The 144,179-nt window shown below is 36.6% G+C and overlaps 10 protein-coding genes, 1 long non-coding RNA gene, 1 other non-coding gene and 1 pseudogene across 16 annotated transcripts; 8 read left to right on the top strand and 5 right to left on the bottom strand.

The window, feature by feature from the left end:
- Window positions 1-1,503: 1,503 nt before the first annotated feature.
- LOC125468678 lies at window positions 1,504-4,085 on the bottom strand. Its single transcript, XR_007251065.1, has 3 exons — window positions 3,713-4,085; window positions 3,428-3,539; window positions 1,504-2,114 (listed from the first exon to the last, which is right to left on the bottom strand). It is a non-coding gene; the product is annotated as an uncharacterized LOC125468678 (long non-coding RNA).
- A 45,858-nt stretch (window positions 4,086-49,943) lies between these two features.
- On the top strand, window positions 49,944-53,296 carry LOC125468754 (BTB/POZ domain-containing protein POB1-like). Its single transcript, XM_048565104.1, has 6 exons — window positions 49,944-50,445; window positions 50,935-51,060; window positions 51,449-51,570; window positions 51,666-51,729; window positions 51,851-52,130; window positions 52,241-53,296. Exons 1-6 carry the CDS (start codon window positions 50,181-50,183, stop codon window positions 53,052-53,054), a joined length of 1,671 nt encoding a protein of 556 aa, XP_048421061.1. The 5' UTR covers window positions 49,944-50,180; the 3' UTR covers window positions 53,055-53,296.
- Window positions 53,297-58,612: 5,316 nt separating this feature from the next.
- Window positions 58,613-61,114, bottom strand: LOC103965874 (protein CURVATURE THYLAKOID 1A, chloroplastic). Its single transcript, XM_048565106.1, has 5 exons — window positions 60,906-61,114; window positions 59,608-59,705; window positions 59,347-59,454; window positions 59,131-59,202; window positions 58,613-58,866 (listed from the first exon to the last, which is right to left on the bottom strand). Exons 1-5 carry the CDS (start codon window positions 61,048-61,050, stop codon window positions 58,801-58,803), a joined length of 489 nt encoding a protein of 162 aa, XP_048421063.1. The 5' UTR covers window positions 61,051-61,114; the 3' UTR covers window positions 58,613-58,800.
- A 6,219-nt stretch (window positions 61,115-67,333) lies between these two features.
- On the top strand, window positions 67,334-69,189 carry LOC125468755. Its single transcript, XM_048565105.1, has one exon. It carries the CDS (start codon window positions 68,189-68,191, stop codon window positions 69,083-69,085), a length of 897 nt encoding a protein of 298 aa, XP_048421062.1. The 5' UTR covers window positions 67,334-68,188; the 3' UTR covers window positions 69,086-69,189.
- Window positions 69,190-74,121: 4,932 nt separating this feature from the next.
- Window positions 74,122-76,946, bottom strand: LOC125468741 (GDSL esterase/lipase At4g01130-like). 2 transcript variants are annotated; one of them, XM_048565068.1, is made up of 5 exons: window positions 76,587-76,946; window positions 75,741-75,962; window positions 75,481-75,638; window positions 74,824-75,088; window positions 74,122-74,524 (listed from the first exon to the last, which is right to left on the bottom strand). In XM_048565068.1, the coding sequence occupies exons 1-5, from the start codon at window positions 76,906-76,908 to the stop codon at window positions 74,256-74,258; spliced, it is 1,236 nt and encodes a 411-aa protein (XP_048421025.1). In that variant the 5' UTR covers window positions 76,909-76,946; the 3' UTR covers window positions 74,122-74,255. The 2 variants fall into 2 exon arrangements, with proteins under 2 accessions (XP_048421025.1, XP_048421024.1); XM_048565067.1 differs by having other exon boundaries at window positions 74,122-74,545; window positions 76,587-76,876.
- A 14,636-nt stretch (window positions 76,947-91,582) lies between these two features.
- Window positions 91,583-94,927, bottom strand: LOC125468749 (annotated as a pseudogene).
- A 6,462-nt stretch (window positions 94,928-101,389) lies between these two features.
- LOC103941721 (common plant regulatory factor 1) lies at window positions 101,390-106,171 on the top strand. Of its 3 annotated transcripts, none has more exons than XM_048565654.1 (13): window positions 101,390-101,647; window positions 102,562-102,712; window positions 102,807-102,869; window positions 102,970-103,065; window positions 103,175-103,252; window positions 103,706-103,741; window positions 103,838-103,998; window positions 104,210-104,258; window positions 104,397-104,445; window positions 104,823-105,034; window positions 105,148-105,225; window positions 105,320-105,445; window positions 105,552-106,171. In XM_048565654.1, exons 2-13 carry the CDS (start codon window positions 102,650-102,652, stop codon window positions 105,786-105,788), a joined length of 1,248 nt encoding a protein of 415 aa, XP_048421611.1. In that variant the 5' UTR covers window positions 101,390-101,647; window positions 102,562-102,649; the 3' UTR covers window positions 105,789-106,171. The 3 variants fall into 3 exon arrangements, with proteins under 3 accessions (XP_048421611.1, XP_048421609.1, XP_048421608.1); XM_048565652.1 differs by having other exon boundaries at window positions 101,391-101,647; window positions 104,787-105,034; XM_048565651.1 differs by having other exon boundaries at window positions 101,392-101,647; window positions 104,784-105,034.
- An 8,198-nt stretch (window positions 106,172-114,369) lies between these two features.
- Window positions 114,370-117,448, top strand: LOC103942583 (putative glucose-6-phosphate 1-epimerase). 2 transcript variants are annotated; one of them, XM_048565776.1, is made up of 9 exons: window positions 114,537-114,601; window positions 114,748-114,822; window positions 114,979-115,034; window positions 115,395-115,451; window positions 115,544-115,707; window positions 115,874-116,008; window positions 116,124-116,226; window positions 116,664-116,763; window positions 117,004-117,448. In XM_048565776.1, the coding sequence occupies exons 3-9, from the start codon at window positions 114,996-114,998 to the stop codon at window positions 117,195-117,197; spliced, it is 792 nt and encodes a 263-aa protein (XP_048421733.1). In that variant the 5' UTR covers window positions 114,537-114,601; window positions 114,748-114,822; window positions 114,979-114,995; the 3' UTR covers window positions 117,198-117,448. The 2 variants fall into 2 exon arrangements, with proteins under 2 accessions (XP_009351039.2, XP_048421733.1); XM_009352764.3 differs by lacking the exon at window positions 114,979-115,034 and having other exon boundaries at window positions 114,370-114,601.
- Window positions 117,449-117,697: 249 nt separating this feature from the next.
- On the bottom strand, window positions 117,698-117,769 carry TRNAM-CAU. The gene has a single exon. It is a non-coding gene; the product is annotated as a tRNA-Met (tRNA).
- Window positions 117,770-118,821: 1,052 nt separating this feature from the next.
- LOC103942581 (NDR1/HIN1-like protein 6) lies at window positions 118,822-120,025 on the top strand. The gene has a single exon (XM_009352763.3). It carries the CDS (start codon window positions 119,176-119,178, stop codon window positions 120,016-120,018), a length of 843 nt encoding a protein of 280 aa, XP_009351038.2. The 5' UTR covers window positions 118,822-119,175; the 3' UTR covers window positions 120,019-120,025.
- Window positions 120,026-123,530: 3,505 nt separating this feature from the next.
- Window positions 123,531-126,377, top strand: LOC103942580 (ubiquitin-conjugating enzyme E2-17 kDa). The gene is made up of 4 exons (XM_009352762.3): window positions 123,531-123,689; window positions 124,517-124,644; window positions 125,711-125,815; window positions 126,032-126,377. The coding sequence occupies exons 1-4, from the start codon at window positions 123,620-123,622 to the stop codon at window positions 126,173-126,175; spliced, it is 447 nt and encodes a 148-aa protein (XP_009351037.1). The 5' UTR covers window positions 123,531-123,619; the 3' UTR covers window positions 126,176-126,377.
- A 7,531-nt stretch (window positions 126,378-133,908) lies between these two features.
- Window positions 133,909-135,182, top strand: LOC103941718 (ethylene-responsive transcription factor ERF069-like). Its single transcript, XM_009351914.2, has one exon. It carries the CDS (start codon window positions 134,099-134,101, stop codon window positions 134,954-134,956), a length of 858 nt encoding a protein of 285 aa, XP_009350189.2. The 5' UTR covers window positions 133,909-134,098; the 3' UTR covers window positions 134,957-135,182.
- A 3,244-nt stretch (window positions 135,183-138,426) lies between these two features.
- On the top strand, window positions 138,427-139,341 carry LOC125468816. The gene is made up of 2 exons (XM_048565272.1): window positions 138,427-138,487; window positions 138,881-139,341. Exons 1-2 carry the CDS (start codon window positions 138,427-138,429, stop codon window positions 139,339-139,341), a joined length of 522 nt encoding a protein of 173 aa, XP_048421229.1.
- Window positions 139,342-144,179: the final 4,838 nt, after the last annotated feature.

Here is a 144,179-nt window from a genome sequence, read left to right as displayed (position 1 = left end):
GATGCTCTCAATCAAGACTCGAGTAATTGATTTTCTCTTTACTATTGCAACGTTTCACCAATTGTTGGACAAGAAAATCCCATTACGAGATTCTTTCATTAAATATTAAATCTTGGGAAATAAATGGTCTTAATTAACTTAACCTAAATTCAAGTTAGCCAATGTCCTTGCCTATATAAACACCCCTTAATGCTTCCCATTCTCATAGCCAAATATGATCATTTCATATATGTTTCCTAAGAAGAGTGCTATTATATGCATATATGTGTAGTAGCTAGCTAGGGCATTAGGGTTTTTGGGTTTTAGGAGGGGCCCAAATGGAGCTCTCTCCACTTCAACTCTGAAAGGAAGTGATGGTAGATCACGACTGCTAGTTCATGAATACCCTTGCATGCGCATGGTAACAATGGGCATACGCATGCTAAAGGTTTGCATGAGGTGGGAGACGAAGCTACCTTGATCTTTTTGGTATTGGAGTGAAGGGAGCTCCTACTGATCTTCCTAAAAACTTTCTTCTTTCTTATTTCTAAGTTTTTGCATGTTTGTGGTTTTTATTCTCTCTTTTATTCAGCAGTAGACTTGCACTTGCCGAAAGAGCTAGCCTTCCTCTTCTGTTCCCTTCCTCCTCAGACTCATGAAAAATCGTGTTGGTGATCCAACCTAATTTATATATATATATATATATGATGAAATCAACAATGCCCGATTGTGCATTTGCATGACAATGCGCTTAATTATGTATAGAACGATTGGTTAATTTAGATTATCTGTTGTTTTTTATATATTATTGATGTAACTGGCCTGTTTTCTAGTAAACATTATTACTTGGCTGCTTGGTCAATTGGATTATAAAAGGTTGCAATTTCTTGAGGCATTGAAACTCGTATACTCGTGACACTGCAGATGTGGTTCCAGATTTGTTGGAAATCTTCGTGGCCTGCAATTTATCATGCTAAATGGGGACTCCGTCGTGGGAACAGACGCTTCTTTCTTGATTGGCAGCGGGGCCTTCTATTCACCAACGTCAGCAAAAAGTGCCCCCGAACCGTGCTGGAAGGTCACCAATCACACGGCTAGTGAACACGGAGGATAAAGTGAAACCATTTGATCCTTGCCCCATACTTAAAGCTATATGCCTTTTATATATATACTAGTTAGTGATGCCCACACGTTGCTGTGGATTTGTTAAATTGTATGGAATATTGTGTTCAAAAGATGTAAAGATGGTGTCATAAAATATTAACATTGTTTATAGCACAAACGTTTGACAATTTTTGTAGGCAAAAGGTTTAATTTATGTAATCTACATTCAAAAGATTGCAGCATTCTTGTTTGTCCACATGCAGAACATAGTACAGTCATCCATTCTGTTCTAGCAGTTACACATAGTTTCTACTGGGACCAGCATTTGGACACAAAAGGTTACAAAATGTTGATATATATATACACACAAAAATTATTACAATTATCTGGATTCAAATATTACAAAATGCCAGTGTATGTACATGCAAAAAAATACTATACAATTTTGATCAAAAAGAACTATTTACATCCTAAAAAATATTAGAAAGATTGTCCGATGTGCATTAAGAAAGGGTGGAAATTTTTTTAGCTAGAATAGCTAAAGTTTTGATGGAGCATTCTTCACCGTTAATAAAGCAACCTAAACAAAGGGAAAAGAAATTGAAACATTTAGATAGGTGTTAAATTTATGTTTCAATAAATTTACATCGGAAGAGAAAGTGATGATATTGTCACCTATTCTTTTTTGGAGGAGTGGAATCTTGGACCAACCAGTTAGAGATGATTTTCTTTTTTTTTTCTTTTTTCAACAATTTGATGGGAACTTAATCAAAGTCTTTTAGACTTGGCTCCGATATTTCTTCTATGTCACTGTTTTAAATACATGACAAATATTAGAAAAAATGAATGCATGATCGTTTAAAATTTCCATACGGGATAAAAGATAGCAAACAAACCTTTGTTCACTGCTCATAAAAAGAAGCCTCCTCCCTAATTCTCTTTTTTCATTTGTATGATCGCACGGTTATGTCTTGTGTTGATGTCGAAGATGAGGTCATGGTTGAGAACACAGTAATTTCCCTTAACCTTGTCTAAGGAGTGTAAGAATTATTGTGAGTATCAATAACTTTGTCAATTGCATCGCTTGATTCGAGTGATCTGGCAACCCTAATATGGCTAGAATAATAGAGTCTTAACTTTGATTGACCACTTGCGTAATCCCTATTTGGTAAGACTTATTATGGTGGGATATAAATATATATAATTGTGATAATGGTATTTCTCATTTAATAATAGGCTTAATTGAGAGATATACTAGCAACTATATAAGGATTGTCCCTGTTCTCACAATAATTGTTCTATTATGAGCTAAAACCTATTCATAGTAAGAACATATAGTTTGGAGAGAGTAAAAGACATTCTTATGCATATGCCAATTTTGTTGTCATTCGGCAGAGTCATGTCTTCCTTAATCTACAGATATGTTCAATATAATTAGTTTATCTCTATTTTATATTGATTCGATTCACTATATTCATGATCCTAATGTCTTGTTGTTGTGATTTCAGAATATGTCGTACATGGAGTTGTTGGTTCCATACTTGTATCTTCAAAGACATTGTAAATGAGAACATCAATTGAATTAAAGTTGTTTCTTTTATTCCCAAAATGCAGGTGAAAAAATTTCTTCTGCCCTATCAACACTACTACAAAAGTACCCAGTAGTGTCGTTTAAAAAACAACAAGAAAAGCCCATTTCTGTCGGATATTAGAACAAATCCGATAGAAATTCATGCATTGGCCGATAAAAGAACCCACAGAATTGCTAGCGTCATGAAAAGGCTTTTTCTGTCGGTTAGTTCCCTTAATCATCCAAGAAAAAAAGAAAGCGTTTTAAAATTAAAAAAAGGGCAGTAGTGTCAGATAAAAGTACATTAGCGTTGGATAGAAGTGACATTGAAACTCTCGTCGGATACAGGTGACATTAAATACTGAGAAAGAATGTCGGATATAGCAGCTTTGTGTCGCCCCTAACCAACACAACTAACCATTAATATATATATATATATATATATATATATATGTTTTTGGATAAATAAAATAAACAACTATACTGTCGCCCATAACCGACACCACTAACCATTAAAAATAAAAATAATAATAATAATGTATAACCATTAATAAAAGATAAGAAACTTCTTGACCCAAAAAAAAAAAAGATAAGAAACTTCAAATTTCTCCCGTGTACTACATGTATCATCTAAACATTCAACATCTTAATAGTCACTCAAACAGAACCAAATTATTCCTCTTCAACACAAATGAAAACTCATACCTTTTTTTTTAATCAAACATTCAGACTTCAAAACTAAAAAATGCAATAGAATTAGTGGGGGAGTCAAACCTGTTGTCGCCTCTCTCGGACTGAACTTTACGAAGTAGCGTGGTGGCCTAATCGGCGAACATGGGGCCGACAATGACGTGAATCTCACTGAACTTCAAATTTCTCCCGTATTCTACAGATATCATCCAAACATTCAACATCTTACTAGTCACTCAAACAGTCAACCAAATTATTCCTCTTCAGCACAAATGAAAATTCATACCTTTTTTTTTTTTTTATCAAACATTCATACTTCAAAACTAAAAAGTGCAACAAAATAAAAGGGGGAGTCAAATCTATCGTCACCTCTCTTAGATTGAACTTTACGAAGTAGCATGGTGGCCTTGCCGGCGAACATGGGGCCGACGATGACGTGAATCTCACGAGTGAGCACTCGTGAGATTCCGCCTTCATTTGTACACATTGGATGATCTAAGCTGAAAAAATGGATCTTTTGGGGAGAAAAATATTGGATTTCAGGAGGAGAAGATTGGGTTTTTGGAAAACGGTTGGAAGGCTGAAGGAGAAGGACTTAGAGAAGGAGGATGAAGAAGTTAAAGATAAAAATGCGAAAGGTGTGGTGAATGATGCTGGAAGGAGAAGAACATGAGAAGAAAATGATAAGAAATGGGGAGAAGGAGAAAGAAAGAAGAACTGAAGAAAAATAAGCAGGGGAAGAAGGAAATAGGGAGGGATAAGGGGCTCACGAAGGAAATAGGGGAAGAGAAATGTTTTATTAGGGTGAAAACCTAGCATCGATTAAAACTACTGAAAATGTGACTTTACCCCTTCAAACTCAATTTTTTTTACATAAAACCCACAATAATATATTCTTCTAACAAAAACCCAATGACTAGGCTCCACCTAAGCAAATTACCTAATCGAGATTGTGCGTCATATTTAATATTATTTGGATTCCCCAAATTACCCTCAGTTAAGTCATTGTAGCAGTTTATGTTGATATCAAAAGTAAAATGGAAAGCTTTTTTAATTTTCCTGTAACGTGTGTAATGGCTTTGAAATTTTAGTTGACGTAGGAATAAAAATTCAAAACGTTTTGAATTCAACAATAAATTTTCAGATTAATGTACCCTATTGCGATTTAATAAAAACCATGCTTTTTGTTTTCTTTAAAACAAAAGGGGTAAAAAATGATGTGTCTAGTATGTTTTGTTTTACTTTTCGAACATCAATGTACCTATTTTTTTTTTGTATTGAAAAGATTAGTGTACCTACTTAGTACTAATAGTTTTGGTCATTTTGAAAAATAATGCACCTGTTATTAAATTTTTGAATCTGGAAAATATAGGTAAATTAATTTATGTAGGTAAATTAGTATTATATTTCATACATGTTTATCATGGATCTTGAGTGACACACCCCGACCAAGATCAGGGCGTGCTGGCCGTCACACGAAGGTGACGTAACCATGTGCACGTGCGGAAGCTAATGAGATAGTAATGTAAAAGTACGAATAATTTAAAAGCTAGCATACAAAGTACTAAGACAAGTGCTAGCGTAAGTGAAACGCTAAATTCAGAGCAAGACTACAGCAGTCCAAAGAGAATGATACGACAATAGTACACCCGAGGGTGACCCTACATCGGTGAGTGTCTGTCAGAAATGCCGGGACGTCCTCTGGGAAAACCACCGAACCCGCTAAGCTACTAGAACCTGGAGGGGCGAAAAACAAAAGCGTGAGTGGGCAAAAACAAAGCTCTTTGAAAACCGTTTAGCAAAATACATTCTAACCCCTCACCGTAAAACCTGTATACTTCCTAGAAAATAAACATATATACGTAGGTATAAATTTGCCAAATATGCTCAAGGTAGGCCGTCATGCTCAAAGCCTCATAATAATATGCAAGTGCTCAGGTATAAACCGTGTCAATAACTTATCACCTCAATAGCCTAACATCTGGCAGCCGGAGTCACTTAACGTGACCTGTACGGCTGCATATAGAGCTCCAATCTCAAGCTCAATAACTGAACAACTGAACCTGCCCACGTGTCGGAACCACCTAAAGTGGTCTGTACGACAGGCCTGGGTGTGACGTTTATATATACGCTCTAGTGCTACGATCACGTGAAGGCTGGGCGAATAATCGCGGGTCACCTACGAGTCGGAACCACCTAATGTGGTCTGTACGACAGGACTGTGCACCTAGCTTGGATCTAAGCTGAGCATGAGGTGCGGGAGGTGAACATCACGTGAAGGACTGGGCCCTGCTCAGGGCGGGAGCACTAACACCGGGGGTGCAGGTTATGAGCTCGCTAAGCATCTCAAACTACTGCTGAATGTAAATATGAAATACCTTTACCTGGCTCTTACCTGTACATCCACAGCACCCAATACGCATATATATATATGTATGCCAACACTAATGCATGTGATGATGCATAAACGACAAACATATGGTGCATGGCATGAAACAAATAACCCTTTTTATTTAATTTCTGGGAATATAAATGTATATAGGTATATACGGAAAACCAAAAGCCCACTCACTGATAAGTGGAAGGGTCGTAGCCCCCCTGCCTCGAGTGACCACGCTCTTCCTCGGGATACGTATCACCTATACGCGAAAGAACTACAAAAACGTTAATTTAAAAGCACATAACCAACTTCTCGTAATAACTTCTCATACATTGCTCAAAATGGACAAATGAATATACCAATGTGCTCTACACAACCTCAGGATCACAACCATATTTTTAAAATAATTTTTGGACCACTCACGTGCCCCCACGCGCCAGAATAGGCACGGACCTACGCGTCCCCCACGCGCGGCCACGTGCCATGCACACTGACGGCGTCAACTGACGCCGTTAGGAATATTCCGTCAGTTTTGATAGATTCCGTTAACGGCGTCAGGAATATTCCGTCAGTTTTCTGACGGAATATTCCGTCACCTTCTCCAGCGAGACTCCGGCGCCGTCGCCGGAAAACTGGAAAATTTTCAAACTTCGATATCTCACTCGTTTTTCAACCATTTTTCACGATCTTTATACCAAAATGAAGCTTAGGACTAGTAGAATCACGATAGACCACTTTTAAGCCCTAAAAAACATGGAATCTTACCTGCAACAACGATCTAAGTTCGGCCAACTTCGAACCAAGCTTTCCCGACGTCCAAATTTGTCCAACGAAGCACTCCCAAGCTCCTTGGGACCTCACCAACACATCTACAAGCTTAAAAAGTCCAAAAACATGCTAAATTAAGTTTGCATGAATAGTACTCAAATCGGCCATCGTCGAATCGACGTGAAAACTAATGATTTCTCACCTGAAAATAGTATGGTCGTGCTCCTCTCAACCTCACGAGTTCAATGGTGTAGTTGGTTCCCTCGATCTATGATGGTTTGGGTGAGTTTGTTGTTTGTCCGTATAAGTTTGAAGAAAGAAGAAGAAAGAATGGAGCTCAGGAGAGAGAGAGAGAGAGAGACAGTGAAGAGACAGAGGGAGAGGGAATCACGGGAGAGAATGAGAGTGTGTGTGTGTGTGTGACCCTACCATTGCCAACACCACACAAAACACACTAAACGTAAATGTAACGAACTAGGGGTAAAAAGGTCAATTTACACGTACGTTTTTATAATCTCGGGACGGGATGTCACAACCTACCCACCTTAATAGAATTTCGTCCCGAAATTCAAAACAACCAAATATAACCCCTAGTGATCAAAGAACAATCTAGGATACATGTCCCTCATCCGATCTTCTGTCTCCCATGTAGCTTCTTCGACTGAATGATTTCTCCACAAAACTTTCACTAAGCTCACCGTCTTGTTCCTTAGAACCTTCTCTTTCCAATCTAAGATCGTTAACGGTTCCTCGTCATATGTCAAATCTAGATTAATCTCTAACGGTTGATGAGGTATCACATGCGACGGATCAGCAACATAATGTCGGAGCATAGACACGTGAAAAACGTTATGCACTCTAGCCAACTCTGGAGGCAACTCCAACCTGTAAGCTACCTCACCAACTCGTTTTGTGACCATCTATGGTCCGATGTACCGGGGACTCAACTTCCCCTTCTTCCCAAACCGCACGACACCTTTCCACGGTGAAAGCTTCAGAAATACCCAATCTCCGACCTTATACACTCTGTCCGTAGCATGTCGATCTGCTAAACTTTTCTGCCTGTCCTGAGCTGCTTTCAAGTTAGACCTAATTACCTGAACATTCTGAGTAGTCTCCTCGACAATCTCCGGACCCACTAAGACTCTTTCTCCAACCTCAGACCAACACAACGGTGTGCGACAAGCTCTGCCATACAAGGCCTCAAATGGTGCCATGCCAATGCTCGAATGAAAACTGTTGTTGTAAGCAAATTCCATCAAATCTAACCGCTGGTGCCAAGCATCACTGAACTGTAACACCGAAGCTCGCAGCATATCTTCCAAGGTCTGAATAGTTCTTTCTGACTGTCCGTCTGTCTGTGGATGATATGCCGTACTGTAAAGTAGTCTCGTACCCAAAGCTTCCTGAAAAGCTACCCAAAACTTCGATGTGAATCGTGGGTCACGATTCGAGACAATACTCACAGGGACACCATGATACTTCACAACCTTCGAGATAAACAACTCCGCTAACCGGCTTAAAGAATATTTCTCTCTCACTGGAATAAAATGTGCAGATTTAGTGAGCCGATCAACGATCACCCAGATGCCGTCAAAGCCATTATGTGTACGCGGGAGCTTGTACACAAAATCCATAGTAATATTTTCCCATTTCCACTCTGGAACGGGAAGCGGCTGCAACAACCCAAACGGCTTCTTCCTTTCTACCTTAACCTACTGACAAACAGCACACTTACTCACATACTCAGCTATCTCCCTTTTCATACCCGGCCAATAATAAAATGGTCGAATGGTATGATACATTTTAGTAGCTCCTGGATGCATGGCGTAAGCCGAGATATGTGCTTCATCAAGAATTTCCTTCTTCAAATCTCCAATATTAGGTACAAACATTCTACCTTCTTGCATTAACATGCCATCCGATTCACGCACTCTGAGGTCTCTCCTCCTTCCTTGCTCTCGAGCTTGGACTAGTTCTTGAGTCTGCTCATCAGCCACTTGAGCTGCAAGTACCCGATCAACTAAGATGGGCCTAACTTGAAAATTAGCAAGTAACGCCACATCTCGATCTTCTGCTTCTAACCTCACTCCCATAGCACGCAAGTCCGCCAAAAGAGGAATGCGACTAGCGTACAATGCATTAATACGGCCCTGTGACTTCCTGCTAAGTGCATCAGCCACTACGTTCGCACGGCCAGGGTGGTAGTCAATTGTGCAATCGTAATCGCTAAGCAACTCCAACCACCTACGTTGACGAAGATTAAGTTCCTTCTGAGTAAAGAGATACTGAAGACTCTTGTGACCTGTGAAGATCCTACACTTCTCCCTGTAAAGGTAGTGTCTCCACAACTTCAACGCAAAGATAATAGCAGCCAACTCCAAATCATGTGTAGGGTAATTCATCTCATGGGATTTCAACTGCCGCGAAGCATAAGCAATCACCCTACCTTGCTGCATTAATAAACATCCCAGACCATTCAAGGAAGCATCGCTATAAACCTCGAAATCACCACTATCGTCCGGGAGTGCCAAAACAGGTGCATGAGCGAGACAATGCTTCAACTGCTGGAAACTCTGCTCACACTTATCATCCCACTCAAATTTAATTTCCTTCCTCATTAACCTCGTCAATGGTAAGGCAATCACCGAAAAATCCTTAACGAATCTCCGATAATACTCCGCTAAACCAAGGAAACTTCTCACCTCGGTGACGATTCGCGGTTGTTCCCAATTCTCCACCGCTGCAACCTTCTGAGGGTCAACCAAAATACCCTGAGCAGAAATGATGTGCCCCAAAAATGCAACTTGATCTAACCAAAACTGGCACTTGCTAAACTTAGCATATAATTGATGTTCCCTCAACCTTTTCAGCACCAAAGCAAGATGTCGAACATGCTCCGCCTTTGACTTAGAATACACCAGAATATCGTCGATAAAAACAATGACAAATCTATCCAAATAAGGCTGGAACACCCGATTCATTAAGTCCATAAAAGCTGCTGGTGCATTCGTCAACCCAAACGGCATAACCAGAAACTCGTAATGACCGTAACGAGTTCTGAACGCCGTCTTAGGAACATCATCCCTACTAATCTTCAGCTGATAGTACCCAGACCTCAGGTCTATCTTAGAGAAGACGCAAGCACCTCGAAGTTGATCAAACAAATCATCGATACGAGGCAATGGATAACGGTTTTTAATCGTCACCCGATTCAATTGCCTGTAGTCAATACACAGCCTTAAAGTTCCGTCTTTCTTTCTCACAAACAACACTGGAGCGCCCCAAGGCGAAGTACTAGGCTGAATAAACCCCTTATCCACTAATTCCTGCAACTGTACTTTTAATTCCCTTAACTCAGCGGGAGCCATACGATAAGGAGTCAGAGAAATAGGATTAGTACCTGGAAGCAACTCAATAGTGAACTCCACATCTCGATCTGGGGGTAAACCAGGTAAATTTTCAGGAAAAACATCAGGGAAATGTCTGACCACTCTCACATCCTCAACTCTGTTAGGAACGGCCTCATCTAACACCACATGAGCTAGATACTCCTGACAACCTTTTGACAACAACTTTTTCGCTCGTAAAGCCGAAATAACGCCGTGTCTCACCCCACTCTGCTCACCCACAAAAGTAACCACATGTAGTCCAGGACGACGAAATGTAACTACTTTCCCATAACAGTCAATATTGGCACGATTGGGGTGCAACCAATCCGCGCCCAAGATCACATCAAAGTCAACAATATCTAACGGGATAAGATCAGCTGGCATAACAACACCCTCTACTATCACTGGACAACCTGGGTACATACAATCTACCATACATCTCTCTCCTCTAGGCATAGCGAATTCTAAATCGTACCCTAGAGGTGTGGGGCGAGGTTGTGTCACTTGAGCAAATGTATGAGAAATAACGGAATGTGTAGCTCCACAATCAATTAAGACTCTAGCAAAATAACCAAGAATGTTTAACGTACCCATTATTAGATCCGGGTTGTTATGAGCATCTTGCAGGGAAATATTGTGAATACGCCCCTGGCCCTGCTGTCGGCCGCCGCGACCTCTGCTTGCCTGAACACCGCGACCTTGAGCTCCACGCCCCTGACTGGGCTGACCCAACTGTCTTGAAGACCCTGCACTACTAGTGGCAATCTCACCATGCTGATATTGTCCTCCCTGGTACCACTGAGAACCACCCGCTGGGGCTGGAGGATACGGCATGTAGCTGCCAGGATACGGGGGATAACCACCCTGTGAATACGGGTCCTGGGGATACTGGTACTGTCCCGAGGCATAGGGAACAGCATCACCCTGGTAGTGGTAGGCACCACCTCTACCTGCCTGACCATAACTATTCGGACCCTGAATTTGCAGAATCGGTGCAGGTGGCGGCATAAAGGTCTGCTGCGGCTTCTGCTGCTGACCCTGGGGACAATTCGCAGCTCTATATCCCATCTGCCCACACGTGAAACAACCACTGCTGCCCCGCCTGCACTCACCGAAATGTCGGCTATTACACCTACGGCAAACTGGGGCTCGACCTCGGCCACCATCGCCTTGTCTCTGGCCTCGAGCTCCTCCAGCAAACCTACCTCCTCGTCCCTGTCCAGAGGCACTGAAACCACCACTAGACGAACTCGAACTAGCACCACCCCTCTTGAAGTTCTGAGTCTGGCGAGGCCCAAGCGACGTTTAACCTTTTCCCTTGTCATCTTTCTTCTGTTTGCCGTCATTTTCTTCTTCATCACTGTCGCTCGACATGTTCTCAGAGTCCTCAATCCTCAACAATATCTCATAGAAATCTTGGTAGGACTCACAGTGTGTAGTAGTCGCCATCGAACGCCACCTCTTCTTGGTGCCCAAATGGAAAAGACGAAGCATCTCTGCTGGATTACCATTAACATCAGGATGATAGCGGGACAGATCAGTGAACTTACGATAGTATTCATTAGCCGTCGTTTCAGCTCGGTGAACTCCTGCTTCTTACGATCAATGTACTCAGGGGGTACATACCTTCTCTTGAACAAATCCTTAAAAACATTCCAATCAGTCCCCTGAGCCGGAGTTAACCTACGAAGCTCCTGTTCCCACCAGGCTGCAGACTCCGTATCCAAAAACCATGAGGTTGTCTCAACCCACCTCTCCATAGGAAGGTTTCCTTGATTGTGCAACACACGGAACGTCTTTTCAATGTGTTCTAGCCACCGTTCTGCGCCCTCATGACCCTCACTACCTTTGAACTTATCCAATTTCAGATTGTACATAGTCTCCAGAGGAGTCCTCTGGGGAGGGCGAATAGCTGCCTGGATAGCGGTAGCAATAGCTTCCCCCAGCTGAGTGATATCGGGGAAGCTAGACTCTTCGGAGCGACGGGGTTCCCGACGAGGCGGCATAATTCTGACAGAAGACACCAAACCATTAAAATACTCATAAGGACACAGGATTGCCAAACCTAGGCTCTGATACCAAACTGACACACCCCGACCAAGATCAGGGCGTGCTGGCCGTCACACGAAGGTGACGTAGCCATGTGCACGTGCGGAAGCTAATGAGATAGTAATGTAAAAGTACGAATAATTTAAAAGCTAGCATACAAAGTACTAAGACAAGTGCTAGCGTAAGTGAAACGCTAAATTCAGAGCAAGACTACAGCAGTCCAAAGAGAATGATACGACAATAGTACACCTGAGGGTGACCCTACATCGGTGAGTGTCTGTCAGAAATGCCGGGACGTCCTTTGGGAAAACCACCGAACCCGCTAAGCTACTAGAACCTGGAGGGGCGAAAAACAAAAGCGTGAGTGGGCAAAAACAAAGCTCTTTGAAAACCATTTAGCAAAATACATTCTAACCCCTCACCGTAAAACCTGTATACTTCCTAGAAAATAAACATATATACGTAGGTATAAATTTGCCAAATATGCTCAAGGTAGGCCGTCATGCTCAAAGCCTCATAATAATATGCAAGTGCTCAGGTATAAACCGTGTCAATAACTTATCACCTCAATAGCCTAACATCTGGCAGCCGGAGTCACTTAACGTGACCTGTACGGCTGCATATAGAGCTCCAATCTCAAACTCAATAACTGAACAACTGAACCTGCCCACGAGTCGGAACCACCTAAAGTGGTCTGTACGATAGGCCTGGGTGTGACGTATATATATACGCTCTAGTGCTACGATCATGTGAAGGCTGGGCGAATAATCGCGGGTCACCTACGAGTCGGAACCACCTAATGTGGTCTGTACGACAGGACTGTGCACCTAGCTTGGATCCAAGCTGAGCATGAGGTGCGGGAGGTGAACATCACGTGAAGGACTGGGCCCTGCTCAGGGCGGGAGCACTAACACCGGGGGTGCAGGTTATGAGCTCGCTAAGCATCTCAAACTACTGCTGAATGTAAATATGAAATACCTTTACCTGGCTCTTACCTGTACATCCACAGCACCCAATACGCATATATATATATATATATATGTATGCCAACACTAATGCATGTGATGATGCATAAACGACAAACATATGGTGCATGGCATGAAACAAATAACCCTTTTTATTTAATTTCTGGGAATATAAATGTATATAGGTATATACGGAAAACCAAAAGCCCACTCACTGATAAATGGAAGGGTCGTAGCCCCCCTGCCTCGAGTGACCACGCTCGTCCTCGGGATACGTATCACCTATACGCGAAAGAACTACAAAAACGTTAATTTAAAAGCACATAACCAACTTCTCGTAATAACTTCTCATACATTGCTCAAAATGGACAAATGAATATACCAATGTGCTCTACACAACCTCAGGATCACAACCATATTTTTAAAATAATTTTTGGACCACTCACGCGCCCCCACGCGCCAGAATAGGCACGGACCTACGTGTCCCCCACGCGCGGCCACGTGCCATGCACACTGACGGCGTCAACTGACGCCGTTAGGAATATTCCGTCAGTTTTGACAGATTCCGTTAACGGCGTCAGGAATATTCCGTCAGTTTTCTGACGGAATATTCCGTCACCTTCTCCGGCGAGACTCCGGCGCCGTCGCCGGAAAACTGGAAAATTTTCAAACTTCGATATCTCACTCGTTTTACAACCATTTTTCACGATCTTTATACCAAAATGAAGCTTAGGACTAGTAGAATCACGATAGACCACTTTTAAGGCCTAAAAACCATGGAATCTTACCTGCAACAACGATCTAAGTTCGGCCAACTTCGAACCAAGCTTTCCCGACGTCCAAATTTGTCCAACGAAGCACTCCCAAGCTCCTTGGGACCTCACCAACACATCTACAAGCTTAAAAAGTCCAAAAACATGCTAAATTAAGTTTGCATGAATAGTACTCAAATCGGCCATCGTCGAATCGACGTGAAAACTAATGATTTCTCACCTGAAAATAGTATGGTCGTGCTCCTCTCAACCTCACGAGTTCAATGGTGTAGTTGGTTCCCTCGATCTATGATGGTTTGGGTGAGTTTGGTGTTTGTCCGTATGAGTTTGAAGAAAGAAGAAGAAAGAATGGAGCTCAGGAGAGAGAGAGAGAGAGAGAGACAGTGAAGAGACAGAGGGAGAGGGAATCACGGGAGAGAATGAGAGTGTGTGTGTGTGTGTGACCCTACCATTGCCAACACCACACAAAACACACTAAACGTAAATGTAACGAACTAGGGGTAAAAAGGTCAATTTACACGTACGTTTTTATAATCTCGGGACGGGATGTCACACTGAGCCTCTATTAGGTGGCATATTGTTAATATTTCTCATATAAAATATATTTATCATTTAAATTAGTGAATCTACAAAATATAGGTAAATTAGTATAATATTTCATACATGTTTGTCATGCATCCCGAGCCTCTATTAGTAGGCATATTATTGGTATTTCTCATATAAATATACTTATTAGGCAAACTATTGATGTTTCTCATATAAAATATATTTTATTATTTACATTAGTGAATCTACAAAATATAGGTAAATTAGTATAATATTTCATACATGTTTATCATGCATTCTGAGCCTCTATTAGTAGGCATATTATCGATATTTCTCATATAAATACACTTATTATGCATACTATTGATATTTCTTAGATAAATATACTTATTATTTAATCAACAAAATATAGGTAAATTTGTTGGTATAATATATTAACAGTATAGGAGCTTGTTGCTCATCATAATTAGGGTGAGTTATGATAACCTTTATTGACTTAATTTGGGAGTTGTGGCATAAGTTGTAAATATATTGTAACAATAGGTCACTTTTTTGCTTACATGTCAGTTTGTTTGAAAATTGGGTTTTATTTAGACATTTAAATTTATATGGGTTTTTGTTTATGAAATGTAATTTGTCCGGGCTTATATCTAAAGAACCCTTAAAACTACCAGTAATTGTACATTATGACAGAAAAAACCAACACCAACTCTAAAAAATAACAAACCTGCATTAATCAATATCTGACATAAACTGTTTTAACCGACACCACTTTGTGCCAACTAACATCACTCTCCCCAATTCCTAATTCCGTTGGTTACAACCAACACCACCATTTTCGTGTGCAAAACAAGTGGGAAGTTTGAAAATAAAAAAAAATCATGTCGGCTAAAAGCGCCAAAAATAGCCCTTTAACTGACAATAATTTTTATGTCAGTTAAAAGTGCCACTATTTTCCTTGTATCGGACACCATTATTTAAAAAAATTAAAAACTATCCAACGGAAACATGGTAAAGGGCGGGCATTTTCCACTTCACTATTTTTGTCGGTTAACAATGCCTTAATGTCGGTTATATCTAACATTTTTGGTTTACGTCAGTTATAAGCAACAGTAATCATCCGACATCATGTAAAAAGGTTGTCGAAAATGTCTTATGTGACAACATATTGTATAAAACAACCACCAGACTTCGACATATTAAGCTAGTGTTGTAGTAGTACAATGTTAGAAACTCATTTGGCAATTGTTGTTGATCCACCAATCTTTGCAAGGCACGCCAAAAAGTTTTTCACCACATTTACCAATTACCAAAGCAGCGATTTCATTGGTTTCATCTTCCATAACCAAATTCACTTTGTACCTACATTTAAAAATTGAGGTGATTTATATCTGATACAATTTATCACTCATATTTTTTGTATCAACGTGTTAAATGTGAAATAATATCTATGTTAAGCTGGGAAGAGTTTAAATCATTAATTGTATTATCATAAACCATAGAAAAAAAATATGTAGGATGTATTTGAATTTGCAGGATATAAAATTCAAATAGAGCATGATAGATATTACCAAGGTGTTGGAATATGGTTCGAGTGTTTTTGGAAAACCAGTTCTCCACTCGTTGGATCCTTGTGCATTTGATTGACACAATTTGAACAAGCACTGTCATCATTCATAACGAGTGTCAAAACGCTACATAGATGCTTTACACAAAAATGTGTCATCCTGTAATATATTTTAACAGGCATTTGTATAAGGAGCAATGACTGTGTATATAATATTCACTAAATATGCAAAAATTGTAGTTATAGATTTTAACAAAAGATAAGAAGTTGTAATAAAGTTTCATAAATTATATAAATCTGGATCCAAAAAGCTAATTCAGCAATTGCCACTCTCTTGCATGTCCACTTGGATTAAAGTTGAACATCTTGTACCTCAATTTTCAAACCCAAAACGGCCTAGCAGAAGTGTTCATTAAGCACCTTCAATTGATCGCTCGGCCGTTGGTCATACATACCGACTGCTGCCTAGGCTTATGCATATTTCATGCAGCTATGTTAGTCTGCTTGAAGGCTATCACTACCCAACCTTATTTTGTGCTTCAATTGGTAATTGGATACGAGCCTGACATCTCCCATCTACATGTCTTTGGTTGTGCGGTCCACGTGCTTATTGTGTTGCTCTTACATATAAGAATGGGTCCTCAAATAAGGATGACAATCTATGTCGGTTATAATTCTCTTCAATCATTTGCTACTTAAAACCTTTGACAAGCAATCTCTTTACTGCTCATTTTGTGAATTGTCACTTTTATAAGACAGTCTTCCTATTGTTAGGGAGAGATAAGAACACGAACTTTCCTAAGAACAACACAAAGTATCATGGACAACTCCCACTTGCCTCATTTAGATCCTCGCATTGCGTAATCTAAAATTAAAGTGCAACGAATCCTAGCTTTCAAAGCATTTCTCAAAGCATGCCGGATACTTTTATCGATGTAGCGAGAGTGACGAGATCACATATACTAATTGCAAATGTGCTTGCAAAGATGGATGTACCTAACATACATCAAACAGTTATCCTAGAAGGACGAGACACCATTAACATATATCCGACAATTGCCAAAGGTAGGTTGCACATCTAGTGACCAATCTCAGTACGTTGGCGGCTAGCCAATCATCTGCTCCCATCTAGAAATGTGACAAACATGTTGGTTCAAATGAGTGATAACCTCGGAAGAGGAAACTCATAACACAGCCTAGTGAAACTAGCGTGAATCCGACCATCACCTACACATCCTATCCAAAGCATGAGGATATACTAGATCATGGAAGTATCCAGAAAAGATGAATTCGCCTCCCGAAAATCAAGAAAGTTTGGTCCATTATGCTAGCTTGGATGATGTTTAAAATAGGAATCAGATGATAGTTGACGACGCATTAACATATGTTGTAACTACTGATATCATGATAAGCGATGACATTGAAGCACGTCTCATTGATGAATATCAGCATTGAACAGATCAGTCAAACTAGAAACGGGAAATCCAAGTTGAACTTAATTTGCTTGCGAAATGCAAGGTGTTTGGGCCTATAGTTACTACACCGCTACATGTGAAGCCCATTGACTAAAAGTCAGTTTTCGTAAGGAAGCTAATGAGAAAAATGAAGTAGTGTGATATAAGGCAAGCCTCATGGTGCAAGGCTTCTTCCAATGCCCATGGATTGATTACGAGGAGACATAATCCCTATAATAGACATCGTAACGTTTCGCTTCCTTATGCTAGTTTCCAAAAAATTGAATATGCAACTTATGAACGTGGTAAATGCGTATCTCTATGTGGATCTTGATACAGAAATCTACATGACAGTTCCTAAATGGCTTCCATTGACTAGATCAAATAGTTCTAAACCATGGAACACCCTTTCGATTAGATTGAGGCGTTCACTCTATGGATTAAAGCAATCTGGGTGGAAATGGTATAATTGTCTAAGTGAATATTTAAGTAGTCAGGGATATGAGAACAACGAACTATGCCCATGCATGTTTATGAAGAAGTCCCATTCCGATTTTGCGATTGTTGTAATTGATGTTGATGACATGAATCTCATTAAGACTCCTCAAGAGCTTGAGAGAACTGCCGTGCACCTAAAGTCGAAATTTAAGATGAAAGATCTTAGGAAAACTCGATATTGTCTCAGCCTGGAGATCAAGCATTGTTTCAATGGAATTCTTGTTCATCAGTCCAACAACACCCAAAAGATATTGTGCCATTTTAATGAGGATAAAGTGAAGCCTTTGAGTACTCCTATGGTCGTCCAAACACTAGATGCTAAATGAGATCCTTTCCATTCTAAAGGGGATAAGAAGAGGTTTGGAGCCTGAGTTCTATATCCGAGTGCAATTTGTGCTTTATTATACTTAGTTCACTGCACTAGACCGAACATCTCCTTCACCATTAACCTTTTGGCGATAATATAGCACTATGCCTCCACACAAACACTAAACAGGTGTTAAAGACCACTATCTCCAAAGGTATGACATATTTGGGTTTGTTCTATCCTTACGAATCCTCGAGTGGATTCATGCCTTATTGGTTACATTAATGTAGGCTACTGGTTACTTGTCTGACCTGCACAAGACACATTCTCAAATGGATTACATCTTTACGGTTGGAGGCACTGTAATATCTTAGAGGTCAACCAAACAGACCTTAGTTGCGACTTCTTCAGACCATACTGAGATTCTCACCTTACATGAAGCTACTTGATGATGCTTTTGGTTGAGAACGGTAATGGAACATAAACGAAGCACCTACGGACTTTCTTTCGTCGTTGTGGTCCCTATACCGATTTATGAAGACAGCGCAACACGTATTGAACACCCCAAGAAAGGATACATCAAAGGAGACAACACCAAGCCTATTGCGCCAAAGTTCTTTTTCTCTCATCAGCAACAAGAACATCAGAAGATTAAAGTCAAGCAAATCTGTTCCCAAAACAATATGGCCGATCTTTTCAGCAAGTCATTACCCAAGTCTACTTTCCAAAAGTTTGTTTAAGGAATTGGTATGAATAAACTTTCTGAGTTATAAAATTGTTAGTTCTCTTTAGAATTATGTCAGAATGCAAGGGGAGTATCAAGAAGTATACTCGCTTAATCTTAGTGTACTATGTTCCCCTGCAATTATAGCATATATCCCTTTAGGTATTTGCTACCTTAGTAGGTTTTAACAAGGCATCCATCCTAGGCTGGTCATATCCTTGTTTATGTCCCGTAGATGTTAAAATTGACTTTTGTTGAAAATAATAATGGGTAATGAATGCCCACATAGAAACTGAAGACATTGGGTAGATTTTCAATGCCCATAAAATTAATCTTGACTTGTGAGATGAAGGAAGATTATATTGTCAAAGATGTGTGCTTGGAGTTGCTCTATAAATAGAGCACTCCGTATGCTTTCAAGGTAGAGGGAAAAAGAGATGAGGGAAGAGAAAGAAAGAGAGGAAGAGGAGAGGAGAGAATACATAGAGTTATCTTTGTACTCCTATTATTCTAAATTATAATGAAAGCACCACTGCTGCCCGAGGACGTACTCCAGTCACACTGACTGTAGAGGAACCTCGTAAATTTTGTGTCTTGTTTTATTTATTCCATTGTACACACATCGTCGATTTTACAACAACTTTGCATTAACTCACCTTTTTCCTTAGACTATGGGTTTTTCTCCCATATTTAGTTTTACCATAGACTATGCAAGTTCCCTTATATGAGACTATTGTGTTCCTAGATAAGTGTCAACAAGTCGACTTCCTCAACTTTGCCGAACCTGATGTTGAATCTAATTGAGTATTTACACACTTAAGGGGGGGTGTTATAAATATTATTTAATTGTGATTGTGTAAATCCTATATAGATTTGGTTTCTAGATTATCTATTATTCTAGTGTTGACATAGGGAGAATCACAACAATCCCTAAGCATTCTACAATTTCTCCACTCTCTAATGCTGCCACACCTTCTCTCTCAGATAAAATAAGCCACAACACAATATACATTTAATGAATCCCAAACAAATAAAACTAATTTACATACTAATCTAACGCTAATTTAGAAAGTTAAATCGTATAATCTGCACTATTAATAATTTATAAAAATTCGGATTCTCACAGATAAATTACTCAAGTAAATAATATTAAATTGATTTACTATTAAACCTATAGCCCAAATAAGATGTCAAAAGAATACTTAACTGAATCCAAAAATAATTTGATTTTGATCACTTAGTACTACGATCTAGTGGTATTCCTCTTCACTAATAAGTGAGAGGTCTTAGATTCAATTCTCGTCAAAGGCGAAATTGAACCGAATTATTACTAGCTCATTGTGAGGCTAAATCCACCATCTCTCTGTAAATAATGTCGTTTGTTCCCAAAAAACAATTCTATTTTGTTTTCAAGACTAGGCAATTGTATTGATCTCACAATATCCTAAAGATATATGATGACGTGATTTGAGTTTCTTATACGAATGCATATGAATCTTATTAAATGATCCGCAAAATAAGCTCTTCAATGAGTTGTCGTGCAACCCAAGTCTTCGACACCCAGATCTAAAACTAAGCATTAGTATGAAAGTTGGAAAAAAAAAAAAAAAAAAAAAAATTATCTGAACCCGTACTACGAAAGTATCCGTCAAATATCCGATTTTTCCAAATGTCCGCCTAAATTGTTTATTAGGCTTAATGAAGGAGGAGAGGATTTCTATAAAGTCCAACATTTTCCTTCCCTTGTACTCGGGGAACCGATGGAATAGGTATATATTTTTTCCCTTGAACTTTTTGAGGTGAATTCATTTTCGCTGTCTTGTTCATTTGGTATTAGTACTTTACAAGCATTTTTTGTCTTTATTTTTCTTATTCAAGATTTTGTTGGTTTGTCATTTTGCTTCCTAATTAAGTTTCTCTATAATCACTTATGTAAATGTGAGTTAGAACTGTTAGTTAAAACAGCATGTTCATCCTTTTATACTCAAGTTCAAACGCCACCCCATAAATTTGAATAGCTTAAAATACGATAACATTTAATCTCAAACCACAAACTCATGAGACTAGTGCCACACTTCAAAAACTCTTATTCAAACACTCCTATGCATTTACCTACAAGATCAGACACTCAGAACAATTTATCTTGAAGTAATACGATTTAAATTTCTAAATTTCTGCTTGTTAAGAGTGAGATTTCCAATGTTATTATGAGTGAGAATCCCCTTTGTCATCTTGTCAATCACATCCAGATCAGAATGAAACCTGGCATTAAAAATTCTCAACCTGGATTTTGGCTAAAATTTGGGAAAACAGTGGCGAAATCGCACCCAGCATTCAGAGAAAAATGAAGCAAACCCTTTGGGAAAACAAACACATCTCCTTCTATAGGAACCCTTTGAAATGGCTGGTTTTGGGTGTTAATAAACCCAGCAAGCACAATTCATTTTCTCACAAAGAACAGTTCGGATGCCCGGGGGTGGGAGTTGAGGCTCACCAAGCCATCGATTCTCAAGTCCGTTCACGCAATTGAGAGGCCAAGCGTGTTGATGCCTGGAAAGTCTGCAGCAGTGACTAGAGTCACTGAGGAGCCAAACAGATTGGTTTTTTATTTTCTAAATACGTGTAGAGATAAATTACATATTGAATTAGGTTTGTGAGGATAAGTTAAGTAGTAAATTTAAGTTTACAAATATATTGATTTTAATTAAAAATCATATAAATTTAAAAGAGACTCTATGGATTTAAATAAAATGTCTCCAACTTAAAAATTAAGTTGAAAATTACAGACACGCTCTATCCATAGTCTAAGATATTAGCCAATAAAAAGCTTGCACTTTTAATAGAAAAATTAAACTTTGACAGTACATAGCCTGGTTGGTTTTGAATCTTGGCCATTGCCAAGCAAAGGCCCAGCCGGGGATTGCGCAAGTAATGGCTTCTTTCGTTACCCTAGGTCAAATATGAATGTTGAGATTTTGGTCAATTCCATTTTTGTCTGATTGTGTCAGATGAAATTTATTTGACGTTCTTTACCCTTTATATAATATAAATTTAATGTTGATGAATTTTCACGACGGTAAAAAGATTTTTGTATTTCGAAGAAAGAATGTCTTATTACAAGTATTTTATAAGAATTTAGTAGTATTTATCTTCATTTATAAGTGAAGAGTTTTATGTTCGATTATGGTCAGAAGAAAATTTTGAAACACATTAATATGACTCATTAATTGTGATGATTAGCTCATTTTCCCACTCACTTTAATGTAAATACTATCTTTTTTTTAAATTAAAAAAAAATAAAAATAAAAAATAAAAATTTCCATATTTAAGGCTGGAGAAATTAAGGTCATTGTCACAACTCACATCCAAGGAAAGTAGTACCTTCATATGATTAATATAATGTTATAAACATCATGACAAACAATCACTTAAACCAAAAAACGAAATTTCTTGAATGCATGTGCTATACGCCCATCGTCATATCAGGCTTTACTCGAAAGAAATACAGAAGGAACTTTTCTGGCTTCGACTTCTAATTATGTCCAGGCCATGGCTCGTTTCGAGCGGTTTCATACGCACGTCTCGATCTGTATAGTCAGTGACTCAATGCTTAATGAAGTGACAATATGTTTCTGTATTTAGTTATACAGCTAAATACAAAGCAAAGCAACTCATCAGTAACGTTACATATACACAACTTTTAACTTGTGAACATATAGATATGCATCTAAATTAAAGATCATGATAGAAAATAAATAAGTTTATAAATTATATCATCTTTAAAGTGAGTATAAATGTCCAACAACGAAAATTAAAGAGTTAAACTCTGTTTACTACCCTCATGTTTCATGGTTTTCAACATTTGGTACATCAAGTTTTTTTTTCCCAAAGTCATTCCTAAGGTGTTAATTTTGGAACAGTCTCATACATCCGTTAGTCAAACTGTTAAGTTTCTTGTTAAATGATGATGTGTCGCCCATGTAAACAATGATTGTGCGCCACGTGTCATTAAGGGGTCCACGTAGATTTTTTTTTTTTTTCCACTCTCTTCTTCTTCTTCTTCCTTTCTTCCTCCCCCAACCCTTTCGTTTTTTCATGCAACCCACACCATCCCCCTAGCCTTCCTTCACAACCAGTCTCCCCAACCTTCCCCCACCTTCCTTCTTCCCTCTGTAATTTATGCCCCATCCCCCCTTCTCTTCGAAATCCCCAATGCATAAACCAGAAAAACCTTCTCCAATCGGCTCCTTGTGGATTCGAACCCGAAAAACCCGGGCTGGTCATTGTCATCGTCGCAGCGGAGATGGCAAATTGCAGGTTGCAGGTTGCAGAAAGGGATTTTAAATAGGGGAATGGGGAAGAAATTGTGGTAGGAGGAGAAATATCCACATGGGTTAGGCTTATAGTGATTTTAGAGATAGGGAGGGATGGGGAAGAAATTACAGAGGGAAGAAGGAAGGTGGGGGAAAGTTAGGGGAGACTGGCGGTGAAGGAAGGCTGGGGGAGGGTGCGGGTTGCAGGGAAGAAGGAAGGGAGGGTTGGGGGAGGAAGAAAGGAAGAAGAAGAGAGAGATGAATAAAAAAAGCTGGGGGAGGGTGCGGGTTGCAAGGAAGAAGGAAGGGAAGGTTGGGGGAGGAAGAAAGGAAGAAAAAGAAGAAGAAGAAGAAGAAGAAAAAGAAGAAGAAGAAAGGAAAAAAAAAAGCTGGGGGAGAGTGCAGGTTGTAGGGAAGAAGGAATGAAGGGTTGGGGGAGGAAGAAAGGAAGAAGAAGAAGAGAGAGGAAAAAAAAAGCTGGGGGAGGGTGCGGGTTGCAGGGAAGAAGGAAGGGAGGGTTGGGGGAAGAAGAAGAAGAAGAAGAAGAAGAAGAAGAGAGGAAAAAAAAAGTTGGGGGAGGGTGCGGGTTGCAGGGAAGAAGGAACGAAATGAGGGTTGGCGGAGAAAGAAATGAGGAAGAAGATGAAGAAGAAGAAGAGAGAGATGAAAAAAAAAAGTTGGGGGAGGCTATGGGTTGCAGGGAAGAAGGAAGGAAGGGTTGGGGGAGGAAGAAGAAGAAGAAGAAGAGAGAGGAAAAAAAAAGTTGGGGGAGGGTGCGGGTTGCAGGGAAGAAGGAAGCAAGGGAGGAAGAAAAGAAGAAGAAGAAAAAGAGAGAAAGAGGAAAAGATAAATCCACGTCACCTCTGAAGAGAAGAAAGAAAGGAAAAAAAATTTCCACGTGGACCCTTTAATGACACGTGGTGCCCAGTCATTGTCCACATGGGTGCCACGTCATCATTTAACGGGAGACTTAACAGTTTAACTAACGGATGTATGAGACTATCCCAAAATTAACACTTTAGGTATGACTTTGGGACGAAAAAAACTTGATGTACCAAATGTTGAAAACCACGAAACATAAGGGTAGTAAACAGAGTTTAACCCAAAATTAAATCATAGTTTATCTCAAAAAAAAATATATAGAAGCACAACAGTATCGAACTAAAAGTTTTGGAAAGCCCATTGGAGCTCTCGTCTCCTACCTCATGCAAACACTTAGTATGTGCACCAACCAACACTAACATTCACACTTAAGGGTATCCATGAAGTAGCAGTCACTAGAAAAAAAAAAGCCCTTGTGCGACGAAATTTTGCGCGACAATGTGTGTTTCATCTTGCAAAGTCACTTTGCGCAACGAAATTCTAAGCTTCGTTGTGCAAATTCTTGCGCGACGAAAATTTAAACTTCGTCACGCAAAGTCTTTACAAAAATAAATAAAATAAAAATATTATTTTTTAAAATCTTTGCGCGTTGGAATTCAAATATTTTGTCACCTAAACCAACTTTTTTTCGTTTTTTATTTTGTACACATAACACTTAAGAAATTGAATGGTATATGTATTTATTAAGTAGCTTTAAATTTATTATTGTAGTTCAAATCAAGTTTTTGTTAGAAGAATATATTATTGTAGTTCAGATGGAATTTTTGTTAGAAAAATATATTTTAAATTGACGATCGAATTAGTTCATTGTATTCATATAGGGTCAAGGAGTGTATTTGTAAAAAAAATCATCAAAATCGGAGTTGAAATAACGTTAAATCGTGATTTTACATTTATAACCGTCGAAAAGTTTTGTCTCATTACTAGATCTCTGAATGTTTGTTTTTTGTTATTTTTGGTGTATATGATCTCGAAGTATATACAAACAAGTTTGATGGTTGGATTGTTGAAACTAGTTTCATAGTATGCGTATCCCATCAAAACAATAGATTCACTAATACTTAGAGTTTATTTATATTTTCATTAAGTATAACATAAGATTTTGTGGTATCCACTAGTGTTAATATTTTAATTTGAAGATCGAATTTAGTCATTGTATTCATATAGGGTCAAGGAGTGTAGCTATTAAAAATCATGAAAATTGGAGTTAAAATAACCGTTAAATCATGATTTTTCATTTATAACCGTTGAAAGGTTTTGTCACGTTACTTAATCTCTGAATGTTTGTTTTTTACGATTTTTGGCGTATGTGATCTCAAAATATATACAAACAAGTTTGACGGTTGGATCATTGAAACCAGTTTTGTAGAATGTGTATCCCATCAAAACAATAGATTCATTAACACTTATAGTTTATTTATACTTTCATTAAGTATAACATAAGATTTTGTAATATCCACTAGTGTAAATATTTAAATTGAAGATCAAATTTAATCATTGTATTCATATAGGATCAATGAGTGTAGCTGTAAAAAAATCATCAAAATCGGAGTTAAAATAACCGTTATATTGTGATTTTTCGTTTATAACCGTCGAAAAGTTTTGTCCTGTTACTTGATCTCTGATTTTTTGTTTTTTCCAATTTTTGGTGTATATGATATTGAAGTATATACAAACAAGTTTGATGGTTGGATTGTTAAATGGTATGTGTGTGTGTGTGTGTGTGTATGTGTATTAAGGAGCTTTAAATTTATTTATTTTGTACGTATAACACTTAAGAAATTGAATGGTATATATATTTATTAAGTAGCTTTAAATTTATTATTGTAGTGCGGATTGGGTTTTTGTTAGAAAAATATATTATTGTGGGTTTTTGTAAAAATTAAAAAAATAAAAAAATTTTGAAGGGAGTAAAGTCACATTTTCAATAAATTTTATTATTTTCTTTTTTATTATTTATAAAACTTATTTTTATAAATTTTGCGCAATGAACCAATAATTCGTCGCTCAAAATCCTTAAATTTGGATAGGAGCCAAAAATGGGATGTGGAATTTTTTTTATTTTTTAAATTTTTTTTAAGACTTTGTACGACCAATTTTATGTCACGCAAAACTTTGCACGACCAAACTCTAAAAATTTGGGCGGGCAACAAAAATGGGTTGCGGGAATTTTTAAATTTTTTTTTAGTGCTCACGCAAAACTTTGCACGACCAATTTTTCGTTGCTCAAAACTTTGCGCGACCAACACTTCATCACGCAAAACTCTAAAAATTTGGGTGGGCAAAAAAATGGGACTCGGGAATTTTTTAAAAAAAAAATTTTTAAGACTTTGCACAACCAATATTTCGTCGCGCAAAGTGATACCGTTTTTAAAACCAAAATAACTCCTCCACAATTTCTCAATGTCTTTCTCCACTCTTACCTCTCCTCGTTCTTTCCCTCTCCCCAAATCCGATCCTCTCTCTCACACTCACTCCTCTCACTTAATCTCTCTTCTCTCTCTTCACTATCTCTCACTCCCACTCACTCTCTCATCTCTCTCACTATCTCCTCTAATTCTCTCACACTCACTCCTCCTTCTCATTCTCACTTACTCTCAATCTTGCCAAAAGGTATATTCTCCCCAAATTTTAATTTTTTTCATTAGTATGTGTTTTTGGAGTTAGTTTTCAGTTTGGTGCGGGGTTTGGGGTCGAGTATAGGATGAGGAGTGGAGTTTGGGGTCGGATTTGGGGTATACCAATTTTAGGGGAGATTATGCCAATTTTTTGTTATTTGACCATATATATATTTTTTTGTGGGGAATTGTCTAGACTTTGACGGCTAAAGTTGAGGATTAGAATGCTATCATAACATATCCCCCACCACTACCACCACAATAAAATTGTATTAGAATTTTTTTCTTGTACTTTGTTAATTTATGTGTACATTTTGAATATATTATATATATTGGATAATTTGATCACTATTTTTCATATGTATTTTATTTTGAATATGTCAATTTAAATTAAAGTAATTAAAAAAATAAAATCATACAATTAAATTAAATTTAAAAAGTAAAAATTCGAAAAATCTTGCGCTACCAAATATTTTGTTGCATAAAAATTTAATATAATTAAATTAATATAAGAGAAATAATAAAACAAAAGGTCAAAAACCCTGTGCGACAAAATATTTCATCGCTAAAAATATTAAATTAATTTATTTTAATTAAAAAAATTTAAAAACAAAAAAATTAAAATTTAAAATATTTCATCGCGCAAAGCTTTGCGCGACATTATCTTTGTTGCGCAAAGTAGCGCGACAAACTACTTCATCGCGTAAAGCTACTTTGAGCGACAAAATACTTCGTCGCGCAAAGATACTTTGTGCGACAAACTAATTCATCACGCAAAGTAGCTTTGTGCGACGAAGATTAATTTTCGTCACACAAACCCTATCGTCACAAGCTTTGTGAGATGAACCATGCACAACCAAAATTTCGTCGCGCAAAATTGTACTTTGTGCAACAAATTTATTTCGTTGCGCAAAGTATTTTTTGTAGTAGTGAGTTGTAGTCTACCATCACCTCTTTTCAGAGTTGGAGATGAGCTCCGATCGAACCCCCCGTAATACTCTATCCTTAGCATGCACTCACATATCCATATACAAGCAAGGAACATTGGAAGCATTAGGGTTTATGAGAACAGGCAGACTTCGAGTGGTATATAGGCTACAGGTGGGGTTGAGATCAATGACATTAGGGTCATTAATGCCATTAATTTCAAAGATATTGTGATATTAAAGAACAAATCTTAGAAGGGGATTTTCTTGTTCAACAAGAGAAGTGTTGATTGATCATCTTTTACTACCTGTTTTTCTATCTTTAGGCTTTTAAAAGTAAATTTCCAGAAATCCAAGTAGAATCTAGACAAATAAAGAAGCAAATTTTCCTTGAGTAAACAATAGTAAAAGCAAATATCAGGGGTACATTTTTGCTCACCCTTTAAAGTAAGGGTGATCTTATCTGTAATTAATTCCCATTAGCTTAAATGTATCTAAATAGAATTCATAGAATGTGTCAACAAGGTTTTTGATTATATATATCTAAATAGAATTAAGTAGAGTATGTCAACGATGTTTTTTATTCTATGCATCTAAATAGAATTTAGTAGAGTCAAGAGAGCCAAAAACTCTTGCCGCATTAATAGAAGAAGAACTCTAATCGCGTTGGTGGCAAATGACCGGGCCGAATCTACTCTATTCGACGACCCTTCATGGTTGAACTCCTGCCATCTCTTTTGTCTCGGTTAGATTTTTATTCTCTTGATTTCTGTTGATTCTTTGTCTTCTTAATCATGATGTCATTCATCATTGTTGTCTCTTCTTTATGATATTTGAGACCGCTCATCTATATCCCAAGCACCAAAAGTTTACGAAAAACAAAGCTAGGACACCAAGCGTTTGAAAGAAGAAAATGCTACATTTTCCTACTTACTATGTGAGGCATGGTCCTTAGGTAACTACCCATCCTCAAGGACAACAAGTATTTTCAAATGCCTATTTAGGAACAATTGTGAGACCATGATTTTTCTAGGACTAGAGTAAAGTGGAATATGCCTAACTCAAAAATCACGTCATGGACTTAACAACCTCCATTCCAGAGGTGACTAAATGGATCAGTGGTGCCACCATCATCTTGTTCTTGAATCAGGTGGCGAAGTCCATCGATCTCGCTGAGATAAACCATGTTTATTCCACAAGATTCAGGAACCTAATCCAATAGGAAATCGATAGGTTTCCTATAATCCCAAGGACTTAACAGCCTCCATTTCAGAGGTGACTAAATGGATCGGTGGTGCCACCATCATCTTGTTCTTGAATCAGGTGGTGAAGTTTGTCGATCTCGCTGAGATAAACCATGCTTATTCCACAAGATTCAGGAACCTAATCCAATAGGAAATCAATAGGTTTCCTATAATCCTAGAGTCCTTACAAACTAAGGATTGGTGTGAGCTGCACGTAATCACACTCCTCAAATAATGCAATATCTATTTCCTAGATATACTTGAGATTCTTCCGATTTCATAAGGATTCTACTATCCTAAAAGGTCATCTCCTCAACTGGTATAAATAAATTCTTCTAGGGTTCATCTCTAGTAACGCAATCTCTGCATACTTATTCTTTTGCCCACTGCTTGAGTCTTAATATTGCTTACTAACTTGACTGTCGAAAAACCTTTGACCGGCACACCCCCTCAAAAGTTTTTGATCATTGGAGTGTCTTTGCATATACTACGACGGTCAAGTTTTTCTTTGGTTGGCTCTCCGACTGACCGGCACCCCCTCCCCCTGGCCCCGCACCAAGATCGCGCACTTATTCTCTTATCCACTGTTTAAGTTTTTTTTTGTCGGTCAAATGCACAATTATCCCCACATTTTTGCCTAAAAGTCAAATTTTCCACCAGATAAAATGGTTTGCTTAACGAAATACTATAAAATTTGTACGACAAACTTTATTTCCCATGAATTTTTTCATCAAAAATTAAATTGGCCTGATATGTTTAAGTGACCTTTGCTCGACAAAATGTTTTAGTTTGCTTGATGAAATTTTAGGGTTTAGAAACAAGTGACATAATTTCTAAACCTTTTCCCGATGAACCATTTCGTCGAACAAAGGTCTTAGATGTTATAACATAGAGAAAATATATGTACAAGGATAATAAATAAAAAAATAAAAAATAAACCAATGAGGGTTTAAAGAAATTAAAAATATTCAATAATGGTTAACCTCCGTTTTTTAAATAATGAGTTTTTAAAAGCAACTTACATACTGCTCTTAAACAATGGTTATTGGAACTCGCTAACCTGTAAAAGAACAAACAACGGTTAAAACGAAAAATCATGATTAAACGGTTATTTTAACTCCGATTTTGATGATACTTTACAACTACATGCCTCGACCTTAGAAAAATACAATGAACGAACTTGATCATCAATGCAAAACATTTATATTAGTGGTTACCAAAAAAACTTATGTCATACTCAATGTAAGTACAGAAAAAGCTTTGAGTGTCTGTTGAATATATTGTTTTAACTGGATACGCAATTTATGAAACTAATTTGAACAATCCAACCGGCAAACTTGATTGCATATACTCCAAGATCACATACACTAAAAATCACAAAAAAAAAAAAATAATAATAATAATTTGACCTTTGGAGAGCCGACGATGTGAACATAGTTCATCACGCAAACTTATAATTTTTTTTCTTATTTTTTTATTTAATTTCAAACGATTAAAAGATCAACAAATTTGATTATTAGCTCCCTTTAATATGTGGGTAATCTCAATTAGTGTCCTTAAAAAAATCAAAATCAGGTCCCTTTAATCCGTGGTTAATCTCAATTAGCGTCCTTAAAAAAATCAAAATAGGAGCTAAAATAATTGTTAAATTGTGAATTTTCATTTATAACCATCGAGAGATTTTGTCCCTTTACCTAATCCTCGAAAAAAAAATGGTGATTTTTGGCATATGCGATCTTTGAGTATATGCAAATAAGTTGCCGATTCGATCATTCAAATTAGTTTCATAGATTGCGGATCCTGTCAAAACAATATATTCAACAAACATTCAAAGTTTATTATGTACTTCCATTAAGTAAAACATAAGCTTTTTTGGTAACCACCAGTATAAATATCTTTTGCATGGATGATTAGGTTCGTTTCATTGTGATTTTTCATTTCTAATTGCTGATAAATTTCGTCCCATTACCTAATCCTCAAAAATTTGTTTTTGGTGTGGCGTATGCGGTCAAAGTATATATGATAAGTTTGATGGTTGGATCGTTCAAATTAGTTTCATAGACTGCATATCCCGTCGAATGATAGATTCAACAAACAGAGTTTATTTTATACCTGCATTAAGTAAAACATAAGATTTTGCAGTAACCACTAGTGAAAATATTTTAAATAGATGATCGGATTTGTTCATTGTAGTCTTCTAGGATCGAGGAGTGTAGTTATAAAAAATCATCAAAATCAGAGCTAAAGTAGCCGTTAAATTGTGATTTTTCGCTTCTAACTGTCGAAAGATTCATCCCGTTAACTAATCCTCAAAAATTCATTTTTTGTGATTTTTTGGCTTAAGCGGTATCTGTGACATCCTACATCGCCCAGGGAAGTGATCCTTATATGATATTCCCATCCCTACCTAGCACGAGGCCTTTTGGGAGCTCACTAGCTTCGGGTTCCGTCGGAACTCCGAAGTTAAGCGAGAAGGGGGCTAGAGCAATCTCATGATGGGTGACCCACTGGGAAGTTGCTCGTGAGTTCCTAAAAACAAAACCGTGAGGGAATGGTAAGCCCAAAGCGGACAATATCGTGCTACGATGGTGGAACGGGCCTGGGAAGTGATCCGTCCCGGGCGGGGATGTGACAGTATCAGAATATATACAAACAAGTTTGTGGTTGGGTTGTTGAAATTAATTGTGCAAATTGCAAAAATCATCATAGCAACATATTTTCAGTTCCTTTAATGCCACATGATCTTCTACACATGGAACCTATGCACTATATAAGATAAGAAAATTCGAAAAGGGCATTAAATGCACATAGACTCTCGAATTTTACTTAACCTTGCCTTAGAGGTTCTATTTTACCTGATGGGCGGACTAAAGCCCTTTATATAGGGCTAAACGCACCTCCATTGAATGTGCAAAATGCCCTTTATCTTTGCCCGACGAACGGTTTAAAAGACGCTAGGCGCTAGTCCGGAGGTGGGCTAGGGGTCTAGCGCCTAGGCGGATTTAAGTAAATGTGTTTTATTTCGTGTAAATAAATGTTTGTTTATACTTAAAAATATATATATATATATATATATATAATTATATCATAAATTACAAAATAAAATGACATATATATTATGAAGTATTGAAACATAATGAAAACATGGGGAACAAGCATGTAATTTGTGTTCATTTTAGTATTCAACAAGTTTCTTACAATTGATTAAAAAAATGCAAAATGAAAGTTATCTATTTTCTGTCTAAATAAGTCGCAACCTAGAGGGTGTCTAGGCAGTGTAGGCGGGCGCCTCAGCAGGTATAGGCGCCATTTCTAAATACACCCCAAATTACTTTTCACATGCATATCCCAAGTCCATTTATCTTCTTCAACTCTCAAAACCACTCATACCCTCTATTGTAGAATTAATGAAACTACAAAAACATTGATTGAAAAAATTATTCTTAACAAATGAAATGTGAAATCAACGTTTCAGAAACTTCACATGATTGGTAAGACTTCTATTTCATTCCCATAATTCGATCACAAAGATCCCTTGATTTTAAAAGCAGCATAACAACCTAATCTCTTCCTCTAATTCAATGATTTAATAACTAAATCCATTCCCATGATTCAATCAAAGGAAAAGAAGAGGAATCATCATCATGAACCCCAAATTTATTTAATCCCCATTACCTAGTGCCACTGCTGCTACTCTATATAAAGCTCCACATTTCTATAGCTGCCATATTTTTTTTGGATTTTTATCTTCCTCATCCACTACTGCGAAAATCATCTCCCTCATCTATTGGTACGGAATACCCACAACCTTCCACCTCTTTCCATGGAAGGGATAGAGAAACATGAAGGGATAAACACATGCAAATAATCAAACAATTGCTAACATCACTCCAATAGAAAAATTAAAAAAAATTTCTGAATCACACCAGCTTTAGCTTTATACCGAAGGTGCCTTTGAATGATTTTATGTATTTGCACCTAAGATTTGAAGAGTGTGGGGTGTATGGTGAGAGCGTGGAGAAATTTTTCAATGTGACCGGCAGTGGTGGATTCAGGATTTTAAACTCGGGGGATCCCAATTATAAAGGTCAAAAAATTTATAGACAAAAATAACATTGAAAATTTAAATATAATACATTTCATTCAAAAATCATATGCAAAACAATATTACAAATTATAAAATCATAATTCAAGTGTCCATTACGAGGTTTCATAAGTTACTAGGGAGCACCTAAGTTATTAATTATTTAATATGAACCACTAAATTTAAAACACCGGTCAAATAAAACTCTCCCCAAACTCCCACTATCTTTCTAACCAAACACACAATTTTTTTCTTTTACTAGTTTCCAAACATCCACCTTCTATCTCACAAAGAACAAAGTTGTCATACCTCCACCAACCGCCTCCCTCCCCATTCTCCTGAAGCCATGGCAGCTCCACATCAAATTTCACCAACCCATGACAGATCATATCCATCTTACTAACCTTATGAAGGAAATTTCACCCATAAGAAAAATTACTACGATAGTTGAAATAATTTGGGGAAAATTGGGCTTATGTACTGCCCCAGCCAGACGACAGAGAAAGGTTGGAGGAGAAGTGGGTGGTACCGACGGATGAGACCATGGCAGAAGCAAGGAGGAATGAGGCAGGAAGGTCCCTATTTTCTTTCGTCTCCGTGCGCGGTCATCTTCTCTAAGAAGAAGACAGCCACTGCAACTTGTAACCTACAACCTACACAGACTTCATGCTCAAGTACAAAGGGTCCCCGGAAAATTTATAGCATCGATTTAGGATCGCCAACGGGTCCTGGGACCTCCCAGGTCCCTATGTGGATCCGCTCGTGGTGATCAAAACACGGGGTAGTACAACACATGTCATTATACAAATGATGAGATATGTGTGTTAAAAAGTTAATAACTTAAAAAATACAATTTCTCACCACTTATATTAAAAACACGTGGTGTACAACGTGTATTAAAATAAGTTTTAATTACAAAAGTAAATATAAAGTGTATTAAATATGTGTGATGTATTTAACAATATGTGGAATTTCAATATAATAAGCCTTTTATATATCACCACCAACTTCATTGTGCAGCGTTGAATTATAGAGATTTTACATCAATTAAGAAAATTTTAGCACATAATTTAACATTTATAGCTTAACAAACCTCAAATTTATGATTCCGTTAATTCTTTACTTTGTTAACCCATTTACTATTATTCACATTAGCAAAAGCTAACTTCTTTTTTATCCCACTTAACTTCTTCTCAATCAGACTTATTCGTTCTATATACTAGGCTCTATTTCTTATTTATAATGTTGCAAGTACATAACAACGTTACTTTTTAATTCATCATTAAATTTGCAAAAATATATATATATATATATATATATTAATCAAATAAAATTATTTAACCATTCGATTTACATAGGCAAAATTTTAGTGCTTATTTTATTTTATTTTATTCTTTAAAAAGAGGACTAGTTGGTGGCTTCGTCATTGTAGTTCATCATTTTAGAAATTGATAAGATTCTGTTGGCCCTAAATATTACAAAGCCTACGTGGCACGCATGCTAAGTAACTAATGAACTAACTACGTCATTCAGTTGATGCGGGGTGTGCCAACTCGTCGGCCAAGCTTGGCCGAGGAGTACAATTTCTTGATGTTGCGTTGAGCGCATTGCTGACTTCTTGATCTTATGACTGCGCCCTAGGAAGGAACAAATTCGGCCTTTGGATTCTCAAGCCTGAAGACAAGGCTACTAATTCTGCGAAGTTCACGAATCGTCGGCGCCGGATTCGGTTACAGTGATTATATTCGTGAGAGTATAAGCACGTCAAATCGATACCAGACTATACAGACACAAGTACTCGAAGGTGATGTATGTCTTGACGGTAAATGTGGTTCGGCCATCAGAATGCTGAACTCTGAAACTCACTTGTGAGTATCCAATCATAAAATCACTCGGCGTTCAATGTGCCGAATGTCATAACTCGTAACATCCGAAAAGGCTAATAAGATGACCTCTGCCAATGAGGATTCGGAAACCCTTCTTGACCGATACTTGGATAGGTAACCAGTAGGCCTTGACGCAGTGCTGTTTATCCAAATTGAAGGTGTTCCTCTGTCGGCTGATTCTACGGCAACAGTGTTGTTTATCCAAACTGAAGGTGTTCGCCGGTTGCCTTCACAGTGCTATTTATCCAAACTAAAGATGTGTCAGTGGAAAAAGAAAATAAAAAATCTCAAGATGTTTGAGAGGTTTTGCGCAGAGCAGTTGTGTATTGAATTTGAGGGCTTGAATAATGCACTATTCTCTCTATTTATAACAACAAATCCTCCTCAAGACTGAGTTGAAACCACATTCGGATTAGGACTTCTTATTCTGATCCAACTTTCTCTTGACCAATCCTACTCTTACTAGGACTTTGAACTCTCCCCCTTTTCAGACTGTATTCATTACCGGTCAAAAGTCCATATTGCACTAGGACTCGACCATCTTTACTGAATAGCCCATGACCACTAGGCAGCCCGTAGTATATTGGGAAAAACTTTGGGCCGAACCTACGCTTGGTTCAAAATATTATTTTGGGCCTAAACAGATTCACAGAGGCATTTCATCTTCTAACAAAATTTTAGTGCTTATTTGATTTGAGTAACTGTTAAATGGCTACATGATTTTATATTTAGTTGGATTTTTTTTTATAAAATCCTTAAATGCTAAAAAATGACTTAATTAAAAAATAAACAATACGAATCCAAGGCGGCATAGAAATCTGAAACTAAAAGTATTATCTATTTGCAAAGCTAGAATCGGCCTTCTCTTTCAGAATAGCTTAAAGTATTATCTATTGAATCGCTGAGCCAGATTTTTCTTATCTTTATCAAAAGGAGAAATGTAGAAAGATGCCCTTGTCTGCCATTTACCAGTCTCTGTTCCCAAAACCAACCCAATGCATCCAACTTTGTCAGAAATTAATAAATAGAAAATCTAGCTCTCAGATTTTCTTCAGACCCCCTTTCAATGTCCATATTTACTTCTCAGTTCTCTCCTCTGGTCCTCTCTCACCAACTAGGGTTTTTTTCTAATTAGTCCCATGAGTCCCCCATCTCTATTTAAGGGCCCTTTAGACTACCACCCTCCTTCACAACTAGAACTAGGGTTTCTTTCTTATTACTCTCATGAAACCCCCATCTCTTTTAGTATTTGTTTACTTTTAGGGTGTTGGAGTTTGTAGATCTGTAAAAAGTGTGAGTAAATGGGAGCTCCTTTTGATTCAAAAGCAGGAGGGAGAGAGGGTTTTACACTGCTGCTGGTTCATGGATACCCCTGAGGTGCGCACGATAAGGAAACTGCGCAGCTTAAGGGTTTGCATGGCCCAGGAGATGTGAATTCCTTCTCCTCTCCTTTCTTGGATTGAAGGGAGCTCCAATACTATTTGACTGTCCCGTGTCTCTCTCATTTTATTTCAATTTATTCCTTGACTCTATGAAACTTCATCTATTTATATGTATATATGTATCTATGTCTCTATAATTATTTCTGACCTGTAGTGTGTTTTGTGAAGATTTTTGTGACTGCAGTAATCATCAGAAATTTAACCCGAAATACGTCGAAGAGCATGCATATCTAGATCCGGACGGAGCACCTTATTATTTAGTTTCTCATTTTCTTGTGTAAATCTACGGAATCCAGATTTTTCTGTTGTCAAGATATGCCAGGGGAATATTTATGGCGTTTTTCCAGACTCTGTAACTCTGTAAATTAATTTAGATAAATAGGAATCATGTTTTAACAAAACACCATATATTATCCATCGTTCAGGTTTTGGATCTGATCCCAGAAGAACGTATAAAAATACCATCTCTGGCTCCTTCTTCTTTTTTCCTTTTTATAAATGAATATTGGATTTCGCTGCAGTTGCAATATTTGAATGCGTAGCTAAATATATACATAAGATAGTCACAGCTGCTTGGATAATTTGGTCAATCGCCATTTGCCTACCTAACTCGATTAAAAAAATTAAAAAAAGCCCCTTCATGTTTAAGTAATCACGGGGATACAGATCATGTGAACTGTTCATACACATTTTTTCATCGGACTATTCAATCGGAACACATTTTTTGGTGAGTAATAATGTTCGAGATTAAATTTGAAAATTAAATCTACAGTGTATCATTGGAATAAGCATGTTAATATAGGGATGGGCATCAAAATGGGAAAATCAAATCGATGACAAAAAAAATTGTAAAAAATTGTGTTAACCAAAGAAGTCAAAATCAAAACAAAAATCGAATTGTTTCAAACGATTCCTATTTCAATTTGGAAATATTAAGAATCGAACGAACTGGATCGAATCGTTTTTAATATAAATTATTGTTTTATTATTATTTTTGTTGTAGGCAGAATTTACTGAACAATTACATATCTACTATAATTTACACAATCACATTCATATTTTAATAGGATTGCAACATTCTTCCTTGAGTGTGGAAATACTCAAACAGAGGGCACATCAAGTCTTCAGTGTTGAAGTAAGTACAGTTGATGAAGTCGTCGACACAATGAGCGAATGCGAATCTCAAATCAACGAAAGAATTCACAAAAAAGTAAAACTCACAAAATCTTGCTATGGTAAAACTCAAGGTGGGGAAAAACCTATAGTCTAAGGAGAAAAGTGAGAAGTTGCATTAAGTCAAAACTATACGTCTTTTAGACGCAAGTAGAAAAGCTCACAAAGGTATGATCAGCCGATGATGGGTGCCTCGTTAAAACCTAGTTAGGTAGCAAAAACCCAGTGGGAAAAATGCTCCTAATCGTAAGGAAAAAGAGTACATTAAGATCAAGTGAGTATACTTCTGGATACTCCCCTTGAGTTTGACGTAACTTCCAAATGAAAACTACAAGCATTGCATATGATAGTTAGATATACCAATTCCTCGGACAAGCTTTTGGAAGGTTGACTTCGACAGTGACGTCGTGTAAAGGTTGGCAAGGTTGTCTGGGATTGGCTTGCATGATTTCAATCTCCTGATGCTTTGCTGATGTAGATGTGGACGCAATATGTCTTAGTATTGACTTCATTGATGTATCATAGCTTGATCAGGTGGATACATGTGGCATAGTCTTCATGGATCGTCGTCGAAACTCAACGATGGATGAAAACACAACAAGTACTTCGAATATGCTCAACAAGAACTCTTAACCATGTCTCACCTGTGGCATAGTGAAGTGAGGTGAGTCTTGGACGGATTCAAAGATTTCACAACTAAGGTCATATCGTAGACCTTTAAGATATTGCGATATCCCTAAAGTTAAAGACATAACCATTTGGGGATTTTGCCTTGTGCAGGTTCGATAAGCAACCTTCATTAGCATAACAACAAGGCAAGCATCATTTCGAGAATCAAGGGGTTGGATCCATTCAAGATGTATTGGGATTTGCCTTCGTAGTACCTTTAGGGTATGTCTTTAATATAAATTCATTGATTGTGTGTAGGTGCGGTGTTGCATCTTTATCAAGATTAACAGTGAAGGAGATATCCTGTCTAAATACAACGAGCTAAGTTCAACGAAGCGCAAAGTTTAACTCAGATATGGAATTTTGGATTTCATAACCTCTTCAAGGGTCTCATTTGTATATAAAGTATGGACAACCATAGGTATACTCAAAGGTAACACATTTGGAGTGTAGTTCGACTGGTAGACCAAAATACCATCAGAACAACGCTTAAACTTCAGGTCAAAGCATAAACGAGTTTTCCTAAGATCTTTCATCTCAAATTCCATCTTCAAGTGTGAGACAGTTTTCTCAAGCTCTTCCGAAGTCTTAGTGAGATTCGTGTTAACGACATAAATTATAACTCTAGCAATTCAGAATAAGACTTCATACTTTAACACGCAAAGACATAATTCATATCCATGACTGATCAAATAATCACTTAGACGGGTATACCACATTCGTTGGATTGTAAGTGAACGCCTCAAAACAAGTTAAGAGGGTGTTCCATGGTTTTGGAACTATTTGAACCAGTCCATGTAATTCTTCAGGAACTCACATGTAACTCTCCATATCTATATCTCCATGGAGAAAACACTAACCACATTTCATGATGCTGCTATCAATCACATGACATTTTGAGTGAAATCTTGCGTCGTAAAACGTGCATCATATCGCACTATTTCATTCATCTCATAACGCTTCCTTTCTCGCTTGTAACACAACGGGGTTACATTGGACAATGTATGAACAATAGGTCTAATACACACTTTGGTAAGAAGTTTGACCTAGATTGTAATTTCAGTTATCCAATCAGTTCTACATTGTCAGTTAATCAACGAAACACTATTCGATAAGGGAAAACATCATCGATGATAATCTTATTTCAATTCAGTTAGCTCATCCAAACTAGTATACTGGATGAAGAACTTTAATTCTCGGAAGTAATCCGGATTAATCTCATGAAATGGAAATGATTTGAGACAGCGATCGAGTTTAGATTTATTGTTGTGCCGTGTCTTCCTCTTCCACGGAAGTGAATCCTACGAACTGAGTGATTTGTCATGCTCCAGGTTAAGACAGATTGATTGGCTATCCGCCGGTGTACCTGATCGTCCAACAAGGGCATCCAAACCTTTCAACAGAGGCGGCACACCCTCCAGGGATGTTGACTCGACGTCCGTTAAGCACGTCTATCCTTGCAGGCATGTTTGCAGCTGGTATATGATCTCGTCATTGTAGCTAGATTAGAGGAATGCATACGGAGCAACATTCTGAAATATAGAATTCATCGCACTTGCTTATCACACTTGTGTGGTATGGGGATTGAGATGAGACATGGTGGGTAACGTCTACGCAACTTCGCGCCATTCTACAAGAATGTTGACGTTTTTATCTCCCCTTAACAGTGGGAAGACTGTCTCATTAAATTGACAACTCGCAAATGAACGGTAAAGAGATCGCATGCAAGGGTTCTAAGAGAGTTAGCGTGAAGGAGAATCATGATCAACAAAAGATACACATCCTTCTTTGAGACCCATGGTGGTACGTTGTGGCGACACAACTTGGCACATAGAATGCATACCCAAATGCGTAAATATGAAAATCGTCAGGTTCGTACCCAGTAACCAACTGTAACATCATATAGGTTGGACGACAATAGGCCTCAAGGCAAACCAACATAACTGCGTAGAATGATTGCATAACCCTAGGCAGAAACTGAAAACTTGGTACGTTTACCAAAATCTGGACGATCATTTAAATTGTGCTTTATGATCGCTAGGCGTGGCTATTTAGGGTGAACATGAGAATTCAAAGTTCAATTATAAACCCAAAATACATGCAATACTTTATCGAAAATTGTCGATATAAACTCTCTGGCATTATCCAGTCTCCCGGACCTTAAGGGATAAGTAGGGTGGTGAACCCTTAATCAGCCATGAGGTTTAGCAGCAATGTTTGTGGACAAACATGTAACCAATTTGTCAATCCATCAACAAAAACCATAACTATTTATATAGTCAGCATTTTGGTTGGACTAGTCCACATATATTCCCTTGAATCCACTGTGAAAAGAAAGTCGTGTCTTATCTTTGTGAGAAATGATTAGGGCTGGAAAAAAATCCCAAAAATCCCAAACCAAACCGAAAAAATCCCGATCCCAAACCAAAAAAATCCCAAACCAAAATTCCCGAAATTTTCGGTATGTTATCCCGAACCAAACCGAAATTTTCGGTATGGGATTCGGTATTGCATCTTCATTTTTTCGGTATTCCCATACCGAATTGAAATAAATATTAAATATATATATATATTTTTTTTATTATTAGAGAATTATTTCCTTCTGTGTGGAGGTGGAGACATGGGACTTTTATGACCTAAAAGCATATACCTTTTAACTTGTACAGAAACCCTTTTTCCTTCTGTGTTTTCTGAACTAACCAAATCAAAGTATTGGTTTCTAATTTCTAATTTCTAATTTCCTATTCCCTTCTCGTGGAGATGGTGCTGTTACTGCTATGTGATCCATCATTTCAATTTTAATGAGTTGTTTCATGAATCTATGGTTTTTCTAATTCATGCCTTATATTCGTTTTCTTTCATGGTTCTACATGAATTACGCTAACATTGTTACTTTATTTATTACTTTATAATATGTCAAATTTTAGCCCAAAAACATAATATGTCAAATTTTAGTCCAAAAGCCCAAAAGCATTTCGGGATTCCCGATTTGTCCCGAAATCCCGAAATTATTTCGGGATTCCCGAAAATTGGGATTCCCGAAAATTTGGTTTGGGATTGGGATTGAATTTGGGATTCCCAAAAATTTCGGTTTGGGAATCGGGACAATGGTTTCGGTATGGGATCCCATACCGAACCACCCCTAGAAATGATATAGAAAATCAATTTCCCTAATGAGCATGCTTGGCAAAGTGTGTTTGTAGACACAAGATCTTTACTTCAGATAAAGAGATGCATTGTAACATCACTGCTCGACCTAAGTGTCCCAAAAGGTCATGCCAAAACAAATAAACTACTCAATCACCAGGCTCCAGGTAGGGCACAAGTGGTGTATTCTCAGTTGGGAAACAACCCATTGGCCCTAAATCAAAACTTCAGGCTCATTTTTGGAGGTGGTGCAAAGATATTTCACTTTATTTTCTTCAGTGATTTTATTTATGATCATTGTCATCTCGAATATCCTTAAAAACTCAATGACATGGAGAATTTAAGGTCCTTTAAATGGTGATTCAGTATCATTCATACAACGAGAAGCGTGCCAATGCTCTTAATCAGGTTAGATAGACCTAAAATCATTGTTAGAGATGTGATTTAGGTGTAAAGTTAGTGTGCTGCGCAGTATGCATTCATCTAGACAACTAACTTTCCCACATTATTACCTAATCACATGTTTAATTGAATCGGTCACATGTATTAAGAAACATGATTCAATTAACTCATATTCAAGAACAATATCAATAAGATTATCCATAAGTAAAACATACACCAAACTTGAATCCAGGAACATGGAAAAATGTTTACAAAGTAAATGGTTTACTAAGGGGATTCGGCCAACAAGGTCATCCATGTCAAAATTCTGCTCTTCTAACGATGTTTGGTAGATCAAAATTAGTCACACATATTGACTACTAGAATGGTACTTCTCAACAACATTGGTAGGGGCACGAACAGATGCATAACCAATGATCTATTCCACCAAGACAGAATTAGATTCTGCAGGGTTGAGGTTTGGGAATACTATCCATCTATCCTTTATTCTTGAAGTTTTAGGTCTTAGGTGCTAAAGATCATGCTTCGGGCATGATGTCACACCTTGGCAAGCCCTGATTTTATCATATGTTTGTGGTAGTAATCAGATCCGAGAATTTGGTAAACTTTCGTTTTTTACAATGCTGCTTCAGGAGCGAGTTAGAAACATGGAAGGATGAGAAAAGTATTCTCTGGTCAAAATTCGATCTGATTTATAAACTTCAGAATTGTACTCATTCATGGACGTAATCATGGTTTGCTTTAGGTAATGTCTTTCATAATAAAATGGTCCATACAAGCGAGCCAAAGAGCCATGAAATCTTCGTTGGGAGGTATTTCCATTTGTAATGCTTTGAGCATAAGTCTTCGAATGAAGATCATGGCGGAAGCTTATTCAGCTCTTTCATGCCATTGTTGGCTTCAATGGTTTCTCAGCTTCTTGATAGTCAAGTGGAGATTCATGTCATGTACCTCATATAAAGTGGTTTCTATTAGAAACGTCCAAATCAAGAAAATCGAATTTGTTACTGTACAACAATCCACTGAATGGAAGGAATAAGATTGTGATTGATGTTATGGGAAGAAATCATCCATAAGCATCAAAGTTAGAATATTTGAGTTCTAAGACATGGTTTTCATGAAAAACGTCGGGTTTTCATGGGTGTATTATTTTATGAAAACTTTGAGTTTCAAAGGCGCTAAATTTGAAACTACAGGTTCAATTTAGTTATAAACCGCCGGTTCATAAAAGGAGGTACCTGTAAGAACACAGAATACGATATACAACTAAATGTAGTGGATTTGAGGTTCTTCAGGAACTCAAGTGTGAGAGCTTCGTTACTACGAAAGTATGTCAACGGTTCAAAGTATAAAAATAAATTATTGAATTGTTAATGTCAAAAAGTGGGCTTCAGGCCAATAATTTTGGATTAATTATCAGATTAATGGACTGTTGGTTACTTTTAATTAATTCAATAGATCGGGACCATTTGGGGTCGATCGTAGAAGCAAAAAATAATAATAACGTTCGAGTTAAAATTATTTAAAAATGCCAAAAATTAGCATAGGGTCGAACCCTATGGTTAGGTGCAGCTAGAAGTAGAAACGGGCCAATTTGGCTTGGGCAGGCCACACAGGGCAGCCCAATCAACGTGTGCAAGCTACATGCTTGCAGTGCAAAGGTGGGCCTTGTTGTAGGTGGGATGGGACATAGGACAAGCCTAGCAGCATAAAGGCTGCTGGTTTGGGCCAGGGGCGCTAGGGCAGGGCCCAACATGTTGCTGCAGGCCGAGCTGGGGTTCATGCCCAACTGAAAAACCTTCCCAGGCCACAGGCCTATTCAGTCTCGCACGCAGCAAGCCCTAAGGGCTGCTGCCTTTGTCCGGATGTCAAAACGCCATAAAAAAAAATCCCAATAAACCTTTTTCTTTTCAACATTCCTAGGGTTTGAAAAACCCTAATTGCTTCTAATTTATTTTAATTCTTTGACTCACATATTCCACATAACAAAAATTGCGTAATGCATGATACAAATATATATATATATATATATATATATATATATATCGTAAGGAAAATATAAACATAGGGGGTTCATGCATCATGAGAATGTTTTCATGCTTCAAGGTCGTTTCAAATATCTTCATTTATTTTAAGCGTACCTGATTGGCAGAAAACAACAAAAAGCCTTTGAATTTGTAGAAGTTCATTCTCGAAAAGTCGGAATTGCATCTCCAATGCGTTATATCATGTTCAACATAGAAAAATTAAATTGAATCGATAGCATGTAGATCAATTCAATGAAACAATAAATTAATCATAAGAAGAATGATTAAATCGTAATACTCCTTTGATTGAAGATCAAACTTTTGTTAGCTCAGCGTGAAGAGCGTGCTGCTAACATGTTGCAGGCATAATTTACTGAACAGTTATGGAGGCCAAAAAGAGAGAGAGGGTGAGGCATAAAGAGAGAATGAGAGAGATGTGTAATTGTGGATGTGTGTTATTTCACCCTTTTGTGCCTTTGTTTATAGTAGTAGGGAATGTCAATTCCTTACCCTTTTGGATTATAACATTTAATAAGTAATCTACTTCTAATAGGAATATAAGATATATTCTCATATCTACTAAGATATACACAATCACATTCCTATTTCAACAGGACTGCAACAATTTTTATATAAATAAGACATTTTTCCAAGAAGACCATGCGCATAAGCCCAATATTTTTCTTCACTTCTCTCCCTCTCCTTTGTTGTTTTATCACTTTTCTCCCCCTACATTATTTTTCTCCATTCTTTTCCAGTATATTATGCATTATGTACATTTTAGTTTAAGATTTACATTTTGGTCTTGATATGAGCCTTTCTATCTTTTGATTTATATTTATATGCACACTTTCTATTATCCGGTCACAAATCTTGTAGATCTAGTAGTGGAAACTCAAATTTACTTGAATTGTGGTTGAAATATGAGTTTTGTATTAGAAATATAAAATTAGAAAAAAAAAACATATATATAATTTTGGTTAGAATCGTAAACCGGAAAGAATTGAACCAGAACCATCATGAGCCGAACCGTACGGTTTTAGTAATAAATTTAAGCGGAACCGCACCGAATTGAACCGTTGAATTTTTTTTTGTTTTGGTTCCATTTTGAGGGTGGAACCGGGCCGAACCGGACTGTGCCCACCCTTAAAGCATCCCCAGTGAGGGACTCTATATAGGGCTGACAAAGTGGTGGATATAGCCCATCTTAAAGCTCTGAGGAATCTTGGAGGCTTTATAAAAGAATTTCTCCCAATGAGGAGCTATATATTTCGGACTCTATATGGGCTATATATATTTATTTATGTAGTAATTTGATTAAGCGATGATTTTTTTATTTTATTTTATTTTTTTTTTTGTGTTAGCTTTTCTTAAGTTGATTTTTGGACACACTATCCTTTTTTTTAATTAATTTTTTTATGGACCTTTCAACCTAAAAAATTCAAAATGTGACAGAGTTAGATTTAATCACTTATGAATTGTTCATTGGATTAGATTCTCTTATCTTAATCTCATTTGTTGAAATAAACAAACCCCCACTTCGCCCTCTGAAATAATTTGATTTTCATGTATAACACAACAATTTACTTAGTGCCAATTGGTAAATTAGTATCATACAATTTTGAAAAAAAGTTATTTGAAAATTTCATCCACCAATGCCCATGAACGTTAAATCAATTTGAAATTTAAATTCTCATGGAATTTAAAACAATCATTAATTAGCCAAATCGCAAGAAAATAAGTAAGAAAAAAGAATTACAAAATAATAAAAAAGGAGAGTATAAGTGTATTTGCAAGTGGAGGGAGAGTGATAGAATTTTGCTCATATGGGTTGTTATCTTTTTTGTGGGATCCATTGTTTTTTGGGGCTCGATGTAACCCGATTTTATGCTACCCAAAAAAGAGAGTTGCAAGCCCCAGTGGTAGATCTAGCCCCATTTTCCGGCTCATCAGGGATGAAATTGCTCTCTAAGGCTTGAAATGTAGTAACCTTATGGAGGATAGAGCCCCCCATTGGGGATGCTCTTATATTTATCAATGTTTAAATAATAAATCAATCAACTTTTATATTCTTTAGTTTTTTTAATTTTATCTTCAAATTTAGTCTTGTTAACATTACCTTTTTTGGTGAAGACATATATCAACTTTATCTAGATTTTGAGTACCTTGGTCCATGCTTATGAACGCTAGCCGTCCATCTCTAAATGTGTGTCCTTTTGCAACCTTTGAGGTGAGGTGGTCAATGTACTTTTTCCTAATTTTTAATAAAAGGCTCATTTTATTGAATTAATTTATTTCTCTAATCTTGAGTTTGAAACTAATTTATTCTTGATAAATGATTACCACAAATTATTTTTAATTTTTTGTGTAATGCTAGAAAGATTCAATTTTAAAAATTAAAGAACATAGAAGTTAATGATTGATTTATTATTTAAGCGTTGATAAACGTGTTTATTTCTATTTGTGACTACATCATTTAGTTTGTAAATTTAGTCTCCCTGGTATTTCCCTAATTTTTTACACACTCATGTTTAATTTTGATCATTGATATCATTTATTTATTCAATTCAACCATCATAAATAACTAGAGGTAGAAGTTAAAAAAATATGTGAAAGTCACTTTTTTTTTAATTTTCTCTTTGTAAATGTATTATAAAATTTATATTCAGCTCGTTGCGTCATAGATTCAAATCATTTTCTCTCCTCTTAACTTAATACAGAATATTACTTGTATAGAAATAAAGAACAATTCACTGTTTCGTGGCATCTTTCTAGCCATCTAACTAAATTGATTGTTGGTCGCCCAATAAACAACGGTAATTAAGCAGTTGAAGATTTTTATTTTTATTTTTTTATGAAACAATAGATTTTGTTAGATTAGATGTTAAACTAGTTATCAATGCAGTTTGAACTCACGTTGTTATGCAAGAACTAAATATCTTTCTACCACTATGATAAAGACAATAAAATATAAAAAAGATTACAATAAAATATAAAAATTATTATCAACACTTTAAATTTAATTATGCACTCTTCATTAAAGTATTTTATTATCTAAACAAAAAATTTGAAGTGCATAATTATTCTATAACTATTGCATGCAGACCATATTTTTATCGTTTAAATCGTGTACAACTTTAGACTTTATCTACATATCACCAGAACTCGGAAATGAGAACGGCTTAATTCGACCCTTGAACACTTGCACGATGTTGTGACTAATTCCACAAAATATGTATGGCCTCTCGTAAGTCAAAAGTCCAAACCCTAGCATGCACAAAGCATACCTACTTTTAATTCTAATAGCGTGTTTTATGGTAGAGTTGGATTTCGATTACGAGTTACTCTTGCATTTACTAAATATTAGGGAATCAAAAATATATGGAGTCCACACAAATTTAGGAATTCAATTCCTCCAAAGTGAAGAAATTGGACTCCTTGGATGGAGGTAGTATTTCAATTCTGCGTGAAGCCCGGATAGGGAATCAACTTTTCTAGCTCATTATGCCCTTAAATAATTCCTGAAGTTACATTGTCCCCGCCCACCGCTTCCTGCTACCCAGCACCATTCCGTCTCCATCTCTTTTCTCCCTGCATCACTAATACCATGCCCAAACCACAAAACCCTTGCAACGCAAATCACTCCAAATTGACGGATGATAGAACCTCTTGTGCTGGTTATGTTATCTTCGAATTTCTTCTCTCTTTAACCAGCCCATAAACAAAAGAATTCAAATTTTATAAATGTTCCAACAAAATCAAGTCTATTAAAAATCAATATTGTCATGTTCCTGGTCATAATAATATAATTAATTTACTTTAAAAAAAATCCAATTAATTATTATATAAATAAAGGTATTTTAGTAATCACATTGGTATTTATTTCGATTTCTGTGAATTAGTAAACCACACAAATGAAATCAATACTATTTTTATTCCGATTTCAGAACATTCAAGTAAACAGATTCAACATGAATCTGATTCTAATTCCTCCTCATTCTAACTCTTCCTCAATTCAACTCCTTATAAATTCAATTCATCATCAATTCAATTCTTCCTATTTTGATTACAGTCACGTAAACGAGTCCCAAAAGCATTTCAGGATGTAAATGGAAACTACGCACGTAGCACCACTTTTAGTACTCGTTGTCACTGTTTATATTTCATTTTGGGGATTGGGTGAAAATGAATCTACATATACAATATTTAGCTGGACTACTGTTGGGTTATGGAGATAGCAATAGTATTTTACTTGACGTTTGTAATAATATTATTGGACCACATAAATGTTCTGGATTTCTTACAGGATTCAGGATCCTCTCCTGAGCAAAGGATGAGGATCCTCTTGACTAAACTCATCGGGTCATTGAAATTTTATTCAACAGCTATAAATAGAGAGCTCTCTAAAGTTATAATAATTGTAGCCGTTGAATAAAATTTTAACGGCCCGATGGGCTTGATCAGGAGGATCCTCACCCATTGCTCAAGAGAGGATCCTGATCCAAAATCTTTGCCACTTAGTACTACAATGTATGATATTTCTCTTCATTTGTAAGTGAGAGATCTTAGGTTCGAATCTTGTAGATGGAAAATTTGATACCAAATTTGATTATTCATTAGTGGCTTGACCGAACTCCTCCTCTCTTTAATGTAAAATAGATCGTTATACTCAATAAAAAAAAAATTAAACTACTATAGCCGATGTACTACCCATCCTTTAGAATATATTACTCTTCCTTTTTGGATTTTGGTCACTTAACTAATATTCTCTTTTATCCTCTACAGAAGAGAACCCCTTAATATGGTAATTACAGTTCATTAGCAAACAAAAAACTAAGTTTAACGGAAGAAGATAACCCCTATACCATTACTGTCAGCTGTCTATAATTTCAAATTTCTTTCTAGGAAAAGCCTCAACATTAAAAGATGAAACAAAAAACTTGATATAAGTCTAATTTTATGAGCCAATTCCTTTAATTTAGAGTTATTTTATTGTTGATAATCTCTTTAATGATAAAATTTACTATAAAATTAATTTTTTTTTCTTAATTATCTCTTTAATTATTTCTTCTTCATTTTGTTATTTTTTGTTTTTCTTCCTAATTTGAACCTCATTTATAGATTTTTTTTAAAAAAAAATTTATAATCAGCCTATATCACAGATTATTGTGTCTTAATTGTAAGCATATTATGTTTTTGTACGTTTTAGTTAGGTTTCATATCTTATTTATGAGGATAATATACATTCATATATTTGTTACTTGAGTTAGGATCATACATTTTGTAGGATTTATGTTAGCATAGTAGTTTTTTGTTAGAAGATATTAAATTGATTTATTGGAATTAGAAGGTGCATGAAACTAGAAGTATCTGTAATATTTTTCAAAAATATAAAATGAGTATAAAGTATAAAAAATATCACTCAACTTAACCTAATAACATGTTGATTTTTTGGACCCATATCTAAATGCCCTAAGATAAAATTACCGGCCGAAAATCTCAAACATCAAAGTTACACACCACAACCACCACTTAGTACTTCGGTCTAGTGATATTCCTCTTTATTTGTAAGTGAGAGGTATTAGGTTCGATTCTTGCCAAAGAAGAATTTGAACCATATTATTATTAGCTCATTGTAAGACTAAACCCATCGCTCCCCATAATATCATTAGTAAAAAAAAAAAAAAAAGTTACACACCACAACCTAATTAATGCCATGTCACCTTCATATGGCAATAAATTTTTTTTTTTTTTTTGTTTTTTGAAGAGAGTAATAATAATATTGCCATCCCTATAATTCATCCCAATTTTAAAATAAAAAAAATGATGCACATTATACTTGGACAAAATCTTGCATCACTCCTTGTCACGGTACAAACATGTGCAAATTGTACCAACCCCTCTTACAACATGCTAAAGAATTTAAACATCTTAATTCACTGAATGTAATTTGGTTTTCCCATTTTCACTCGTCAAGTTTGGTCATAACAAAATTTTAACCGTCTGAAATGAACCCGAAGAAACCCAATTTGTTATTAAAGTGAAATTGGTACTCAACATAAGGTAGTAAAGGTTATGAAAGTTCCCAAAAATTGGGACAAGTTTTTGAAGAGTTTGTATTTATGGCCACCTTAATTGACCTGTCACAACCCCTAATTACATATGTTTACCTTGCTAATTGCTTTCAATAACAAAAAGAAAACTTAAAAACAAAAACTCCACAATAAAAACCAAGTCGGACACAACTCCTACCCAAATGAGAGAAATTTCAGTGAACGCTAACTAACAAAACCAAAGAAGCACACAAAAGAAGGTGGAGAGAGAGAGAGAGACACACACAGAGAGGGAAAGTTTAGAGAGAGAGAGAGAAGGGTCGCCTGCCGCTTCAGTTTTATTATCACGACTTTTATGACCCTCTCCCTCCTCATCTCCTCCTCATCGATCCTCTTCGTTTCTCATTGATTCCATTTCTCTGCTCACCCTCTTTCCGTCGCCCACTGCCACCACCCAAAGTCCGTCCTATCTCCTCCCAGATTCTGCTTTCTCACACCCTCTTCCGGTCGTCTTCTTCTGTGGGGTTTTAGCTTTTGGGGGTTGGATCATGAAGGAATTGAATACGGATCTATTCGACCCGAGAACTACGCTGATGGAATCCGACTTCTCGCGGGCCGTGACGCCGTTGCCCGACGCTGACGGCGACGATTTCGCCTTCGCCTTTAACGACAGTAACTTCTCCGACCGACAGCTTCGGATCGAGATCATGGGTGACACACCCGAGTCCAGACCCGATTCCGAGGCCTGCACCAGTATCGCTGATTGGGCCCTCCACCGGAAGCGGCGGAGAGAAGACATCAAGAAGGAAAACAGTACGTTCTCTTTTGATTTTTCAATTTGGGTTTTGAATTTTGAATTTTTATGGGCTTTGTTTGGTTTCCGAGAAATTAGGGAAAGTTTGAACATTTGGGGTTTTAGGGTTTCGAATTGGGGGTTACTTTGAAACAGTTTGTTGCTTGTTCAGCTGAAAAGCTGAGAAATTTGGTGTTTATTTATCATAGAAGTGAAATTCGTATTTTGATATTGATTATCCCCTAATAATTGTGCTTAAAATTCAAATGTAACCATTTGGGCAACTTTTGATTGGTATTTCTGTGGTGTTTTTCCCTTCCCTTGATTGTTTCAAATGTAATAATTCCGCTTCTCAGTTGATTTGTTTGTCCCTTGATTGTTTGGGATTGTGATTTCTGTTATCTGGGTATTCATCAGTCACATGCATGGTTCTCACTTCCCATACATTTTATTCATGCACATGATGTAGTGTTATGGCAATGTTGGCTAATGTTTTAAATTTTGTTCAGTTCTGGATCTCGCAGAATGCCCCGAGGAGCAAATCTTGAATGACAACCAGCCTGATATGGATGATTGCGAGGGCTGTGAAAATCAAGATGAGGAACCAGTTGCAATGGTTGAAGAGTCACCTTCAGGTATCTGAATGTGTCTTAAGTGAAGTTAGCAAAAGCACATAAGAGCATGGCTTTACTTGATTTGGATCTGTCCCATATGCGTATTCCTCTGTGTCCTTGAGCTCTAAAGGAAGTCGTCTAAATAAAATAATTACTGCTTAAACATAATTCTTTTTATCCATTGTGTCTGTGAGGGTTCTGAGTTAGAATGTGTAAATTTGTGAGAATAATATTATCTGAGTGAAACCCTGATACTATCAGTATGAGTCCTTACAACTTCATTACTCCATGTCCTTGTCTTGCCTTGAGTCATGTTTATAGTTGTATTAAGTGATCTGCTTTGTAATTTCTAATTTTCTAGTGGTGTCGTGTTTTAAGCGCTCTTAAGCTTGAATGGATATTCTTATAGGGGATGAAGCTGCAAACAGCAATGACTCAGACTGGGGAATGGATTGCTCTACAGTTGTGAGAGTTAAAACATTGCACATTAGCTCTCCAATTTTGGCAGCCAAGAGTCCTTTTTTCTATAAGGTAATTGTCCTCTGGTTTTATATATTCCTGTTTATTTGCTTGTTAACATCAGAGGATTGTTTTTCTCATTTTTGTCCTTATGTATTATTATGCAGCTCTTTTCAAATGGGATGAGGGAGTCTGAACAGCGACATGTAACCTTGCGAATCAATGCGTCCGGTAAGACAAAATATTAGAAGCTTACTGTTCCTGAAATGTTTGCTTCCATGGAAACTATTAGTTTACAAGTTGATCATGAAGAAGTTACCTGACAAGTCTTGTTTTGTTTTCCCGAGTGCAGAAGAAGCTGCCCTCATGGAGCTCCTAAATTTTATGTACAGCAATACCTTATCCACCACCACAGCTCCTGCTCTACTGGATGTGTTGATGGCTGCTGACAAATTTGAGGTAGCTTCATGCATGAGGTATTGCAGCCGGCTACTGAGGAATATGCCCATGACACCTGAATCTGCGTTGCTTTATCTAGAGCTTCCTTCTAGTGTCTTAATGGCTGACGCAGTCCAGGCATTGACTGATGCTGCAAAGCAGTACCTTGCTGTCCGTTACAAGGACATAAGCAAGTAAATTTCCGTGTGACTCGTAGTTGGACTTGATCTGACTAAATTCTTGTTCGTTAAAGTTGTTTCAAATTTTAAGAGATGTATTTCTTACAGTCGGTTCTTTCAACCAGGTTTTTTGAAGAGGTGATGGCCTTACCCCTAGCGGGAATAGAGGCAATTATATCCAGTGATGAACTCCAGGTTGCATCAGAGGATGCTGTATATGACTTTGTGTTGAAATGGTCTAGGACTCACTACCCTAAGTTGGAGGAAAGGCGAGAAATCTTGGGTGCTCGACTTGCACGCTACATTCGCTTCCCATACATGACTTGTCGAAAGCTGAAAAAGGTCTTAACCTGTAATGATTTTGACCACGAAGCTGCATCCAAGCTTGTCCTTGAGTCTCTTTTCTTCAAGGCTGAGGCTCCGCACAGGCAGCGAATTCTGGCAGCAGAAGAGTCTGCTACCTTGAATCGTCGGTTTGTGGAGCGGGCATACAAGTATCGCCCTGTTAAGGTGGTGGAATTTGATCTTCCCAGACAGCAGTGTGTGGTGTACCTGGACTTGAAGCGAGAGGAGTGTGCAAATTTATTCCCATCCGGACGGGTATATTCTCAGGCATTCCACTTGGGTGGGCAAGGGTTCTTCCTCTCTGCGCATTGCAACATGGACCAGCAGAGTTCTTTCCATTGTTTTGGGCTGTTTTTGGGGATGCAGGAAAAAGGGTCAGTGAGTTTTGCAGTGGACTACGAATTTGCAGCAAGATCAAAGCCGACTGAGGAATTCATTAGCAAATACAAAGGCAACTACACATTTACAGGGGGCAAGGCAGTAGGGTACCGTAACTTATTTGCCATACCATGGACTTCATTCATGGCCGAGGATAGTCTTTTCTTCATAAATGGCGTCCTTCATCTTCGAGCGGAGCTTACCATCAAACACTGACTTATCTGTTTAGGTGATTGTCGAAGCAGAAGTTCGATTATCTACCCCCGCGACCATTTTCATTTTGTTTGTATGTGTTTGCGTTTTACCGTCCTTGTCCAAACTTGGAGAAGGCATTGTAATAACTAGATACGATTTAGCGCTCTCTGTTTGGGGAGGGAGCTTAAACATGAAAGGTCTAATAGCTGTACCATACTGGGAAAGGTCTAATAGCTCAGTTTTTATTGGCTATGGTTGTTTCATTTCGTATGGTATTGGCCGTGGCTGACTCCATATTCTTCAGGTGTGGGTGCTTATGGTTTTGGTGGTGTTTGAGTGGTTGTGACTTGAACTTTTAGATTAAAGAAAACCACAAAGATCAAATTTGATAGAAACATGACGGAATCATATCGTTGTTGATTAAAGTAAATAAACTAGTGATTTGTCAAATTCTTTACTCAATTTTGTTCCATTAATCTTGGGCGTTAGCAACACGAGCACAATCTCATCCCTTTTTAACTTTTTTATTTTTTGAAGAAACGATATTACTAAGGGGATGAAAGAGTGAACTAAGCTTTACACGACTAGCCATAATAATGTGGTAATCTCACCCGTTAACTTTGCAACACAAATTTTACATGGCTGTAGAAGTCCAAGTCACTTATGAATCCGATTGTTGTATCCACCTTGGTCCTTGAATGAATTGACGAACAAAGATGAAATTAACCCCTCTTTTCATTTACATATTAATTTTTATATTTTCTGCTCTTGAGGTTGTAAGTAACATTCTTTCAAAGTGAACTCAACGTTAATCAATCTGTAAGTCAATCGATTTAATTAGACGATCCCTTGATCGACACCTCCCCTGATTACAATGAACTTGGATTAACTAGCTTGTCATCAAGCCTATGTGTTGATGCAATTCTTGAACTTCTGAAATGAAAGCTTTGACAAATAGTTGGTAAGGTTGTGTGTCATATTAGCATTAAACATGTTTCTCTAGCTTCCATTACTAATTCTTTATGTGAGCGATCTTTATACACATTAGATAGAGATTCAGATTTTACTTGCCCAATAAGACCATGGTTATTAGTGAGTTCATCAAAATAGAACAAGTACGTGTCCATAATTTCTTAAAAAAAATGTGATATCTGATACATTGTATTGTGTTAAATACAATAAGGCACATACTTCACTAAGATAGGTACTTCTAGACCAAGTATCGATCATCATTTACCTTACGATGATGAATGATCTTAGTATCTAAATATTGGTTAATCATTTGTGTGCTCAACCAATGATCTTCATCCAAAATCCTATTGATGGATAAGAATCACGTTGGCGTATTGCTCGATATGCAGCTCGAGACAATATTTGTCTTTCAATACTTTATAATCTTTCTAAACTCCTCACCACTTGACGTGGAAGAGACTCAATCTAATATCAACTAATGATCTTCTACCATAAACCTTCCAGGGCTTGCTTTTGAATCCTTCAGGGATTTTCTACACTTTAGACACTTTACTTTAGGAATTTGTACAGAGCTGATTCTATGTGTACTTCAAAGAATTACTTATGGACATATGCTTCGAGCACAGGTTATTGTCAAAAAGGTATAATGAGTTGGTTGTTCAAGACTCTTTGGCTTTCATTGTTCAATGTGCGAGTTATGTATCCAAAATGGGGCAAAGTCTACTTGCTCGAACTTACCAAGTTGAATCATTAACTGTTGAGGTGGTGAGTCTTAGACAAGAGATTATAGGACACAAGCACAAGAATAAAGAGTTGCACAGACTTGCAACTAATTACTTGGCTAACATGAGAAGAAAGCTTGACCAATTGCAAGAATCCCAAAGTCGATTCAAAATGACCACCAAAGGTTCGTGGGTAGATTTCGATGGCACTGGTGCCTCTCTCCATGAGTTTTGTCAAATATTCGGGCTTTTCACAAACCAACCTTCGTGAAAGCTCCATTATTGTAGCTATAACTCATGTATATGCACATGTATAGAAAAATTTCCTCTCTTTTATTGAACTTATTATCATTTATTTATATATGCTTGAAATTTCTAGTTCGACTTGATAGATATGAATTCTTTGGCATTTGGAATCCATGAAAGGCATTTCATGCCCAAGATCTCAATAGTAACCAAATTGAGTTTTGATAAGTTCATCATTTTCTTATTCAAAAAAAAAAGTTAAGGGTATGAGGGAACTTCTGATAATCAATTCATTCCATATAAATATATGTCCACTCAAAGTGTTAGAACTTCAAGTTTGTAACATTATTTATATTTTGAACTTCGTGTCAAAATATTATACATATTTATATGAAGTTTATTCCCTTGATCTACATCATTAGAACCTTTAAGTTCATATTTCTAAAATTCTTTCCCATATTTAATTGTACATGGATTAAGGAACTCGTATTCCTCATTTACATGAATCAAGAAACTTATGTCCTTCATTTAATAGAATATATGGATTAAGGTGCTTACAGCTATCATTTAATTAAGTTGAGGAACTATTGGTCTTTCAATTGATAAAAAAAAAAAAAAATCATGCTCTATTGATCAAGGAACTTTAGGTTCGATCTTTTTATATAATGAGCATCAAGGAACTTCAAGTAGGGTGGGCATAAAAATCGTGGAACCACTAAACCAAATCAAACCGCGACAAAATAAATCGTAAAAAACAGTGTTTATAAAAATAAAAAAAAATGTCAACTTAGGTTCAAGAACCGAACTAAACTGTTTATACTAGTTCCCGGTTATGGTTTTCATGCTGACGGAACAACTCAGAACTGGACTGAACCATGAATATAATAATCACTTAAATTAAATAGTTGAATTGGGTGTTTATTGTTTCACGTAGTTTATGTTAGCTCAGATTTGTTGAATTTTGGTTTACTTTGTGTGTTTAGGAAGATTTGGGTTCTCTCTTGTTGTTGCAGAGACTCAGTGATCATAGGATTTGAGTATTTTTTGTTTGCTTGAACTTGAACGGTTAATGTATTTTACTTAAAAGCTCGGTACCTAAAAAGATAAACAAGGGAAAGGAACAAATAGAGTAGGTATGTAACTCATAATTCTACATCAAAACGAAGGACTACAGATTTTTTATTTATTATTTGCAAAGGACATTTTGTTTGCTTGGTGCAAAGGACATTTGCATTTTGATTTAGTATTTGCAAAGGATTTGTTTTGTTTGTAACTTTGTATAACCATTTTAGAAAACATATTTGGATGCAAGCATGCAAAAAACAAGAAAAAAGAAACAAGTAAACTTGGAAATACCATTTGATTTGGTATTCAAATAATTTCGTATTCGGAATTGTAAATCAGAAAAAACCGAACCAGAATCTGTGTAAACCGAACCGTACGATTCTGATGATAAATTAAGCAGAACCGCACCAAACCGAATCGTTGATATTTCCCGAATCCGGTTCCGATTCCGATTTGAGGGTGGAACCGCTCCGACCGCACAATGCCCTAACCTAACTCGTGGAACCGCTCCGACCGCACAATGCCCTAACCTAACTCCAAGTTCTATTATATACCCATCATAACAAAATGTAGTACACTAAATAAATCATTGCAAATGGCGACATATAATTTCACCCATTGTAAATAAATTGCTTTAAATAATAAATTTTGTGACAAGGAATTTAATCCAGCACCATTCACATAATCATCAAAACTTAAAAATAATGACTGTTATGATGAGAAGGGCGACAATGCTGCACCATATATCTATAGTATAGGAAGGGCGATAAATCACACCTTTCACCTTATAATATATATAATATAGGATGAGTGATAATACTGCAGCAATCACATTAATAACAAAATTAATATATATAATAAAACAAAGACAAAGAGTAGGAAATTGTCTCCTCTTTTTTCTTCTCCTTCATCAACGATTGAGGATCCTCTTCAAATTCTCTTTGTAAGGATCCTAGGGATTCTCACATCATATCCGTTTATTGTACATCGTGCGGCTAGCTTTCATTAGTTACAATTTTGTGTTTAATTTTAAATACAAAATTTGAAATAATTTCTGACCGCACGATATACAATGAACATATAAAATATGAAGAGCCCTAAGATCCTCACCAAAAAATCCTGATAGAATCCAAATCCCTAAATCACTACCCAAGTTTTGTTTCTTCCTTTCTAGTTGGTCAAACAAGTACCAACTCTCCCTTTTCCGCCTTTTGCCGATACTTTGATTCAGTCTTGTATTCTTTCTTTTCTTCTTTATCATTGAATGTTGCATTATCTTTTTAAGTTGGCGTTGCACCACTATTCGTCATTCTTTTTGCACTACGAAACTATGAACAAGTAGAGGTCAATACATTTGCACCTATTGATTAAAAATAGGGGTAAAAATTGAGGACTTCTGCACCTAATAGTTAGGAGTGGCGAATATTGAAATTGCATCTAAAAATAGCGTCGCTATTAATAAATAGGGGCAAATAAGCACTTACTTCCGCCCTTAATAGTAACATTAATAGGGGCATTTATTGTTTCGCCTCTATCACAATCAATAGAGACAAATCTATATTTCTGCCTCTAATAAAGATTAATAGGGACAAATCTTTATATCCGCCTCTAATCCACCGCTCCTAATAATCACTATTCTTGTAGTGATGTTTGTGCTATTTTTAAAATTAAGAAAATTAGTCCTATTGAGATATGAAGATAAAGTTTTCTTATCTATGAGATTTCAGCCGAGAGTTGTGAGAGGCAGAGAGTGCTTCATTGGATTCATGACGTTGTGCTTCCAATTACACGAGAGCGTATTGTACTGATAACGTATTGCAAAACAAATGATATATATATATATATAGTGGCATATAAAGTAAATAAGGCACTTACAAGGTTCAAACAAGTGAGCCTACGTCCTCGGGATATCAACAGTAGTTTCTTTAAATTATCTAAAATAATAGAAGCACAAAGATAACTCTAACTATTTTTCTCTATTCTCTCTGGCCTTGGTACAGCTTACATGAATTTCTCTGTTGGGTTGTGTTATCTCTGGAACATTTACTTGAGATGGTTGTATAAGCAAATAGATGAGCTAGTATGGCTCACCACCATCCCAGGCTTTGATGTTTTTCATGCATGAATCCAATATCATTATATGGAGACATCCACAGTTAAACAAAAGGTTCATTCATGGCAGTTTAACAAAACCCATTTATTTGAAAAAAATATAAATAAAAATTTCGAGAAAAACAACCCATTTCTTTGACCAAAATGATATGCTCGGTTTCGTTGAGATGTATTTTAATTATCTTGTTTGGAAGTTCTTTTAAAATGATTAAAAGCGCTTTTGGCAAAAGTGTTTTTCCAAAATTCACTTGCAACATTACCAAAGATTGGTTCCGAAAGCACTTTCATCAAAAGCGCTTTTAATCGTTTCAAAAACACTTCCAAACAAGTCATTCTTACTGAAGCCTCTTATGACATCGATTTTCAATTTAAACTAGCTCACAATTTTTAAGTAATGACCAACAATTTTGAAAGAAGTAAAAATCTAACTAGAAGTGCTAGAGCCAATTCCAACAGACCCACTGACATAAAATTGCCAAATCTCATTTCAAAGGTGAAGTCTGGGAGCACATTAACATGACTACAACAATAAATCAAATAAAAACCTATTTTTGATTACAGGACACAAATGCCTCTCACAGCGGACATACATGAATCAGAACGAAAGGATGGCGACGATAAATGTACTTTTGACACCGCGTCAAGTGGATCTATTCAGTTCCAGCAATCTTCTTCTTCAGCGCTTCAATGTCTGTAGCTAGTTCTTTTCTGCTTGACTGAGGGTGATACCAAATACAAAATGCACTTGTTAGAATTATCGAGTGCTTAGATGCAGAAAGAAAATATGTTATAACCATTAAAATCGTTGATGGATGGACGGGGGAATTGCGTGAATGACATGACCAAGAGAAAACAGGGTACAAGATCCTATAACGGGGCAAATATGAAAAGAAAAACAGATCTTATTTCCTGTAAAGGAATGCATCCTGCTTTTAGAAAACAGAAATAGGTCAACTTTCCGTTGGGAGTTTTAAACTAACCTTGAAGAGTAGGTAACGGTAGACAAACCATCCAGTGTATCCTAGCCCTACCAACTCCAGGACCTTTGGAAGCTGAAGGCCAATTCAGAGTAGTTCAATTAATTCAATGACACGCACAAAGTTGTAAGTTGAAAAATAGATTCATCATTTTCCATAATCAAATGGACTCAAAATTGAAGAAGCTAGAGGTATGTGGTTTCCAGAGAAATCACTTACAAGTGGCACTGAATTGACGGCGCCAACAACTATTGAGGACAACCACACAGCGACTATCGCCCCACCTCCATATAGAAGTAGTGTAGACTTATTTTCAACTGCATCCCACTGGTAAGAAGAATATAAAGGCAATTATTTTTAAACCAACTATTGGATTCACTTCATCAAGGAAAGTCATAACAAAATAGCTGTAAGTAGCAGAAACTTAGAAAATGATTGTCATAAGATTCAATACAAAGGAGAACAAAAAGCTCTTCTTACCTTCTCCTTCAAGTCTGATAAAAGTTCATCAGTGTCCACGGATGTGGATGTCTCGTCTGAAGATGAAGCTCTGGCCGGAAGAGAAAGCCTCCGGGACCCTTTGAAAGAAAAACAATCATTGCTTAAGCTTATAATTAACACATTCTTAACAGTTTATATAAAGAGTGAAAAAGTGATAGAAAAACTAAGTATATCAATGATTTGCTCTAAGCTTAATCAATTATTTTTATCTTTCAAATGTTCTGCCAAACCGAAAAGACAAAAATTCACTCCAAAGGTTTTTAAAAATATCATCTTTGTTTGCATGTGTTGGATTGCGCATAAGTGCTCTAGAGTTGCAGCAAGTTTGGAGCAATATATGAGATCGGTCAATTCCTACTCTACTATATGACTGTTGCCTTTTCACAGAACGGCATACTTGAGTCCCACAACCTATATCAACAACTATCAAATAAACATGACATGCGTCAACTTGGCTGCGAAGGCGTTATTTCCACTTCACAGTTTGAGCACCAAGGTTCCCTTCTCCTACCATTTGATCAAAGCTATGAAAGGTATTGAAGTGGAATTGGAGCCTGGAAGCAAAAAATAGCGGTTTTAAGTTCATTTACTTGGAATGCTGTCAATGAACCAAATCAACTATAAGCCTAAATGCTTGGATACCTAAACACATGTTAAAAACCAAAAACATCTGACACTCATTCCCACCCTTAAATTCTATTGAGACTAGTTCCGTATGAAACTAAAGACGGAATCTTGAAGCCCCATTCTAAAGTAAGTTACTATCGCAATAATCCAACTTAACCAACTAAGATACATCCATTCCTTCTCGTAACTTCTGCATACCTAGTATATCCACCAGATTCCTCCTAATCAATGCCTCTCAAATAAAACTTTAAGCACCAGCACAGCAATGCAGGACAGTTATCTTAGTCTCAATCAACACCCTACTTTGAAAAAATCGAAACAGCAAGCTTCAAAACCTCTGCTTTAACAACCAGAACCAAGATTTTACCTTTCCTCTACATCTATTAGCTGGAGAAATATAGAAAAACAACAGAATAAAAATTCTTCCTTCATGAATTACTACAATTTCCAAAACATTAACAACTAAAAGCAGGGAACATACTAGCAGATAATTCCATTGAGACCCACATAACAAATTTCAAAATAAATAAAAATCACAAACAAATTTCCCTCCCACCCACATTTCCTCAGCAACCCAAAAGAGCAAGTGAAAAAAAACCATGTTGGTTAAGAAATAAACTTAAAAAATACAAGCTTGAGAAGTAGCTCACCTGAGAAGGATTTAAGAGGGAAGGAAGAAGGGGAGGAGGAGAGGCGAGGAGGGAGGTAAGGTAAGGCGGAGTAGCAGGTGGGTTTGGTGGGGAAACGTGGGATGAAGACGGCGGTGGCCGCCATGGTTGAGGCTGTCGCTGCCATGAGTATCGAGTCGTATCGTCAGCTGCTTGACTTTGTTGATTGCTTCGGTTGCCTGCAACGATTTGTTTATTTTCCCTCAAAGTGTTGGGTGTAGGTTCGTTCGTTATCCTCGCAGGGTACCTCAGTCTCATTGGAGAGCTTGACACGTGGCATAATAAACCTTTTTGATTGGGTGGTTCCCTATCTGAAATCCACGTTTGAGGTCTCCTTTTGTCAAAGCTCAAAACAAAATACTCTCTCTTTTACTTGAAATGCCTCTTTTTCTGGTTAATGTTATGAAAGAGCAAAGATGCTAAATTTTGAGATTCTTGGATGCCACACAAGTTGTGTGCAGCTATATGTTTGTTTCTCTTATTATGCAATTAGATATGTTGCTGAGCTAACAACTCTAAGACCGAGATAATATGTAAGTCAAATTTAAAGGAGCTTGATATGTGAGCCACCTGGATTTCAGCTACCTTGACCATGAGTACTTATGAACCCATTAGATCATGCATTTGAACTATAATGTATGACATTACAATAAATTCGTAAGTTTATGTATATAATTGTAATGTTTTAAATTTGAGGTACCTAAACTTTAAGGTGTAAACTGTAATTTAGATCAAAGGTATTTCGGATTTCCCAAGACACACACTTAAAAGAGAATCCCAAAACTAAAAATGCTAGGTCATGTTTAATTATTTTATATAATCTTTTTTAAGTTGAAGGGCAGTGAGTTCATACTTGAACCCTCTCTAACAATAAAACGTTGAAAAATATTACTAAACTAATAACTAATCGGTAAGTATAGTTAAGTTGTCCTATGTTTCTACGCAAGATTATCATGATATTATTCAATTTAATCATAATAGTTCACCCCTAAAAAATTTAACTAGTATTCAATCTAGCTATAATAATCTAGTTACCTATTGTGTTCGAATCAAATACTGAGTATTAGAGAATTTGGAAATCCTCACTTAGGCACCTAGGTTGTGCGTCCACCATATGACAGTATAATGACGAGACATTATTTACATATTATGAATATAGTTAGGTTAACGTTGTCAATATACTATCTGCCTGGTCTTGCACAAACCATGTACACAACGGAGGTGAACGTTGAATACACGTGTGAGAAAAAAGAGTAACGCGCAAGGTTTGAAGTGTCAACTATTTGTTCCAAATGATTGTTTAGGTTATTGTTTCTGTAAAACCAACCCAATTCAAGAAAGTATATGGGCTTCTTTGAGAGGCTTGGGCTGTTAATGAACCACTACATAGGCCCAATTGAGTCTGTTTTTGTTTTTGTTTTTTTGTTTTGGTTTGTCGAACCCCAATTGAGTCATTGACACACCTCAAAAATATGTCTTAACAACAGAAGCAACAATTTTAAATCGTAATCAAGGACGCCCCAGTTATGATTAGTGACCTTATTAAAGAAATATAATGAAAAAGACTGTCATGCTGGCAGTGAGCAGTTTTTCTGCAAGACTACAAGCTAATTTCATGTGTTGAGGTTTGTTAATATAAATGAAAAACACAAATTTGGATCATTGGTTAGCCTAGAACTCTTAACTCAAATGGTACTTAGTTATGACAGAAATTAGGAAGGTGGTACAACAATTGCTCAAAACTAATTTTAATGCACCGATGATTTCTAATTAACAAGTGTAATTCTAAAAGACACTAGGCACTAGTCGGGTAGTATGCTGAGGTCTAGCATCTCGGCCAATTTACATGAATATATAATATAAATAAGTGACTATTTATACTTTTTTTTTAGTATAATGATATATTTTACACTAGAGAGATACTGAGTGACAGTGCCTATTATACTTCAAAAAAAAAAAAAATACTTGTATTGGGAATAAACAAAGATAAAAAAATGGAATAAAAGCCAATGAGCTTAGTAAATATTAGACCTGGCATTCGTGTCGTGTTTCTCGTGTTTGTGTCGTTTTCGTGTCATACCCGATAGCTTAACGGGTCGTGTCGTGTAATACCTGTTAAAGTAAACAGGTAATATGACCCGACCCGAAATCAACCCGTTAATATTATCAGGTAATATGACCCAACCCGTTACCCGTTAAGAAAATTATATTTTAAATCAATAAAAATGAAAAGAAAAACATAATTTGACCCAAAAAAATGTAAACCATAATATTAAATTAGTATATACATACTAAATTTCGGAGTTGACCCCTTAATGAAAGTTGTAAAGCTTTTCATTACGAGTGATTACATTTTTCACACTTATTATTATTAATTTTTCACTCAAATAAATAACATTGTTCATGAGATTTGGAGGGTTTTAAAAATCTACACTTATTTATACTTTCATCAAGTATAACATAAGATTTTATGGTATCCACTAGTGTAAATATTTTAAATTGAAGATCGAATTCATTCATTGTATTCATATAGGGTCAATGAGTGTAGCTGTAAAAAATCATCAAAATCGGAGTTAAAATAACCGTTAAATCGTAATTTTTCGTTTATAACCGTCGAAAAGTTTTGTCTCATTACTTGATCTTTGAATGTTTGTTTTTTTTGCAATTTTTGGCGTATGCGATCTCGAAGCATATATTAACAAGTTTGACGGTTGGATCGTTGAAATTAGTTTCGTAGGATGCGTATCCCATCAAAACAATAGATTCACTAACACTAAAGAGTTTATTTATACTTTCATCAAGTATAACATAAGATTTTGTGGTATCCACTAATGTAAATATTTTAAATTGAAGATCGAATTCATTCATTGTATTCATTTAGGGTCAAGGAGTGTAGCTGTAAAAAATCATCAAAATCGGAGTTACAATAACCGTTAAATCGTGATTTTTCGTTTATAACCATGGAAAAATTTTGTTTCATTACTTGATCTCTGAATGTTTGTTTTTTGCAATTTTTGGCGTATGCGATCTCGAAGCATATATAAACAAATTTGACGGTTGGATCGTTGAAATTAGTTTCGTAGGATGCGTGTCACATCAAAACGATAAATTCACTAACACTTAAGAGTTTATTTATACTTTCATCAAGTATAACATAAGATTTTGTGGTATCCACTAGTGTAAATATTTTAAATTGAAGATCGAATTCATTCATTGTATTTGTTTAGGGTCAAGGAGTGTATCTGTAAAAAAACATCAAAATCGGAGTTAAAATAACCGTTAAATCGTGATTTTTCATGTATAACCGTCGAAAAGTTTTGTCTTATTACTTGATCTCTGAATGTTTTTTTTTTTGCAATTTTTGGCGTATGCGATCTTGAAGCATATATAAACAAGTTTGATGGTTAGATCGTTGAAATTAGTTTCGTAGGATGCGTATCCCATCAAAACGATAGATTCACTAACACTTAAGAGTTTATTTATACTTTCATCAAGTATAACATAAGATTTTGTGGTATCCACTAGTGTAAATATTTTAAATTGAAGATCGAATTCATTCATTGTATTCATTTAGGGTCAAGGAGTGTAGCTGTAAAAAATCATCAAAATCGGAGTTATAATAACCGTTCAACCGTGATTTTTCGTTTATAACCGTCGAAAAGTTTTGTCTCATTACTTGATCTTTGAATGTTTGTTTTTTGCAATTTTTGGCGTATGCGATCTCGAAGCATATATAAACAAGTTTGACGGTTGGATCGTTGAAATTAGTTTCGTAGGATGCGTATCACATCAAAACGATAGATTCACTAACACTTAAGAGTTTATTTATACTTTCATCAAGTATAACATAAGATTTTGTGGTATCCACTAGTGTAAATATTTTAAATTGAAGATCGAATTTATTCATTGTATTTATATAAGATCAAGGAGTGTAGCTGTAAAAAATCATCAAAATCAAAGTTAAAATAACCGTTAAATCGTGATTTTTCATTTATAACCGTCGAAAAGTTTTGTCTAGTTACTTGATCTCTAAATGTTTGTTTTTTGCAATTTTTTGTGTATGCAATCTCGAAATATGTATAAACAAGTTTGACGGTTGGATCATTGAAATTAGTTTCATAGGATGTGTATCCTATCAAAACGATACATTAACTAATACTTAAGAGCTTATTTATACTTTCATTAAGTATAACATAAGATTTGTGGTATCCACTAGTGTAAATATTTTAAATTGAAGATCAAATTCATTCATTGTATTCATATAAGGTCAAGGAGTGTAGCTGTACAAAATCATCAAAATCAGAGTTAAAATAACCGTTAAATCGTGATTTTTCGTTTCTAACCGTTGAAATGTTTTGTCTCATTACTTCATCTCTGAATGTTTGTTTTTTGCAATTTTTTGGAGTATGCGATCTCGAAGCATGTATAAACAAGTTTGACGGTTGGATTGTTGAAATTAGTTTTGTAGGATACGTATCCCGTCAAAACGATAAATTCACTAACACTTAAGAGTTTATTCATACTTTCATCATTTTGATGGGTTATGCATTGATGTTATACTTAATGAAAGTATAAATAAACTTTAAGCGTCAGTGAATCTTATCGTTTTGATGACTTGGAATAAATATATTAATTATTTATATATTTGAAGTGTTAATTAGACTATGTTTCAATTAGTATGTGATGATATTTAATAATAAAATTACATTTATGTTTTTTATTACGTATTTTATTTTTATTCAAGTTAAAATGTTATAAGAGATAAAAAAAAGAAAAAAAAAGATGGTTATTTTTTTTCTTTGGGTTAAACATTAGGCGGGAAATGGATGGATATAGGTTGCAAAATTTCCCAAACATTAGGTGGGAAATGGATGAAACTCTTGAAATATTAGGCGGGAAATTAATTATTATAATTTTTTTTTATGTTTTTGGTATTTTTAAATTACTTGATATTTTTATTTTTAATGTGTTTTATGATTTTTAATCTCAATCCTTGCCTATAATATACTATAAAAATAAATAAATAAATAAAACTTAAATTTTAAAATTTATATAGAATAATAATAGAATAATAATTAATAAACAATATATACATATTCATTATATCTATTGCATTTTATAGTAAGTTTTTTTTAGTAGTTTAAAAAATTAAAATCATCAAAATAGCATTTTTCTTATCGTGTCGAAACAGGTTACCCGCGTGTCACTTTCGTGTAAACCTGTTAAGGACCCGTTATTAACGGGTTATTATCGTGTGACCCGATAATGACCCGATTAGTTATCGTGTTGACCCGAAACCCGTTATTTTCGTGTCGTTTACGTGTCGTGTTAACGGGTCGTGTAATAAATTGCTAGGTCTAGTAAATATACAATTTAAAAGCCAAAAGCCAATAAGCTAAGTTAGCAAATTAACAAATTACAAATATAAGGAAGAGTTTCCACAACTACTTGTTCTAATTCAAAAGCCTCCTTATTTTGATTTAGTAAGCATTAATTATTTAATTAGAAAAAAACTTAATTAGTTAATGAAAAAAAACTTGAAACCGCCTAGTGTGTCAACTAGACTGCCTAGCGGCCGTCTAGACCTCCTGGATCGTCTAAGTTGCCGCCCAGTTCTTCCGATTTTAGTAACTATTTTTACAACTTTATTGTCCGTAAACAATACACCCGAATTTGAATTTTAGTATAAAAATAATTTGTACAAAATTATCACAGACTCTCACTATCAAATACCTAAGTGCCGACTAGGCCCATTTTTAAAACACTTTTAACAATTACCTCTTGACCTTCCGTCCCTTTGATGTTGTTATTAAACAGTTGACTAAGCCAATTCTTTTGGCGATAAAATTGGAAATGGAAATGGACCTTTTGACCACTGACCAACATGCTTGATTAAATATGAAATGGAGTGACAACTTTATTCTATAAAAAAATTGCAATTTAGTAAAATTTCCACAGATTAAATCTTTATTATTGCCCTATTTATTTATTCATTGTTGTGGTTGGATATTGGAATCTTTACCAATTTCTTAATTTTAAGTATGGGATATGACATTTGAAACAAACCACTACAAAGGCCAACTCAAATCATGGGCAGCTTCCCTTCTACAGTTGTATTAAACTATGCTAAATCTCTTTACATAAAATTATAATAAGTCTTGAGGAGAAAAAGAGAGAGAAAAGAAAGAAATACGCAGCTGTATGCACTATGAAACATGAAATCAAGGGACTATATTTTTGTTTCTCAATGCATAACTAAAATGTATATTTTTGTACGAGAACTTATATGTCACAAGTGATTTATTGTATATTTTTGTGTCTTTGTCTCATTTTTCACATAAAAAGTGATATATGTAACCCTGTAATAAGTAAATTCTTCTGCTTTGCTTGTCCTTCCTTTTATTCTTTTCCCTTTTTTATCTTAATTTTTTCTTTTTTGAGTTTCTTTGTGCCAAGAGGGTTGCCTAAAATAATGCTCAACTGTAGACTTTAGAAGGTCCAGAGTTTCTGTCTTGTATTGTGGAACTATAACCCTCCAAAGCATTTGCTAGCACAAGCAACCAAGCCACTCCCTGTCTTTCCTTCATCAACTAATTCAACCAACTAGGAATTTAAAAGAAACAAAAACTAAAAACAAAAATTGACAATTGTAATAGTAACATAACATCTTTTTTTATGATCAACAATTAAAATAACATCTTAAACAACTCATCCATTGGACACCTTCTTATTTGGTGCCCAACTAGCATGGACTTTCCATATGCATAGAATACATTCCACAAACAACAACCAGAACTCTTCCAAATCCCATATCTTCCTCTCCCCCATTTCTCCTCCATCAACCTCTCCAATACATCCCCAACGCCTGCCCTCTATTTCCTAGGAAAAACTCCAAAAACATCGCGACGAAACGAGTATGTTTTTGGAGAATTCAGACTCATACAGCAGGCTGTCATTTTGCAGAATATTCATTTGGTGATGTGATTTTGGTTTACCTTCTCAAAACCTAAGTCAAGATTACATATCTCTTGATTTCTTGGGCATATTCTGCAGACACCTAATACCTCTTTCATTTCACCGTGCAAATTGTTTATTGCCTTTTAAATTGTGGAGTTTTTATAGATTCTTTATTTGTTTATGAATTGTGGAAGCTTTGTATAATAGGAACTTTCATGGATGTGGAATACAGATGGATATATGCGATTTCAATCCAAGAAGAATTTAACAACAAAATCACAAGGAGACTTCCAGGGTTGCATTGATTGATGGAGTTCTTCAACTGGTACATAATCTGGCTGATGATCTTATTTTCTCTGTCATCGCCATCACCGTCATTCATGCAAGCCTCCAATCGCTATGATCCTTTGTCCTTGACAAATTTTCTCCATGATTATGCAAATGCAAGCCTAAGGAACCTGCACACTGGCACGCTGTACAATATTTCTCTCCCGGCTAATTTTTCTGGCATGGAAGCTTCATTTGTTAGGATCCTTAGTGCAAAGTTTTGGAGTAGAGGTGCAAATTTCAGTTCATTTTATATCCCACCAAAGGTTATACCATTACCTTCTGGCAGAAGGTTAGCTATAGTGTTTGAAAATTTAGGCAATTGGTCTTCACTTTACTACAAAGTATCAAATTACACATTGGTTGCTCCTGTTGTTGGATTCATGGCTTATGATTCTCCAAATGCAACTGTAATTGGCAACCAGAAGCTCACGTTCACTGCCGACGGTGACCCCATCACAATCCGGTTTCCTCACATTGATGCTGCGCAAGGGGAAAATATGACACGAAAATGTGTCCAATTTGGTGATTGGGGGACCTTTGAGATCACGAACATGACTAGTGAAAATGAGTGCATTACACGTGGTATAGGGCATTTTAGCATTGTTGTTGCATCCCCGCCAACACCAGCACCGGCGCCAGGGAAGAAAAAGAGGAACCGGAAATGGTTTGTGGTTGGAATTGTGTTTGGGTTAGCATTTTTAGGGTTGGTAATGATAGTCACATTCAAGTTACTGACGAAGAGGAAACTTAAATCTATGGAGAAGCAGTCCGAAAAAGATGTGGCGTTTGATACATTTTGGGTTGGGAGAAGTAAAATGCCTTCTGCATCCATGACTAGAACTCAACCCTACCTTGAACATGAATATGTTCCTTGACCCAAGTTTTATTTTTACTTCTTTTCCTTTGTGTGCTTCTTTCCTTTCCATACAAATTTGTAATAGCGAAGTTAAATTAATTTATGAACTTTAGAACGATGACAGAAACATTATTTCCAAGTTTGTAAGGTCGTACCAATGTGGCTGTTGCATCTTTATTCTTATTTCTCTTATCACATGACTAACAAGTGAGAGGCAACATGGTTTACTTCGCTCCCAAATATATATGGGCTTCTGCAAAATTTGGTAAGTACTTTTTTAAGTTCAATTGAATCCAAAAATTTCACGCATGTATGCTTTATTACTTGGCTGGGTTTCAGAGAAGGGACGGCACCTGGCTTTTGTACCTATAACATTCATCAGATAAAATGTAGAAGCCAAATTTAAAGGCAGAATATAATTTGTAGTTTGCAGTGTTTGAAATTGTAAAAGAGCTACATTCTACATAAACCACCAACCCGATCAACCACCATCGAATAATTTTCGTTGTTTAATGAGAAAATGACCTGGTTTAGCATATAGCTTTATGGCCTATTGTATTCATGACCAGTGAATAGTGAATCCAAAAACCAAGATTCCAGACGGCGTTTTCAAGAATAACCTCATTGTCAACCCGCAAAACGCTGGGTCGGCACCTTAATTATACTTTCTTTACATTAGATTTCCATGCATGTGCCAGTGAATAGGCACATGTTCATTGTTTAGGTATGTAGGAGAAACGATGCAGACGTGGGTTAAGTTTAGTTGCGTGTGGCAATATGTCCGTCCTTTTGCGCTCAAGTTTGCATTTTCTTTCTCATCAATTATAGTAGCTTGGAAAAATATATAATAATAATATAAAAATTATAGAAAAAAAAAAAGACAATTTTGGTTTTATAGTTGTTTTTTTTTTTTTTAAGAAACGATATTGTCTACACTATATGGGTGGGGAGTGAGCTGATGAGTCCATATTATACCATATACTTTACCCTAATTTTAGTATTAATTTATGGGTTATTTTGGTAGAATTTTGATACTTTGTTATGCATTTTCAAGGTAGGACATTCGATTTCCTCTGGAGAAAAAATAATCAAACAGATGAATTTTAGAGTGATTTCAATTGGAGGATGTTCATGAGTCTTTCAAGATAATTCTATCAAAATTTCAGATTTTTCTACCAAGTCATTTGACTGTGGCGATGAAATAAAGGCCCAACGTGCAGCTTTCCCAGTTTGACATTTCTAAATGTTTTGGACATTTTGAAGACGAAGATGGCATATTTGGAGGAAGATTCATTCTGAGGATTTGTAGGGAACGCCTCAATCTTTAAAAAGAGACATTTTGAGACCAAATTGGAGTTGATTTGGTCGGTCAAAAGTTTGATTTTTCGAGAAGTTCGAATTTCAATTTAAATAGAAAACCTTTTATTTCCTAGTTATCTTATTCTATTATATTTCCTAGTTTTTAGAAGATTTTTTCTAGTAAGGATTTTATGTTGCAGTAGTATCAATAAGGCGTATTAGCCATTAGGGTTGAGAGGGGAGAAAGCATCAATACTTTGCTAGGCTTGGAGAGCTTTTGATGACTCAAGTTTATTTTCAAGATATTTTCTATTCATGTTTTTAATAACATTTTATTTTATGATTTTTAGTAACTAATTATGTTTGTTAGGGCGAGGTCACGAGCCTTAGCAAGAATATGTAGTTTCTTTTCAATTTGCTTATGATACTATGCATGCAAGTTTTGAATTATTAATCACCAGTTTAAACTATCTAATTGTCTTGATGATTGGCCACCATTAGGATTTTTTTTTTTGAGTATATCGATATTTTTACACTAAGGGGAGGGGAGTTCGGCTAAACCACACAATAAACAGCCTAATTTGGTATCAAATTCGCCATCCACGAGATTTGAACCCAAGACCTCTCACTTCCAAGTGAAAAAGAATACTACCAGACTATAGTACTGAGTGGCAGGATATTTGGAAAAGTAATTTGATGCTAGGAATACATAAATCATTCCTTCAAAACCTTTTATCATAAAACAGGGCTTATGCATCGTGTCTTTCCTTCACACCCTCGAACAAAATGGTCTAGTTGAGCAAAAACAGTGTCATATTTCCACCGTCACTCACCCATTCTTAAATATTGATCATGCCTTGTCCTCCCTTTGGGTGGAAACTGCCTTCACTACCACATTTATCATCAATCTTCTCCTGTCTGTTGTCATTGGTTAGTCTAGTCCTTATGTCGGTCTTTTTGGTCGTCACCCAAATATGTCCTCTCTGCGTACATTTGGTTGTCCATGTTACCCACACCTAAACTACTAACAAATTGGAATCTTGTTCCAAACAATATGTTTTTGTAGGTTACAACTTGCAATTTAAAGGCAATCAGATTCATATATCTCAATATCTTACCTATGACGAAATTGATTTTCCTCTTGGTTGTATTGCTGCCCTTGCAGCACCATCTACTATGCCTCTTCTTCTGGAACCAAGTCAAGCCTTATCTCAGCAGGCCCTTGCACGATAACCCATATTGTCTCATTCTCTTCTTGCAGCTCCTGCTCACCTGGGCCCAACCCATTCTACCACGTCTTTTGCTCTTGGACCCACACTGCAGTCCACCGCTCTAGGTTTTGTAGCCCATCATGAAAACCACCCTCACGTGCTCTTATAACCCAGCTCGTTCCTGGCTAATGTGCCTCCATCTGGGTCTATTATCTCTAATGTCTCTCAAGCCCCTGCCATACAACCTGCTTGTCCTGCTTCTTCTAATGGGTCGTCTTCACCTATCCAACCATTATGGTCCGTGTCTGTGCAGTCTCATCCGGCCTTACCTCAGTCTCTTCATCCCATGCAGATCGGTCCCGTACTAGTCATTCCGCACCCAAACAATACACCGATGGCACGGTTCATTATCATCTTCCTCATGCCCTCACTGCTTTTCTTGAAAATGGTACATTGTTTCTTGTTCCATCTCATCCCACTCAAAATTTAGTTGGTTGCAAATGAGTAATACAGATGGTTCAATTGAGCATTATAAGGCTTGCTTGGTTGCTAAAGGTTTTCATCAACAATATGGGTTTGATTATGATGAGACGCTCAATCCGGTTGTTAAGCCTGCCACTATTCACCTTGTTCTCAGTTTAGCAATCACTCATGGATGATCCATTCATCAGCTTGATGTAAAAAATGGCTTCCTCCGTGGGTATTTACAGGAAGATGTCGTTATACTCCAACCACCTAACTTTGTCAATCCTCAGCGCCCTCACCATGTCTGTAAGTTACATAAGGCATTTTATGGTCTCAAACAAGCTCCCCGAGCTTGGTTTCAACGGTTCAACACTCTTCTTCTCCGTCATGGCTTTGTGCAAAGCCTAGCCGATCCCTCATTGTTCACATTCCATCATGGTGAAACTCATCTTATCTTATTACTTTACGTGGATGATATTGTATTAACTGGGAATAATTATGTGGCCCTTCGGAAGACCTCGGTCATCTTCGTTATTTTCTGGGTCTTGAGGTTGGTCCTGCTTCAGATGGCCTTCATCTTTCTCAAACTAAATATACTCTTGACTTACTTAAAAGGACAAATATGGGTGATTGAAAGCTATGTAACACCCTCGTAACCTTTCATGCTTAGTTGTCCAATCAAGATGATACCCTGTTCTCTGGTCCATCTGACTTCCATCACTTATCAGGCTCCCTATAATATCTCACTTTAACTCGACCGGACATTGCCTATGCAATGAATCATATTTCTCAGTTCATGTCTCGTCCTACTCATACCATCTTATTTTTGCTAAGCGTATTCTGAAGTATGTCAATGGTTCCATTGAACATGGGATTTCCTTTCGGTGCTCGTCTATTTCTCCTCTCCTTCATGGTTATTCCAATTTTGGTTGGGCTGGTTGTCCGAACACAACCCACACCAGATCGGGATTCTTGATTTTTCATGGCCCTAATTTGATATCTTGGAGCTCCACCAAGCAACCGACTGTTTCTCACTCCAGTGCAAAATCCGGATACAGGGCCTTGGCTCATGCTTGTGCCAAGTCCATTTGGCTTTCTTGTGTTCTCCGTGAACTTTGGTAATCCGGTTGTCTCTCCCACTTTACTATTTTGTGATAACTTGAGTACTACTTATATGGTGGCTAATCATATTTTTCATGCCCGCCCTAAGCACATTGAGCTTGATTATCATTTCGTTTGTGAACAGGTGAAGCTTGGTTCATACAAGGTATAGTTTATTCCATCCACTAATCAACCAACATATGTTTTCACCAATTCCGTCTCCGAAGTTCAACCTACTCTAGTCAAACTTGTCGCTCAACGACAGCCAAGTTTGAGGGGGGCTGTTAGTATAGGAGAATCAAGTCATTTGACTTGTATATATTTGTACCTTGTGTTATCAATCAAATCAATAAAGTTATAGTTCTTAGGTTTAAGGCGAGCCTTGTGTTATCAATCAAATCAATAAAGTTATAGTTCTACAGTTTAACTCTCGGGTTCTGAAGTCGCCTTAAACCTAAAATGAATAAAACACACTATGGAATCCCATAATATAGGGTGAAGTGCCGATTTAGTCATTGAACTATCATCTCAGTGAAAATTAGGTCCATGAATTATTTTTTTGGTAAAATAAGTCCTTAAATTCATTAAAAATTGCTAAATTCATCCCTACTATTGTATCTAAAGCTATTTTATCCAATTTTTCGTCAACTTAAGTCACTTGACACACGTTAGAGTGTAATATTGTTCTTTTCTCGCCTATAAGCCTTTAACATTTCATATAGGTTGCGAATCTAACATTTCATTTACTCTCTAAAGTTAACTCCATACACTATTTCTTTATGTAAAATTACCAATCTACCCTCCAATGTGTATCACATGTAAGTAACGTGACTTAAATTGACAGAAAATTGAATATCATAGCTTCGAATATAATATTGGGGATGTAATTGGCAGTTTTTTATAATTCAAGGACATATTTTTTTGAATAAAAAAAAATAGTTTAGGGACCTAATTTTCACTCAGTTGATAATTTAGGGACTAAATTGGCAAAAGCTTATGAACCAAATACTTTGGAAAACAAAGTTATTACATTCTTGCAGAATGAGATTTGTAGGTAGAGAACACAACCTTTAAAATCCAATCCAATCCAATCTTTGAAAGAAAAAGGATTTCTCAGGCGATACTGTGGAGGTCACAGAACTGCTCAAAGGGAAAGGGAGGGTCTGAGAAAGTGCCGTTGAGGATAGCCAATGTTGTTAGCTTGTTTGCTGCTTCTGTGGCATGGACTCCATCCCAGCTCACATAGTTGTAAGGGTCACTACAAGCAGTTGCAGTCACAGGTCTCCCATTGATCACCTTTGTATTTCCACAAAAAACTTGAGGGTCAAAATTATGGGCACCACCACCATGCCCACAACATGATTTTGTACCATACTTCAAGCCTGTTTCAAAACAAAATAAAACTAGACTTACAACATAAAAATTTACTTGATGACATGAAAATTTCTTGTTGGGCACATTATTTGACATAATATGTTACCAAGAACTGTTCTCTTGTTGGATTGTGTGACAATTAGTAAATTGACTTGTTTTTTAGTGTGTGATCCAGATTTACAGTCTAACAATACAAGTATTTGTTCCTCAATTTAAGTATGGCGAAAAAATAAAATAAAATAAAAACATTTCTCTAATGATATAAAACCTAATTAAATAGTAAAAACCTTGGTGTCAAGAGCTATACCATGAGATGTGGGATGCCTAAAGAGCTCAAGCAAAACAGAGGAGGTATCCACATATATTAGGGAACCATTTGGGAGGGAGCCTCTAGTTTGGTTAAGTGCCTCCTTCAACAACTTGTTGTAGTCCACAACTGCGTTGTTGTAAGCAATTGAGCATCCAAATGCGTCGAGTTCAGAAGGAGGAAGCCCCGCCAACAATGATGGATAACAACCCACTGGTGCCAGATTAAGTACCAGAAATGCACGCCCTCCTAATGCATATAGCTCCTATAAGTTTTGAAAACCAATATAAGCGAAGTGTAAATGTCGTATAGTTTGTTATTATTGTAATGGTAAAGTACTGTTTTCTTGCCAGAAAAATATTTATGCTGACCAAATTGTGAATTTGATTCATATATTTTAACGAAAATTCAATTTCAGTCTTTATAAAAATTATTGTTATATTATTAGACAATCTAAATATTCTCTAAAGTAGAAAAACTTTTCTACACCCGTTGCATGAAACAACGTATCTCACATTTATTATATCATGCGAGGAACACGTGACCATAAATGTGAGAAACCGTTTTATGCAAAAGTATACCTTTTCTCCTTTGATGATCAAGCCTAAAACTCATCTGCTCAACAGAAGGTATATATGGAATTAAGTACTGACTCACCTTGATGGTACCAGCAATTTGAGAGACCACTTGAGGAAGATATTGCTTCACACCACCTACACCAATGGCTGCCAAATTGGAGGTGAAATCGTTTTGGCCAATGTAGAATGTGTAGAGTGATTTCCCAAAAATATCCAGGGAGGGAAGTCTCTTCAGTTCTAAGCAACAACAATCGCCGTCATCAGAACTAACAAAAACTCGCATACATATGTAAATCAAGACAGTTAGTCAAGATTGTGTACCAATTCGTATATGTTTACCTTGTTGATTCGAGGAGTGGTGAAACTCTTCAACTTGGGTCTTGAATGCCTTCATTTGGTTGAGCTGGATGGCCAGAGAGAATGGGCTGATTCCAGTGACAAACAAGGAAGTGTTTGGCAAAAGCACAGTGGATGCTAGTGTTGCATAGTTTGCCCCATGTTTATAATCAGATCCAATTGATTTCAGGTATGGACTTATAAATGGTAACCCTAGAGCTTGAGCTGCCAAGTTCAATACCAAAAAGCATAAAATCAGGACATATATCTGCTGTTATGTACTTTTGCTTTGACACTAATACACATCTTCGTGCTATCAATATCACGTGACGTAAACACAGTGTGCTCTAACAAATATTGCATTGCTCTAAAAGTTCCACACAACGTACAATTGGTTTAGCTTAGCTCGGAGACATGCATATGTAAGTTAAGTCAATTGATCAGGGCAATGTGTCATCTATATGCTCTCAATTAAAATCTCCTTCTATCATCCAAAAAGATAGGTATAACTTCACCTATGATGGCTTAGATATTTTCTATATCATTAGTGATATAATTAGTGATGTAAAGGAAAAGAACAATAAATGTCTACTGATTAGTCAAAACTTTGTCTAGCTGTGGAGTCTTTGTCTTGTGGTATAAAAGGGCCTAATAAAACAATCCAACTGACCTGTCAAATGTAGGGCCTCCTATATCCTACAGGATTAGGAAAATATCAAGCCAAATGACAAAATTGCTGAACGAATACAAGCACTAAACAGGCTTGAACTATGACCTCCTAATCAACTAAGTCCCCGTTTGGCTGATAAAGTAGTGCAAGAACACCAGACCGAGGGTTGTGTGAGTTACCTAGAAAATCAACAATGAGCCTCCCATCTGTAGCCCGACCAACAGGTCTCTTGAAGTATGTCATGCCATTGGGTCCAGATTGCGCCGGAAAAGCTGCCCAAAATCCCCCTGTATCTGAGTTCGAATCTCCAAAATTGAAAATTCCCTCGAATTCACATTTAGAGTGACCTAAACAACTCAAAGTTGCCACCACTGTCATCCATACGATTAAAATCTTGTGGAGCACACAAATTTTTGGTACACACGGGCTCATTTTCTCAGTAGCAGATAGAATTGACTGGTATATAATACCAAGCCTTCTCCAGTATATATATATACACATATATATAAGGTGAGGCACATAATTACACACAGGCCCATTTTTTCAGACGCGTGAAACTTTAGCTCCACCATGTGTCGGTCATGCTATGAATTGTCCCACATAGGTTGTTGCCCACAATTGATGTATACGTTGATTGACAATTATTTTCAATTCCTAAAATACTTTTGTGGAGCCAAAAATAGTCACAAGGCAACATATGGATTTTTGAACAAAAGATGACAAAATTACCCTTGAGGCATAACGGGATTCCTACACGCAAGCAGCGGGCATTCATTCCTCAACAAAGTCGAAAATGCCCAAAATAGATAACAATTTGAACCTATTTTATCAAATCCCATTTACAAGGTAATTCCCAAAACCTATCTCATTCCATATATTTTCTACTGCATTATTTAGCTAATCAATTAGTTAAATAATTTATTCATTCCATAATTCCTAAAACATTCCTTCTAAAAACATAATAATTGACTAATTAATGGGTTAATTGCCTAATTAATCCATTAAATGTCAATTAAGTCACCCAATTAACCACAAAATATACCCCAAATTCCCAAAAGGCCGGGCACCCTGGTTGATCTCATCATATTTACCTATTTCATCATACTAATTAGCTAGTTAATTTGGCAATAATTCTATTTGCTAAATTAACTAGTCAATTATTCCCGTAACTGCTAAATTCAACCTAAATCAAGAATCTAGCCCACAAAATGAGCTAGGTGGCTGGTCCTCTCTCACCCAAAGAGGCCGGCCATTCTCCTATAAAAAGGTTCATATTTTCTCCAAAATACACTTCCAATTCTCTTGTGAAAACTCTCTAAAATTCTCAAACACTTTCTCTCTAAATTCTAACTTTGGCATCGGAGGTTCTTCGGCCAAAGCGTCCCCCCCCCCCCCCCCCCACCAAATTCATCGTGGGCGCGTGAGGTTCTTGGCCTTGACCAAAGGTGTTAATTGTTTTGTAGGTGCAATTTTGTCTAAGATCAAGGAGGAAGAAATTTGCATCCACAACTTTCAAGTTCGAATATCCTACCTCTGTCAAAAGAAAATACATGCCGTGAATTCTTCCTATAATTTATGGCATAGTTGTTCTAGATATATTTCAAATCTTGAAGACTGACTTGTTTGATTGAGAATTTTTTGTATAGAAAACTAGAGAGTAAATTGTAGCAATGGTCCCTCAACTTTAATCAAATTGGAGCAATGGTCCCTCAACTAAAAATACATTACCATTGGTCCCTCAACTTATCAAAATGTGTACCTATAGTCGTTTTCATTAATTTTGTCAAAATTTTGTCAAAATAAGTTATGTTAGGATAACCATTTATATAATAAGGGTCCCTCAATTCATCAAAGTGTGTAATTAGGGTCATTTTCGTCAACTACGTCAAAATTTTTGTCAAAACGAGTTATGTTGGAAGGACCATTGCTACAATTGGGTTAAAGTTACGAGACCATTCTCCAGTTGAATTAAAATTGAGGGATCAGTGGTAATGGATTTTTAGTTGAGGGACCATGGCTGCACATTTTGATGAGTTGAGGGACTAATGGTAATGTATTTTTAGTTGAGGGATCATTGCTCCAATTGAGTTAAAGTTAAGACACCATAGCTACAATTTACTCAAAACTAGATTTTAATCCTTAAATAAGATAAAGTTTAGAAAAATGTCTTATACAAGATTAAAAATTGATTTTAGTTCCTAGACTCTGTTTAACGCCAACATATTAAATGTCTCACTTTTTTATTTATAATTTTATGGTGTTCATAAATTAAATTTTATGAAAATATTATAAATTTTAATTCTCATTATGGTAAGTATCTTATATAAGAAAATATTTTCGTAAAGATTTTTTGGTACACATGTTTTTTCATATTTTCTTATGTGCCACTAATTCATTACAATATATTTAGGTATGACCATTTAGGTATACTAGGTTAGTATAATATGTTTAGGTACGGACATTTGGTACACTAGTTTATTATAATATATTTAGGTATCGACATTTTGGTACACTAGTTTAGTATCATATATTTAGGTACGGAATTGTTCAGTACACTTATGTTTTTGCATATTTTCTTATGTGTCACTAATTCACTATAATATATTTAGGTACAGACATTTTGGTACACTAATTTAGTAAAATATATTATGATACGGACGTTTAAGTACACTAATCAGAGGAAGTAAAATAAATATAATGAATTAAAATGTGTATAATAATAAATAATTTTAATGTAATGACATTAAATAAGATATCTATTAAATATTAAAACCAAAATATAATATAATATGAATTAAGTACACATTAGAGGTGTAAAATCAATATACAAGCTAACACCAGGTTTTTATTGAATTTTAATCTTCTTCAAGGATTAAAGTTCAAAAACCCCTTTCATAATAGTTTGATGTTTATACAGCTACATATATATATATATATATATATATATATATGGGTAATGCTAGGGAGACTAAATTTTGTAAAGTAAATGATGTGGTTGTTAACGATTAGATTATTACTTAAATGTTGATTAACGTGCTTATTTCCTATTGGTAACACATCATTTAGTTTGCAAATTTAATTTAAAAGTTTAATCTCCCTAACATTACCCTGTATATTTTGATGTCAATTATTTTTGTTTAGTTTTGAAGTCTAATCACTTTTAAGAGACAAGGAATAATAGCCCCCCAATGTCAATGGAGTGTTTAAAGTGATTGGTTAAAATGTTAAATCTTTCATTACTCTGATGTAAACATTTGATCTGAATTGGAGGACGATGAGCATTGAAGATGTAGCAAACACCCAGATCAGAGAATTCCAAGAAATGGCTAAGCTTCATAGTTGTTTAGCCTACTGATTATGATTTCCCACTCTTGTTGGAGATGGGTTTTGAGCACTTTCCCGCTAAATGAGACTCCCTTGAACCATGATTGGCGATGAAAGACTTCCTTTCTTTGCAACCAATACAGAGTCATAGTGTCATCATTCGTCCACTATATGCTTGTCACACATTCAAAAAGTTACTTGTCCAATAAACGTTTTCTATGTGGTGAATTGGTAACAAGATAATATTTCTCCTTATAAATGATTTTGTTTGCTTTTCTTTCTCTTTTTTACTTCGAAAATAGTTGGTTCAACTTCATGACATCCTCAATGCACAGCAGTTGGCACTCTTTATCACCATCAATTAGACATGATATTTGTGTTGTGTTTTTCGTGTTCGTATCATTTACGTGTCATACCTGATATCTTAATGGGTCGTATTATATAACACCCGTTAAAATGAACAGGTAATATGACCTAACCCAAACTCGATCCGTTAATATTAACGGGTAATATAATCAACCCGTTACCCATTAAAGTAAATATATTTTAAACCAATAAATAATCAAATGAAAATATAAAACTAGTTTGGTATATACATATCACATTGTCACATAAATATTACTCCAATACATAAAAATACATTTGTCTTTCAAGTATTACGTATCTTAAATAAGAGCGTAACGAAAAAAACATTAGTACCTTACTACAAAATATCAAATATTCAACGATATGCAAAAAAAAAATGTTATAATAATAGATAGAATCCAACGGTAAGGATTTAAGAAGATTAGTTTTTTTTTTAATTAATGTACAAGTGTGAAAATATAAAATATATATATATATATATAAATGCTCGTAATGACTGATGAGTTGATTTTATATTACATATTTTACTCTAATCTTAGTAAATTTTGGTTATGATTTTGGTAGATTTTGATACTTTGCATTATATAGGACATTTGACTTCCTCTAGAGCAAAACATGATCAAGCAAACAAATTTTGGAATGATTCAAATTAGAGGACGTTCGTGAGTCCATTAGTTTGACCATGTTGAAGTTTCAAATTTTTCTACCAAACAGTTATTTTCTAGCGAGTAAATAAAGGAGTAGTGCGTGATGCTGTGACTTTTTTTTCGTTAATTACGTTTTTTGGAGTCCAAGATGGCCTCTTTTGGGTTCATGCCATTTTGGAGAAGTGTTTAAAATGTTTCAAGCTTTAAATCTAGCTATGTTGGGCTGGTTTTTGGAAAATATTTGGGTCCAAAACATGGGTTATCAGATTATGGGTAGATTTTCCTCATCACCTTTTTTTTTTTTTTTTGAGAAATTTCCTCATCACTGTAGAATTATGTTTCCTAGTTTATTCTAAGATATTTTCTAGGAAGGATTTGATATTCTATGTAGTATAAATAAGCCATCGTGGCCGGCTCTATTCTTCTTCTCTATGCAATTTTTGATAGAGGAATTTGGCCAAAGCTTAGAGATTTCAAACTTTTACATTCAAGGTGTTTCTGTGACAACCCGTCCCAAATTTTACGTTTTTATTAGTTTTAGAAGCGTGAATTTATGAAAATGCCCTAGAGGCATGGACTTTGACTTCCGTTGATCATCGGTTAGAGTGACATATGACTTATTCTTTTAGCATATCCTCGTAGTACTTGCCACTACGAACGCATAGGCTAAAGCCGTTTGCGAGTCCAAATTATAACGGTATAATTATGGACGTTTGAAGTTGGTTATTTAAAGGTAATTAAGTTATTTGAACTCCCACTTTGTGGGAAGACTAACTAATCAGCCTTAAGTAAAGAGAAAAAGGGACCAATCAAATAAAAGGGATGGAGGACCAATAAGAAATCAGAAAGAAAGAAGAAAAGAAAGGAAAAAAAAAAAGCTCCCAACTTTCCCGTGGGTTTTTCCACTCGCGACCACCCATTTTCCAAGGCCGATTCCGGCCAACTCAGGTGGAGTTTTTCTACGCCACCATCACCATCTTGAAGCTCTCATTACCCTCTACAAAACCCACCCAATAACCACCTTGATTAACCACGGTATGTGCCGGTTTGAGGCCACGAAAGTAGACGGTTCGCACGATGCTCCGACCACCCTTTTTCATTTTCTGGAAAATCGGCAAAGCGATGGCCAATGCCACCACTTGGACTTTGTAGCCCATCCTTCCAGGAGCAAAACCCAACCAACCTTGACCTCGTTGGACCACTGTAGACGACGAATCGACACCGGGAAGCTTTAGGCACCCGTCAGCTTCGTGGGCAAACTTGACCATCTTCCGTCCACTTTTGGACTTTGTGGCAGGTATGAAAGATGTTCCTCTCTTTGAGATCTTCATTCCTGTAAATTTTGGTAATTTTTGGAAATAGTTGGATTTTCCGGCAAGTCGGGGCGGCCGACCGCCACCCACAGCGGCGCGTGGCCAATGGACCGCCAATGCTATTTTTGGGCTATGTTAAATGTCTTGAATTTAGTCTTGATATTTGATTGACGTAGGTTGATCATTGGAACCTAAATTCTCTACGATACATTAATAGGTATTTATGTGAATCGACGATCCAACCGTTGGATTGTCACCAAACTTTGTTACATTGTAGTAGATAATATTTGAAGAATGTAGGAACTTACAGATTGGGAATCTGACGTACAAATCTTTCCAAATTGGATTTGTAAGTTCATAAAATAAAACGTTAACCGCTAATCAGTTTTGGGAATTGGCGAGGATCCAACCGTTGGATCGTAATAAAATTTTAGTATGTTATTTTAGAAGCATAATTTGGATCTTTGGAAGTTATAGATTGGAAATCTGATATGCGGATCTTCCGAATCGAGTTATACAGGATTGTAGATCCTACCGTCGATCAAAGATCGACGGTTGACTTTCAGTCAATGGGTCTCAAATTATTCTTGAAGGTCTTTGAGGATATGTTTTATGTAAATTATGTATTTTATCGGTAAGAACTTTGAGACGTGATTTGATAATTGGTCACAGGCGACGATATATCGTGATGTCTCGATGTGCGTGCAAGATAATCATAGCGTGGACTCCAAGTGAGTGGGTCTTTTTCTTTCATAGGCATATAATTGATAGTTTCACAAACACTTCTAAAGTGATCTATGCTTGTTACCTACAATTAATCATTGCGAACTACGAATGGCTTGATCCTTGTTTAGGGTACGTAGGCAGTCTAACAAGACATTAGATGCAACCATATAATAAATGAGATTAAATAATTGAGACAATAGCCTTGTTTAGTGAATTGAGCAATGTGAGGGACATTGGTGGGAAGTGTGAGTTTTAGCTTTATGATTTGGTGACTAAATGTTGATCATAAATCAATGCGTGAAGAATCAACAAATTGAAGTAAGGAAAGATAAGTAATGATAGTTAATTTAACTAGTGTCTAATTGGGCTTATCACTGATGATTACTCTCAAAAGTAAATAGTTTGGGAGTAGGGTGTTATTGATTGTACATGTTACACCGTATTATATATTCTGGGAATATCATGAAATGTTTGGGTTTAGATTGCATCATGGCATATTCATATGGATATTACTTGAACCTAACTATTGTGAATGTTTTGAAGTGCTAAATGACGCCATGGACACCCAAGTAAGCTTTAGGTGAATACATGTTGATGATAGTGATGGCAGTGAGTATGATTGTGTTGAGATATATTGTAGCTCATAAACCTGCACCCCGATGTTAGTGCTCCCGCTCGTGGCCAGGGCACAGTCTTTCATGTGATGTTCACCTCCCGCACCTTACGCTCACCTTGGATCCAAGGTAGGTGCACAGTCCTATTGTACAGACCACTTTAGGTGGTTCCGACTCATAGGTGACCCGCGATTATTCGCACAGGTCACTATAGGTGACTCTGACTTATATGCTAGCCATGATTAATGAGATATGGATAAGTTGTACAGGTCACAAGAGGTGACTCCGACTTATATCTAGCCATGATTGATGAGATATGGGTGCAGTCGTACATGTCACATTAGATGACTCCGACTAATATATCATTTTGTTTTGATTAAGTTCATTTGGCCTACTTATTAACGCATGGTGAAGTTAATGGACATGGCAAATCGTGGTTTTGGCCATTTTTTAGTATGGTTTGGATATATGTATATATGTTGTATTGTCTACTGGAAAACGATACGGGTTTTACATTGAGGGGCATTGCTTTTAGAGAGGTAATAACTTTGGGAAGCTTGGTTTTATTGCTCACTCACACTCTCTGTTTGGTGCCCTCTAGGTTTTAGCTGCTGAGTTTGTATCAACAAGGATCTGTGGTGAATCTTAGTATTGATGGATACTTCTGAAGATATGATTCTTACCCACACTTCTATACCTTACTTATGCTCTGATGTCGTGTGTGAAATGGGTTCGCTCCCGTTCGCAACGCACTCTGGTATTTAAAATTTTTAGGTTCAAATTTATTCACATTTTTGTACACTCTATCACATTATATGGCTTCGTCACCTTTCAGTTGTCGGCCAGCACAGCTCGATTCAGGGTCCAAGTGGACTTTCTGGGTTGGGGTGTGTTAGTTTGGTATCAGAGCATAAGTTGGGCAGTATTGTGTTCATCACATGCATGATGTAAGCATTCTTGGTTTTGTGTCTAATGCTCGAACTTTGCCGCCTCGTCAATTACGGAAAAATATGTTAACTTTTTTTTAGTTTTGGGCAGTTTTGTGGTCTTGACGACATTTTATAAAATCATTTTGGCGTTCGTCCTTAGAATTAAAACGAAGATTTTCCTTGTGGAGGAAAGGTATAAAATTGAGGCAAGTTGATGGCCTAAGTTAACGTATTGATAATCATGTATCACTAAAGATATTACCAAATAATTCTATCATTGTTTTACCGCCGTTAGTATTGATCCTTTAGAGATTGGAAATCTTAGCTAGTCTTGATTTCTTAGTAGCATTTCGTGGAAGATCATCTGAGGGATAATTACTTTTGGTCCCTGTTAGCACTAATATCTTCAAGCGTACTTATGTTCATGCTAGATCTTCAAGAGGAAGATCGACTCTCGATAAAGTCTTTTTGAAAGTAGATCTTTAGCAAGGTCTTTTTCTAGCCTTGGGATTTTTCAATCAACGTTATTCCCAATTTTTTGCTTTCGTAGTAATACTTATTAAACGGGTGAGAATAGGCTTGCGAATGTAAGTTGTCATATCCTGGGAGTTGTAGAAATCCGAAAAGCAGTCATCAAATCCTCCTGGGATCAATGAACTACTTCGCTTGAGCCGTATAAACTAGGATCGTGGAAGCTTAGGAATAAGCTTTGTAATAGGACAGTAAACTCATGATTGTTGTTTTTACCTTATCACTTATCTAGGTAAATGAAACCTCTTTGACTAACCACCTCTCGATCACTTCCATAGATAGACATTAGAATCGAAATGCAGGATGATATCTCACTGTTAGATTGTTTTGAGTGTCGAGGAAACTGTGAAGACCTTTTAGTTCGTGTCGTAGAGTTGGTTAGTAGTATTGTTCATTTCGAGGACGTATACTTTTGGCATCATATCCCAAAAATCTTACCTCAGATACCACCACATTGTTAAGTTGGTATGGCAACATGATGGAGTATTGCTTTTATTTTCCAATGGTTAGAACCGTTTGAAACGAACCATCTTATTCATGATCTAAAGTCAACAGTCATCACCTTATTTCGAAAGCTAGATGACACTTCTCAGTAGAGATTTTGATGATGTATGTGACAAGTCAATTCAGATTCAAACTTTCTTAGTATGCTAACGCTTATGTTTCTTAGTGGTAGAACCGCTAAGATGAACCATCATATTTTTGACCTAGAATTAGCAATTTCTATTTTCATTGGAAAACCGATTGGTACTCTTATGTAGAAAAGTGTGTCCAAATCTTCATTGACCTTAGAACTTTTTACTACATTTACTTTTTGGAACAAGCTAAGTTCTATCAGAGGCAATAGCATAATTAAATTAGCATCTATGAGTGCACTATTGTGTATCTACTCTCGCACACTTTCAGCCTATCCTATTCTATTTAGTTGGGAAATATGAGTATCGATATGGAGTTACCTTTAATCTATCAAGAAATGGTTCGAATGATTTTAATCATTTTGTTATGTGAATGGAGTTATGAAGTATCCTTTTATATGCTCAGTTCGAGATATGTTGTATGTGTAGAGAATGTGAAATTCATTAATCGTGATGCTAAACCAATGATACGCTTATGTGATGTTCCAATTGGTGGTAGTTTTCTTAAGTAGAAAGTAGTATTTTTTTAGCCTCAAAGTTTGAGGTATTGGTGATGATTTCTTTCTTTAAAATGGGCGTTGAAATTTCAACAGCAAGACACGTGTGAAGTCAACTAAGATAGAAGTGAGATGTTGTTAATTTATCTGTGGGACGTGATCCAAAAGTCCTCGTTTGTGATATGGTCAAATGTGGAAATAAAACAAAAATTAAAATTGAGGCTCCACTTGAGGTGATTGAAGAAACTTTTCGGTCTAGGCGTCTCGCCTTCGGTTAGAGTAGAAGGAGGTTGAGGAAATAAAGTCCAAACAAACTGGATAACCACAGTTTCTTCTCTGTTTACTTTCGGAGGATAATGGCATTATGAGAAAATTGCTTGTAGATTTTTATACAAGTTCAGGCAATCAGAAACCCAACAAGATTATCATCTTGGTGTAATTATATTTCATCGTGTTAAGTGTTTCACTTCCAAGTCTTTGGAAGTCTTTTAAAATGTTGTAAGTATGAGATGTTGTTTAGTATCATATTTCCACCCATAAACTAAAGATTTAACTGAAGCGAATTACACAGACTTTAGTGGACATGTTGCGTTTTGTTCGTCCCATGAGTACTATGGTTGTAATATATCACTATCTCTGTTTTAGTTGTTTGTATCCATACTTAGTTATAATACCACTGGAATCGACAAACGGAGATTTTATGCTCGGTACATGATTGTTAGACACTTAGCTTTGTTAGAGTTATGTGTAACTGAGGTTACATTCCTGGTTATAAGTACGACATCAATTGAGATATGGTAGCAATATGTGAGTTGCAGCAGAGAGTTGTGGGTAGGTATTAGAATGATGGAAATTGTGACACGAAAATTATATAGTATTGATGATGTTGCTTGGGAAAGTAGTTTGTGAGCACGTTTGAGGCTTGTTCAGATAATGTATGGGTATTTCTCCAATGAGGGACAAGATGGTAATGTTGCACCCTCGTTCGATTACAGTTAGTCGTTTACTTATTGTTGGGATTAACCCAATGTTATTATACACTTACCTTTAGAATGGGTAAAACTATGAGTGTGTGGGCGAAAACTTTCAGTGTTCAATTTCAATTTAAATATATCTATTTTGACCTAATGCTTTCGTAAGAGATTTTATACTGTAGAATTGTTTTGAAAGAGAATGAAAGTTTGAGTTTTCAGGCATCAAAGAGGAATGACTGCACTATGATCGCGACGGAAGGACATTCTCTTTTATACAACATCTCTAGTTGATTTTAAATTTCGAGGATGAAATTTTTAAGGTGGGTAGATTGTGACAACCCGTCCCAAATTTTACGTTTTTATTAATTTTAGAAGCGTGAACTTACGAAAATGCCCTAAAGACAAGGATTTTGACTTCCGTTGATCATCGATTAGAGTGACGTATGACTTATTCTTCTAGCATATCCTCGTAGTACTTGCCACAACGAACGCATAGGCGAAAGTCGTTTGCGAGTCCGAATTATAACGGTATAATTACGGACGTTTGAAGTTGGTTATTTAAAGATAGTTAAATTATTTGAACTCCCACTTTGTGGGAAGACTAACTAATCAGCCTTAAGTAAAGAGAAAAAGGGACCAATCAAATTAAAAGGGATGGAGGACCAATGAGGAATCAGAAAGAAAGAAGAAAAAAAAGGAAAAAAAAAAAAAAAAAAAAGCTCCCAGCATTCCCATGGGTTTTTCCACTCGCGACCATCCATTTTCCAAGGCCAATTCTGGCCAACTCCGGTGGAGTTTTTCGACGCCACCATAACCATCTTGAAGCTCTCATTACCCTCTACAAAACCCACCCAAGAACCACCACCTTGATTAACCACGGTATGTGGCGGTTTGAGGCCACGAAAGTTGAAGGTTCTCACGGTGCTCCGGCCACCCTTTTTGATTTTTCGTCAAATTGGCAAAGCGATGGCCGATGCCACCACTCGGGCTTTATAGCCCATCCTCCCAGGAGCAAAACCTAACCAACCTTGACCCCGTTGGACCACCGTAGACAACGAATAGACATCGGGAAGCTTGAGGCACCTATCGGCTTTGTGGGCAAAATTGACCATCTTCCGTCCACTTTTGGACTTTGTGGCAGGTATGAAAGTTGTTCCTCTCTTTGAGATCTTAATTCCTGTAAATTTTGGTAATTTTTGGAAATAGTTGGATTTTCCGTCGAGTCGAGACGGCCGACCGCCACCCGCGGTGGCGCGTGCGGCGGCGCGTGGCCAATGGGCCCCCAATGCTATTTTTAGGCTATGTTAAATTTCTTGAATTTAGTCTTGACATTTGATTGACGTAGGTTGATCGTTGGAACCTAAATTCTCTACGATACGTTAATAGGTATTTATGTGAATCGACGATCCAACCGTTGGATCGTCACCAAACTTTGTTATATTGTAGTACATAATATTTGAAGAATGTAGGAACTTACGGATTGGGAATCCTACGTATAGATCTTTCCAAATTGAATTTGTAAGTTCATAAAATAAAACGTTAACCGCTAATCAATTTTGGGAATTGGCAAGGATCCAACCATTGGATTGTAATAAAATTTTAGTATGTTATTCTAGAAGCATAATTTGGATCTTTGAAAGTTACGGATTGGAAATTTGATCTGCGGATCTTCCGAATTGAGTTATACAGGGTTGTAGATCCTACCGTCGATCGACAGTTGATTTTTGGTCAATGGGTCTCAAATTATTCTTGAAGGTCCCTAAGGATATGTTTTATGTAAATTATGTATTCTATCGGTAAGAATTTTGAGACGTGATTTGATAATTGGTCATAGGTGACGATAGATCGGGATGTCTCGATGTGCGTGCAAGATAATCATAGTGGGACTCCAGGTGAGTGGGTTTTTTCTTTCATAGGCATATAATTGATAGTTCCACAAACACTTCTAAAGTGATCTATGTTTGTTACCTACAATTAATCATTGTGAACTATGAATGGCTTGATTCCTGTTTAGGGTACGTAGGCAGTCTAACAAGAAATTAGATGCAGCCATATAATAAATGAGATTAAATAATTGAGACAATAGCCTTGTTTAGTGAATTGAGCAATGTGAGGGACATTGGTGGGAAGTGTGAGTTTTAGCTTTATGATTTGGTGATTAAATGTTGATCATAAATCAATGCGTGAAGAATCAACAAATTGAAGTAAAGAAAGGTAAGTAATGATAGTTAATTTAGCTAGTGTCTAATTGGGCTTATCACTGATGATTACTCTCAAAAGTAAATAGTTTGGGAGTAGGGTGTTATTGATTGTACATGTTACGCCGTATTATATATTATGGGAATATCATGAAATGTTTGGGTTTAGATTGCATCATGGCATATTCATATGGATATTACCTGAACCTAACTATTGTGAATGCTTTGAAGTGCTAAATGACGCCGCAGATGTCCAGGTAAGCTTCAAGTGAGTACATGTTGATGATAGTGATGGTAGTGAGTATGATTGTTTTGAGATATATTGTAGCTCATAAACATGCACCCCGGTGTTAGTGCTCCCGCCCGTGGCCAGGGCACAGTCCTTCACGTGATGTTCACCTCCCGCACCTTACGCTCACCTTGGATCCAAGGTAAGTGCACAATCCTGTCGTACAGACCACTTTAGGTGGTTCCGACTCGTAGGTGACCCGCGATTATTCGCACAGTCTTCATGTGATCATAGCACTTGAGCGTATTTATTTACACCCAGTCTTGTCGTACAGACCACTTTAGGTGGTTCCGACTTATGTGCAGGTATACTTATTGAGCTATTGGCTAGCATGTTATTGAGTTATTGGCTCGCATAATTGATGAGCTATGTGATGAGATATGGATAAGTCGTACAGGTCACTATAGGTGACTCCGACTTATATGCTGGCCATGATTGATGAGATATGTGGTGAGATATGGGTGCAGTCGTACAGGTCACATTAGATGACTTCGACTAATATATCATTTTGTATTGATTAAGTTCATTTGGCCTACTTATTAACGCATGGTGGAGTTAACGGACATGGAAAATCGTGGTTTTGGCCATTTTTGAGTATGGTTTGGATATATGTATATATGTTATCTTGTCTTATGGAAAATGATACGGGTTTTACATTGAGGGGCATTACTTTTAGAGTGGTAATAACTTTGGGAAGCTTGGTTTTATTGCTCACTCACACTCTCTGTTTGGTGCCCTCTGGGTTTTAGCTGCTAAGTTTGTATCGACAAGGATTTGTGGCGAATCTTAGTATTGATGAATACTTCTGAGGGTATGATTCTTACCCACACTTCTGTGCCTTACTTATGCTCTGACGTCGTGTGTGAAATGGGTTCGCTCCCGCTCATAACGCACTCTAGTATTTAAAATTTTTAGGTTCAAATTTATTCACATTTTTCTACACACTATCACATTTTATGGCTTCGTCACCTTTCAGGTGTCGGCCAGCACAGCTCGATTCAGGGTCCAAGTAGACTTTCTGGATCGGGGTGTGTCAGTTTCCAATTTTTTTTATTTCTATTAAATTCCTTTTGATTTTAATTACGATTATGCGTAACTAACTTTCTTTGGCTCGTGCGAAGTCATGAGTCTTAGTATGAATATGTAGTCTTTATTTAATTACTTATGATATTATGCATGCATACTTTGAAATATTAATCACTGTGTTTAAACTGTCTTTATGTCTTAGTGATTCGCGACCATTAGGATGTTTAGATAAGTAATTGGTTGCAATTGGGTCGGATATCACCAAAGGATTAAGTATTGCTTCTTTTGGTTAATAATTGTAATTTCACTTAGGATGAATATCACATCTTAGGGGTTGCATGGTTTTTCAAAGAGTTTTCACAAAACTTAATGAGTCTCGCATGTTCATATTTGATCTAAATATCACAGACATGTTGCATGTTAGATATACTTTCTTGCTTGAATATCACAAGAAGAATATGCATTAGGAAAACATAACCTTCAAAGTTGCATGTCTAATTCATAAGTAATTGATAAAACTACATAGGATTGTTAAGGTGACGGCGGAACCCTAGTGCTTTTACAACTTTGATTTCCAAAAACAATTTTCTTTTCCTTTTCTCCTCACTTGTAAGTGAGAGGTCTTAGGTTCAATTCTCGCCAAAGGAAAATTTGAACCATATTATTGCTAGCCTATTGTAAGGTAAAGCCCAACCCCATCCCTATATTATTGCTAGTACATTGAGCTTGATTATCATTTCGTTCGTGAACGGTGAAGCTTGGTTTGCACAAGGTACATTTTATTCCATCCACTGATCAACCAGCGGATGTTCTCACCAAGGGTCTTCTAACTCTAGGGTTCAACCTACTCCGGTCCAAACTTGTCACTCAACGACCGCCAAGTTTGAGGGGGACTGTTAATATAGGAGAATCCAGTAAGGATTCTATTTGGCTAGGTTATGTACATCCATACGGGCTTAGGTTTACTCGTACACCAAGTCACTTGACTTGTATATATTTGTACCTTGTGTTATCAATCAAATCAATACAGTTATAATTACAGTTTAACTATCGGGTTTTGAAGCCGCCTTAAACCCATAATATAAAACAAACTGTGGGATCTCCCATAATATAAAAGCTTATGAACCAATTGGAAAACAAAGTTATTACATTCTTGCAGAACGAGATTTGTCGGTAGAGAACACAACTTTTAAAATCCAATCCTATGCAACCGTTGAAAGAAAAAGGATTTCTCAGGCAATACGGTGGAGGTCACAGAACTGCTCAAAGGGAAAGGGAGGGTCTGAGAAAGTGCCGTTGAGGATAGCCAATGTCGTTAGCTTGTTTGCAGCTTCTGTGGCATGGACTCCATCCCAGCTCACATAGTTGCAAGGGTCACTACAAGCAGTTGCAGTCACAGATTTCCCATTGATTACCTTTGTATTTCGACAAAAAACTTGAGGGTCAAAATTATAGGCACCACCACCATGCCCACAACATGATTTTGTACCATACTTCAAGCCTGTTTCAAAACAAAGTAAAACTAAACTTACAACATAAAAACATAAAATATACTTGATGATATGAAAAATTCTCGTTGGGCACATTATTTGACATGATATGTTGTTAGGAAATGTTCTCTTGTTAGACTGTATGACAATTAGTAGATTAATTGTACACCACATATTAGTTTGATTTGTTTTTTAGTATGTGATCCAAATTCACAGTCTGACAATATAAGTATTTATTTATCAATTTAAGTATGGCGAAAGAAAAAAAAAACATTTCTCTAATGATGTAAAACCTAATTAATTGGTAAAACCTCAGTCGGGAGCCAGGGGCGGAGTCACCTTGTTATTAGAGTGGTCATTTGACCCTTGTGAAATTGTAATGAGCCTCACTAAAATAGTATGTATTATATTGTAGTTTATTAATGATACGTTGTATTGTTATATATTGCCCCTTGTAGCCCACTAAACAACTTAATGCCCATTTGTTAGTTGACCGAAGAGTCTCAATATGGAAGAATTATTTCTTACATTTGTCTTCTTTCTTTAATTAATGCATTTAAAATATTTAGAATATTAGAGAAATTACACAAATTGAAAAGGTAATCAATCAATTAGCATTAAACTTTAAACTTCTCCTCCATCATCAAAAATACTTTTAAACTTCTCCTATTCAGAAAATCGGGCATCTCCACCTCCAAGATAGCAAGCCTTCATTAGTTCATCTTTAGAATTCGTTTATGAATCAACAAATTAATAGGTAATTCTCAACTCTTAGTTTACAATTTTCTTTGTGAATTTGGTGATTATTGGTGAGAATTATTATCATTTGTTAATATAAAAAAAAAACAACATTGTAATTCATAGAGTTAGTGTCAAAAGAGCTTTTTCTACTATGAATATATTGGAAATTGATTCGTGAAACTGAATAAGAGATATGTGGATGAATGACAACATGTTTTATGAATATTTATTAAGACTAAGGATTGTAATTTTTATATTAATTTTCTTTATCATTTACTATTATAGTTATTTAAAGTTGACCCTCCGTCAAAGTTTTTCTGGCTGCACCACTATTGGGAGCTATACCATGAGAAGTGGGATGCCTAAAGAGCTCAAGCAAAACAGAGGAGGTGTCCACATACACGAGGGAAGCATTTGGGAGGGAGCCTCTAGTTTGGCTAAGTGCCTCCTTCGACAAGTAGTTGTTGTCCACAACTGCTTTGTTGTAAGCAATTGAGCATCAAAATGCGTCGAGTTCTGAAGGAGGAAGCCCCGCCAAAAATGATGGATAACAACCCACTGGTGCCAGATTAAGAACCAGAGATGCACGCCCTTCTAATGTATAAAGCTCCTATAATTTTTGAAAACCAATATAAGCAAAGTTAGTTATTATTGTAACGATACAGTAATGTTTTCTTGCCGGACTAATAGTTACGCTGACATATTGTGAATTTGATTCATATATATTGTAACGAAAATCCAATTTCAGTCTTTGTAAAAATGATCTTTATATTATCAGACAATCTAATAAGAGAACATTTTCAAAACATTTTTTTGTTTCTCAAATGTTGCATGCAATATTTACTAAGGCATGCTTTGCATCTTCTCTAAAGTAGAAAAACTTTTCTACACCCGTTGCATGAAACGACATATCTCACATTGACTATATCATGCGAGTAGCACATGACCATATATGGAATTAAGTACTGCCTCACCTTGATGGTACCAGCAATTTGGGAGACCAGAGGAAGATATTGCTTCACTCCACCTACACCGATGGCTGCCAAATTGGAGGTGAAATCGTGTAGAGTGATTTCCCAAAAATATCCAGGGAAGGAAGTCTCTTCAGTTCTAAGCAGCAACAATCACAGTCATCAGAACTAACAAAAACTCGCATACATATGTTAATCAAGACAATGTACCAATACGTATATGTTTACCTTGTTGATCCGAGGAACGGTGAAACTCTTCAACTTGGGTCTTGAATGCCTTCATTTGGTTGAGCTGGATTGCCAGAGAGAATGGGCTGGTTCCAGTGACAAACAAGGAAGTGTTCGGCAAAAGCACAGTGGATGCTAGCGTTGCAAAGTTTGCCCCATGTTTGTAATCAGATCCAATTGATTTCAGATATGGACTTATAAATGGTAACCCTAGAGCTTGAGCTGCCAAGTTCAATACCAAAGGCAAAGAATCAGGAAGCATATCCACCGTTAAGTAATTTTGCATCTGACACAATCAGTTTAGCTTACCTTGGAGGCATACATATGTAAGTTAAGTCAATTAATCAGGACAACGTGTCATCTGTATGCCCCTAAGTTGAATCTCCTTCTCATAAATTAGTATAGGTTTGACTACCGCATGTATAAAAATATAACTTCATCTATGATGATTTAGATATTTTCTTTATCTATATGCCTTAACATCTATATCATTGGTGATATAATTTGTGATATAAAGGCAAATATCCTACAGGGCCTAATAAAACAATCCAATTGACCTGTCAAATGTAGGGCCTCCCATATCCTACAGGATTTAGGAAAATATCAAGCCAAGTGACAAAATTGCTGAACAAGTACAAGCACTAAACATGCATGAAATCTGACCTCCTAATCAACTAAGTCCCCCGTTTGGCTGATAAAGCAGTGGAAGAACCCCAAACAGAAGATTGTGTGAGTTACCTAGAAAATCAACAATGAGCCTCCCATCTGTAGCCCGACCAACAGGTCTCTTGAAGTATGTCATGCCATAGGTTGCAGGTTGCGCCGGAAAAGCTGCCCAAAACCCGCCTATATCTGAGTTCGAATATCCAAAATTGAAAATTGCCTCGAATTCACATTTAGAATGACCTAAACCACTCAAAGTTACCGCCACTGTCATCCATACGATTAAAATCTTGTGGACACAAATTTTTGGTACTCACAGGATCATTTTTTCAGTGGCTAGATAGAATGACTGGTATAATACCAAGCTTACTCCAGTGTATATATACACACACATAAGGTGAGGCACATAATTACAGAGTTCAGACGCATGAAACTTTAGCACCACCATGTGTCGGTCATGCTGTCAAGTTCAAATCTCATACCTCCATTAAAAGAAAATAAATGGCGTGAACTCTTCATATAATTTGTTGCATAGTTCTTCTATGTACGTTTATACAGCTATATATATTGATGTCAATTGATTTTGTTTAGTTTTGAAGTCTAATCACTTTTAAGAGACAAGGAAAGATAAAACCCCAATGTGAAGTGTTTAAAGTGATTGGTTAAAATGTTAAATCTTCATTATTCTGACGTAAACATTTTAATCTGAAATGGAGGACGATGAGCATTGAAGATCAGAGAATTCCAATAAATGGCAAAGTGTGAACCACCAAAGTAGCTTTTGTTCTCGACTTATAATGGTAGTCGTTTTTCCTTGTTTAGAAGAGGTTTAGGGTTGGGACTCTTATAGATACGAGAAACATATGTTTTTAGATAGTGATTTTTAGACTGTCATTTTCTTATTATCAATTACTTTGTTTGTTTCTATTTATTGCTTTTCTTTGATTTACTTAATTGTACGTCTCGAAAAAGTGGGAGGATTGGAAGAGGATAAAAAGGGGGAGCGCGAAGTTAATTCATGTATATTATGATATGCTTGGTACTTATTTGCAGCTATCCTTTTTAAGTAGTGTAGCATTATTGCGATCCTGTTGTAACTCATATAGACATTTCAACCTTTGTTTTACCATCATCGTGTAATTCATCAATGCTAGAAATCAAATCAGGGCCGTGCGTGAGAACTGAGACCCCTTTGAACCATGATTGAAGATGAAAGTCTCAAGCATGAGACAATCTTTCTTTGCAACCAATACACAGTTCCAATAGCATCATTTGTCCATTAGAAGCTCGTCACACATTCAAAAAAGCAGAATACTTGTCCAATAAATGGTTGCCACATAGTGAATTGGTAACAAGATAATATTTCTCCTCATGCTTGGTTTTGTTTGCTTTTCTTTCTCACTGTTTTTGTGATTGGGTCTTTGAATATGAAAAAAATGATAGTGCTATTTACACCTTATTTTTTTTACTTTTTGCACTCTTATCATATTTTTGCATTTATTTTTTTTCATATAAAAAAAAAAGATCGGATCTCAAATCTTTTGTCTTAAGGTCCACGACAACTGGGGCCCACCAACGTGGCATTGCTATCCACGTGTCTGAAGAACCTTGTAGGTAAGGTTGCTTTTTATGGATTTAGATCCTCTCAGAGAGGATCATCTTGACCAATCATTATGGATCTTTAGATTAGATTTTTATTTAACGGTTACAATTATTATAATTTGAAAGAGGCCCATGTGTATAACTGTTGAATAAAAATTTAACGGTCCACAATAATTGGTCATGAGGATCCTCTCCATTAGCTCAGGAGAGGATCCAAATCCACTTTTTATTGCCTGGACTTATTCACCACGCCATTAAATTTTTAAAAGAAAAGAGATTCTTTTCGGATCTCTTTTATTAAGATCATCAGATCAAGTGATTTGAGTATTTAAAATTTTATCTAATGATAAAAAATTATTATAACTTTTAAGAAATTAAAACAGATAAATCGTTAGATGAAAATTTAAAAATTTTGATTACTTAATTCGCTAATTTTAATGAAAGAAATTCGAAGAAGAACCCTTTCCTTTCTAAAAAAGAGGCTTCCACGTCAGATACCTCCAATCAAATGTCCTTTTCCTAGTCCACCGCAATATACGCATCGCCGTTCATCTGGACAGCAGATCAACGGCCCAGTTTTGCATGACGTGTTCCTTCTGACTATTTGGCCACACCAACCCCCACTTGGTCTCACATGCGCCACTCTGGTGCGGGCACTCCCATTGCAAGAGTAATTTTTGAGAAGTGCTGTATGAATCAACTCTTATTATAGTACGTATATTCATCTACTAATATTATATACGGAAATATCAATCTACGATTAATTGTTTGGAGCGAAAGTATTAACTTAACATACAAAGTTAAGGTAGCCTTTTGGGAGAGATTTAACTTTGTAGTCGAACACATTAAAAAAAAACTTTGTAGTCGAACTAAACAAAATCTGCTAGCACTAACTCATTTAATAAATTGGCTTCCAACAAAAAAAAAACACTTATTTAATAATTATATTGTTTTTTATTTTATTTTTGTGATTTTTTTAACAAACGATATTATATATATTAAAATGAGAGGTGGGCTTAGCCTCACAATGGGCTAACAATAATGTGGCTCAAATTCACGTTTGACAATAATCGAACCTAAGACCTCTCACTTACAAGTGAAGACAAATATCATTAGACTATAGTACTAGTGGTCTCTGAGATTGGCATAACTCTTTACTTTGATCGCTGTGATTTTAAATTAATAAAAGTGGTATCTGAGATTGTCCACCGTTAATCATTTTGGTCCTTTTGTGAAAATCTCAGTTAAATTGAAGTAACCACCAATTCACAGAAGAATCATAATGATAGACGGCGAACAATCTTAAGAGCTAATTCTACAAACTTTAAATCTCAGGAACCAAAATGAGAAATATAACATCTCAAAGACAAAAATGCACATAATGAAATTAAACACTAGCAACAAAATTACTTTTGAGTTACTTTTACTTTCGATATTTTATTTTCATTTAATTTCTGTTATTTCTTATCTTCTATCCCATTTTCTTTTTTATTCTTGCGTTCAATTTTTTAGCATTTAGATTGTATAAATTTAAAAAAGATTAGTCGACAGAATCGATGTTAGAACCGTAAACGTACGTAGTATCATATGCAATTGACAAACAATTAACCTAAAAATAATTGATAATTAGGCATGCCCTAGTTTTGGTCCACTACATCAATTGGTTTTTCCCATTTTTAACGCCTTTTGTGACTGATTTGCTACCAAGATTGACGAGGTGCACCCATTACCCAATGTGTGTAGCAAAATGAGAAGGTAGGGATGGGGAATGAGGGTTCTCTTTGGATTTTCTTTGTGAAGATTATAGGGATTCTTAAATTATGTTTGTTCGTCATATATCATACGGTCAGTTTTTGTCAAGTATTATTTATATTTAATTTTAAATAAAAGTATTTAAAATGATTTCTTTTTTTTTTTTCAATGAAGAAGAAATTTATTAAAGTTTAAAACCTCTAATACAACCGTTTCCAATACAATCAAAATTAAAGACATCCGTAGCCAAAATCGGAAGACAATAATCCCAAAAATGAGAGTTGGCAACAATGAGGCCCGTATAAGCTAATGCATCTGTCACGAAATTTGCCTCCCAATAAATATCTTCCAACTGATATGTTGAAACCCAGAAGCTAACCATTTGATATCTTCTATGACAGGTTTAAGATGCCAAGGGGGCATCCAAACAATGCCTTGCACCACCTTGATGACAAGCTTAGAATCTCCTTCAATCATCAACTTCTTCACACATTTGCATTTGGCGAACAAAAGCTTAGAATCTCCTTCCTTTAAAGCAACAGCCTCTGCAACCGAACTGGTGGCGCCATCAAGATTCAATGCCCCAGCACCAACAGGTTGCCCCTCTTCATTTCTAAGAACAAAAGCAGTTGCATAACAATTCGAACTAACAGACCCATCAAAGTTTAATTTTCATGATGAGGAGGACGCTAGCAAATGGGGTGTTGGTGGCAAGCATCACCCCTAGAGATCTTCTTACAATTAACATTAAAAAAGGATAAGCCTACACTTTGCGGCAATGGAGATACTCCGAGCGGGACTATGATTCATACTTCTAAAAACTTTATTATTTCTATCATTCCACATGTACCAACAATTTAGAAGAGCTATACTAAGATCACTCAAATCATTGCACTCAGTATTGTCAATTAATTCCATCAAATCTAACACATTATTTCTATCATTCCACATGTACCAACAATTTAGAAGAGCTATACTAAGATCACTCAAATCATTGCACTCAGTATTGTCAATTAATTCCATCAAATCTAACACATTATTAAATTGGGGAAAATTATTCTTCCAGGAACTTACCGAGGAAAGGTTCCATATTTCTTTAGCATGCTCGCAATTAAGAAAAATGTGATTTTGAGTCTCGTCCTCATTGTCACACATAGGACACAATTTGTTAATATTCTGAATGAATTTACTCAATTTCATCGTAGTATGAAGTCTTTCATGAACAAGAAGCCAAACAAAATGTTTTACCTTGGAAGGTATCATTAACTTCCATATCTTCTTAAGGAGTTTCTGTCTTTTAATTTCTGACCGTACCAGATGTACGAAACGAACACGATTTGAAGATTTCCAAGAATTTTCACAAAGAAGATCCAAATAGAATTCTCATTCAAAGATGGGTACACTAGAATGTAGCACCCACGTAGATGTAAGTGGTGACACGTTAGCCATTTCAAGATCTCTAGAAAGTATCGACAACATGATATTTGAAAAGGGATTCTCTTTGGATCTCTTCTTCTTAATCCGCCAAATTAGGAAATTCATACCATTAAAATTTGAATAGCTATAAAGAGGGGTCCATTTTAAAAATTATAATAACTTTAATCTTTGGATGAAATTTTAATAGTACAGATTTCTTAATTTGATAGAATTGAAGGAAGGGATCCGAAAAGAATCTCTTTTCATGATATTTGAGCTGGCTACGCAACCGGTGCTCGCCTGCACCCCCACATCCTTTCCGAGTCAATCTACGTGGAACACGTCAGCCGACGGGACCACAGACACCGACATGTGCGGGAACGGGTAGGGCCCAGGAGGAAGTACGTGTTGGTGCGTTGCCCATTTGTTTATTCTCTTTTTGTTCAAAGGAAGGAAAGGCCTCGTTGGCAGTTGCACAGTTCCATATTTTCTCCCTCTCTATCTCTTACGTGCCGTGTCGATCTCCTCGCCGTCGGATGGGATCAATGTAAACCGTCCATTGTATTTGCGTCAGGGTGGGACCCATGCGATATTTGACCGAATGTATGAGTTTCATTTTCTAATGTATCTGGGATGGCGACTGAGGCGAGGCATTGGGCGTGACGCGATGGTGAGGTAGAAGATGGAGATGTGGTGGAAGGCGGGCGGAGTGCGGTGGCGATTGGGTAAGATTCGAGTCAAAACGGCAGGATGCGTCAAACAAGGAGTGGACGCCGCGTGGCTTGCTTTGCATGTCAGAACAAACGTTTTTTACATCATCTACATTGCACAGGTATTGGAGACATCTCCCACAAAAAATATGATACATTTGTATTTTAGTCGTATTTGTTAATTTAACCTGCTGTGAAAAATGTTATTGCTAGTTGGTTATACCAAAGTTTTTATGCAACATTTGTGTGACTAGAAATGATATTCAAGCGCAATTAATTCTTACAATATTTCTGTCTAATAAGAACTCACTTCCTGTATTAGTTGTCATCATTAGCATTTTCCAAAGAAATCGCCAATAAGCCGAAAAGGATAACCATTAAAAGATCAATTTTGGTTTTTATAAAATAAAAATGTTAAAGAAAGCATATTTTCAGATAATATTTTACTGATTAACTATCAAAATATGATATAAAAACAGGATCTTCCTCACTCTTTTCATAAAATTATATCGGAGGATCAATGTTGTCCAATAAGAATAATCTCAAAGAACGTTATCCAATGAGAAGCAACCATGCAATCAAAATATGGAGAATTGTGCAATAATTTAACTAAAAGATAATGTTAAATAGACTAAATTTATACGTAAAACTTTATAAATTTCATGACATAAAAGTTGATGTTTAAATTATTATTTAAATGTTAATAAACGTGCTCATTTATATTGATAACTTAATATTTAACTTGTAAATTTTGTTTACAAATTTAATCTTTCTAACAATAACAGTAATTAAATTATGAAAAACTATCTATAGATTAATCAAAAGCTAATTTATGCAACAATGGCATCTGGCATATAGCTTGGATCTGCACGTCATGACTTTTGAAAATCATGTCCCGCAGGGCGCCAGGTAAAATATCTGCCAAATCACATTTTTAAAGAAAAATCAGATCCTTTTTACATAGAGAATCTTAATCTAAGCATCTCACTATCTTGTTAACGTGTGGCTTAAAGACCCCATTTAGTGGAACCTTCTTTTGATGATAATTTCTATTACTAAGTATTATGATCTAATAATATTCTTCTTCACTTGTAAGTAAGAAGGTTTAGTTCGATTATCGTCAAAGATCAAATTGGATCCAGAACCCGGAACACGTAGATCGAGTGGCCGCTAGACAGGTGTACGGACAAGCTAACGCCGGAATAAATAAAAAAGACCAGCCCAAATGTCGACGGGCCAGCTCAACAACCACTACACGACTTCGTATATACGGTGTACCGTATACGCCCTCCCTCCATACAACACGTGTTCCGTGACGTGGCCGTTGGCTTGGCGCTCTTCTTCTTCCTCCTCCTCCCCCTCCCTCTTGTTCTTCTCCTCCATCACTCCCTCTCTCTATTGTTTTCCTTTGCGATATAAAACAAGCTCTTTCTCTCCAAATTTTAGAGAGAAGGAAAATGCAAGGGTTGTGAAGCCTGGTCGCCATTGAAGACAGTTGAAGCTTTGAGAAATTTGAAGCAAATTCTGCAGTTTTTTTTGCTCTTTTTAGCTTTGATTTCGGACGTCGGGAGGGGAAGATTCGGAATTGAGAGTTCAAGGTACGTTGAATTTGGAGTTCCGGTTGATTTTTTTACGTTTGGATTGTGGCTAAGGCTCTGTTTGGTTGCTGAGAAAATGGATAAAGTAAGGGGAAAGGGCATAATTTCTTTGTTACTTGAACGGAATTACGGTGAGAAAATGCGTAGGTAGATGAAGGAATTCAAAGTATGCGTCTTTATATTTTTTTTCCGTCAGCTTGAGATTTTCTTAGCAACCAAACAGAGGATTAGAGTGGTATATTTTGATTGATCTGGAAGAAATCTTTTTTTTTTTTTTCTTTTTTCCTTTGAAGTAGGATAAATTAGCGATTAATATAGTTTTACTTAGTTGATGAACACTCACCAAAGAGCTAATGCTAATGCTATTGCTGCTACAAAATTTGGTAAATGAATGAAGTCTCAATTGTTGTTCTAGTGTGAAGTATTCAGCACCGTCTTCAATCGGTTTTCCAAATTTTCCGCAGATATCCGATTCCTCTGGTTTCGACCGGTTTGTTTTTGATTTGGAAGATATGAACTCCATTTCGTATGTGCATCAAGCAATCTCAAGTAACATGTTGTTTTCTTGTCGTTGCTTTAGCGTTAATTAAGTTTGTTTATGGAGGCGAATCGATTCATCGGTCTTAATTTATTTCTGAAAGAGCGTAAGAAAGGTTGGCTGATAGATGTACACTAACTTCTTCTATGCAAGGCATCGGTAAAATATAGTTTGTTGAAAAATGTGCAAGTAGCGGAAACTTATAAGCATATTTTCTGTAAGCTGCTTATCCAAAATTTTCAACATTTCTTATCTCAGATGAGAAAATCTTTACCAAAATTTGTCGTCTTTGAGTCATACATTTGCCTATTGATTTGCTAGTTTTTGTTTTCGCCTTTTCGGTCACTGTGGGTGTGCTAATTTATGCTCTGTGCGGTCTGGACAGATGAAAGGAGTGATGCTCTAATCAAGGAAGATCGCGATACTTCTTCACGTTATCATTGAATAAGCCATAGTCTTGATCCATGGGAAACGATGATGATGCAAAGTCTGCTAAATCCGAAAAATCATCCTCGCCTCTGCCGGGAGTAAGCACATATACATTGTTGTTTTTGTGATATGCTTAGTGGTTTACTATTGGGGCTTGTTTCTAAGTATTTCACGATCGTTTTATACTGATAGGATCAGACAAATCATACAAACCAGACCAATATGCAAGTCTGTCCTGATTGGGGAGCCATGCAGGTTACGCATTTGTTTTGCATTTTTGCCCGAACAACTTTCAGTGGAATTATATTGTACCGTTTCATGTGAACTGATTCGGGCCAAACCCTTGTACCTTCAGGCTTATTATGGTCCCAGAGTTGCTCTCCCTCCATATTACAACTCAGCTATGGCTTCTGGGCACCCTCCTCATCCCTATATGTGGGGACCACCACAGGTACTTTCTTTTTCTTCAAAGTGGTTCAAACATTCAATTTAAGTTAGCAATTGCCTATGCATGCTGGAATATACTGTATGAGAAGTTGTTGACTTGTTAATTCTTTCAGCATATGTTGCCACCCTATGGTGCACCTTACGCAGTATACTCGCATGGAAGTGGTTATGCACATCCGGCAGTTCCCCTTGTAAGTTTAAATTTTCATCATTTTCGTTGAAGATCCTACATTTCATCAGACTTTCTGTTTGCTTCGCAGTTTGGAGAGTGATTTATTGATTTTTAAAGTTCCCCAACTTTAGTGCTATACCTTTTGAAAGCGGAGGCTAGATTGTATTTGCCCCACATTCTTTACTATTATTGTGTAACCGTATTTGTACTAGTACTTGTTGGACATTCTAATTGCCACTGATCTCCCCATGCTTCCCCAATGGAAATGAATAAGCATTGCCATTTCCTTATGTAGAGTTAGATATAGCTCCCAGTCAATAATTCATAACTCCATCCACCCTATTTGGTTAAAAGTTGTTGCGCAATCCAGTGCCTTCCACGTCCTTCCCCCTTTTTTCCCGTGTGATATAACTGTAATATTTACAAGACTGGAAGTTTCTTATGCATTAACGAATTGTTTTTCCTGATATAGGCATCCCATGGTCAAGGTGTTCCATCCTCACCTGCTGTAAGTGAAGTTTCACCTCCTGATTTTCATATGTCCACAGACAGAGTGTTTCATCTTTATCTTTGAATGTAACTCTATTGTGGTGCAATAATGCAGGCCGCCACTCCTTTGAATATGGAAACACCTACAAAGTCATCTGGTAATACTGAACGAGGGTTAATGAAAAAGCTGAAAGAATTTGATGGGCTTGCAATGTCAATAGGCAGTGGTAATGTTACGAATGCTGAAGGTGGAGCTGAACAGAGTCTCTCCCAGAGGTTTGTAAACCAGTTTATCTTATTTCTTCCTTTTGTTGGTCCACCTTAAAGATATGCCCCTCCTAGCGCACCACTCTGGTCCACTCTCTGGTGGACTGGAATTCTCCTTTTGCTCACGTGTATCTGGAAAATTAGTTCACTAGGCTCTGCGTTTTTCGTGTGAATATATTGTTTATGGGCTAATTTTATGAGTTTGTTACCATGTTAACAGTTCTAGAACTGAAGGTTCTAGCGATGGAAGTGATGGGAATACTGCTGCGGTGAGGACTTCTTCATTTGCTTGTAGCATGTTTCTGCTATACCGTCCTTTTTTTTTCACTTGATTTGAATATTCTATGTATATTTATTGATGATTAATAGCGAAGTTAAATTGCACTATCTGCCTGTTCTATGTCCAGGCAAATCAAACCGGAAGAAAAAGAAGTCGTGAGGGAACACCAGCCACTGGTATTACTCTGTTCTTCACCAAGTGTTACATCTTGATGAACAACAAAGTTGGCCTGCAATCAATATCTTTTTTTAGTAAATATCTCTTATTTCATAAAAGCTTAAAATCTTAAGATGTGAGTCAATTGTTGTTTTACATCCAAACACACTCCCTCACATGCGAACATCTCTCCACCACTTAACTCAGACTTTGATAGGTAATATTTTTAGAGGTTTAAAATCAGGATCCTCCGCTTTGATGCAGTGATAGATTCACTGGTGTTTTACAGTACACAAAATCTTAAGTTGTTTGTTTTAACCTGCTTTGGACACGTATTTTTGCTCAATATTTGTTCCAGCAGCTGGAAATAGGAAGACTGACATGCGGCCTGGTCCAGTTTCTGCTAAGGAGGCAAATGCAGCTACTGATAAAGTGTTGGGTGTAACTATTGCTGCTGCTAATATCCCGGGAAAAGTGGTAGGACCAGCTGTTTTTCCTGGTGTGACCACGGTGTTGGAACTCAATAACCCACCTATCTTGAACTCAAAGACGAGTCCTACCTGTGTTCCACAATCCTGTGCAGTTTTGCCTACTGAAACCTGGATAGATGTATGGTTTGCGCATGTCACTTTGTAGTTGTTAGATATGCTTTAGTTTCTCATACTTCATCCAAGTTTTGCACCACCCAATGTAACTTATGGTAGATTGATTATGATTCGCAGAATGATCGGGAGATTAAACGGGAAAGGAGGAAACAATCAAATCGGGAATCTGCTAGAAGATCCAGGTTGAGGAAGCAGGTATGGAAATTGTGAAAGAGCCATGTAAAAATATTCTATTTGTAGAATGTGTTCATAATAATGAAGATATGATGCTAATGCTTATTCCGTCCAGGCTGAGACTGAAGAACTTGCACAACAGGTTGACGCCTTATCTGCAAAGAATGTGGCACTTAAATCTGAAATAAACCGATTAACAGAGAATTCTGCTACACTCAAGCTAGAAAAGACTACATTATTGGTACGTCCACATGCTATTTCAGAATCATTTCTTTCCTCGGAGATTGATGAAAATTTATGCGGCCGTTGTTCTTCCGCTAACTTACATTCTTTTCTCAACATACTAGGATAAACTGAAAAATGCACGCGCAGGAAGAATGGAAGATATCATCATGAACATCGACGATAAGAGGGTCCAGCCTTTCAGCACCGAGAACCTACTGTCAAGAGTTAATAACGCAGGTTCCGTTGCTAGGGATGCTGAGAAAGACGGTGACAATGACATGTATGAGAAAAACAAGGGGGCAAAGCTGCACCAACTCCTGGACACGAGTCCAAGGGCAGATGCAGTCGCCGCTGGCTGATCAATAGACCGGTAATTTGTGCAGTTTATTTAGTTATGTAGTTTTGGCATATTACAAGCCCAAAATTACTGCTAAAAATTAGCCGGAGAACGCAACAGCTAAGCCGCTTGGAATTGCGGTGAAAGCTGAGGCTCTAATTTTTACGGTGTGGTTAGTTATCTCATGGAAGAAGTAATGGCTTATTTTTTTCTGATTTAATCTTGAGTTAAAAGACTAGAATTCAGATGTGCTGGAATGGCCACTGAAGGGTGATGTACATTGAAGAGTGGAGAGATTTAGAACAGAACAACCAGCCTTAATTATATGCGTGTGTGTGTGTGTGATGTAAACTTAACAGTTAAATGTGATGACTCTGCAATGTCAATGTATGCTTTTACTCGACACATTTTTAAATACTCGTCTCCATCTCTTTCATCACGCGATATTATGGAATATTGAATAGATATGAACATAGCACGTGTCTAACTAGTTGCAGACAAGAAAACAAGTTTGTCATGCTCATTTTTAGCGACCAACGTGAGATTTAACTAATTTGGAAATTCCAAACATGAAAGTCTCGTTTTAACGTAAAAATACCTTTCTTGGGTGTTGAATAACATGAAAACTTTAGTATTGACTTAATAATTGCGTAGCAACCATGGGTCTGTTGTCCTCATTTTTGTGTTTCCATTGTGTCTTCTTGTTAATTTTTCAATACTTGTCCTAGTACTTAATCCACAGTAAACTCTGTGAACTTTTTTTATTTGGTAATTAAAAATTAAAGAACAAAACTAAAAAATACAATGAAATACGGGAGCGTATTCTTAATCAAAATCAATCTCCTTCTCGATTCTCATCTCTTAAACCCTATCTGAGTGAGGAAGATTATTATAGCGAGTGAAGGATCAGACTTCTTGCAATTCCTAAAATTGAAATCGGAGAACCCGTGATGGTTACGGTTAGGGCCGCCATTATTTGATGCGACTCTAAGTTATTGGGCTTCTATTAGATCAATTGGGTCAGCTATTGTTGTTGTTATCTATTAGGCTCATTACATATGTAATACCATTAAGCTTGTTTACATCTCAAACCCTAGCTATTTTTTGGTGTATTTAAACCCCTTTTATGACGTAAAGAGACTAGGAATGAAGATAGGAATTTACTTTGATTTCTTTTCCATTTTCTGCATTTACTTTCTTGCAATTTTCCTTTTATCATGTCTGATCCTATTATTATTTCCGGCAAAGCGCTTGCAGAGGTCATCATCAGACTACATTGCAAGGTTCATATAAGTTTCAGATTTGTATATGGGAAATTTTATTTGAACCCACATTTCTTATCTTTACACCCAACTAAATAAATTTATCTACCAAACTTCCAAATTTGTCCTTGAATAAATAAAAATGAAAAACTAATTTTATAACCCTAAAACAAAAACAACAATAATCTCTCTACACCATTTTTATTTAATCCAGTGAACTCAACCCTTTTTATAGAGAGAGAAAAAAAAAAGTGTAAGGGGATGGTGGGTGTCGACGATTTTGGAGAAGGGTTGCTGGCGTTAGGGTTAGATTCATCGGATTAGATAAAATGGGTTTAGAGAGAGAAATTTTTTATGTTTGTGTTTGGGTTTATAAAATTGTTTCTTCTTCCTTATTTATTTAAGGGTGAATATGGAAGTTTGGTAGACAATTTTTTTCTAGTTGGGTGTAAAAATAAGATGGTTGGGTTCAAATAAAATTTCTTTTTGTACAATTAATTTGGAGCAGATTGAACTGTCTACTTTACTAGGTGGGATTGAGTAGGAAAATGGAGGGTTAGGTAAATTATCGAAAGGGCAATTGGCTGAAGCTCACGCCTTCTCTGTCAATTAAGAGGTATTGTTGGTTTACCCCCTTAAACTTGTATAGAATTTTCAAACTTTAATTTTAACCGATTACTCTCTGAACTTGTAAAATTAGCCAATTTCTCTTTAAACTTTACTTTTAACCGATTACCTCCTAAACTTTTATAAATATCTAATTCTCCCGTTGGCGTTAAATTTTCAAAACTTTCATTCAATTTCTCATCCACTAAATTTTTCCCTATTTTTGCCCTCATACAGTGGTCAGGTGTTGTTCTCGTGATCAAGGTGGATGAAAATTTGACTATTTATAAAAGTTCAGGAGGGTAATTAGCTAAAATTAAAGTTCAAGGGAGAAATTGGTTAATTATAAAAGTTCAAGGGGATAATCAGCTAAAATTAAAGTTCATATGAGAAATTAAGTTGTATTCAAGTTCGGGGCAAATCGACAAATATGCCATCAATTAATGCCATAATTCCTGAATATGAGAATTTTTTTTTTAACACACGATATCTACACTAAATGTCACATCCCAGCTCGGACCCCCATCACATCCCGGGCCTGACTCCACCATAGCACGATATTGTTTGCTTTGGGCCCAGACCACGCCCTCACAATTTTGTTTCTGAGAACTCAGACGAGAACTTCCTAGTGGGTCACCCATCGTGGGAATGCTCTTGCCCGAACTCACTTAACTTCGGAGTTCCGATGGAACCTGAAGCCAGTGAGTTCCCAAAAGGCCTCGTGCTAGGTAAAGATAGGAATATACATATAAGGTTTACATGATCCACTCCCCTAGGCGATGTGGGATGTTACAATCCACCTCCCTTAGGGGCCCAACATCCTCGTCGGCACACTGGCCCAGGGATTGGCTCTGATACCAAATTGTCACATTCCAGCCCAAGCCCCCACCACATCTCGGCCCCGACTCCACCGAAGCATGATATTGTCCGCTTTGGGCCTCGACCACGCCCTCATGGTTTTGTTTCTGGGAACTCACACGAGAACTTCCTAGTAGGTCACCCATCATGGGAATGCTCTCACCCGAACTCACTTAACTTCAGAGTTCCGATGGAACCCAAAGTCAGTGAGTTCCCAAAAAGTTTCGTGCTAGGTAGATATGAGAATATACATATAAGGCTTACATGATCCACTCCCCTATGCGATGAGGGATGTTACACTAAAGGGGTGGTGGGAATGGCTAAGCCTCACAATGAGCTAGCAATAATATGGTTCAAATCTGTATTTGGCGAGAATCAAACCTAAGACCTTTCACTTAACACCACTTACCAGTTAAGAGGAATACCACTAGACCACTTACCAGTTAAGATGAATACCATTATACCGTAGTATTAAGTGGCATGAAGATGAGTGTTTTTATATCACCTTTTTGCGTGTTTATTTTTGCTTTTTAAACATTATTGGATACTTGGAAGACCTGAAGATATTAGAAAACAAAAAATTTATTTGAACCCTATAACATTTCTCTACACCAATTTATTGTCCACACTTGTATTACTTTTAATTAAACTATCAATATCTTTTTAAACTCAAAATTTCTACCTAAATTACTCTCATAAAACCAATTTAATATATATAAATTTATCTTTACACCCTTTTAATAAAAACCCAGAATCAATGTTTTGCAACTCATTCAAAACGTAAAGAGAGTAGCATCTCTCACATATTTGTCTCGTGCTTTATCCTTCTTTTGCTAATTTTGCTTAATCTCATATGTCTTAATTAATCTTTCATCACCTAATTTTGCTAAATCCCATATGGATGATTAATAAAATTTAAAAATTTAAATCTCATATATGTTTGTGCTATAATTAATATGATTTTGAAAAGTCGTTAATTTTGTTCCTAAACCTTAAAAAAATTGAACACAAACGAAAAATACTTGCATAAATTGCTTCATACCTTAGTTGAAGGATTCAAAACTTCAAAATCATTATCGGTAAAAAAGAGCTTGCTTATTTTTACTAAAGCGTCTTTGGGTTTTAGTTAGGATGAACATAAAATAAAGATTGCGTAATGGTAGGATTTGATTATTGGGTTTGGGATTTTTTATAAGTTTTAGTTTTCTTGTATATTTCATCTTGTACTTGATAGTAGTATGCAATCGGGGTAAAAAAGACAATTTACATTTAAAATTTAAGTTGAATGTAGAGAAAAGCTATATGGGTTCAAATAAAATATCCCTTAAAAATATTTCCATACTATTGAGATTTGGGAAATTTTATTTGAATCCATATCTCACTTTACACCAACTTAGAATTTAAATGTGAATTGTCTTTTTTACCTTATTGTATAACTACCATAAAGTATAAGATGAAATTAACACTTAAACTAAAATTTATCAATATACCCACACCTAATAATCAAACCCTAACCATTACATAATCTTTCTTCGATCTATTCTAGCTAAAACCTAAGACGCTCTCATAGAGAAAAGCAAGCTCTTTTTAACGGATGGATGGTGATTTTGAAATTTTGCATCCTCCAATTAATGTATGGTTCGATTTATGCAAGTTTTTTAAATGTGATTTTAGTAATTTGTTTAGGGTTTAGTAGTACGTATTGCCTGCAAAAAAGGAACCCAAGTTTGTGTGCTAAACAAAAGAAAGAAAAAAGGGATTTATGCCCTAGCTTTTGCCGTGAGAAAGTGGGGGAGTTAAACGAATAAGGGTCTTTGATTGGTGGGGTTATGCTAAAATTACGCTTGCATCCATGCGATTTTCCATGGGGTGCATGCTTCATTCCAACGTGTTTTTTTTGTGTAAAGAAAAAATGGTTCTTGATTGGTGGGTTTAATTCTCACCAGTTCTTATTAATTTCGATTATGATTTCTATTGAATTATGAAGAATTGAAGGGAAAGACAACAAACTTGTCGGAAGGAGAAAACGTCAATGGAGAGAGAACATATGCTTTGATTTTGGGTTTTTATTCTTTAAAAGGGTGAACTGCCAATTTAGTCCTTAAACTATCACTGCAGTGAAAATTAGGTTTCTGAATTATTTTTTGGATAAAATCAGTCCCTTAATTCATTACAAGCTGCTTTATGTTCAACGCTTTTTATTCAATTTTTTTTCCATTTAAAGTCATAACACATTATAGAGGGTAATACTGTCATTTCATCGCCTATAAGCGCTTCAAGTTGCATATAGATTGTGGACATAGTGTCTAATGTACTATCCAAAGTTAACTTCATACACTATTTCTTAGAAAAAAAAAAAAAAAGTCCTTAAACTTGTGAAAACTACCAACCCACCTTACAAAGTGTATTACATGCAAGTCACGTGAGTTTAATTGACGAAAAATTTAATAAAATAGCTTCAAATCTAATATTAGGAATGTAATTGGCAAATTTTTGTAGTTTAGGACTGATTTTTCTAAAAAAGTAATTTAGGGACTTAATTTTCTCAGATGATAATTCATGAACTCTTTGTCATCTTACAATTTAATTTTAAAGTGAGACTCTTTGTCATCTTACAGTTTAATATCAATTCATGTGATAACAATATAAAACATTGTGCCAAAAAACATGAGGTAACAAAGAGTTAATGATAAATTCCAATTTTAAGAATTAAAATCTGTAGTTCACTCAGATGATAATTCAAGAATTAAAACTAGAGAGCAAATTTGATGTAGAATGAAGTTATATAAATTCAAATAAAATTTCTCTTGATATTTTCATTATTATAAAAAAAAATAGTAGTACATCCATAGAGAACAAATTGGGGCAGAGATTTGCTCAATACTCACTTTTTTAACAAACATATAGGGAGAAAAAAGTGAGGATGGGCTTTGAGAAAGCTGAAGACAAAAATTGTACAAGATTAATGGTGTTGTTACTGCATATATTAGGAGAGTAGAGATTACGATTCAGATTGCTGACTTTTGCTAGAGTTTGAGATAGGGGCATCAAGAAGAAGGTTGACATATGCTCGCATATTTAATTGTATATTTGAGTTCTTTTTTAATTGTTAAATGCAAAAAAAAAAAAAAAAAAAAAAAAAAAAGGGTTAACAAAGTTCTCTCAATTAAGTCATGAGACAATGTGTCAAAATATTAGCAAAGAGATACAATGGAAACACATAAATGAAGACGGCTGACCTATGACCATACACACTAGTGTTGTGGTTACATTAGAAATTTATTCCTTATAAAGCACGTCTCAAGTATATAGCGAGGTTACAATCATACTGAAAATTTCTCCTTTATAAAGCACATGTCTAATGTTTCATTTACATGTGATGATTTGGATGATTCATAATGCATAAAGGGAGTGGGAATTCAGTCAATTGAAATGTCAAAGAACTATCTTAAAATTGGAACTTATAATAAACTCTTTGTTACTTTATGTTTTTTGGCACAATGTTTTATATTCTTATCATAAACTTTTTGTTACCTCATGTTTTTTGGCACAATGTTTTATATTGTTATTACATGAATTGATATTAAACTGTGAGATGACACAGAGTCTCACTTTGAAAGAGTTTCTTTACCATTTTTCTTCAGTCAAAAAACGAAAAAAGAGAAGCGGACAAAGATGAAAGGTTAAATAAACGTAGACCTGAACAAAAGGACAAAATAGAAGATAACCAAAGCAACGACAATGTGGAATGAGAAAACATAATACCTTAGACGTAACTAAAACGAGTTTCTTCCTGTTATTTCAGCCAAATGTATATCGATATTGAATTGAAAGCATCCTATTTTTGAATACTATGTGAAACTTTCACACATGCAACTCCTAGTTCTAGAGTCCTTTTTTAACCTCCCTTTTTGCTTAATATGAAGAATTGTCCCCAATATTCTTATTAGGGTAGAATTGTCACTACACCTTTAGCATAGAATACATATAGTCCTCTTAATGAAGCTACTATAAGTATGGGTGATACTTAAACACAGAATTTCTCCCGACAAAGTAAAATCTCAGGAATATTAATCACAAGTCCTATTGCAACCACAAAATAAAAACAATTTGACAATATAATACAGTAATACTCCGACTTGATTAATATAATGACCAACCATACAATTACTACCGTCTCATAAAAATCATTCATCTTGCTCACTAGTACCACCTCAATATATCCAAATTAATGTCAAAATCCTTGGCCAAAAGCAAACTCAACACCCCACAATAAACATAGGAGGACACAAACTGTGACATCTCACATCGTCCAGCGGAGTGATCCTTAAATGTATATTCCCATCCCTACCTAGCACGAGGCCTTTTGGGAGCTCACTGGCTTCGGGTTCCGTAAGAACACCGAAGTTAAGCGAGTAGCGCGCGAGAGCATTCCCAGAATGGGTGACCCATCAGGAAGTTCTTGTGTGAGTTCTTAGAAACAAAATCGTAAGGGTGTGCTGGGGGCCCAAAGCGGACAATATCGTGCTACGGTGGTGGAACGAGCCCGAGAAGTGATCCGCCTTGGGCCGGGATGTGACAATTTGGTATCAAAGCCTAACCCTGGCCATTGTGTGCCGACGAGGACGTCGAGTCCCTAAGGGGGGTGGATTGTGACATCCCACATCGCGCCAGATGAGTGATCCTTAAATGTATATTCTCATCCCTACCTAGCACGAGACCTTTTGGGAGCTAACTGGCTTCGGGTTCCGTAGGAACTCCGAAGTTAAGCGAGTAGCGTGCGAGAGCATTCCCAGGATGGGTGACCTATCGGGAAGTTCTCGTGTGAGTTCTTAGAAACAAAACCGTGAGGGTGTGCTGGGGGCCCAAAACGGACAATATCGTGCTACGGTAATGGAGCGATCCGGGAAGTGATCCGCCCCGGGCCGGGATGTGACACAAACGCTGTCATTTTCAGTTCATATTCAAAGTTGGCACTCACTAGATCAAAAAAGAGCTGCTGAGGTTGGTGAGGTCCAAATAAATGGCTTCTCAAACATTTAAAACTGCATGGTCTCCATCTCAAACTTGGACCCTCAAACTTCCCTTCTATTTACTTTATAAACATTGACCGCTCGTACGGTGTTGATGTACTCCTCGTATCTCCACGTCCCTACTCCTTCCTACCAGGTATCTGCAAAAAACCACTGCTTTTTTTTTCCCATTATCTTCAAACATATTTCCTTTTTTCTTTTTTATTCACTTCCTTCTCATTCTCCCATGATGTTGCCCCCCTACACTTTTGTTTTGGTGTTTGTATTTTAATTTATTTCTTTTCGGTTCCTTAGCTTCTGTTATTAATACCAAATTCGAAACACTGAATGCTTCCTAGGAAAAAGGGTTGCCTTTGCACTTAGACATTTACTCAGTTTTGGTGTTTGTTCAAGGTATTGTCTGTGCATTGTTTAATTTGCAAGTTAAGAGAGGCTTCTGCCTGAAAGTTTAATTAAAAACTTAAGACTTTTAAGGTTGCTTCGAGTAATTAAGGACTGAATTCTTTTTTGTTTTCAATTTTCCTTTGTTGGGTTTTTTGGAAAAGGCATGTTACAGTTGAGAATTTGGTTTTATTCTTTTTACGAGTGTGTTTAATTCAAAGTTCCACAAAAGTGAGGCTGCACAAATTTGGATTTTTTTAGCCTTTTTCTTTTACATTCTATTGATTGTATGAATTTTAGGTGGGTGTTGGAGGTTTGCTGTGCAGCTGCCGAGTTTCACTTCTTGGGTTTTCTGGATTTGGGGTTTTGGTGCTTTAATGACACTTTAAGAGGCATCAGCATCTTGGGGTTGTAAAAGTTGAGATTTTGTAGATCTGAGGAGTAATGGTAGTTGCGTTTCTCTTTTAATGTAAAAGATTACTGCTTTTTCACAAGTTTAGGTGTTTGGTTAAGTTTAGATCTTTGATTGTGTCACTGGGACTTGTTGAGTTGGGGGACGTAGAATTCTGCTTGTTTTTAACAAAATGGGGCATTCAGCAGCAGAATGGGAACATAGGGCAGCCATTGAGATTGCAAAAGATAGGAATGGGGTAGAACAGGTGGTGCTTCAGAACCAACAAGGGGCTTCAGCACGGGTGAGATTCGAGAATCTCTTCTTTTCGCCGTTGATTAAGTTTCCGAAGGCTATGAATTTAGAGTTTGTCCTCAAATTGTTAGTTCATATACCATGTTGATTTCTGTATTAGTAGGGTTCTTAATGATTTCTCTTCTGATAATATAGGTTAGCTTACATGGAGGACATGTCACTTCGTGGAGGAATAAGCACGGCGAAGAACTCCTGTTCACTAGTAGCAAGGTATAACTTTCCACTTCCTATTGTATATATTTTCCATCCATTTGTTTATTTTCTACAATTTTGTGGCTGTTATAGTTGAGAGCATTTGATTTCGTCTTTTATCGTGGCACGGATGCTGTTCTATGTTTTATAAACGTTGTTTGTCTAATTATTCAGACAAGTAATCACAAGATATGTATGGAACCAGCTTTCAAGGTTATATCATTTTCCAGGTCAAACTGAAGTTTTCAATTCATATGACTTGGTTGAATGGTGAAGAACTAATATTCTCCGTACAATGGAGACTCTATGTAGAAGTAAAACTGGGTTGACTGAGTACTCTGCTTTAGGATAGTCTAATTTGTGCTAGTTCATAGTTTATGAACGAGTTTGAATCAGATTTCCGGTTGGATCAGAACTTCAACTGCATTTTATGTTTTATGCAATGTTATGTCCTCATACATAACACGGGAGACTTTGCAGCCGATATTTGGCCTAATGCAGTCACCGTTACACGAGTAGTTTAATGCATATCTTACCTACTTGAGATATGGATAATAGATTCTTTTTAACATGCGTTCCATCAATCATAGACAGTCTCCAAGCCCCCAAAAGCGATGCGAGGAGGAATTGTCATTTGTTTCCCACAGGTATTATCAATTATTCCTGTATAAACTATCCTTTTAAAATGATATAAAAACTGTAAACTCCAACTAATGCTTTTACTTAATCCTTTTTGAAGTTTGGGAACTGTGGATTGCTAGAACAACATGGTTTTGCGAGGAACAAGGTGTGGGCAATTGATGATAATCCTGAAATGCATCAATCAAACGATTCCAATGGAAAATCCTTCATTGATCTACTACTTAAACCATCTGAAAATGACCTGAAGTGTTGGCCCCATAGGTATGAGCTTGGATGCAGTATTCTTAGATAAAACTACAATAAGTTCTCTCATTAGGTAAAGGGGACAATCACCTCGTTTCCTGTCGATTGAAGTTTGTATGGTCTATTTTTTCACAAAAAGCAAATCCTAGATAATTTTTTTCTCGTTTCTTTGTTTCCTATGCAGTTTTGAGTTTCGACTTAGGGTGTCTCTTGCAACAAATGGAGATCTGAACCTGACATCACGAGTTAGAAATGTGAACGGCAAGCCATTTAGTTTCTCCTTTGCCTACCACACTTATTTTTCGGTTTCTGATATAAGGTATGTAGCTATTATTGTTGAATTCACAATCATCTGCCTTCTGGCTGTTGCATATTTGCTTCCATTATTGGTGTGCGATATGATTTTTTAATGTGAAAATGACTTCTGTCCATAGTGAGGTGAGGATAGAGGGGCTGGAGACACTTGACTACTTAGACAACCTTCGCGAAAGAAAATGCTTTACAGAACAAGGAGACGCCATAACATTTGAGTCTGAGGCATGTTTCTTATGCATATGAAATTGCTTTTACATATAATGCAGGAAGTTGAAGTCCGTGAATATGGTGAAGTCTTTGCACACAGTCTGTGAAAAGTTTATCCCATACGTTCACTTCGTCCATTGTCTCACTCATTTTGTTTCTAAAATTTTGAGTCAAATTTGAAGGTAATTTGGAAACAATTGGAGTTGGCATTTGGCAACAAGTCATTAATTGATTTCTGCATACGGTGATATTAATTGTAAGCGGTATGGAAGAATAAGTAGTAGTCAACCTCCCAGAACAGTATTATATTCATAATGTTTCTTCCAAACTCATTCAGTCTCGACTTTCTAATTTGTTGGAAATAAATATTAGATAATTTTTGCTTCTCTTGCTAGCAGTGTTGATGCAGTATGAGTTTTTGGCTTATAGAAACAAAAACTTTCCCCTTGCAGGTCAGTCGACTTTATCTAAGTTCGCCCAATGTAGTTGCAGTCCTTGATCATGAGAAAAAGCGAACATATGTAATAAGAAAAGAAGGACTACCAGATGTTGGTAAGCAGGCACATATTTGATATTTTCACTCTTTTACACTTACGGAAAGTGAAATTCTTAGTGTTGTTATGTCAACCAGTACGATTGAAAAAAAATGGACAGTTGAAAAACTAAGCATATCACATTCACATGTTGAACACAAAGATGACTTCATGCGTGATCTTTCCGTTGCCCTCCAAGATATATGTTGTTGATACTGAATTTGGCTTTCTGTTTGCATTTTCATTTCCCCTCGCACAGTTGTTTGGAACCCGTGGGAGAAAAAGTCGAAATCTATGGTTGATTTTGGTGACGAGGAGTACAAACAAATGCTTTGTGTGGATGGGGCAGCAATAGAGAAACCAACCACCTTGAAGCCAGGCGAGGAGTGGACAGGGCGACTGCAGCTCTCAGTGGTGCCTTCGAGCTTCTGTAGCGAGCACCTTGATCTTTAGAAGGGAGGTTTTGGAAGACCAGTACAGATTATATATAGGGTAAAGTGCTTTGAGTTTACGTAGTGCTAGGCCGCTAGCGGATACTGCAGAAGGGGTCAGTCCCGTTGTAGTTTGTTAAACTTGAATTCTTCGAACTAGGATCAGAAAATGAAACACCGAGACCCGGCTTTCTATTAATTTTTTGTGAAAGAGTAGGAGGTGGTTTTCATTGTGCTATTAGCCCAAATAATAACGTGTTATGTTATGCTACAGATGATGATCTCAGTGCAAAATTCGACAAATGATGCTCAAAAAATGCCCAAAATTTGACAAATAATAACGTGTTATGTTATGTTATGCTACAGATGATCTCAGTGCAAAATTTGACAAATAATGCCCAAAAAATGTTTAAAGGGAAGGTATAGCTTGGACAATTTCAATCAAGAAGATGTGAAATTAGACCAAATTAAAAAAAAAAAAAAAAAAAAAAAAATTGTGAACTCGAAACGGAAGCCACTCAATATCAGAGCCAGGTTTCGATCCTGGGACCTGTGGGTTATGGGCCCACCACGCTTCCGCTGCGCCACTCTGATGGTTGAAATATGGGCACCTAAATAAAATATTTACATGAAATCGGGAAGATCTTTGAGAGGAATGCTAGTGTTGTTGGGGATTTAGTCACGTGTGAGTCAAGTAACAAATGAAACACTCACAAATCTATTTTTTTAAGTTCTTTCCATCTCATGTTGGTCCCTAAACTTTTGATTGCGTGATTAACAAATGTAGAAAGAAACTTTTGTTACAAAAGTTGAGAGTTGAGATGGAAAGAACTTTAAAACGGTAATTTTTTTAAAGCATTTAATTGTTACCTGACTCACACGTGACTAAATGAGATGAAAAACATTTAATTGTTCCACATTCTCTTATCTCATGTTGGCCACGTGTGGTCACACGTGACTAAATGAGATGGAAAGCATTTAATTCTCATCTCATGAGAGAATGAGGTAACAAATGTGGAACAATTAAACTTTTGATTGCGTGATTAACAAATGTGGAAAGAAACTTTTGTTACAAAAGTTGAGAGTTGAGAGAATGGCACACGGTAATTTTTTTAAAGCATTTAATTGTTCCACGTACTTTTGATCAAAACGTCATCTGCCTACTACTACGTAAATTCTTGTGCCTATATTTTTAGCTAGCCTACTACCCATTGAAAAATTTATGATTCCGTTCTTGCTCGATTCTAATGTATATGCCAACAAAAAAAAAACTCATCGAATAAAATAGCACCCACCACTAATCCTATTAAATTTTTAATCCATGACACTAACAAATTCTTAAGTGCTCATGGATCAACTTGGGACGAAAAAATTGAAGAACAAAGTGAAAGCAAAAATGTTAGTTTTATTGCACATTTGTACCATTTCCTTAATACACATGAGACCTAGATGTGTTTATGGATTATGTTTCTATTAGAAAGATGGTACAAATATGTGGTAAGTATAACATTACTCCCGTTAAAGTTGAGGATCATATTTGAAATAAATTATTTTACAAATAAAACAATAAAAATAGGATAGAATAAAGAAAAGCTTGTCCAAAAATCCTAACCGCCAATATCAGCATCCAAACCTTACTGCTTTTTTATCTCCTTGTCATAAATTGTTGATCCGATTTCCTGAGATTCAATCCTTCCCCTTCCCTTCTCCCTCCATTCTTCACCTTCATCCTCCAAATTTCACTACCCATTTCGTCTTTTTCCCAGAAATTCAAATCCGCTATTCAAAAACTCATCACACTTCAAAATCCCAAAAATTCAAATTCCTTTGTTTTCAAAATGTGCTGCCACCTTCTTCCTGCTCCGTACGATTAATTTCAGTACCCACAAATCAATCCAATTCCTTGAATTCAATCCACATTTTTTTTTTTTTAAATTCGTTCAGCTTTCAATTAAATCGCATTTGGGTCTCTGTTTTCTTCTGCAAAATTTCCCAATATAATGGCGCAACAACTGCCAATAAGACCGGTGGTGCACAAACCGCCGGGATACCGAGACCCATATCAACCGGGCCGACCCGTACCCGGACCACCACCCCGGAAACCCAATCTCCCCCCTTCCTTCCGCCCAAAGCGCAGCCGGGGGAGGAGATGCTGCTGCATATGCTGCTGCGTCTTCTGCACCTTCCTCCTCATCGTCATCATCGTCGTCGCCCTCGCCGGCGGTATCTTCTACCTCTACTTCGACCCCCGCCTCCCGGCCTTCTACCTCCTCTCCTTCCAGATCCCCAAATTCGACCCCGTCTCCAAGACCGACGGGATCCACCTGGACGTCCAGGCTGTTACCAGCGTAGAGGTGAGGAACCCCAACCCGAAACTCGACATCTTCTACGGCGAGGGGATCGAGATGCACGCGATCCTTGGGGACGAGAACGATGTCGGGATGGGGCTGGGGTCGAAGCAGCTTAGAAGGTTCACGCAGAGGCACCGGAACACGACGAATTTCAAGATGGATATGAGGGTGAGGAATAAAGTGGTGGATCAGACGGTGGGCAGGAGGCTGGCGGCGCAGCTGAAGAGTAAGGAGATAAAAGTGGCGGTGGAGGGAAAGACGAGGGTTGGGTACGTGATCAAAGGTTGGAGGATTGGAACGGTGAAGATCAATGTACAATGTGGCGGCGTGAAGTTGAAGGTGGTTGATGCAGGGGAGATGCCCAAGTGCACCATCAATGCATTCAAATGGTACGGAATTTTAATTATTTCTTTTGAATTTTGCATGTGTGTTCGTGTTTTAGATTTTTTTTTTTTAATATGGCATATACACCAGTCACATCATCTGGTATAGAAATATGTTCATGTTACTAGGTTCCAATTGTAAAATGTTCTTTGTCATGTTATTGAGTTCCAATTGTCTTTGAATTTTAATGACAAGAGATCACAGCGATATTATACATTACTTTACATTAAATGAAGAAGCATGATTTGAATTCGAAATGTAGTGAATTGAAGAGAAAAGTCTTAACCACCGTGAAAATTCACCGCTTAGAGATGTTTGGGAAGTTCAAATAGCATTCTCAAAAAGTAAAGGTCCATAATTGTTAGCAATCACATTGAAATATATACTTGGCATTTTCGGAGGGGATGTAAAAAATTCTATGTGGAATATTTTGACAAAAATAAGTGGTTTTTTGGTTCCTAAGGAGATGTTAAGATCTTACATGAATTGACATTCTCCACTTTGATGCCAAATTTGAAAGCAACGTAAAATTATTTTCTTTTTGTTTTATTTTAATTATGGTCCCACTTATTTCTTTATTTTCTTTACATATTAATTATCTTAATATTAAATTCTAACCTACTTAATTTTATAAATAACCAAAAATATTTTAATTTGACATTTCGGTTGGAATATGGAACTTTACGCAATGTTATTATGCCTACCATTTACATGCTGAATAAATATAATCAGTTTCAAAAGAAGAGTGCATGATGATTTTTTTGTTGCGGCACAAGTGGCCTTTGATAATTGATACTCTTGTATGGAATATTAAGTGTAGTAATGATGTCGATCTGTGTGCGTGCACTTTTGCAGGATCAACATTCGTTGATGTCACGATCCTCACGTAACATGTTCAACTGATGACAACACAAGGGAGAGTTTGACTCGGTCAGCTCATCGATCACATACCTGGATCCTGCAACTTTCAAGCAGACTTCTTATGCAAAAATCATATATTCTTTGGTGCTTCAAAAATAGGAAAAAGAATAGGAGGGGGCAATATCTATATGGTCATCTAAATTCCAAAACACAGGCTAACATGATTTCGATCCTTCTGATGCAATTGGAGTTTGATCAACTTAGAAGGAGCAAGGGTTGAAATTTTAATTAATTTATTTATTTAATTCCGGTGACTGGTTTGGAGACTTGATTAAATTAATTATTTTTCAGTTTCATATATATATATATATGAAATATTTTTACCTAAAAATATTCATTTAGTGTTAAAAATGTTACAATTAATATATTTATATTTATGATTAATTTTTTATCATATATTTTTATTTTTAGTTTGTACCCATTTTTAATTTGCAAACCTTTTTTTTATTTGTACCAATTTTCTTTTAAGTTTTAATTTGTACCCATATGTTAATGTATTTATTTATTTTTTTTTCTTATAATAAAGGTTGTTTGGCTCCTGGCATTTTGTCATATGTATTTATTTGTAAACTAAAAAGAATGTAATCATATAATTAAGGTGTGACATCTTTTTATTAGTTCGGTAAAAGTTGGAGACAACTTATGGACGACTACAAAAGAGTGGCTGCCTCATAAAGGAAAGGAAGCAAAGGCCAGAAGACAGTTTGTGTCGTGGGGAATTGACTTCATTTCCGCAGACTGGGATTCACAAATTTTGATCACCTAAAGTAGTGAGCGTGACCCATCCAACCTAAGACAGTTTGTACTTGGGGATTTGGAGCTTCGGGTCTTATGTACCGAAGTAGCCGTGCTGAAAGCCTTGCCTTAACGTGGTAATGGTTCTCTAATGCGGAACAGGATCCTCTCCGAATCCTTTATATGCAAACCCTGAGGATCAATGGATCCTAATTTTTCACCACAAATTGAACGGTTAAAATTCTGCACATCTCTCATTTTCTTCCTCCTCTCTTTTTCTCTACCTTCACAGACCTCTGCACCTCCTAACAACCCACACTGCCTACTCCAATCCCTTTTCTTCTCCTCTCAATCCCTCTCCAACGACACCCACATGCGACAAGATGGCGCCACATGAGTGAGGAGTGAGGACGACGATCTTGCTTTGGAGTTGGAGAAGAAGAAGGGAGAGAAAGGGGGGAGAGAGTAATGTAGGTGTTAAACAATTTTGGGAACGGATTGGTGAGAGAACGAGAGAAGAGAAAGAAGGCAGTGAACAAGAGGTTGGGCGGGACCATAACCAAGGGTGGAGCCATGAAGGGACTAGAATGGTTTACCTTGACATCTTTTTCACACATAAACAATGAGAGTTCTCCCTTTAATTGCTAAAGATTTTTCAAGGTATTAGAGCCCTAACAAAAATCTTTTCCATATTCCTTTAATGGGTTCGATTTGAGGTTGGTGGCTACTAATGCGATTAACCAGCGTCACAGTCAATTTTGAGAGACTAAGGTGATCAAAAAGGGAGAGAGAGGAAGTAGGCAAGATAGCTGGTTTTCATTTTTATTTTTTATTTAATTCCTTGAAGTCTTTTAATACTGTTACTTTTGCTTTGTTTTTCCTTCCTTTTTTTTTTATTTTTATTTTTTTATCTATTCCCCTCCTCATTCCTTTCCTCTTCCACTAAAGGGACTGTTATTTTGAATTTGAGTCATGATAATACGGGGTTGAGCTGAGGAAGAGGATGACAAGAACAACGTCATACTAAACCCAAATGATGGTGGTTTGTAGTTAGGACACGGCATATCCTTATTTTTCTTAAATCAGAAGAGCGTTTTAGGCGAAATTTTTGGCCCCTCCTGAGTCAAATTCTAGCTCCGTCACTGACCATAACATTCGATCTTTCTACCATACTATCGTATCTCATAGAATAAGATTGATTCTAGTCCGCAGATTCCATTTAAGACGCAAAGTAAATTGCTTTAACCAAAATAGTTACGTCCAAGTATGTTCCATAATCGTTGACGAATGATGAGTTTGCCATCATTTCTCCACTCTATTTAAATGCATTACTCTCTACTTTCTGTTTTTGGGCTACAAAAATGCTCAAGGTCTCTGCTTGACCCGATACCATACCAAGAATCAAAGCATGGTCAAGTGATCAAGTACTATTCCGGCTTTTGAAGGTTCAGCGGTACCCAGAGCCACTCATTAAAAGTTGATATCTTCTTTGAATCTCATTGTATGAAATCGAACGATTAAAAAATTAGAACCTTTTAAATTAAATTATGCAGTTCTCATTAACTTATTTCACTCACTCACCTCACACAAAACAAAAACTCGAATCTCGGTCTCTTAAACGGTCTAGATACCTCGATTTTTGGCCTCCATACAGTGAAATTTGAAAAGGATTTCAATACACTAATTAAATGCGTCGCTCTCTACTTTCCGTTTTTAATCCCTCAATAGGATTTTAAAAAACCATCCAAAACCCAATCTCGGCCGTCCAAAATACGCAATCAAAACAAAGTCATCAAAATCAACGGCTTAAAATTAATCTCAGTCTGATAGAATCAGATTCACATAAAAGCAAGAATCTCTTTTGAATCTCTCTCCTCTCTCTCAGGCCCATAGTAACAAAAAGTCATTGTTATTATAATTATTCCGTCCTTTTTTCATCATATCATCATTATTATTATTGTACACTTCGTCAAGCACACTCTTCTCTTTCTTTCTCCTCTTTGTCAAAGCAGCGCCCCTTCCTTAGATCCGTTACGATCTACGAGGTCCATCCATGGCTTCCAAACGGATCTTGAAGGAGCTTAAAGATCTCCAGAAAGACCCCCCGACCTCTTGCAGCGCAGGTACAATACCCCCCCTTCTTCGACCCCTGTTCTTATTTACCTTTTTTTGTTTAGTTTTGCCGTTTTCTTTCATTTTTCATCGTCCTCAGCCTGTTTCGAAGCTCGATCTACGAATTTTAATCGTTTTGGGTGTATGGGTTTTTTGTAAAATGGTAGATTCTGACATGGGTTGTTCTTATTTTGTTGCGTGCTTGTTCGCTTGTTTGGTTTTGTGTTTGATGTAGCTCAAGTTAATTTTTGTAGAAAGAATTTTAGGTTTTGTGGAAATTATGTGATAGATTGCTAATTCGTGGACTAGCTACAGTGTTTTTGTTATTGAGGCATTGAAATATTGGATCTTTGAGGCATGTTTTTTTAATTTGTTTTGATTCAAATGCAATTTTCTGCTAACGTTTTGTGAATGAAATATTGGATCTCTTTTTTCATCACGGGGTTGGGAGACATTTTGGATTTATAAATTTTTGTGATAGAACGATGTTGAATTCTTGTGAATGTTCAGTGTTGTGTTGTGCTTACAGAAATTTGAGTTGAGCTCTATGGAGGGAATTTGCATCCGGTAGCAAATATGTCATGGTTTATGATCATTGATTTTATACCAAGTTGTTGCCTAATCGAAACAGAATCAAAGATAAACACGTTTAAAAAAAAAAGTTTATTTTCTTCTAAACTTTACTAAACTGTGGAAGTAATAAGTAAATTTTGTCCTCAAAATTTGTACTTCCATCATTTTGATTTCTAGTTGCTCAAGAAGGCATGCATTGAACTTTGTGGTGATAAATTTATGTGTAGAATGCATTTTAAAAATGGTTACTTGTGTTCGATGTCAGGGCCTGTTGCTGAGGACATGTTCCATTGGCAAGCAACGATAATGGGTCCCCCAGATAGTCCTTATGCAGGGGGTGTCTTTCTAGTTACCATCCATTTCCCTCCCGATTATCCATTCAAACCACCTAAGGTATGACATCAATTTAATTTTCATTGTAGAAGTTGTTAGTTTACTTAATAGAAATTGTATTATGGTTAACTGCTGTTCTCTACCCCACCCGCTTTTTTGCAGTCCGTTTGGTTTTGGTTTGGGGTAGTATTCAGGAAATAGGCATTGTCGGGAGATCCAATAGATGGTGCGGTTTTATAGTCACAATGCTATAGATACTTTTCTGAAAATTTCTGATCTTTTCAAGATAATATTGGTGTTTTGTTATTATTCTCTTATTCATTAGTCTGTCCAATGTATAGAAAATGTAACCAACTTTATTAAATTACTGATATTAAGAACAATAAGAGGCTGAGTAAGTTTGGAAACCGTAGCTGGTGTATAGGTGAGTTTTTAAATGGATGACAACAAATGTACAGACATAGGCATGGTTACCTCTGAGAACAACCACTAGATCAAGTGGCGGTTTTCTACTGTAGTTTTTTGGGAGTTCTTTACTGTGCCTTAAACGGTTGGGTATGATTTAGTCATCCAACAATTTTTAATGTTTGTCTGTTTGATTCTGGCATGATACAAACCGGAGAGAAGTTGATGCTCTTTGATAGGGAGGAAAATTGTTGTTTGCTTTGGTTGTTGGTCATGATCAATTCTTTGTCCTGTTTAACTCTTACGCTCTTCGATTTTCTTCCACTTATATGATATGCGTTATTAAACTACTTAATAGTATGATTATGTGTTTAAACATTCTTGATGCTGTAAGTATATAGGGCCAGGCCTTAGGCGCTCAAGTCAAACATATTGGCTTGGGTCTTGGACTCAGTCAGGAGCCTTAGTCCTAGGTCTGAGCCATCAACCATTGTATCAGCAGGTTCAGTTCAGTGTATGATTTGGGGCTCAGCTGGTCATGGCCTGCGAATAAATGTTTGAACCTTGCTGGCACATCGGTTCTTGGATGAATTGACCCATTTTGACGAATTATCAATAGTATATTGTGTTGAATTGTCTCCAATGCTTTTCCTCAAAAGTTCTATAAACGTCTAGATGAATTTTAATTTGTTAATATTCTTTCACCAAATTGTTTTTGTAGGTTGCCTTTAGGACTAAGGTCTTTCATCCAAATATCAACAGCAATGGAAGTATCTGCCTTGACATTTTGAAAGAGCAGTGGAGCCCGGCTCTCACCATATCTAAGGTTCTGCTCTCTTAGTGACCACGTTGTGATTTAATAACTGAATCTGTTTTCAATTTCCCTATTCAATATAAACTAGAGATGGGATGGTGATTACAATGAATGAGTGCACTGTGGATGGCTGTCATTTGTTAATAAATGGTTGCTTTGCACCCTTTTCACTCTTTCATATCTGCCGGTTTTTAAGTGGGTGGGAAAGGTTCTTGTTTCCTATTTCAGGTGTTGCTATCCATCTGTTCCCTGTTGACGGACCCAAACCCAGATGATCCCTTGGTGCCAGAAATTGCTCATATGTACAAGACAGACAGGTCAAAGTACGAGACAACCGCAAGGAGCTGGACCCAGAAGTATGCTATGGGCTAGTGTGCTTTGTCGCGAGGGCATGTAGGAGACTGGTTTGTATTCCTTCTTGTTATGTATAAAAGAAGTGTGGTTCGTACTTTTGTGATAGACACTGAAGAATAGATCTACATGTACACCCCTCATAAGTCATGTTAATGTTTTAGGTGGTTTAATGGATATTTATCCTAGCAACTATATGTGAAAACCAAAGTTTTTCGTGACATTGCTCGTGATGATTTGATGAATGATGGTATGTTTACCCTAATGCCTGCACTACTGTACTAGTTTCGGGGCAGTTGTATATGGCATCACCGTGCGGCTAGCATAACGTGGTAATTGTGAAACAAGGCCGTATACAATTTGCCCCATCTTGGAAATTATTGAGGGTTTAGGATTATTCTGAGATCACAATCATCAGTGTTATAGTGTTTGACTAGCTGCAGTGATTTTTTGTTGTATTTTGACTAGCCACGTGGATATTAAAAATAAAAATTTAAACATAAAAAAATAATTAAAAATAATTGAGAAAAAAAGGGTGTCGTCTTCCTCAAACCACCGCCCCCCTCCTCTCCTCTGCACCCACCTAACCCTCATCTCCTCTTTGATTCCCCACACCGGTTCACAGGTAACGGACACTATCGTTGTCGATACAGTGTTGGAATTGTTCAATGAGGGGAATAGCTCATTGTGGAGGAGAGGATTCAGGAGGCCTAGTATGGACGGCGACGAGCTCATAAACCTCTTGCACCGCTTAGATCCGGTCAAGGTCAAGCTCAATGGGCTCGAGAATGAAGTCAGAGATGCAAATACGGCTCCATCTGCAACTTTTCTCCAAATTTGTGGTCGATTTTATCGAGATTTGCCGTCAAATCTGGTAGGTGGGGCACGCTCCTTCGAGCTCACGGGGTCGTCAAAGAGGATGAGGGTTGAGTGGGTGGAGTCGAAGAGGGAGGGGGAATGATGGGTGTGCAGATGTTGGGTAGGTGCAAAGGAGAGAAGGGAGGGGGTTTGAGTAAGAAGACACCCTTTTTATTTTTTATTTTTTTAATGTTTAACTTTTAAATTTTTTTTAATATCCATGTGTGACTCATATTGACATGTGATGCCTAGTCATTGTCTACGTGAGCGCCACATCACCAGTTAACGACTGATTTAACAACCTTGATGGATGTGTGAAAGTGTCCCAAAATTATGACTTCAGGTAGCACTCTTGACACACCCCGATCGAGATCAGGGCATGTTGGCCGTCACGTGGAAGTGACGCAGCCAAGTGCACAGTGCAGAAGCTAATAATATAATAATAAAATAATATGAATAATTAAAATTTGTCTTAACACAAGGTAGCAACATACATGTGTAAGCAAAGTGTGAAAACAAAGTTCAGAGCACGAAGACCTAATGCAGTCCGGGAGAAAACGACACGACAAAAGTACACCCGAAGGTGGTCCTCCACTGGTGACAGTCTGTTAGATATGCCGTAGAAATCCTCAGGGAAGCTACCAAACGTGCTAGCCAACTAGAACCTAGAGGGGCGCAAAACAAAAGCGTGAGTGGGCAAAAACAAAGCTTTTCAAAAACCATTTCAAAACAAGTTATAACCCCTCGTCGTAAAACCTGTATACTTCCCAGAAACATAATATACATATATATAAATATAATCGTGCTCGGAAAATGTGCCATGCCAGATGCCTCGTAATAAACGCAAGTGCCCAGGAAATATCGAAATCAAAGCTATGTAAACTGTCAGCCGGAGTCACCTAACGTGACCTGTACGGCTGAATCTAGAGCTCAAATCTCCATCTCACTAACTATACCTGCACACGAGTCGGAACCACCTAAAGTGGTCTGTACGACAGGCCTGGGTGTAATCTAAGTACGCTCAAGTGCTACGATCACGTGAAGGCTGGGCGAATAATCGCGGGTCACCTACGAGTCGGAACCACCTAAAGTGGTATGTATGACAGGACTGTGCACCTAACTTGAATCCAAGACGAGCGTATGGTGTGGGAGGTGAACATCACGTGAAGGACTGTGCCCTACTCTGGGCGAGAGCACTAACACCGGGGGTGCAGGTTATGAGCTCTCTATGTATCCAGAATCACTACTGAATGTAAATATAAAACATACCCACCTGGCACTTACCCGTACGTCCGCAGCGCCAACAAACTATATATATATATATATATATATATATATATATATGCTACTAATAATGCATAACCAACGATAAATACAATGCATGGCATAAAGACGTATAAATGTTTTAATTCATTTTCTGGGAAAAACATGAGTATATAGGTATATACGGAAAACCAAAAGCCCACTCATTGGTATGTAGAAGGGTCGTAACCCCTTGCCTCGAGTGACCACGCTCGTCCTCAGGATAGGTCTCACCTATATGCGAAATAACTACAAAACTTTAATTTTAAAGCACATAACCAACCTTAAGAAATAACTTCTCATACAATGCTCAAATGGGGTGTATGAATACACCAACGTGATCTACTCAACCTCAGGAACATCCCTATATTTTTAGAAAAAAATTTCACCGTCGCACGCGCCCCCACGCGCCGGCCAAGGCACGACCATACGCGCAGGCATGTGCCTGGCACGCTGACGGCGTCAGTTAACGCCATCAGGAATATTCCGTTAACTTTAACGGATTCCGTTAACGCCGTTAGGAATATTCCGTCAGAACTGACGAAATATTCCGTCGTCTTCTTCGGCGAGGCTCCGGCGTCGGAAAATTGGGATATTTTCAAATCGTGATATCTTCTTCGTTTTTCAACCAAATTTCACAAAATTGGTACCAAAATGAAGTTTACAACAAGAGGAACAAGTTCATACCACTTTCAAGTGCTAAAATCCACGAAATCTCGGCTGGAAAACTCCACCAATTACGGCCAACCTCGAAACTCACTATCTCGACGTCCAAAACCTTCAAACGAACCACCCTGAGCCTCCTAAGGACCTCACCAAGCTTCCTACAAGCTTGAAATTCCCAAAAACATAAGAATTTACGTGTGCATGAACAGTGACAAAATCGGGGTATCTCGAGTTCGACATGAAAACGAAGGTATCCTTACCTGAAGTGGATATGGTTGGACTCCTACGGACCTCACGAGCATGGATATGTACTTTGTTTCTTCGATCTGTGAAGATTTGATGGGTTTTGGAGTGTGTCCGTACAAATGGAGGGAAAATGGGAAGGGAAATGGCACGGGACAGGTAGCAGGGCAGGGAAAGGGTGAAGAAAATGTATGGGGAAGTGTGTGTGGTCCACAACCAGCCACACCAAGCTCAAAACAACCATACAACGTAAAATCACACTAGGGGCAAAATCGTCTTTTCACGCGCACGTTTTAAAAATTCCGGAACAGGCTGTCACAACTCTGGAATGAAAAAAACTTCATGTATTAAATGTTGAAAACTAAGAAACTTTAAGATAATAAATTGAGATTAATCCTTAGATTTATATATATTTTTGTGTAGTTTTTTTTTTTTTTTTTTTTTTTTTTCATGTGATACTTTTGTAGATTTCATAAATTTTTATTGACTATTTGAAACTTCATGAAATTCACACTTTTTCAATGCTAGGCTTCTATTGATCTTTCAGAGTTTAATGCTATACTTTTTCAATGCTAGGCTTCTATTGATCTTTCAGAGTTTAATGCTATACTTTTTCAATGTTAGACTTCGACAAAATTTGGTTTAGAATTTTGATTTCCTTAGAGAGTAAAATACCCAAGTTTTAAACAGTACCTTATAAAAATAATTGAAATAAAATCCAATAATTTTTGGAAAAAAAAAAAAGTCTCTCCCTAATTCTCCATCCCTCCTCTGTGCATAACCATCTGTTAATCCCAACGTCACTATCTCCCAAGGTCGCCAGCCTCACATCCATTTTTGAATCCTTTTGTTCTTAAAATCCCAGGAATCAATCAAATACCAAATCCATGACAACCCAAAAGAATTTATTCACGGCTGAGGGTCCAAAGTTTATAAAATTTAAGAGTCTGTTTAGTACTATACTTTAATTCAATTTTTTACAATTGAATAAATGAAGTTCTTGTGATAAAAAAGTCTACCGAAGCAGAGTCCTGATGGAACCGTTCTTGCACGGCATCTCCTTGAATATTCCTCTTGTCCTTTAATGGCCAAAACTTTATCTCCACCCAGTCTCGGCCCTTTTACTTCAACTAGGATTCTGGATTTGATCCCATTATAAAACTCATTCGTCTTTATCCAAATACGCAGACATTTTGATACTTAGAATGCTTCATATTTATCCAAGGCTTAATCTCTTGGTAATTTCAACTCGTGCAGGATTTGACCGAGCCTTCTAACCAATCAAGAGACCTTTCTTGATAAGGACTTTGTTGTGATAACCTTATTTGTGGGCTGGAAGCCCATTGGCCCGGACGATGTCCATTGGGCTGAGGTTTGCAATTCTTAGATCGGTCTTCATTGACTAAATTGTCATTTTAGGCCCAAACATTGCCCTCTCGCTTCTGGAACCTTCGATCATGAACTCTTGGTTGGAAGGTTTTTAAGAAGCGAATATATATATATATATATAATTTTTTTTTTTTTTGTTTTGCTGCCCACTAACTTGAATTAAATGCCTCGATCTCAATTTATACGCCACTTTTGTTTCGACTGTCAAACATTTTTCATTTTTCATTAAATGCCTATATCACCCCTCCATGCTTAGTCGCCCTTCCCTTTCGGACAACAGAGCCATCGGAAGGTCTCTTCCTGAGATACCCAACCCAATATCAGCTGTCAGCCTTCAAATCAGATTGAAATACTTGATGACATGGGATTTTTTTTTTTTGGCTTAAATATTAAGATGGTCTGTGTTTTACCCATCCGACCGATTTGGTCTCAATTACCGTTAAAAATTTACACACATGTTTCAAATTGATAAAAAGAGTAAAATTAAGAAGAAGAAAAAACTATAAAAGAAGTTAAAAATACTGAAAAAGAAAATGATAAAAATTCAACAACAATAAAATTGAAACCTGCCGGGCTCCTACTTTTACCCTAATCCTAGCCACCACCGTTTATCAAATCCATCCAAAGAAAACACTCCACCCACCATGAATTGCCCTTAAGCACCCATGCTATCTTTCTCTGGAAAAATTTCACATTTCCCACCTGCCATCGAATTTCGGGTCATTTCTCTAGCGATACCTCAACATTGCGTTGCTCTCCACCTTTCGCTCCCCTGTTCTAGCATTGACCACGTATGACCCCAATATGTGTCATCTCTGGATCCACCACCTTCGTAGCATCGGTTTGCACCACATTTCCTCCTTTGTGGATCTCCTTTCCCCACTGTATGTTTGTGGTTGGAGATGTTGCCTTGAGTTTTTAATCTGAACTTCTTTTTTTATGTTTATGTATCTTTTTTTTTTTTTTTTTAAAATTTTACATTGAGCTTTTCATGTTTCTTAAATAAATAGAGTGTTTAGTAATTTAAAATGAAATATTTAGCCGTAAATTAGAATTGACCAAATTGACTAACATTTATTTCTTTTTTTGGTTCATGGTTTGATATTTTGGTGTCCTAGGTGTAGAGGAACCACACCAAGCTCCAATTGCATCATAGGAATTTAAAAAATGGTTCTTTAAAGGGAGTTTTAATAAAAAGCCCACGGTATTGTTCACTTTAACGAAAAACCACATTTTTACACTAAAAAGTTAATCCTGATACTATTCACTTTAACCTTTATTTTGTCTTTGTCATTAAAACTCAAAGCTTTCAAACCATTTTCATTATTTTTCCTTTCTTTAAACCACAAGGACCGAAATAGCCAAATTAAAAACATTACCACTGGTCTCTCAACTAATCAAAATGTGTAGCTATGGTCTCTCAACTAAAAATTCATTACCATTGGTTCCTCAACTTTAATCCAACTGGAGAAATGATCTTTCAGCTTTAACCCAATTGGAGCAATAGTCCCTCAGCTTTAACCCAATTGGAGTAATGGTCTCTCAACTTTAACCCAATTATAGTAATGGTCATTCCAACATAACTCATTTTGACAAAATTCTGACGAAGTTGACAAAAATGACCATAGCTACATGTTTTGATAAGTTGAGGGACCCCAATTGTGGCAATGGTCATTCCAACATAATTCATTTTGACAAAATTTGGATGAAGTTGACGAAAATGACCATAACTACATATTTGATGAGTTGAGGGACCAATGTTAATGTATTTTTTAATTGAGGGACTATTGCTCCAATTTGATTAAAGTTGAGGGACCATTGCTACAATTTGATTTTCACTTAATTCAAGAAAAGACACTCTATTGTGACTTATTCAACAAGGATAATATTAGAGAGACCGAGTTTTTAAATCAAATGATGTGTTACCAATAAGAAACAAGCACGTTAATCGATACTTAATTAATAATCTATAATCACATCACTTAGTTTGTACAATTGGTTTAAAAAATTTGGTCTCCCTAACATTACCCGTTTAACAATACATTTATATAAAAGAAAACTAATGAAAATGGCTTGAAAATTTTGAGTTTTAATGATAAGGACAAAATAAAGGGTAAAGTGAATAGTACCATGATTGATTTTTTAGTGTAAAAATGTGGTTTTTCGTTAAAATGAACAGTACCGTGGATTTTTCGTTAAAACTCTCTTTATATAAAGAGTGGTGCTATCCACACACTTATTTTTACTTTTCATACATCTTAATTTACAATCGTGAAATTGAATGAATTGAATTTTTTTTTCAATGAAAGAAATTAATAAAAATACGTGAAAGGTAAAAATAAATGTATGAATAAAGCTGTACAATACAAGGAATGTAGAATAGCAGATGCTTGGTCCCCAAGAAAAGAAAACTATGGGTTGCTATATCCGGTTAACTAAATATAGCAACCTCAAAATACTTTCTAGGAGATATTAATTCAAATAATCTCAAATTCTCCCAAAGGAAAAAGAAACAACATAGGCTTCTCTCACATATTTTCCGTCATTTTATAGGTCAAATATTTATTTTTTTGCTATATTGGAAATGATTCATATGATTGATATACACATTTTTTAGTGTTTCAGTTACACCATCACGTATTACTTTATTTATATCAAGATATATGTATTTATCTATTAATACTATACTTTATGATCATTTGAATACCAACATATCATTCACTCATATCGTAATGTACATGAGCGGTTTGACGACTATATTCAAGAAAATACACCAAAATAAACAAAAAATACTCCAACTACGATATTCATTGATTTGAATTGAAATACGTACAAACAAACAATGAAAATAGAGTGCAAACAATAAGCCTCGGTAAAAACTTTGACGGAAACTTCTACTGGTTCGAGGAAAAGAGCAAATCTTATTAGGAAGGAATTCTATCAAAAAAAAAAAAAAGAAAAGAAAAAAGAGAAGCAAATCTTCAGTCTGAACTGGTAAGATAAAAACATTCTTAATACTTATCTAACAAGCATACTATAATAAAGGGAAAAACACGAAAATGTTGGAGATGAAATTTTTAATTTTGACGGGAAAACAAATGGTACATCATGTGTTTTTTGTATAAATAGTGAAATTTTTTATTTGTTAAGTTATTAACTTTTTAACACACATATCTCATCATTTATATAGCGACACATAATGTACCATCTTGTATAACGGTCACAAAAAAAAAAAATCTCTTCCCATGTATAACCGATCCTTGTAAGTTTGACTCCTCTGCTCCCTCCTCTCTCTCTGAACTCTCTCTCTCTCTCTCTCTCTCTAAAAACTCTCATATTTATTCCTGGCTGTTACTGTCTTTTAATGCTCCATCAGTTCAGTTTCATTTTCCTCCGCCGTTAACATTTGCCCTCCAAATTTCTCACCTTCTTCTTCCTCCCACCATTCATCTCAGTATTTTGTTGTTTAGCCTGTAAGCTACAACCATGGATGGGCCCAAGCAACGCACGCAGAGTCGTACGGTCACAAACAAACTCGTCAAGACGCTCACCACCCACTTCCGCGAATCCAATGCCGGCCGAGCCCCCAAAATCGTACGGATTTTCGTCACCGACGACAACGCCACAGACTCTTCCGGCGACGAAGAAGAACCCTCGCCAAGCCGGAAACACCGGGTTCTCGTGAAGCGCGTCATCAACGAGGTCAGAATCGAGGACTCTTCTTCGCAAACGATGCTCCTTCCTAAACCGAAGGCTCGGAGGTGCAGACCGGTGGAGGAGAGTAACGAGGTTTCGCCGAACGGGAAGAAATACCGAGGCGTACGGCGGAGGCCGTGGGGGAAATGGGCTGCGGAGATCCGAGACCCGCATCGTGGAGTCCGGGTCTGGCTCGGAACATTCGAGACGGCGGAGGAGGCCGGTATGGCTTACGATAGGGCTGCCATTGCGTTTAAAGGACCTCTGGCTTTGACCAATTTCCTCAAGCCTCCCGAAAATGCCATTCCGGATAACTCGGACGTGGACTGCAACCAAATCTCTCAGTCTCCGCACAACTCGGATTGCAATCACTGTGTGTGGTCGCCGACGTCTGTTCTCAGTGGCCGAGATGCTGAAATCGTCTGGAAACCGGTTGTTGGGGTTTCGGAGCGACAAAATTTCGGGGCTGTTGATACGGACTTTTGGTTGAAAGATTGCTTCGAACCGCCGATATGTTTCGACGAAATGAGAGTCGTACCCGAAACGTTGTTAAAAGATGAGGATTTCTCCGATTTATCGCTCGATTTCCGGTCGTGTAATTGGGATGACGTGGAGGATTACTTTCAAGGTGCTTATGAGTTAAAATGATCATCATCGAAAGTGGCCTTGTGGATTTTGAATAATGCTTCAAAAGATTTTGAGTGCAAAAAGTGGTTGAGAACTTGAGAGTTTGCGATATAGTAATTAGTTTATATAAATTAAACTAAATTATTAGTATTTATTATTATTACTACTAATTGATGACTTTGTAAATTCGTTTGTATAAGGTTAAGGTATTGGTATTGATTTTGATCCTAAATTTTTGGATGTTTTTTCATGAAGTGACATACTTTTATTATATTACTGTTAAAATCTACTATTTTCTATCTGTTCATACTTTGAATGTTGTTGCAATTCAAAATTCTAATCTTTCATACTTACCACTTGATCATTTGCGCAATTCAAATGAAGACGCTACATACTTACCGTTTGAGTGTTTGTGTAGTTCAAATGAAGATGTTTCCTACTTACCCTTTGAATGTTGATGCAATTCAAATTAAGACGCTTGAGTTCACATCTTTATCTCATCGAGGTTTGAGTTTCCAACTCATCTCATACTGAATTTTAACTGCTAAAGCAACTCAAGTTCAACACTTACGTTTCTGTATTTTGTTTTGGTCATCAAATCCCAACTTGACAATGTGATTTGAAGTTTTTGTGATTTGTTTTAAAACTAATAATAAAAATGTTTAGTGCAAGTGATTTAACAGTGATTGAAATGAAACATAGTTCCACGGCAGCATTAGGTCATTGACCCAAATGGGGTTCTCTGTCTCTGGAAGACAACAAACGGAAAGAGTGAACAGACTGTAAAAATCAATGGTGTGAACTGAGAAGTGTGATCGATGTTGTTGCTCCAAACCTAGAAAATCATTTAGTTATTTGATTTTAATAGTAAGCCTACAAGTCTAATACTAGAAACCTTGGAAATGGTGAAACAATAGGGGATGATCTGCCTTAGTACTGATACAGGATATCACGTGACAGTATACTCATACAGTATAAGTTTGTTCTCGATATATAAACATAACACTAGGGGATTTGCTCTTCCAGAAAGATCCCAGACAATGTCAGTTTGGTCTTTGGTGAAATCCCCGGCATGCTTCTTGAATCTCCGGCCAACCGAAGCTGTCCGTTATATCTTTTCGTGGTCAAAATTTGCACAAAAGCCACGGATTTGTTGGTAAATTTGAACATTTAAGACCTTTGTTGTGGAATACGATGTTTCAAGGTTCATGTGGGCATCGGACCCACACTTCCAACTCGTAAGTGCAATGCCCTCTTCCGTGACTAATGACTACTCTCTCAAATTTTGGTCAATAGATATTCTGACAAAACATGTATTTTGGGTCCCCCGTGTACTCTTTTTTGTCCAGAGCGTAATAGCCATTAGGTCGAGGTTTGATTACCTTTACCCAATATTGATTGGCATTTGGCAATCTCTTCACAAAAGATAAACTTATATGCAAGATCTTCTTCGGCGGTCAAACCATCACGAGCGTTACAGTCTACTCATAATATCATAAAATATAAAAGGAAATTTTATTTGGATTCAGTTATCTTATCTCTACATACAACTAACAAGTTTTATTTACCAAACTTCCAAGTTTACCCTTAAATAAATAAGAATAAGAAAAGAAAAGAAAATAAACGTTGGTGTTTTTTATCTCTACACCACATAACTCCAAAACTGGCACACTAGTACACTCCTTCATTATTTCTTGCAAAACCCACCCAAATAACAACAAAAATTCTCTCGAGTTCATCAACGAGTCAGCTTACTGGAAACCTTTATCAGCCCTCATTTATAATTTCAGCGTAGGTTTTCAGTTGATATGTTTACTTGTTTGAACCATTATCTGGGAGTTGGCTACTTGCATAAATTATTAAAACTAACAAGTTAGCTTGCTAGAAACCCTTGTTCCTATTTCTTCTAAATAGACACTGACATGGAAGCTTTTTTCTCATATTGTAGGAATTTGTTTCTTGTCCAACGAATTGGTAAGAAGTTTTCTTTGCTGAAATTATAAATGAGGGTCGCTAAGGGTTTCATGCAACAAGGGTTTTTAGCAAGCTTACTTGTTGATGAACTCAAAAGACTATTTTGTTGTCATTTGCGTGTGTTTCGCAGGAAATAATGGAGGAGTGCAGATGTATGCCATTTTTTTGAGTTATTGGGTGTAGAGATAAAAACACCAATGCTTATATACTTTATTTTCTTTATTTTCTTATTCTTATTTATTTAAGGGCAAACTTGAAAGGTTAGTAGAGAAATTTTTTTAATTTGGTGTAGAGATAGGATAGTTGGGTCCAAATAAAATTTCTCAAATATAAACTCAATTGTTGTAAACAGTGGGTATGTTTGCCCACATGTATACAGTAAAGATTCATATGCTAAATAGTGAAGTTTTTGTAAGTTTTCAAAGTAGTTACTCTATAAATAGAGCACTACAAGTGTTTAAAATAGATGATACAAAAGCAATAAGAAAAGAAAGATAAGTTAGAATATTTTCAGTATCTAAGTTAGAATATTTTCAGTATCTAAGTTAGAATATTTTCAGTATCCTCTTTTTTCTCTCTAATCTGCAATCATTTTGTGTAATATTTTGCAACAACCTCGCTCTTATCCCTAGCAAAGGTTATTTCTTTAACTTTTGCCTATTTATAACACGTTATCAGCACGACTCTCTAACCCTAAAACATTTTCTCATTTCTCTTCGCTGAAAGAAAAAAAAAAAGTTTCCTCTAAGGTTTTTACTGTTCCTCTTCTTCCTTTGCCTTAATTGCTGGATATACCCTCGCGAAGAACGGTTTGCACCATGTTTACTTCTAGTTCTCAACCTAACAGTTATTTATATTTTTGATTTCTTGTTTGGTGTAACTCTTGACTACTAACCCAATGTTTATTTATGCAATCCAAAATGGTGCGGTATCATCGCCTATCTTGGACTGCAGATTTAATTTTACTGCAAATTTTAGGTGGAGCGGTATAATCGCCCACCCTATCCTGCATATTTAAATTTGCCTTTTATTTAATTTTATTGCAATTTTAGGTGGTGTGGAATAATCACCCACCTTACTCTGCATATTTAATTTTATTGCAATTTTAGGTGGTGTGGAATAATCACCCTTTTTGCTCTGCATATTTAAATTTTATCACAATTTTAGGTGGTGCAGTATAATCGTCTACCTTGCTCTGCATATTTAATTTTCCTGCTGTTTAAAGTGGTGTGGAATAATCGCCCATCATATATTTGTTTAGATGAGAATGGTGCGGTACAATCACCTGTCTCATTAATCATGTAAATCTCGAGCCTGAAGTTTCGAGTACTTATCATTTTGGCCTGAAGATCAAAATTTGTAAGAACCAGAAGTTCTAACAATATATTCTTCCAAAATACATATTATTGCAAGTTCTTACACACCTCATTTTTCTTTCAGAAAAGAAAATGACGAACTTGGCAAAGCTTGATTTTGTTGCCCTGGATATTACTGGAAAAAACTACCTTACCTAGGTAATGGATGCCAAGATCCATCTGAAGGCAGGAAATCTTGCGGATACCATCAAGGAGGATACCAGTACAACCTCTCAAGATTGAGCGAAGGCCATGATCTTTATCCGTCGCCATCTTGATGAGGGACTGAAGAGTGAGTACCTCACAGTTGAAAATCCATTAACCTTCTGGAAGGCACTGAAAAATATATATAATAACCAGAAAACGGTGATTCTTCCAAGGGTTCATTATGAGTGGGCTCACCTAAGGATCCATGATTTCAAGACGATGGTTGAATACAATTCTGCAATGTTCAAAATTAGTTCCCAGTTGAAGCTCTGTGGAGAAACAATAACTGAGGAAGATATGTTGGAAAATACTTTCATCACATTTCATGCCTCCAACGTGCTCTTGCAGTAACAATATAGAGAAAGAGGCTTTACTGAGTACAACCAGCTGATACCTGTACTCCATGTAGCTGAGCAAAACAATGAGCTTTTGATGAAGAATCATCAGTCCTGGCTTACCGGATATGCACCATTCCCAGAAGTGAATGCTGCTTCCCTTGAAAAGAATACCACATCTTCTCGTGGCAATAATTACAAACGAGGACATGGCCACAAGCGGGGCCGGTGGAATGGGAAAGGCAAGAACCATGGCGTCCAGTTGAACAACCAGGTTCCAAGGCATAATACAGGCCCGAGCTTTAAGAATGCAAATCGTCAGAAAGGCAAAGCTCATATGAACACTCCTAGACATCCTGAAGGAGTTTGCCATAGGTGTGGTGGCAATGGGCACTGGGCGTGTACTTGTCGTACCCCAAAACATCTGGTGGATCTGTATCAAGCCTTCCTTAAGAAGAAGGGTGTTGAGACCAATTTTCTCGACCAGGCTAAACCAATGAAAATACCTAATCCAGTGTCCAATTTATCAGGATAGTTGAACACAACACACCTGGATGTTTTAGACTTTATTATTGAAAGAGGAAATGAAGTTTATGGGTCTGATTAAATCATTTATGTTTAATGCACTCTTGTTATTTGTACTTGTGGTTTAATGCTCACATTTTCAATTCAATAAAAGTAGTATTCCAATATGAATAAACTGCTTTTTAACTGTAATTTCTTTACTCAGAGAACATGGATAAAAATTATGGTTATTCTCAAAACAAGAGCAATGGAGGAGATTTTTGTCCTGCAGATTGCACAACCACGCATTCCATACTTCGAAATCGAAAGTATTTCTCGAACTTGGTACTTGCAAAAGTAAAGGTAACAATAATATCAGGGCAATCAGATGTAATTGAAGGCTCAGGAAAAGCCCATATTATGTTACCAAATGGAACAATATCGTTTATACAGAATGCGTTGTACATTACTCAATTTACTCGAAATTTGTTGAGTTTTAAAGACATACGTCTAAATGGATACCACATTGAAACGAAAAGTGCAGAAAATGTGGAATATTTGTGCATTATCTCTAATGATACCCAGAAGCGTATATTGAAGAAGTTGCATAGTTTATCGAGTGGATTGTATTATACATACATAAAGACAATTGAGGTACATACTGTTATGAACCAGAAGTTCATGGATTCAAAAGTTTACATGCTTTGGCATGACCGTCTGGGTCATCCAGGATCCACCATGATGTGTAGGATCATTACCAACTCTAATGGACATCCATTATTGAGCAGACACATTACTACCTCAAATGATATCCCTTGCAAGGCTTGTTCCCAAGGGAAGTTGGTAACTAGACCATCACAACTAAAGGTTGATGCTGAATCCCCATCAGTTTTGCAAAGAATTCAAGGGGATATCTATGGGCCTATTCAACCACCTTGTGGACCATTTCGATATTTTATGGTTTTGATTGATGCATCTACCCGATGGTCACATGTTTGCCTATTGTCTACCCGAAATGTAGCTTTTGCGAGACTTCTTGCTCAAATAATTAAGTTGCGAGCACAATTTCCAGATCATCCTATTAAGTCAATCTGACTTGATAACGCTGGTGAATTTACGTCTCAAACCTTTGATGATTACTATATGACACTGGGCATTGATGTTGAACACCATGTTCCTTATGTCCATACTCAAAATGGCTTAGCAGAGGCATTTATCAAGCAGCTTCAATTAATAGCTCGTACTCTGCTCATGAAAACGAAATTACAAGTCTTTGCATGAGGATATGCCATCTTACATGCTGCATCATTGGTTAGATTGAGACCCATAGCCAACCACCAATACTCATCAACATAACTCATGTTTGGATATCAGCCAAACATTTCACATTTACAAGTTTTTGGTTGTGTTGTTTATGTGCCTGTTGCACCGCCACAACGTACTAAAATAGGACCTTAGCGTAAACTGGGAATTTATGTGGGTTTTGATTCACCATCTATCATTAGATATTTGGAACCCTTGATATGTGATATGTTTACAGCTCATTTTGCTGATTATCATTTTGATGAGACAATCTTCCCGTCGTTAGGGGGAGAAAAAACCGTTCCAGAAGAACGGCAAGAGCTGACATAGGTTGTTCCCACCTTGTCTCATCTTGATCCGCAAAGCATTCAATGTGAAAATGAAGTGAAAATGATCGTTCATCTTCAAAGTATTGCTAATCAAATGCCAAATGCATTTAATGATGCTTCGAAAGTGACAAAGTCACATATATCAGCTGCAATTGCACCTGCAAGAATTGATGTCCCTGTTGGACAAAATAAAGTGGCAGCGAATGATTCATCTAGTACACGCCTAAAGCGTGGTAGACCCCTAGGTTCAAAAGATTCAGCCCCTCGAAAAAGAAAGATGAGGGCACAGTTGAACCCAAATGAAATCATTCAGGAAAAAAAAAATGAATGATAAATCCACAATTCATAATTCTGTACTTCCAGAAAAAGAAAATGTCCTTGATGAGACATCTATCCCTGAAGAGACAGAAGTACATGAAAGCAAAGAAATATCCATAAATTATGCATGTACTAATGAATTGTGGGATCGAAATGAAATAATCATCGACGACATGTTTGCATTTGCAATAGCCACCGAAATTATATTAAGCGATGACATTGAGCCGTGCTCTGTTGAAGAATGCAAACAGAGACAAGATTGGCCTAAGTGGAAAGATGCAATCCAAGCATAATTAAATTCCTTGGAAAGGCGAAGTGTTTTTGGATCGGTAGTCCAAACCCCGCCTGGTGTAAACCCTGTGGGTTACAAATAGGTATTCACAAGGAAATGCAACAAGAAAAACGAGATTGCAAGATATAAAGCACGACTCGTTGCACCAGGTTTTTCACAAAGACCTAGAATTGATTATGAAGATACATACTCTCTTGTAATGGACGCAATTACGTTCCGTTACTTAATAAGTTTGGTGGTTTCAGAAAAACTTGACATGCGACTTATGGATGTCATCACCGCGTATCTATATGGAGAATTATATACTGACATATATATGAAAGTCCCAGAAGACTTAAGTTGCCTGAAGCAACTAACAAACCACGAGGTATGTTTTCAATCAAATTAAGGTGATCATTATATGGGCTAAAACAATTTGATTAAAAAAGGATATACCAACGATGTCATCTACCCTTGTGTGTTCATTAAGAAATCAAATACTGGATTTACTATAGTGATAGTATATGTCGATGATATGAAACTCGTTGGAACCCCTGAATAGCTCAATAAAACTGTTGAATATCTGAAAAGTGAATTTGAAATGAAAGACCTTGGGAAAACGAAATATTGTCTCGGCCTGTAGATCGAGCATTGTGTTAATGGAATTTTGGTCCATCAATCAGCTTACATTGAAAAAATACTGAAACAATTTGGCATGGACAAGGCTTATCCACTTAGCACCCCATGGTCATTCCTTTTTTGGACATTGAGAAAGATCCATTCCGTCCAAAGGAAGATGATGAACTGGTCCTTGGTCCAGAAGTACTATATTTGAGTGGAATAGGTGCTTTATTATATTTTGCACAATGTACTAGACCAGATATAGCTTTTTAAGTCAACTTGTTAGCAAGGTATAGCTCTGCTCCAACAATTCGTCATTGGAAGGGAATCAAAGGTGTATTGCCAAACCTTCGTGGAACAACAGACATGAGTCTCTTCTACTCAGAGAAATCCACAAATGACTAGATTCTTGTTGGGTATGCAGATGCTGGTTTCCTCTCTGATCCACTCAAAGCCCACTTACAAAATGGATATGTGTTCACTAATGGAGATACTGCAATTTCATGGTGATCAACAAAACAAACATTAGTTGCTACATCTTCCAATCACTCGGAAATAATTGCTTTACATGAAGTAAGTCGTGAATGTTCTTGGTTAAGATCAATGATCCATCACATCCGGAATTCATTTGGTCTACCTTTAAAGACAGACAATCCAACTATCATCCATGAAGATAATGCAGCTTGTGTTGCCTAAATGAAGGAAGGATTCATCAAGGGCAATAAAACTAAACATATATCTCCAAGATTTTTCGGTGCACATGAGCTTCAGAAGGCCAAAGTGATTGAGGTTAGACAAATCCGTTCCAATGTAAATTTGGTAGACTTGTTCACCAAATCTCTACCAAAGTGCACATTTCAGAAGTTAGTGCAGGGAATCGGATTACGTCGGCTTACAAATTTGAAGAATGCGGAATCAGGGGGAGATACAATTCAGGGGGAGCATCCATAATACATGCATGTTGTACTCTTTTTCCTTCGATTAGGATTTTTCCCATTGGATTTTTCCTATCAAGGTTTTAACGAGGCAACATAAGCATGCTCAACATCATATTAACAAACCTGGTAAAGTTGTACTCTTTTTCCTTCGCTATGGTTTTTTCCCACTGGGTTTTTCCAAACAAGGTTTTAATGAGGCAACTGATGTTGATATGTGGGCGTCCAAGGGGGAGTGCTTTAAATAGTGGGTATGTTTGCCTTCATGTATACAATAAAGATTCATATGCTAAATAGTGAAGTTTTTGTAAGTTTTCAAAGTAGTTGCTTTATAAATAGAGCACTACGAGTGTTCAAAATAGATGATACAAAAGTGATAGGAGCATATTTATGCTACTTAGTTATGTTGTTTCCTTGCATTTAGTTAGTTAATTACTACTTATTATAGTCTTTTAAGCTATTTTCGTATGTTTATAGGTCCTAATGGCAAAAGGAGCAAGAAAGTGCATTTTGAAGCTATTTGGAGCAGTTTTGGGCATGGATTGGATATCTTAACTATGGAGCAAAGTGGATGGACGAAATTGAAGTCAAGAGAGGCTAGGAAAGGCTACAAATTTGGAGAAAGAAGTTCAAATGCAAAGAAGATAAGGAAATAGCAAGAAATAAGGAACCTTATCCAACCTTATCTTACCTTATCTTAACCAACCTTATCCAAATCAGTTTGTGCCATAATTCTAGCTATTTAAAAGAGATTAGATGTATATTTAAACACATAGAACAGATTCTAGAAGCCTTATTCCTTTGTATGCCGCATAGACACCATTCCTTCAAAGTTTAGGAGTTGTAGTTCATATCCTACACCTATGCCATGTGTTCTTGTCCCTTTAAGTCCAGGAATCTGCCCTAAATACTCTTTCTAGAACACCCTATCTATTCCTACAAAGGTGCCGTACCCCTTATACCTTCTAGAAGTCCAATTTCTGCCACAAAACATATTGTTTCTAGAATCCCTACAAAAGTGGCGCCTCTCCCTCTTCTAGAAGCTCTAGAATCTGCAATCGTTTTCCCACTCTTCCTTGGTCTTTGTCGTGGA

This window comes from the organism of the source record quoted next, unplaced genomic scaffold, assembly GCF_019419815.1.
Source record: "Pyrus x bretschneideri cultivar Hongxiangsu unplaced genomic scaffold, Pyrus_bretschneideri_v1 Contig4, whole genome shotgun sequence".
Lineage (NCBI taxonomy): Eukaryota > Viridiplantae > Streptophyta > Magnoliopsida > Rosales > Rosaceae > Pyrus > Pyrus x bretschneideri.
Note: the sequence above shows the minus strand (reverse complement) of the source record. Positions and strands in the feature narration are given on the sequence as shown.

Excerpts from the sequence above, each read along its gene's own strand:
- LOC103942583 (XM_009352764.3), top strand. The coding sequence starts at position 114,491 with ATGGGGCATTCAGCAGCAGAATGGGAACATAGGGCAGCCATTGAGATT. Across the intron at positions 115,452-115,543 it reads TTGTCATTTGTTTCCCACAG|TTTGGGAACTGTGGATTGCT; the intron begins GTATTATCAATT and ends TCCTTTTTGAAG. Across the intron at positions 116,009-116,123 it reads TTTTCGGTTTCTGATATAAG|TGAGGTGAGGATAGAGGGGC; the intron begins GTATGTAGCTAT and ends TTCTGTCCATAG.
- LOC103941721 (XM_048565651.1), top strand. The coding sequence starts at position 102,650 with ATGGGAAACGATGATGATGCAAAGTCTGCTAAATCCGAAAAATCATCC. Across the intron at positions 103,066-103,174 it reads ATATGTGGGGACCACCACAG|CATATGTTGCCACCCTATGG; the intron begins GTACTTTCTTTT and ends TAATTCTTTCAG. Across the intron at positions 105,446-105,551 it reads TAGAAAAGACTACATTATTG|GATAAACTGAAAAATGCACG; the intron begins GTACGTCCACAT and ends TCAACATACTAG.
- LOC125468741 (XM_048565068.1), bottom strand. The coding sequence starts at position 76,908 with ATGTGTATATATATATACTGGAGAAGGCTTGGTATTATATACCAGTCA. Across the intron at positions 75,639-75,740 it reads CCACTCCTCGAATCAACAAG|AACTGAAGAGACTTCCCTCC; the intron begins GTAAACATATAC and ends GTTGTTGCTTAG. Across the intron at positions 74,525-74,823 it reads TAGGCATCCCACATCTCATG|GCTTGAAGTATGGTACAAAA; the intron begins GTATAGCTCTTG and ends GTTTTGAAACAG.
- LOC103942581 (XM_009352763.3), top strand. The coding sequence starts at position 119,176 with ATGGCGCAACAACTGCCAATAAGACCGGTGGTGCACAAACCGCCGGGA.
- LOC103941718 (XM_009351914.2), top strand. The coding sequence starts at position 134,099 with ATGGATGGGCCCAAGCAACGCACGCAGAGTCGTACGGTCACAAACAAA.
- LOC103942580 (XM_009352762.3), top strand. The coding sequence starts at position 123,620 with ATGGCTTCCAAACGGATCTTGAAGGAGCTTAAAGATCTCCAGAAAGAC. Across the intron at positions 124,645-125,710 it reads ATCCATTCAAACCACCTAAG|GTTGCCTTTAGGACTAAGGT; the intron begins GTATGACATCAA and ends TTGTTTTTGTAG. Across the intron at positions 125,816-126,031 it reads CGGCTCTCACCATATCTAAG|GTGTTGCTATCCATCTGTTC; the intron begins GTTCTGCTCTCT and ends TTCCTATTTCAG.
- LOC125468816 (XM_048565272.1), top strand. The coding sequence starts at position 138,427 with ATGGATGCCAAGATCCATCTGAAGGCAGGAAATCTTGCGGATACCATC. Across the intron at positions 138,488-138,880 it reads TACCATCAAGGAGGATACCA|CTGAGCAAAACAATGAGCTT; the intron begins GTACAACCTCTC and ends TACTCCATGTAG.
- LOC125468755 (XM_048565105.1), top strand. The coding sequence starts at position 68,189 with ATGGAGTTCTTCAACTGGTACATAATCTGGCTGATGATCTTATTTTCT.
- LOC125468754 (XM_048565104.1), top strand. The coding sequence starts at position 50,181 with ATGAAGGAATTGAATACGGATCTATTCGACCCGAGAACTACGCTGATG. Across the intron at positions 50,446-50,934 it reads AGACATCAAGAAGGAAAACA|TTCTGGATCTCGCAGAATGC; the intron begins GTACGTTCTCTT and ends AATTTTGTTCAG. Across the intron at positions 52,131-52,240 it reads CGTTACAAGGACATAAGCAA|GTTTTTTGAAGAGGTGATGG; the intron begins GTAAATTTCCGT and ends TCTTTCAACCAG.
- LOC103965874 (XM_048565106.1), bottom strand. The coding sequence starts at position 61,050 with ATGGCAGCGACAGCCTCAACCATGGCGGCCACCGCCGTCTTCATCCCA. Across the intron at positions 59,706-60,905 it reads CCCTCTTAAATCCTTCTCAG|GGTCCCGGAGGCTTTCTCTT; the intron begins GTGAGCTACTTC and ends TTTCTTTCAAAG. Across the intron at positions 58,867-59,130 it reads ACCGTTACCTACTCTTCAAG|TCAAGCAGAAAAGAACTAGC; the intron begins GTTAGTTTAAAA and ends TATCACCCTCAG.